This window comes from Bombina bombina, chromosome 4 (assembly GCF_027579735.1).
Source record: "Bombina bombina isolate aBomBom1 chromosome 4, aBomBom1.pri, whole genome shotgun sequence".
NCBI classification, from domain to species: domain Eukaryota; kingdom Metazoa; phylum Chordata; class Amphibia; order Anura; family Bombinatoridae; genus Bombina; species Bombina bombina.
Genome location: NC_069502.1, coordinates 1,137,592,782 through 1,137,736,960, shown reverse-complemented (window position 1 = coordinate 1,137,736,960; position 144,179 = coordinate 1,137,592,782). Strand labels below are relative to the sequence as shown.

Sequence of the window (144,179 nt, the reverse complement as noted above, 5' to 3'; positions counted from 1 at the left end):
TCTGTCCAAGGTCCAGTTTTTTCTACATATTTAGCTAACGACCTCCATACACACCTTTATCCCTTTTGCAGATTAAGCGCCTAATCTCCATAACTTTTTCACATCAATATTTAAACACCACATATTTTCAGAGAGATGGAAGTGGTGTTTATTGCTTCTGAAGATGCAATTTGCGTCATGCAAGTCACTGCTGAGTCTCTGAAAAGGTGTGGTGCTTGAATACAGGTGCACGGGCCTCACAGGATATGTACATATGCCGCAGAAAAACAGCGCTAACTTTTATTGGAAGGATTTTTGCTAATGAAAGTATATTGCAATAATGCTTCTATTTTACATTGATATTAAAAAAGAAAAGAGCTTGCCAAAAGTTTAAAACACATTTTTTAAATAACAAATTACTTTAAATACACATTATTGTATTTTACAATATAATACATATATATAACATATACACATGTACACTATACCCACAATCTCCCAGCTCCTATAGGTTTATTATTATTCATGTCCAAGTTTAATTTTTGTTTTGTAACAAAAGAGGTTGATTTTGGGTTCACACATGGAAATGATATTGCCATTCAATACAGTCTAAAGGTATTTTTTACATAACACCTTCCTTCAATGCAGGTGGTGATGCGGCTTTTAAACCAGTGCCACAGATTAATATAGTAAAACACCTCTTGGTGAGACTGCCTTCAAGCACAGCTTTCACCATTTATAAAGTTTCACAGTTAATCTCGATTCTTCTTTAAAATATTGTTAATATCATAATTTTTTTTATTGGGGGCCAGTGTTATTGCATTATCTTTTTATTATGCATTTGTTAATAAAGCAATTCTAGTGCATCACTATACAAATAAATCATAATAATAATAATATTACTATTGTATTAAATAATCCTTTAACATGTGCCAGTTCTGAATACAAATTCTCAAAACTTAAAGGCACATGAAACCCAAACATTTTCTTTCATGATTTAAATAGAGAATACAATTTTAAACATTTTTCTAATTTTCTTCTATTATCTAATTTGTTTCATTCTCTTGGTATCATTTGTTGAAGGAGCAGCAATGCACTACTGGTTTCTAACTGAACACATGGGTGAGTCAATAACAATCAGTATATATCTGCAGCCACCAATTAGCAGCTAGAACCTAGTTTATTTGCTGCTCCTGAGCTTACCTAGATTAACCTTTCCGCAAAGGATAACAAGAGAAGGAAGCAAATTAAATAATAGAAGTAAATTGGAAAGTTGTTTAAATTTGGATTCTCTATCTGAATCATGAAATACATTTTTTGGGATTCATGTCCCTTTAATGAAATTTTTTTTTTTTTTTTTAAATAACTTTATGTGTATCAAGGACAAAAGAACCACCGCATACTTGACAAATAACAAGGAAAATATAATAACATAAGACTTCGTTGGTTTCACAAAGTCCAACATAATAACAGAAATGGTTTACAGAAGAAAAAGTGGCACAATCACCAATTTGCCACGCATAGGCAAGGATTCAAATTGTACACACATTTTGTTTTTTGTTACAGTAAAGAAACAAAACAAGAATTACATATATAAAAACATATATATTTAACACTAACCTGGAGCGCCTCCAGCTCACCCCCCACAGACCACTGCATGGGAGAATGAAGAAGGGGGGGCAAAAGGATTAGAAATTGGAAGGGGGGCTTCACAGATTACAGTTGTGTCATAGGAATCTTGATAAACCTAAACTTCAGATGGACACCAATTACCTCTGGTTCTCATTCAGGATATATAGACTGTTTCTAAATGGCAGACTGACATTGTCTCTAACTCTAGGCAGTAAAAATAACAGATAGGCCTCCCATTTGTGAAGAAATCTTTTAATTCATTTTTCAGGATCCCCCTTTGTGTCTGCTTGCTCAATCGGCATCTGAGTATGTACCTTACTAAGTAATTGCTGGAAGGGAAGGGTTTTCTCGCTAGCCCACTCTGCTAGAATAATTAACCTAGCAAGCATGAGGACTGTAGTGATGAAAATGTCAAACTTGTATATTCTGTCTTTAGGTATCAGGAATATCACATGTTGTGCCGTGAGCATCACCTGTTGATTCGTCACCCTTGTCAACCAGTATGAGACTCTATGCCAGAATCTTTTCAACTTGGGACAATCCCATAGCAAATGAGTCCAGCCAGGAGATGGGTATCTACACTTGTTACAGATGTTCTCAGCCCCTGGAACCCATTTGGAGTGAAGGCTAGGAGTAATGTAGGATTGGTGGACAAATTTCATGAGTGTCCGTCTCCCTCAGATTTGCAGATATTGTACTAGTGTGTACTTTCATAAGACTGGCCTTGAGGAGGTCAGAATCTATCAATAGGTCTCTATGGTCCGACCATTTCATTAAAATCCCCTGCATTGTAGATTCCTCAGAATATCTCAGGAATAGATCATAGGTATAAGAGATCTTGTAATAACCTTGCTTAGCTAGATTACATAATTTATCAATGTTAGAGGGTTCACTAATTAGCAACTTGTCCGAAATCAACTTATATAGATAGTGTCTATATTGAAAATACGCAAACCTATGTGCATTGGGAAGGCCATACAAATTTTGCAATTCATGAAAGGATGTATTTTCTAAGGTTAATGGATTAAATTGCTGGTGGAGCCTAGTGATGCGCTGCCGATGCCATGCCGCGAACACCTCTGTCGTGTATCCGGGAAGGAAATGTAAGTTACCTTGAATCAGTAAATATTTACTAACTGAGTGTTGTATCCCCCACAGTTTACACGTCTTGGACCATGCCCTCAAGGGATTCCTGAATAGTATGTGAGCTTGGATAAACTGGGGAAGAGAGTTGAAAACAGCGTGGGGCAAAAACGCCAAGTTTATTGGCTTAATAACGCTAGCCTCTAATTAAGGGACGGTAAAATGTTAATTCCCCACAAGCCAGTCCAGCGTAATTTTAGATAGGGCAGCCCAATTGTACCACATGATATTTGGAAGGTGAAGCTCCCCCCTACCCCCCCTGATGGCATGAATAAGTAAGATTTTTTACCCTGCCACACAAAATGTCTGAGAGAAGCCTGGAGTGACTCAGCGTCTTAAAGAGTTAGAAGGAGGGGCAACATCTGCAGCGGATAAAGGAGATTAGGTAGGGTGACCATCTTAAAAAGCTGGACTCTACCTGGAAGGGAAAGGGGAAGCCCCGCCCAGCTTAAAAACAGTTGTTTAATATTTGAAATAATGGGCGTGAGATTAAGGTGGTACAGATTAGTTGGGTCAATATGTAAGTGGATCCCTAATTATTTAAAGAGGCCTCCCATAACCTTAAGACCTGATTCTAGCAGTATGGTGTTGTGTGAGTTTTGCAACCAGGTAACTTCGGACTTATCGATATTAATCCTGTAGCCCGAAAAGGAGTGACTGTAGTTATTGTGGGGGTCACCCACAAATAGTAACAAATCGTCCGCATACAATGACAGATGATATCTGTGCCCAAGGACGTCAAGGCCCTCGCACTGCTGCCTAATGTATGAGGCCAAAGGCTCTATAGCCAGGTCAAATAGCAAGGGGGAGAGGGGGCAACCTTGCCTGGTACCCCTCTGCAGTGTAAATGAGGGGGAAAGCCCTCCATTAACCAAAAGGGAGGCTGTGGGGGTAAGGTATAATTTCCGAAGGAAGTCAACGAAACTTCCAGTGATTCCAAATAGTTCTAATGAAGTGTGCAAGTGGTCCCACTCTATCCAGTCGAATACCTTTTCTGCGTCAAGCGCTAAAAGACATGCATCTTGTAACATTGAGGGGGCCTGCGAGCGGGCATTATACCAATATTGTGATGTGATTGCTAGCGTTTTCCTAATATTAACCATTGATGATCTACCCTTCACAAAGCCAGTTTGGTCCGTGTGGACAACAGAAGGCAAGAACCCCACCAATCATCAGCCAGAATCTTAGTTAGTAGCTTGTAATCCCCATTGAGTAGGGAGATTGGTCAGTACAACAATGTCGGGGTAGGGTCCCTATCCAGCTTAGGTATCAGACAGATGTTCGCCTCCGAGAAGCAACCATCCATCCGCTCTGTACCCTGTAGGTTTGCCGAATATAGGGAGGACAGAGTGGGGGCGAGTTCGTCACTTAAAAGTTTAAAATATTCGGAAGGTAGCCCATTCGGGCCTGGAGCTTTCCCCAATTTGCTATTCTGTATGGCTCTAATAACCTCCTGTGTGTTTATAGGGGCATTTAACAGTGATTTTTGCTTCTCAGAAATGGTAGGAAGTCGCACTGAGTCCCAGAACCACTGCTTTGCTTCTCTGTCAATCTTCTGACTAATGTATAGAGTTGTGTAATACTGCACAAATTCTGACATAATTTTTATTGTATTGGGCCGTGAAGGCTGTAATATGGCACCTCATCACCACCTTAGAGGCATGCCAGAACTCTATGTAGGTCATTGTCAGAGACATAATGTGACCAGGAGGATTTTAGATGTTGGCGGAAGTTTACATTGCTGTAGAGATAGGAGGGAAATCTCCATGACTTCTCGGGCGACCTCACAGGTGTGGGTCATAGCAATAGAGTGATCGGGGCATGGTCCAAGACTGTGATCTGTCCTATTCCAGTGGAGTGTACCTGAGGCGTTATAACAGGAGAAGTCAGGAAATAATCAATTTGTGACATAGTGTGGTGCATTTTGGATAAGCATGTACAATCCATCCCATCTGGGATCTGAGCTCTCCAGACATCTGTCAGGTTTAATGTCTCTTTAAAGGAGCTGATTAAGTTCACTTCTCTTTTATGTGTAGAGATGTGCTTTTGTGAGGAGTTCGCTACTGTAGGATCCCTGAACCTGTCCAGAGGAAGAGCCTGAGCTAAGTTGAAGTCCCCTCCCATAATTATCGGTGCTTTGTAGGCTGAAAGCTTTGCTAACAAGGTCAACCAAAAGCTGGAATTGGGCTCATTCGGGCCGTAAATGTTACAAAGAGTGTAAGTAAGCGTATTGGTATGTAAAAGGGCTATGATGTATCTGCCTCTCTGGTCTATCTCAATCTGTGAAAATGAAATAGAAAGGCCTTTCCCCGCCAAAATGGCCACCCCTCTCTTCCTACCTTCGGATGAGGAATAAAGGATCTGACCCACCCAACGTATCTTTAATTTCTCATGCTCTTCTGCCGTCAATTTGGTCTCTTGAAGCAGCACCAAGTCGGCATGTAAAGTGTATAAGTGTTATAGAATTATACTTCTCTTCGCAAGGGAAATGATACAACCTACATTCCAAGATATTATTTTAATAGGTAAGGCCATGAGGGGAACACAAAAGTGTTGTGCGGGGACGTACTATGTGGAGGTGTTTTGGACATGCTAAGAGTTTGTGTCCAATCATTTTCAGACTCAGGGTACATAATATGTGTTTAACCTCTAATGTGAGGGGAGACCCCCAGGACATATCAGATAAAGTAAAACTCACTGTGAGACACTGGTAAAGAGGAGGGTTGGTTATACCGCACAAAGGGATGGTCTGCAGAAGGTGAAGCCAGAGGCCCCAGAGGTTTCATTTGGTAATAGCTAGAAAACAAACAAAGGTCAATATAGTGCAAACAAGGAATTGATTTCCAAATGGAGAGACATTTGTGCAATGTTAAGAACATAAGACAAGAGGGAGACAAACTGCAGTCCCTTTGAAGACGTAGGGTAGATAGGGCAACCTATAGGCATGTAGAGGGCTAGAGGGAGAGGAAACCAATCAGTACGTGAGAGTGATATTCTAGGTGGGGGGCAATGGCCCTCCCCATAGGCCATGATGGGGTGGGATAACTGAACAGCGAGGGGCCATAAATTCCTAGCCACACCATTAGGGTGTGCTAAGTCAATATGTGTAATATCTCCAGAAAATGCTATAGGGCAGTTGGGAGACAGACTCTTAGGGGGACACAAGCTCCAGAGAGCTGAAGTCTCTAGTAAACAACCTGTGGGGAAACAGAGACAGGGCACAGTGAACCACTTTATGAACAGCCAGGAGGGAGAGATTCTGTTGAGGTAAAAGGGGATTATCCAGCTCAAACAGCTAGCGGGAGACACAGCTTCAAGTAGAACTATCAAGGAAGAGCGCAACAGACGACTCATATGTAACAAATGTATTGAGGTGACACTTAGGGAATTATACTGGTAGCCTTGGGGCAAAGAACCCTTTTCAATATGGTGCATTAGGTTGTGGGTTCAACCGCCTTGGTCGATAAGAAGGAGGAGTGTCAAGAACAGGAATACCGGAAAAAGAAAAACAGAATACATCTTGCAACAAAATATAGGCTAGAATTAGATATACAAACACCCAACAGTGAACACATCAGCCAACTATTGTCCTGTCTCCGTTGAGATGAAAGGTAGGCCAGCACCGCCGCAGGGGAGTGGAAAATCTTCGGACCAGAAGAGGTCTGCAGCTTGAGCTTGGCTGAATACAGGAGGGCGAACTGACCACCCTTTTCAGAGGGTGCAAAGTCCTTGCGTCGTCTTGTCACCTCTACAGAAAAGTCCTGGAAGAGCAAGAGGCAGTGGTCTTCGTATTTGATTTCTTTAGCAGCTTGATAGGCCCTCAAGATGGCCACCTTGTCTTGATAGAATAAACATTTAAAGATCATTTGGCAAGGCTTCTCTTTGGAGTTACCTAAGTGCCTATCTGGGCCAATGCGGTGTGCTCTTTAAATGTCGAGGGGCTGGTAATCTTGAGACATCCCAAGGAGTGAGGGGAGGGTAGAGGCTGCAAAGTCCAGCAGGTCTTTATCTTTGACAGTTTCTGGCACACCTATGATGCGTAGGTTATTTCGCCTCCTGCAATTTTCCAGGTCTTCTACCTTATCTTGAAGATACTGGTTTTGCTTTAATAAATTCTTTAGAGACACTTCAGATTCTTGTTGCCTATCCTCAACTCCAGAGATTCTCTGCTCTGCAGCTGTAAAACATCCGAACTTCACTGGTCAGCGTGTCCACCCCTGCTTGCAGATTATCCATTTTAAGCAGAAAGAAAGCTTTGAGTTCTTGCAATAAGGTATTGCGATCTCCCATGGAGGTCCCCTCACCCTCCTGCTGTGAACTATGTGTAAGGCTTTCTGCGGTCTGTTTCAGCCTCCTTTCCTGTGTGTCTTTGATCTGCAGCTCATGTTGTCAGTCCCAGACTGGGATAATGTGTGGAAATATTCATCAACTTTCATAGAATATAGTGCAAAGGGGCTGTATAGATATTATGCCCACAAGTCTAGTCTCCCAAAGAATGGCGCACAGGACACCCAACAAACTGGCTCCAGCGCAATCTTGAATTAGAATTGAGATGTATCTGATATAGGCAGGTGTGACGTCAAATCTAAGCCACAAGGTGGCGTGATTGATTTATTGGGATTGCAGGAAGTTATAGCAAGTGAGCAATCAGCCCGCGTGTACACTGCAAACTTCCACAAAAACAAAGCAGTGAAGAGAGTGTAAAAAATATTATATATATATTAAATCTGGTTTGATTTGTCAATATAGGCACTGATGCTTGTTCCCAAACAAAAAGTCCAGAAAGGCTACTATGCTGGTCTCAAAACTGGATAGCAAAACCAGCCACTGATGTATAATGTGTAATCTGAAGTGTTCTTTTGACCCCTTTGCTGAATTGATGTAAGGCAGAGCTCTGTGCTGTGTGTATAGTGAGCAACTCTGCAGAACCCTTAGGGCTTGTTTTTTTACTCACACTTAGGTTATGGTTGTCCCCCAGGCAGGTAGCAGGGGAAAAGTCCCACTTATGGTCAGGTGTCTTGTCCACCCTCTCTGTCGAGAGCCAGTGGCCCTGGAGTGATCCGGAGCAGCAATAAGTAGCTGCAATGCTTGTAGTTTTGGTGCGGCCGGTCTGTGGTGAGAGCTGGGGCACTAACCTTGACGAGGATCGCCGGAGCCGCTTCCAAAATGGTGCTTTTTTGCGCCTTTGCTATGTGCCTCCTGGGGGCTAGGACCGGGTGTCGGGTCCTGCGTGGCGGAGATTCAGTCAGTTGTAGCCGGAGGCACTAATAGCCCCAAGCCTGGCAAGAAGAGGAGTCACGGGGGAGGCAAAGCAGCAGCAAAAGTCTGTGTTTTTGTGCAGAAGTTGCGGAGCTCTGTGCCGCTGCTGCTTCCCAGATGCCCCCACCCCTTTAATGACACTTTTACATTGACATTTTTCTCTAATCTAATTCCAAAGCTAAAAGGACTTGATAAAACCCAGAAAAATAATTTTCAAATTATAAACAAGTACCCCAAAATTTTTCCAAACATAACAATGGTTTTATGCATGAGCAAAATGCACTGATATTAACCGCCGCCATATTGGATGACATTAGGGTGCCGATTTATCAATGTCTGGCGGACATTGCTGAATGCCGACAACATATGCTGTTGGAATTTAACATTGCACAAGCAGTTCTGGTGAACTGTTTGTGCAATGCCGCCCCCTGCAGATTTGCGGCCGCTAGAAGGTAGTGTCAATCAACCCGATCGTACACAATCGGGCAGATTGATGTCCGCAGCCTCAGAGGAGGCGTATGAGTTAAGGAGCAGTGGTCTTAAGATCGCTGCTTCTTAACTGCTGATTTTGGCGAGCCTGAAGGCTCACGCAGAAACAGATGTGTAGGGACCGTCTGACACTTCAGCCCCTAAGTAGCAAAAACATAAGCACATACGCAAACAGTTTAACGTTAAAATAGTAATAGGAAGCACATTTACACTAATAAATATTAGTTAAATCAATAGCTCATCATAAACACTTGCCCATTATACCACCAATGCCCTTAGTAAAATCCCTTAAAGAAGCATGCACACACATCTCTAAAGTTTTGGAGCAAAACATTACTTATTAGAATCTTTACATCACAGACCCTCCAACTTGTGATGTAAACTCTAAGTGGCCGATTTATAAAGGGCAGAATGGCCCTTAATGCACCTGTTTCGCGCAAGCCTTCAGATTTGCTCGAAACAGGAGTTAAGAAGCAGGGGTCTTAAGATTGCTGCTCCTTAACTAGTCTGCCGCCTCTGAGGCACGGACAGCAATCAACCTGATCGGAAACGATCGGGTTAATAGACACCCCCTGCTAGCGGCCCATTGGCCGTGAATCTGCAGGGGCGTCATTGCACAAGCAGTTCACCACCCCCTGCTAGCGGCCCATTGGCCGTGAATCTGCAGGGGCGTCATTGCACAAGCAGTTCACCATAACTGCTTGTGCAATGTTAAATGCCCTGCTCGAAACAGGAGTTAAGAAGCAGGGGTCTTAAGAACTGCTGCTCCTTAACTACTCCGCCGCCTCTGAGGCACGGACAGCAATCAACCTGATCGGAAACGATCGGGTTAATAGACACCCCCTCGGGTTAATAGATCGGGTTAATAGACACAGCCGTGAATCTGCAGGGGCGTCATTGCACAAGCAGTGCTACAGTGGATCATGTCCGTCCGACTGTTGGTAAATCGGCCCCTAAGTCCCAATGCTCAATAAAATTAGCATTAGTGCATTGAAAGTATAATGTTAACATTTTGATAACAATTGAAATGATCTTGATGGGGATATGAAGATATACAGTATATACTTGAGTTGCATTGTCAGCATAAATTGCCTTGCTACAGAACAGGAATTGCAAGACGTGTTTATTTAAAGCACCAGATGAAAGGCAACACCAGTTAAAGTTCATGCTGTAATCCTGAGCAATAATATTGTTTTCAAATGGGTATGACAAACTACCTGGGGTACCCACTGGCAAGACTTTTAGGACTCTTTATCATCATTAATCTATAAATAATACATTGTATTTTATTTTTTTTTTAAAGCAGGGATATCAGCTCAGGAGCGTGCACGTGTCTGGAGCACTATATGGCAGCAGTTTTACAAGAATGTTATCCACTTGCAAGAGCACTAGATGGCAGGACTATTTCCTGCAATATAGTGCTCCGGACACCGACCTAGCTATGAATTCAACAAAGAATACCATGGGATCTAGTCAAATTTGATAATAGGAGTAATTTGTAAACTTTTTTTTAAATTGTTTGCTCTTTCTGAATCACAAATTCATTTTTTTGGATTTCATATTTCTTTAAAGACACACACACACATTCATGAAAAAGAAGGCAGAAAAGAAAAAGAGAGCTACGTAGTTAAAAGCTAAATTAGTTGACCAAAAGGACACATTGAGGCATTAAATGTATATGTTTATACAGGCAGCCTATGACTCTGAGATAGCTGAATGGAAGAATTGCAGTCTTCAGTATGATACACATTTGCCTACATACTAACTCAAACATTTGTTACAATTCAATTAAATCAATTGTGTTTTTATACTTTTTACTCAGCGACCCATATTGTATATGATTAGTGGGGAGTATTTGTAAGACAGACCCTAAGTAAACAATGGTAGAACCAACTACTGGATAGGATTTCTGAAAATAGTACAATTTGACTGACTGACTAAAACTCTCCTTACATAGGATACTTGAAGCATGAACTCTACTTTAAAGGGAAAATATTGGCTGGAGAAACTGCCACATCCAATTAAGGAACAACATTTCAGAACTTGAAATACAAATGAAAAGTATGTAGAAAATCATATAAAAAATCTATAGAATCCATGAACAACCGATGACCACTCAACAGGTGTACCTATCATTAGTATGTGGCTTGAGATGATGCTTATTTTACAAGTATTGTGTCGGGGCAAATACATTTGGACTTTTAAAATATATTCTGTGGTGAGTGCAGCTTTAAATGTGAACTATTTTTTTTTTTGGCAGTAGCAAAGTTGCCATTATATTCAGGTACTACTGGATAAAAAAAATGAAACAGGCTACGAATATAGTGCTCATTACGATTATTGTTTAGGAAGGGTATCTTTAAAGAATCCACATAATAATCAAATTTTTCCTTAATCCATCTATAATCCTCACACATCTGCTTAAAGGGACATTAAACACTTTGAGATGGTAATATAAAATGAATATTTTATAAATAAAAAACCCCTCTGCAATATTCTTTAATTATTTATTTTGTTCCCTTTTCCTCTAATTCCATTCTGAAATTGTGAGCTTTTCAGTGCAGAACACTGTTATATTCCACACAGCCATTCGCTGCACACTCTAGTGACCTATTTATAACTGTCTCTAATTGGCCACAGCAGAGAAGGTAACCTAAGTTAAAACATGGCAGCTCCCATTGTTTTATAGACACTAAAACTTTGCACTAATTTTGTCAATATTTAAACAGCTCATGAAACTTTAAAAAAAAACAAAATGTATGCTTACCTGATAAAATTTCTTTCTTTCCGGATATATGGAGTCCACAACGTCATTCAATTACTAGTGGGAATATCACTCCTGGTCAGCAGGAGGAGGCAAAGAGCACCACAGCAAAGCTGTGAAGTGTCACAACCATACCCATAATCCCCAGTCATTCATCCGAAGGGAAATGGAAAAGAAATAACACAAAGGTGTATAGGTGCCTGAGGTTTAGTAATAAATAAAGGGTTTGGGTCGTGGACTCTCCATATCCGGAAAAAAACACATTTATCAGGTAAGCATAAATTTTGTTTTCTTTCCTAAGATATGGAGAATCCACAATGTCATTCAATTACTAGTGGGAACCAATACCCAAGCTAGAGGACACAGAATGAACAGGGAGGGAGAACAAGACAGGAGGATGTAAACAGAAGGCACCACCGCTTGAAGAATCTTTCTCCCAAAAGAGGCCTCAACCGAGGCAAAAGTATCAAATTTGGAAAATTTGGAAAAAGTAGGCAGAGAGGACCAAGTTGCAGCCTTGCAAATCTGTTCCACAGAAGCTTCATTTTTGAAAGCCCAAGAAGAGGAGACAGCCCTAGTGGAATGAGCTGTAATTCTCTCAGGAGGCTGCTGTCCAGCAGTCTCATAAGCAAAACAAATTATACTTCTCAACCAGAGGGAAAGAGAAGTAGCAGTAGCCTTTTGACCCTTATGCTTTCCTGAGAAACAAACAGGGCAGAAGACTGGAGAAAATCCTTAGTTGTCTGTAGGTAGAATTTTAGAACAGACGTTCTTTATGAGAAGAAGGATTAGGACAAAGAGAAAGAACAACTATTTCCTGACTAATATTTCTATCCAAAACCACTTTAGGAAGAAACCCCAATTTAGCACCAAGAACCGCCCTATCCGCATGAAAGATAAGGTAAGGCAAATCACACTGCTAAGCCGAGAGTTCTGATACTCTCCGAGCAGATGAGATAGCAATAAGAAACGAAACCTTCCAAGATAGCAACTTAATATCTAAGGAATGCATTGGCTAAACAGGAGCCTGCTGCAAAACTTTAAGAACAAGATTAAGGCTCCAAGGAGTAGCAACAGGTTTAAACACAGGCCTGATTCTGACCAGGGCCTGACAAAAAGATTGAGCATCTGGCACATCCGCCAGATGCTTGTGTAACAAAATAGATAATGCAGAAATCTGACCTTTCTTAGAACTGACTGACAACCCTTTCTCCAGACCTTCCTGGAGAAAAGACAAAATTCTAAGAATCCTGATCCTACTCCAAGAGTATCCCTTAGATTCACACCAATATAGGTACTTACGCCATACTTTATGGTACATTTTTCGAGTAACAGGCTTGCGAGCCTGGATCATGGTCTCAATGACCGACTTAGAAAATCCACGCTTAGACAGAACAAAGCGTTCAATCTCCAAGCAGTCAGCTTCAGAGAAACGAGATTTGGATGGAGGAATGGACCCTGAGTTAGAAGGTCCTTCCTCAGAGGCAACCTCCAAGGTGGTCGAGATGACATCTTCACTAGGTCTGCATACCAGATCCTGCGAGGCCATGCAGGAGCTATTAGAATTACCGATGCTCTCTCCGGTTTGATACAAGCAATAACTTGTGGAAGGAGTGCAAACGGAGAAAACAGGTATGCTGTCCATAGGAACCGCCATAGCATCTATCAGAGTGGCCTGAGGATCTCTTGACCTTGAACCATACCTTGGAAGCTTAGTGTTCTGCTGAGACGCCATCAGATCCAACTCCGGCACCCCCCATTTGAGTGTTAACCTGGAGAACACCTCCGGATGATGAGCCCACTCCCCGGGATGAAATCTCTGTCTGCTCAGGAAATCCGCTTTCCAGTTGTCCATTCCAGGAATGTGGATGGCAGATAGACAATAATTGTGAGCTTCCGCCCACTAAATAATCCATGCCACCTCCTTCATGGCTAAGGAACTCCGAGTTCCTCCCTGGTGGTTGATGTAAGTCACTGAGGTGATGTTGTCCGACTGAAAACTAATAATCCGGGCTAAGGACAATTGACGCCAAGCCATCAGAGCATTATAAATTGCTCTCATTTCCAAGATGTTTATGGGGAGATAAGACTCCTCCCGAGTCCATAGTCCCTGTGCCTTTAACGAGTCCCAGACTTCTCCCCAGTCTAGCAGGCTGGCGTCCATGGTCACAATCACCCAGGAAGATCTCCGGAAACATGTGCCCTGAAACAGATGGTCCTGAGAAAGCCACCACGGGAGAGAGTCTTTTGTCGACTAGTCTAGATCTATCCTCTGAGACAGATCTGAATGGTCTTCATTCCATTGTCTGAGCATGCATAATTGCAGAGTTCTCAAATAGAATCGAGCAAAGGGAAAGATGTCCATGGAAGCGAGCATCAGACCAATTACCTCCATACATTGAGCCACTGATGGCCGAACAGTAGACTGTAGAGAGAGGCAAGAGGAGAGAATTCTGGATTTTCTGATCTCCGTCAGAAAAAATTTCATAGATAGGGAATCTATTATGGTTCCTAAGAAAACCACCCTTGTAGCTGGAACAAGGGAACTATTTTCCAGATTCACTTTCCAACCGTGGGAACATAGTAAAGAGAACAAGATCTCTGTATGAGAGTTTTCTTGTTCAAAAGATGGCGCCTGAAACAATATGTCGTCCAGGTAGGGCGCCACTGCAATTCCCAGAGACCTGATCACTGCCAAGAGAGCCCCCAGAACCTTTGAGAAAATACTGGAAGCTGTGGCAAGGCCAAACGGAAGAGCCACAAACTGAAAGCGTTTGTCTAGAAAGGCGAATCTCAGGAATTTGTAATGATCCCTGTGAATGGGAGCATGAAGATACACGTCCTTCAGGTCTATGGTTGTCATGAACTGACCCTCTTGGACCAAAGGAAGAATGGAACAAATGGTTTCCATTTTGAAGGACGGTGCCCTGAAAAACTTGTTGAGGCACCTTAGGTCTAAAATGGGTAGAAAAGTTCCCTCTGTTTTTGGACATCACAAACAGATTTGAATAGAATCCTAGACCCTCTTCCCTTACTGGAACAATCACTCCCAGGGAGGAAAGGTCCTGAATGCAGTTCAAGAGTGGCTCTCTTTTTACCTGGTCTGCAGATAATCTTGACAGGTGGAATCTGCCCCTCTGAGGGAAAGTTTTGAATTTTGTAAGGATCTGGGACATCTCGTCTCCACATTTGACAAAACAGGTAAAGTATGCCCCCCACTTGATTCGATCCCGGACTGGGGGCTTACCCTTCATGCTGACTTTGACTCAGCTGAGGGTTTTTTTGATTGCTTCCCCTTATTCCAAGAATAATTGGGCTTCCAAGAAGACTTGGACTGCTCCTGCTTGGAAGAGGGAGAGGAAGACTTTTGAAGTTACAAAAGGAACAAAAATTACTTTGACGTCCTTTGAGTCTGTTCTTCTTGTCTTGACCAGGTCCGCACAAGGTCTTACCCTTGTAAGGAAGCACCAGAAGCTTGGACTTAGAGGTAACATAAGCTGACCAACTCTCAGTCTAATAACTTGCATGTTAGCATCAGAAGTAAAGGAATTTGCTAATTTGAGAGCCTTAATCCTATCTTGTATCTCCTCCAACAGAGTCTCTACTAAAATTGATTCAGACAAGGCGTCGCACCAATAAGATACGCACTTGCTACTGTGGCAATACAAACTCCAGGCTGCAATTGAAGACCTTGATGAACATACATCTTCTTCCAATAAGCTTCTAGCTTTTTGTCCATGGGATCCTTAAAGGAGCAGCTATCCTCTATAGGAATCGTAGTTCTCTTAGCCAGAGTAGAAATAGCCCCTTCTACTTTAGGCACTGTGCACCAAGAATCTTTAATGGAGTCAGCAACAGGAAACATCTTTTTAAATACGTGAGACTGGGAGAAAGGAATCCCTGGCTTCTCCCATTCCTGTGAAATAATCTCTGTCACATGGCCTGGGACAGGAAAAACTTCCACAGAGGAAGGAACATCATAGTATTTATTAAATTTACTAGACTTCTTAGGGTTGACAACGACAGAAGTATCAGACTCATCCAAAGTAGCCAATACCTCCTTTAACAGTACACCAAGGTGTTCAAGCTTAAATCTGAAGTTTACTTCTTCAGTATCAGATGAAGGAATTATACTGTCCGAATCTGAGATTTCACCCTCAGAGGCTACCGACGTATCCTCCTCATCAGACTTATGAGGGAGTGCAACCGGCGAAGCAGAAGGTGGAACAGCAACCTTACTATCTGAGTATCTAATTTTCCTCTTGCGTTTTCCCAGGAAAAACAGATAATGATGCAGATACCACAGAAAATACCTGTGCAGCAAAATCTGCAGGCAAATAAACTCCTCCGGGAGGCTAAGAGGAACTTCAGGGCACTGTATGTGATGCCATAGAGGCTTGGGAAATTTGAGGAGAAAGCTGTGGCATTGCCTAAACAGCATCCTCCTGAGAAACATTGGGCTCATCAGGCAACAAATATCTTTAAATTGAAGTGTTCTAGCTAAGCATGCAGCACAGAATTGCATAGGCAAAACAATTTGTGCCTCTAGGCATTACAAGCATTTGTCAAAAGATGTCCATAATACTAAGTAAAAAATTCCCCAAATTGTAATTTTTTTAAAATACACTGTCACTTTAAGAATTTTTAATACCACAGCCGCTTAATGTTATGCAAAAATTCTTTAAAATAATAAACAAATCAGGCCCCCTACACCTCAGACAGGCTGAGGTGTCTTATCCTAACACTTATACCCAATTTGGCTGCCAGAAGTCTCTAAAACGATTGTGTAGTAGATAGACACTGGAATTCAATTACACCGCTCTGCTCCGTGAATATCCGACAGCAGATAGAAGTCACATGACCGGCAGAGAGAGGAAACTACGCAGCAAGTAAAAGGTGCGCGTTTCCCTCTGCCTACAACACTGGAGCTAAATTTACACAAATGCGCAAGCAGTCTGTCAGTTGGCCTGTTCTAGCTAAGCCAGCAAAGAAAACCAACTGCCAAATTTTAAGTTTATACATAAATCCCTGTATAAAACATAAGCCCCACAGCCAATCAGATTGAGCTCGCATTCTATTGGCTGATCGTAACAGCCAATAGAATGCGAGCTCAATCTGATTGGCTGATCGGATCAGCCAATCGGATTGAACTTTAATCTGATTGGCTGATTCCATCAGCCAATCAGAATTTTCCTACCTTAATTCCGATTGGCTGATAGAATCCTATCAGCCAATCGGAATTCGAGGGACGCCATCTTGGATGACGTCCCTTAAAGGAACCTTCATTCTTCAGTTGGACGTCGGAAGAAGAAGATGGATCCGCGCTGGAGGTCTTCAAGATGGAGCCGTTCGTCATCGGATGAAGATAGAAGATGCCGCTTGGATCAAGATGGTTGCCGGTCCAGATATCCTCGTCTTCCCGGATAGGATGAAGACTTTGGAGCCTCTTCTGGACCTCTTCAGCTGCCGCTTGATAGAAGACTTCAGACGGATTATGGATCGCCAGCCCCCGCTTGGGCTTGGATGATGATTTCGGAGGCCTGGATCAAGACTTCGGAGGACGGATCAGTGAACCTGGCATGGTGAAGATAAGGTAGGAAGATCTTCAGGTGCTTAGTGTTAGGTTTATTTAAGGGGGTTTTGAGTTAGATTAGGGGTATGTGGGTGGTGGGTTGTAATGTTGGGGGGGGTATTGTATGTTTTTTTTTACAGGCAAAAGAGCTGAATTATTTGGGGCATGCCCTGCAAATGGCCCTTTTCAGGGCTGGTAAGGTAAAAGTGCTTTGAACTTTTTTAATTTAGAATAGGGTAGGGCATTTTTTTATTTTGGGGGTCTTTGTTATTTTATTAGGGGGCTTAGAGTAGGTGTAATTAGTTTAAAATTGTTGTAATATTTTTCTAATGTTTGTAAATATTTTTTTATTTTTTGTAACTTAGTTCTTTTTTATTTTTTGTACTTTAGTTAGTTTATTTAATTGTAGTTATTTGTAGGTATTGTATTTAATTTATTTAATGATAGTGTAGTGTTAGGTTTAATTGTAACTTAGGTTAGGATTTATTTTACAGGTAATTTTGTTATTATTTTAACTATTTTAGCTATTAAATAGTTCTTAACTATTTAATAGCTATTGTACCTGGTTAAAATAAATACAAAGTTGCCTGTAAAATAAATATTAATCCTAAAATAGCTACAATATAATTATAATTTATATTGTAGCTATATTAGGGTTTATTTTACAGGTAAGTATTTAGCTTTAAATAGGAATAATTTATTTAATAAGAGTTAATTTATTTAGTTAGATTTAAATTATATTTAACTTAGGGGGGTGTTAGTGTTAGGTTTAGACTTTAGGGGTTAATACATTTATTATAGTAGCGGCGAGCTCCGGTCGGCAGATTAGGGGTTAATAATTGAAGTTAGGTGTCAGCGATGTTAGGGAGGGCAGATTAGGGGTTAATACTATTTCTTATAAGGTTATTGAGGCGGGAGTGAGGCGGATTAGGGGTTAATAACTTTATTATAGTAGCGGTGAGATGCGGTCGGCAGATTAGGGGTTAATTATTGTAGGTAGCTGGCGGCGACGTTGTGGGGGGCAGATTAGGGGTTAATAAATATAATATAGGGGTCGGCGGTGTTAGGGGCAGCAGATTAGGGGTACATAGGGATAATGTAGGTGGCGGCGGTGTACGGAGCGGCAGATTAGGGGTTAATAATAAAATGCAGGGGTCAGCGATAGCAGCGGCGGCAGAATAGGGGTTAATAAGTGTAAGGTTAGGGGTGTTTAGACTCGGGGTACATGTTAGGGTGTTAGGTGCAGACATAGGAAGTGTTTCCCCATAGGAAACAATGGGGCTGCGTTAGGAGCTGAACACTGCTTTTTTGCAGGTGTTAGTTTTTTTTTCAGCTCAAACTGCCCCATTGTTTCCTGTGGGGGAATCGTGCACGAGCACGTTTTTAAAGCTGGCCGCGTCCGTAAGCACCGCTGGTATCGAGAGTTGCAGTTGCGGTAAATATGCTATACGCTCCTTTTTTGGAGCCTAACGCAGCCCTTCTGTGAACTCTAAATACCAGAGGTATTTAAAAGGTGCGGCCAGAAAAAAAGCATGGGTAGCTAACGCACCCCTTTGGCCGCAAAACTCTAAATCTAGCCGTTAGTGTTTAATGTCCCTTTAAATATGAGGTGCATAGCACTTGTTTTGTTCATAAAACTATATCCTACTTTTAAGAGATACATTTAATTCAAATATTCTGTTCTGTTTCCCAAGAGGTAGATGGTTTTTTTGTTTGTTATATTCAGTGTAAAATATCTTAAAACAGTTACTCCAGTAATAATATTTAGACCTATTGAGCTTTATGGGCTTACAGGATACATTCTTAAATGTAAAGGTATGAGATTTGTAAAATCATCATTACTAAAATTGCTTTAAAGGGACACTCAACCCAATTTTTTTCTTTTATGATTCAGATAGAGCATGACATTTTAAGAAACTTTCTAATTTACTCCTATTATCAAATGTTCTTCATTCTCTTGGTATTTTTATTTAAAATGCAAGAATGCAAGTTTAGATGCAGGCCCATTTTTGGTGAACAACCTGGGTTGTTCTTGCTGATTGGTGGATAAATTCATCCACCAATAAAAAAAGTGCTGTCCAGAGTCCTCAACTAATAAAAAAGCTTAGATGCCTTCTTTTTCAAATAAAGATAGCAAGAGAACGAAGAAAAATTGATAATAGAAGTAAATTAAAAAGTTGCATAAAATTGCATGCTCTATCTGAATCACAAAAGAAAAAAATTGGGTTCAGTGTCCCTTTAATATCTAGTAGTCATTTATTTTACAGATTCTGGACATAGCTGAGATATAATAATATTCAGTGCTTTCTTCCACCAAATTACTGGTTATGAAGTTTCATGACTGCAAAGAAGAAAATGAACACATTTGACAAGGGAAAGCAAAAATGTATCAGAGATAATTCTGATTATAGCTATGCAGTATTTAAAAATTGTGTGGCCAAAGTATTGTAGTGTACAATTTCATAATAGCACATGTTCACACTTCTGAAGTGAGCATTTTGTATGTGAAGAGTCCTTTACCATCTGCCATACTATTCACTGATTTCTGGTGTTCTCTCCTGTGTAACTCTCTTATGGTATGTGAATAGAGTCCCTATACATCTGTAAAACTATTCACTGCTGTCTGGTGTTTCTCCTCTCCTGTGTAACTCTCTTATGGTATGTGAATAGAGTCCCTGTACATCTGCTACACTATTCACTGATTTCTGGTGTTTCTCTCCCCCCCCCTGTGTAACTCTCTTATTGTATGTGAATAAAGTCCCTGAACATTTGCTATACAATTCACTGATTTCTGGTGTTGCTCCCACCCTGTGTAACTCATTTATGGTATGTGAATAGAGTCCCTATACATCTGCTACACTAGTCACTGATTTCTGGTGTTTCTCCCCCCCCCCCCCCCTGTGTAACTCTCTTATTGTATGTGAATAAAGTCCCTGTACATTTGCTATATTATTCACTGATTTCTGGTGTTGCTCCCACCCTGTGTAACTCATTTATGGTATGTGAATAGAGTCCCTATACATCTGCTACACTATTCACTGATTTCTGGTGTTTCTCCCCCCCCGTGTAACTCTCTTATTGTATGTGAATAAAGTCCCTGTATATTTGCTATACTAATCACTGATTTCTGGTGTTGCTCCCACCCTGTGTAACTCATTTATGGTATGTGAATAGAGTCCCTATACATCTGCTACACTATTAGCTGATTTCTGGTGTTTTTCCTCCCCTGTGTAACTCTCGTATGGTATGTGAATAGCGTCCCTGTACATCTGCTACACTATTCACTGATTTCTGGTGTTCTCTTTTCCTGTGTAACTCTCTTATGGTATGTGAATAAAGTCCCTGTATATTGTCAACACTATTCACTGATTTCTGGTGTTTCTCCCCCCCCCCCACTGTGTAACTCTCTTATGGTATGTAAATAGAGCCCATGTACATTTGCTAAACTATTCACTGAATTCTGGTGTTTCTCCCACCCTGTGTAACTCATTTATGGTATGTGAAGAGAGTACCTGTACATTTGTAACACTATTCACTGATTTCTGGTGTTTTTCCTCCCCTGTGTAACTCTCTTATGGTATGTGATTAGAGTCCCTATACATCTGCTACACTATTCACTAATTTCTGGTGTTTCTCTTCTCCTCTCCTGTGTAACTCTCTTAAGGTATGTGAATAGAGTCCCTATACATTTGCTATGCTATTCACTGATTTCTGGGTTTTTTTCCCCCTGTGTAACTCTCTTATGGTATGTGAATAGAGTCCCTGTACATCAATAAAACTATTCACTGATTTCTGGTGTTTGCCCCCCACTGTGTAACTCTCTTATGGTATGTGAATAGAGTCCCTGTACATTTGCTATACTATTCACTGATTTCTGGTGTTTCTCCCACCCTGTGTAACTAGTTTATGGTATGTGAATAGAATCCCTGTACATTTGTAACACTATTCACTGATTTCTGGTGTTTTTCCTCCCCTGTGTAACTCTCTTATGGTATGTGATTAGAGTCCCTATACATCTGCTACACTATTCACTGCTTTCTGGTGCTTTTCCTCCCCTATGTAACTCTCTTATGGCATGTGAATAGAGTCCCTATACACCTGCTATACTATTCACTGCTTTCTGGTGTTTCTCCTCCCATGTGTAACTCTCTTATGGTATGTGAATAGAGTCCCGTTACACCTGTAACACTATTCACTGCTTTCTGGTGTTTTTCCTCTCCTGTGTAACTCTCTCTTTTAATATGTATGTAAATTGAGCATAAGATTATAGGCTGTTAAAGTCCTGTATTTATTGTGATGTTATTTCCAGTGTCTTATTTCTAATGTCTTGTCAATTGCTATGTGATGTTCAATCCTTATCAATAATTGCTATTAGTCTTATATTTATAGCTGTCGTATGGCACAGCTTCAACCTCCTCCAAATTTTACTGTTTATTTTAACTTATCTCACCCTGACCTGAGTCAAACTTAGTGGGCCCAGCTGACTACCCTGCCCATATATTTAACACTAGCTTGGGTTGTGCATTGCACTTGGGGTGCATTTCCTGGGCAGTATGCAATTTCACAATAGAATACGTTCACATCTCTGAAGTGAACATTTTGTAAGTGAGGCAATTTTAAGCTAAGAATTATACAAGAATTGAACATAGGACAAGACACTAGGCAAATACTCTTGTAATAATGTGTTTTATGTATTTTACTGTTTCCCGTTTTGCAAAATGTTCCAAATCCTCGTGTTCCTTTTCACTACCTCTTGTCTATTCAACAAACTATATTTTTCATTTAGTCCTTTCATTTACTACTGGCATATTCTTAAAACTGTCTGCTTGTCTATGGTACAAACTTTCTAGGGGATAACCAGAAAATGGACCCAGAGGAATAAATTATATTGTGAAAAAATGCCTAAGAGGTAATAAATGGAATGCTCTACACCATATGCAGGTATCATTGGCAGAAGTAGTCAGGGAATGCCTTAATAATCAGAACTAAAGAATACTGAGAGGGTTTACAATCTTTATTCAACTGTACAAAAAAAATAAAAAATAAAGAGCTACAGTCTTCATACATATTTCAATGTAATTTGTCTCCAAATGTGAGCTTGCTTAAAGTAATTATTTAAATCATTAATAGTCATCTTCTTAGCACATGGAGGCTACATATAAATTTATAGCTATCATACACACAATAACATATTTCCACAAAGTCTCCAGTGCCACAGGGCAAGATATAAGTCAGGTTGAAGGGTCTGTTCTCTCCTTAACATGGCTCTTTTGAGTTGGACTAACCCAAATCACATATTTTTAGTTCCTGGGGCCAAAAAACAAACAAACTATGGCATACATTCTTAGTTCTGCTTTTTATCCCGGAGGTCACAAAAACTCAGCGCAGAGGGCCTCATGTGGCTCTTGGTCCACCAGTAGACTATCCCTGATCTAAATGTTATGAAAGATGTTATGAGTTCAGATAACATACTAAAAGAAGACCATTTTTAATATATACATTCAGAGGTTTACATTTACAGCTCACAGACTAAAATAGCTACAATATAATTATAATTTATATTGTAGCTATATTAGGGTTTATTTTACAGGTAAGTATTTAGCTTTAAATAGGAATAATTTATTTAATAAGAGTTAATTTATTTTGTTAGATTTAAATTATATTTAATTTAGGGGGGGGTGTTAGTGTTAGGTTTAGACTTAGCTTTAGGGGTTAATACATTTATTATAGTAGTGGCGAGCTCCGGTCGGAAGATTAGGGGTTAATAATTGAAGTTAGGTGTCGGCGATGTTAGGGAGGGCAGATTAGGGGTTAATACTATTTCTTATAGGGTTATTGAGGCGGGAGTGAGGCGGATTAGGGGTTAATAACTTTATTATAGTAGCGGTGAAATGCGGTCGGCAGATTAGGGGTTAATTATTGTAGGTAGCTGGCGGCGACGTTGTGGGGGGGCAGATTAGGGGTTAATAAATATAATATAGGGGTCGGCGGTGTACGGAGCGGCAGATTAGGGGTTAATAATAAAATGCAGGGGTCAGTGATAGCGGCGGCGGCAGAATAGGGGTTAATAAGTGTAAGGTTAGGGGTGTTTAGACTCGGGGTACTTGTTAGGGTGCAGACATAGGAAGTGTTTCCCCATAGGAAACAATGGGGCTACGTTAGGAGCTGAACGCTGCTATTTTGCAGGTGTTAGTTTTTTTTTCAGCTCAAACTGCCCCATTGTTTCCTATGGGGGAATTGTGCACGAGCACGTTTTTGAAGCTGGCCGCGTCCGTAAGCACCGCTGGTATCGAGAGTTGCAGTTGCGGTAAATATGCTATACGCTCCTTTTTTGGAGCCTAACGCAGCCCTTCTGTGAACGCTAAATACCAGCGGTATTTAAAAGGTGCGGCCAGAAAAAAGCACGCGTAGCTAACGCACCCCTTTGGACGCAAAACTCTAAATCTAATAGTATATGTTCACACTTCTGAAGTGAGCATTTTGTATGTGAAGAGTCCTTTACCATCTGCCATACTATTCACTGATTTCTGGTGTTCTCTCCTGTGTAATTCTCTTATGGTATGTGAATAGAGTCCCTATACATCTGTAAAACTATTCACTGCTGTCTGGTGTTTCTCCTTTCCTGTGTAACTCTCTTATGGTATGTGAATAGAGTCCCTGTACATCTGCTACACAATTCACTTATTTCTGGTGTTTCTCCCCCCCCCTGTGTAACTCTCTTATTGTATGTGAATAAAGTCCCTGTACATTTGCTATATTATTCACTGATTTCTGGTGTTGCTCCCACCCTGTGTAACTCATTTATGGTATGTGAATAGAGTCCCTATACATCTGCTACACTATTCACTGATTTCTGGTGTTTCTCTCCCCCCCCCTGTGTAACTCTCTTATTGTATGTGAATAAAGTCCCTGTACATTTGCTATACTATTCACTGATTTCTGGTGTTGCTCCCACCCTGTGTAACTCATTTATGGTATGTGAATAGAGTCCCTATACATCTGCTACACTATTCACTGATTTCTGGTGTTTCTCCCCCCCGTGTAACTCTCTTATTGTATGTGAATAAAGTCCCTGTATATTTGCTATACTATTCACTGATTTCTGGTGTTGCTCCCACCCTGTGTAACTCATTTATGGTATGTGAATAGAGTCCCTATACATCTGCTACACTATTCGCTGATTTCTGGTGTTTTTCCTCCCCTGTGTAACTCTTGTGTGGTATGTGAATAGCGTCCCTGTACATCTGCTACACTATTCACTGATTTCTGGTGTTTACTTTTCCTGTGTAACTCTCTTATGGTATGTGAATAAAGTTCCTGTATATTGTCAACACTATTCACTGATTTCTGGTGTTCCCCCCCCCCCCTGTGTAACTCTCTTATGGTATGTAAATAGAGCCCCTGTACATTTGCTAAACTATTCACTGAATTCTGGTGTTTCTCCCACCCTGTGTAACTCATTTATGGTATGTGAAGAGAGTACCTGTACATTTGTAACACTATTCACTGATTTCTGGTGTTTTTCCTCCCCTGTGTAACTCTCTTATGGTATGTGATTAGAGTCCCTATACATCTGCTACACTATTCACTAATTTCTGGTGTTTCTCTTCTCCTCTCCTGTGTAACTCTCTTAAGGTATGTGAATAGAGTCCCTATACATTTGCTATGCTATTCACTGATTTCTGGGTTTTTTTCCCCCTGTGTAACTCTCTTATGGTATGTGAATAGAGTCCCTGTACATCAATAAAACTATTCACTGATTTCTGGTGTTTGCCCCCCACTGTGTAACTCTCTAATGGTATGTGAATAGAGTCCCTGTACATTTGCTATACTATTCACTGATTTCTGGTGTTTCTCCCACCCTGTGTAACTAGTTTATGGTATGTGAATAGAATCCCTGTACATTTGTAACACTATTCACTGATTTCTGGTGTTTTTCCTCCCCTGTGTAACTCTCTTATGGTATGTGATTAGAGTCCCTGTACATCAATAAAACTATTCACTGATTTCTGGTGTCCCCCCCCCCCTGTGTAACTCTCTTATGGTATGTAAATAGAGCCCCTGTACATTTGCTAAACTATTCACTGAATTCTGGTGTTTCTCCCACCCTGTGTAACTCATTTATGGTATGTGAAGAGAGTACCTGTACATTTCTAACACTATTCACTGATTTCTGGTGTTTTTCCTCCCCTGTGTGTGGTATACCTTTAACTCTAACCCCTCCTATTTGGTCTCCACCCTATTTAAGGACTACCTGTAACACTCATTTACTGCCTGATTATTGAAGTCATAGCTACTCTGTTGTAGCTTTCCTTATTTCAGGTCTCCTATTGCTTGTATCCTGTGCAAAGTGGTTTACTATGTTTACTTTTGCTTCATCTTGAATCTCTTACGATCTTATCGTTACTTTGTCATTACCGAGTCTGGATCATTCAACGGCCGGATCTACTTTTTCACCGCTACCCGGAAGTAAGCCGCATTCACACACGCTGCCTGTCCCAGACACGGATCCTCCAATGCGGTAACAGAATAACCACGGTCCTCAAGGTGGTAACGTACACGAACAAAGCTAAAGCCTTTAAACATCATACCTGTTTGTTTTTTGTCACCATTCTGAATTATTGGGCATATCCTATTACCTGCAACAATCAATATAAACAAACATTGTGTGTCTGTGGAATGTTTGAACTTGTAAATATTTTAGGCTGTGTGTGATTGCGTGAAGTAAAAAGGATCAATTGTTTCTACCATTTCTGATTCTGAGCGTGTCAGTATTTCTTTATCATCTGTGGCCTCCGTTTACATATATATATATATCGAACATAAGATATATATTATATTAATAAATCCTTATGTTTATTAACACCTAAGTCAGTAGTTAATATATAAATTCATCATATATTAAATGTCTCATATTGTTTAATCAGGCTACATAGAAGTTGTTTTCTGATTACTACAAAAAAGAGCAACAAGCTCTAATTTTAGGGCTAACCTTTATAACAAATGTGCAAATGCTTGTTTACTGAAATACAAAGCTCAGAATACCACATAATAATCAGGCCCAAAACCGTATTTTGAAATAATTATCATTATGGATCCTAATGAAATAAAAAAGGAGTTTAATAATGTCTATCTTAAACTTGATTATTTAGCAAGAGCTGTGACTGAACTACAGACTGAAAATGCTGCACTTAAAACTATAGTTAAAGATTTTGTTACACAAAAGCCTCATGATCCACCTGAGCCTCATATTAATTATCCACAACCTTTTTCAGGGAAACGTTCTGAGTTCAGGGAATTTAAGAACGCCTGTAATTTATTATTTTCTCTTAGACCTAAGACTTATCATACTGAGCGGATTAAAGTATGTACCACAATATCTTTCCTACAAGGTGAACCCAGGACTTGGGCTAATAGGTTTTTTGAAAACAATAACCCTATCCTGGATTCATTACAAGATTTTTTTTCTGCTTTAACAAGTCTATATCAAGACTCAAATTCTCAAATAAATGCTGAAACGAGATTGAGGTCTTTAAAACAGGGTAAGAGAAATGTGGAAGATTATACCACTGAGTTTCAGATGTGGGCAGAGGACTCTCAGTGGAATGAAATCAGTTTGAAGAATCAATATCGTTTAGGTTTATCTGAAACACTCAAAGATGAACTTTCCCGTCTTGAGATCTCAGATACCCTTGAGGGTCTTATTAAATTAAGTACATCTTTAGATCGTCGTTTGAGAGAAAGGAGGGCAGAGAGGGCCTCTTATGATACCCCATCCAGAAAACCTTACTGTTACAGAAGCATTAGTTATTTTGTTGTGAAGAAACTTATTTCCCAGCAGCAATGCCTGAACCAGCCAAGCCAGCGCCTAAGAAGGGCTCCAAGAAAACTGTAACAAGTATCATTTCATAAAGGGTTAACTCTGTTCAGTTTTGAGAAAACTATTTTCTGAGGCAGGTTTCCTAGCATATTGTGTACTGTAATTAAGTTTGTGATAAGCATTCACTGCTAGGTGATAAGAAGGACTCAATTGTTTTCTTGTGTGTACTTGTTATCTGCGGTGGCCTGTCCAAGGGCTTTGTCTAAATGTGTGATGGGGGATTTTATGCTTCCCCCCCTGGGAGTGCCCTGTGTGCATGTAACCTAAATAAAAAGCAGGCTGGGCATCCCAGTCCTCAGTTCTTGGTTGTCTCTCAATCGCAGCGTTGACTCGTTTTTGTGGGCAGAAGGGTATCCTAGCTGTACTACAGCTAAGGGGGATTATTCTACATTTGCGAGACTCATATAGAATACTATGGAAAGCAGTTTCTCCCCTCTTCAGCAATAGGAATCCAGGCTACTAAGCGGTCCATCTCTCAGCGAGACTAAGGGTAACCGTAACACTTACCAAGTCACAACAAGTCATGACAGAGCTCATGGCAGTGCTACCCCTATGGAGATTGGTGTTCTTAGAGGACCTCTGCCACCAGAGGAAAAAATTAGAAGGAGGTTGGAAAATCTCTGTTTATACTGTGCTCAAAAAGAACATGTAGTATCTACTTGTCCTTTGTTGAAAAAACAAAAGAATGGTAAGACAATAACCAGTGACTTTATTTACAGCATAGCTAATGATACACATATGACTTTGTCCATTTCTTTACAGTGGGACCAGAAAAATATCCAAACCAAGGCATTAATTGATTCAGGAGCATCCGGAAATTACATTGATTCCACTTATGTAAATAAAAATCGTATACCTATTATTTGTAAACAAAATCCTGTGTCTATTAAGTTGATAGATGGTTCATTAATAGAACAAGGACCTATTACACATCATACTGTTCCCCTGCTTGTAACATCATTGCAGGGACATACTGAATATTTATCTTTTGATCTCATATCCATACATCAGCATACTCTCATCCTAGGCTATCCTTGGTTGAAGAAACACAACCCACACATAAATTGGGTTTCAAATAAGGTAACATTAGATTCTGCTTTTTGTTTAAACACTTGTTACCCACATCAAACCATAGCGTCACTTGATATTGGTTTACCCTCGTGTTATCAGGATTTGGCAGAAATATTTAATTTAAAAGAGGCAGAAAACCTTCCACCCCATAGGGAATTTGACTGTCCTATCGATATAATACCTGGTTCCAAAATCCCTCATGGTAAGATCTATCCTCTCTCTCAAGAGGAACTACAGTATATAAGAAATTACCTAGACGAAAATTTACGTAAGGGATTTATTTCACACTCCACATCCCCTGCAGCTGCAGGAATGTTTCTAGTAAGAAACAAGGATGGTACCATAAGACCTATTATTGATTATAGAGCATTAAATAACATCACAATAAAAAACAGATACCCTTTACCTTTAATACCTGAACTTTTGGAACGTCTAACTGGTGCAACTATTTACACCAAATTAGATTTAAAGGGAGCTTATAATTTGATTAGAATCAAAGAAGGTCACGAATGGAAAACGGCATTCAGGACCAGATATGGCCTTTTCCAATATAATGTAATGCCTTTCGGTCTGAGTAATGCTCCGGCAACTTTTCAGTTTTTTATAAATGAGATCTTTCGTGACCTGATAGACGTTTGTGTCATAATATACCTTGACGACATCTTAATTTATTCTAGAACACCACAAGAACATGAAAAACATGTACGCTGGGTATTAACTCGTTTAAAAGAACACAAACTATATGCTAAACTAGAAAAATGTTCCTTTCATGTCACAGAAATAAAATTCTTGGGTTATATCATTAGTCCCAACAAAATACAAATGGATCCGGAGAAGGTATCAGCAATTCTAAATTGGCCTACTCCTACTTCCACAAAATCTGTACAACGATTCATTGGTTTTGCGAATTTTTATAGGAAGTTTATAAAAAATTTCTCTTCTATCGTTAAACCATTAACAACACTTACTAGTGAAAAACAAAGATTTAAGTGGACAGAATCCGCTAATATTGCCTTTAATAAATTGAAAGAATATTTTACTACAGCACCCATTCTAGCTATGCCAGATTTTGATTTAGAATTTATCCTTGAAGTAGATGCATCCGACTCAGGTATCGGTGCAGTTTTATCACAACAAGATAAGAACAAGACTGAGATTCATCCTATTGCTTTCTATTCAAAAATGTTAACTAGCGCTGAGAAAAACTATAGCATAGGAGATAAAGAACTTCTAGCTATAAAACGTGCCCTAGATCACTGGAGACATTTATTAGAAGGTTCTAAATTACCTTTTAAGATTTATACCGACCATAAAAATCTTGAATTTCTAAAAACAAGTAAGACCTTGTCTGCAAGACAAGCAAGATGGTCTATATTCTTTGATCGTTTCAATTTTCTTTTAACCTACAGACCGGGACACTTGAATACCAAAGCCGATGCTCTCTCTAGACTACATAAACAAGACACTCATAATCAAATTAACCAAATCATTCCAAAAGAAAAAATTATAGGTTTACTAACACCTTTAGAAGAGGAGATATTAAAAGAATTAAAACATGACCCACCACATGGAATAGACTGTCAAAAAGATTCCAATACTGGTCTTTTTTATCATAATTCTAAACTATATATCCCCAAACAAATTAGATCTTCTATTCTCAAACAAACCCATGATGGGACACTAGCGGGTCATCCAGGTATTTCTAAAACTATAGACCTAACCAGGAGAAATTATTGGTGGCCACTCATGGATACCTATATTACAAATTATGTAAAACATTGTGATACCTGTGCCAGAAACAAGTTGGCTCACAAAAGACCATCAGGTCTTTTATCTCCTCTGCCTATTCCTGACAAACCCTGGAGTACCATATCAATGGACTTTATTGTCGAGTTACCTGAATCCCACCATTACAATACTATTTTAGTTGTCATTGACCATTTAACAAGACTGGCTCATTACATTCCCCTAAAAGGTCTCCCTACAGCTTTCACTACAGCTCACGTTTTCCTAGACAACATAGTTCGCTTACATGGACTGCCTAAAGTTATTATAACTGATCGTGGTACACAGTTTACCTCTAATTTTTGGAGATCCTTATGTAAGCTAATCAAGATTGATTCAAGATACTCAACCGCTTTTCACCCTCAGACAAATGGCCTTACAGAACGACTCAACCAAACCCTTGAACAATATCTTCGTTGTTATATATCTCATCTGCAGGATGACTGGTCATCTTATTTACCTTTGGCAGAATTCTGTTATAACAATACTACTTCTTCATCAACTAAACTATCCCCATTCTTCGTTACTTATGGATATCATCCTACTACCATTTCCTTATCCTCTCAACAAGTGAACTCTCCCTCAGCATTGGATTTCGCAAATACTCTACAAGAAAGACTTAACATCCTGAAAAAACATCTTTCGGAAGCTAAAGATTATCAAAAAAGGTTGTATGATACCCATCACACTGCTAGCCCGGCTTATCAGATTGGAGATTTAGTACTACTCTCGACAAAGAATCTCAAACTTTCAGTTCCTAGCAAAAAGTTAGCAAATCAATACTTGGGTCCTTTTAAGATTTCTAAAATAATCAACCTCAATGCTGTGAGATTAGAGCTTCCCCAGGATTTTAAGATTCACCCCTCTTTTCATGTCTCTTTGTTAAAGCCATATCTTCCTTCACCTCAGTCCCTCTCCTTGACTCGACCACCTCCAATACTCATTGATGATCGAGAGGAGTATGAAGTTGAAGCTGTGTTGGATTCTAGGATCCATAGGCGGAGGTTGGAGTACCTTGTGAAATGGAAAGGTTATGGTTCGGAGGATAACTCTTGGCAGCTTCATTCTGATCTTCGCACTCCCCGTCTTCTACGAAATTTTCATCGCCGCTATCCTGAGAAACCGAGTTTGGAAACCCCTGGGGTGCTTCCTTGAAGGGGGGGAGATGTGGTATACCTTTAACTCTAACCCCTCCTATTTGGTCTCCACCCTATTTAAGGACTACCTGTAACACTCATTTACTGCCTGATTATTGAAGTCATAGCTACTCTGTTGTAGCTTTCCTTATTTCAGGTCTCCTATTGCTTGTATCCTGTGCAAAGTGGTTTACTATGTTTACTTTTGCTTCATCTTGAATCTCTTACGATCTTATCGTTACTTTGTCATTACCGAGTCTGGATCATTCAACGGCCGGATCTACTTTTTCACCGCTACCCGGAAGTAAGCCGCATTCACACACGCTGCCTGTCCCAGACACGGATCCTCCAATGCGGTAACAGAATAACCACGGTCCTCAAGGTGGTAACGTACACGAACAAAGCTAAAGCCTTTAAACATCATACCTGTTTGTTTTTTGTCACCATTCTGAATTATTGGGCATATCCTATTACCTGCAACAATCAATATAAACAAACATTGTGTGTCTGTGGAATGTTTGAACTTGTAAATATTTTAGGCTGTGTGTGATTGCGTGAAGTAAAAAGGATCAATTGTTTCTACCATTTCTGATTCTGAGCGTGTCAGTATTTCTTTATCATCTGTGGCCTCCGTTTACATATATATATATATCGAACATAAGATATATATTATATTAATAAATCCTTATGTTTATTAACACCTAAGTCAGTAGTTAATATATAAATTCATCATATATTAAATGTCTCATATTGTTTAATCAGGCTACATAGAAGTTGTTTTCTGATTACTACAAAAAAGAGCAACAAGCTCTAATTTTAGGGCTAACCTTTATAACAAATGTGCAAATGCTTGTTTACTGAAATACAAAGCTCAGAATACCACACTGTGTAACTCTCTTATGGTATGTGATTAGAGTCCATATACATCTGCTACACTATTCACTAATTTCTGGTGTTTCTCTTCTCCTCTCCTGTGTAACTCTCTTAAGGTATGTGAATAGAGTCCCTATACATTTGCTATGCTATTCACTGATTTCTGGTCCCCCCCCCCTGTGTAACTCTCTTATGGTATGTGAATAGAGTCCCTGTACATCAATAAAACTATTCACTGATTTCTGGTGTTTGCCCCCCACTGTGTAACTCTCTTATGGTATGTGAATAGAGTCCCTATACATTTGCTATACTATTCACTGATTTCTGGTGTTTCTCCCACCCTGTGTAACTAGTTTATGGTATGTGAATAGAATCCCTGTACGTTTGTAACACTATTCACTGATTTCTGGTGTTTTTCCTCCCCTGTGTAACTCTCTTATGGTATGTGATTAGAGTCCCTATACATCTGCTACACTATTCACAAATTTCTGGTGCTTTTCCTCCCCTATGTAACTCTCTTATAGCATGTGAATAGAGTCCCTATACACCTGCTATACTATTCACTGCTTTCTGGTGTTTCTTCTCCCATGTGTAACTCTCTTATGGTATGTGAATAGAGTCCCGTTACACCTGTAACACTATTCACTGCTTTCTGGTGTTTTTCCTCTCCTGTGTAACTCTCTCTTTTAATATGTATGTAAATTGAGCATAAGATTATAGGCTGTTAAAGTCCTGTATTTATTGTGATGTTATTTCCAGTGTCTTATTTCTAATGTCTTGTCAATTGCTATGTGATGTTCAATCCTTATCAATAATTGCTATTAGTCTTATATTTATAGCTTTCGTATGGCACAGCTTCAACCTCCTCCAAATTTTACTGTTTATTTTAACTTATCTCACCCTGACCTGAGTCAAACTTAGTGGGCCCAGCTGACTACCCTGCCCATATATTTAACACTAGCTTGGGTTGTGCATTGCACTTGGGGTGCATTTCCTGGGCAGTATGCAATTTCACAATAGAATACGTTCACATCTCTGAAGTGAACATTTTGTAAGTGAGGCAATTTTAAGCTAAGAATTATACAAGAATTGAACATAGGACAAGACACTAGGCAAATACTCTTGTAATAATGTGTTTTATGTATTTTACTGTTTCCCGTTTTGCAAAATGTTCCAAATCCTCGTGTTCCTTTTCACTACCTCTTGTCTATTCAACAAACTATATTTTTCATTTAGTCCTTTCATTTACTACTGGCATATTCTTAAAACTGTCTGCTTGTCTATGGTACAAACTTTCTAGGGGATAACCAGAAAATGGACCCAGAGGAATAAATTATATTGTGAAAAAATGCCTAAGAGGTAATAAATGGAATGCTCTACACCATATGCAGGTATCATTGGCAGAAGTAGTCAGGGAATGCCTTAATAATCAGAACTAAAGAATACTGAGAGGGTTTACAATCTTTATTCAACTGTACAAAAAAAATAAAAAATAAAGAGCTACAGTCTTCATACATATTTCAATGTAATTTGTCTCCAAATGTGAGCTTGCTTAAAGTAATTATTTAAATCATTAATAGTCATCTTCTTAGCACATGGAGGCTACATATAAATTTATAGCTATCATACACATAATAACATATTTCCACAAAGTCTCCAGTGCCACAGGGCAAGATATAAGTCAGGTTGAAGGGTCTGTTCTCTCCTTAACATGGCTCTTTTGAGTTGGACTAACCCAAATCACATATTTTTAGTTCCTGGGGCCAAAAAACAAACAAACTATGGCATACATTCTTAGTTCTGCTTTTTATCCCGGAGGTCACAAAAACTCAGCGCAGAGGGCCTCATGTGGCTCTTGGTCCACCAGTAGACTATCCCTGATCTAAATGTTATGAAAGATGTTATGAGTTCAGATAACATACTAAAAGAAGACCATTTTTAATATATACATTCAGAGGTTTACATTTACAGCTCACAGACTAAAATAGCTACAATATAATTATAATTTATATTGTAGCTATAGTAGGGTTTATTTTACAGGTATTTAGCTTTAAATAGGAATAATTTATTTAATAAGAATTAATTTATTTAGTTAGATTTAAATTATATTTAACTTAGGGGGGTGTTAGTGTTAGGTTTAGACTTAGCTTTAGGGGTTAATACATTTATTATAGTAGTGGCGAGCTCCGGTCGGCAGATTAGGGGTTAATAATTGAAGTTAGGTGTCGGCGATGTTAGGGAGGGCAGATTAGTGGTTAATACTATTTCTTATAGGGTTATTGAGGCGGGAGTGAGGCGGATTAGGGGTTAATAACTTTATTATAGTAGCGGTGAAATGCGGTCGGCAGATTAGGGGTTAATTATTGTAGGTAGCTGGCGGCGACGTTGTGGGGGGGCAGATTAGGGGTTAATAAATATAATATAGGGCTCGGCGGTGTACGGAGCGGCAGATTAGGGGTTAATAAAATGCAGGGGTCAGCGATAGCGGCGGCAGAATAGGGGTTAATAAGTGTAAGGTTAGGGGTGTTTAGACTCTGGGTACATGTTAGGGTGTTAGGTGCAGACATAGGAAGTGTTTCCCCATAGGAAACAATGGGGCTGCGTTAGGAGCTGAACGCTGCTTTTTTGCAGGTGTTAGTTTTTTTTTCAGCTCAAACTGCCCCATTGTTTCCTATGGGGGAATCGTGCACGAGCACGTTTTTGAAGCTGGCCGCGTCCGTAAGCACCGCTGGTATCGAGAGTTGCAGTTGCGGTAAATATGCTATACGCTCCTTTTTTGGAGCCTAACGCAGCCCTTCTGTGAACTCTAAATACCAGCGGTATTTAAAAGGTGCGGCCAGAAAAAAGCACGCGTAGCTAACGCACCCCTTTGGCCGCAAAACTCTAAATCTAGCCGTTAGTGTTTAATGTCCCTTTAAATATGAGGTGCATAGCACTTGTTTTGTTCATACAACTATATCCTACTTTTAATTCAAATATTCTGTTCTGATTGCCCAAGAGGTAGATGTTTTTTTTGTTTGTTATATTCAGTGTAAAATATCTTAAAACAGTTACTCCAGTAATAATATTTAGACCTATTGAGCTTTATGGGCTTACAGGATACATTCTTAAATGTAAAGGTATGAGATTTGTAAAATCATCATTACTAAAATTGCTTTAAAGGGACACTCAACCCAATTTTTTTCTTTCATGATTCAGATAGAGCATGACATTTTACGAAACTTTCTAATTTACTCCTATTATCAAATTTTCTTCATTCTCTTGGTATTTTTATTTAAAATGCAAGAATGCAAGTTTAGATGCAGGCCCATTTTTGGTGAACAACCTGGGTTGTTCTTGCTGATTGGTGGATAAATTCATCCACCAATAAAAAAGTGCTGTCCAGAGTCCTCAACTTATAAAAAAGCTTAGATGCCTTCTTTTTCAAATAAAGATAGCAAGAGAACGAAGAAAAATTGATAATAGAAGTAAATTAAAAAGTTGCTTAAAATTCTGATTATAGCTGTGCAGTATTTAAAAATTGTATGGCCAAAGTATTGTAGTGTACAATTTCATAATAGCATATGTTCACACTTCTGAAGTGAGCATTTTGTATGTGAAGAGTCCTTTACCATCTGCCATACTATTCACTGATTTCTGGTGTTCTCTCCTGTGTAATTCTCTTATGGTATGTGAATAGAGTCCCTATACATCTGTAAAACTATTCACTGCTGTCTGGTGTTTCTCCTCTCCTGTGTAACTCTCTTATGGTATGTGAATAGAGTCCCTGTACATCTGCTACACTATTCACTTATTTCTGGTGTTTCTCTTCCCCCCCCCGTGTAATTCTCTTATTGTATGTGAATAAAGTCCCTGTACATTTGCTATATTATTCACTGATTTCTGGTGTTGCTCCCACCCTGTGTAACTCATTTATGGTATGTGAATAGAGTCCCTATACATCTGCTACACTATTCACTGATTTCTGGTGTTTCTCTCCCCCCCCCATGTGTAACTCTCTTATTGTATGCGAATAAAGTCCCTGAACATTTGCTATACTATTCACTGATTTCTGGTGTTGCTCCCACCCTGTGTAACTCATTTATGGTATGTGAATAGAGTCCCTATACATCTGCTACACTATTCACTGATTTCTGGTGTTTCTCCCCCCCCGTGTAACTCTCTTATTGTATGTGAATAAAGTCCCTGTATATTTGCTATACTATTCACTGATTTCTGGTGTTGCTCCCACCCTGTGTAACTCATTTATGGTATGTGAATAGAGTCCCTATACATCTGCTACACTATTCGCTGATTTCTGGTGTTTTTCCTCCCCTGTGTAACTCTCGTGTGGTATGTGAATAGCGTCCCTGTACATCTGCTACACTATTCACTGATTTCTGGTGTTCTCTTTTCCTGTGTAACTCTCTTATGGTATGTGAATAAAGTCCCTGTATATTGTCAACACTATTCACTGATTTCTGGTGTTTCTCCCCCCCCCCCCCCCTGTGTAACTCTCTTATGGTATGTAAATAGAGCCCCTGTACATTTGCTAAACTATTCACTGAATTCTGGTGTTTCTCCCACCCTGTGTAACTCATTTATGGTATGTGAAGAGAGTACCTGTACATTTCTAACACTATTCACTGATTTCTGGTGTTTTTCCTCCCCTGTGTAACTCTCTTATGGTATGTGATTAGAGTCCCTATACATCTGCTACACTATTCACAAATTTCTGGTGCTTTTCCTCCCCTATGTAACTCTCTTATGGCATGTGAATAGAGTCCCTATACACCTGCTATACTATTCACTGCTTTCTGGTGTTTCTCCTCCCATGTGTAACTCTCTTATGGTATGTGAATAGAGTCCCGTTACACCTGTAACACTATTCACTGCTTTCTGGTGTTTTTCCTCTCCTGTGTAACTCTCTCTTTTAATATGTATGTAAATTGAGCATAATATTATAGGCTGTTAAAGTCCTGTATTTATTGTGATGTTATTTCCAGTGTCTTATTTCTAATGTCTTGTCAATTGCTATGTGATGTTCAATCCTTATCAATAATTGCTATTAGTCTTATATTTATAGCTGTCGTATGGCACAGCTTCAACCTCTTCCAAATGTTACTGTTTATTTTAACTTATCTCACCCTGACCTGAGTCAAACTTACTGGGCCCAGCTGACTACCCTGCCTATATATTTAACACTAGCTTGGGTTGTGCATTGCACTTGGGGTGCATTTCCTGGGCAGTATGCAATTTCACAATAGAATACAGTCACACATCTCTGAAGTGAACATTTTGTAAGTGAGGCAATTTTAAGCTAAGAATTATACAAGAATTGAACATAGGACAAGACACTAGGCAAATACTCTTGTAATAATGTGTTTTATGTATTTTACTGTTTCCCGTTTTGCAAAATGTTCCAAATCCTCGTGTTCCTTTTCACTACCTCTTGTCTATTCAACAAACTATATTTTTCATTTAGTCCTTTCATTTACTACTGGCATATTCTTAAAACTGTCTGCTTGTCTATGGTACAAACTTTCTAGGGGATAACCAGAAAATGGACCCAGAGGAATAAATTATATTGTGAAAAAATGCCTAAGAGGTAATAAATGGAATGCTCTACACCATATGCAGGTATCATTGGCAGAAGTAGTCAGGGAATGCCTTAATAATCAGAACTAAAGAATACTGAGAGGGTTTACAATCTTTATTCAACTGTACAAAAAAAATAAAAAATAAAGAGCTACAGTCTTCATACATATTTCAATGTAATTTGTCTCCAAATGTGAGCTTGCTTAAAGTAATTATTTAAATCATTAATAGTCATCTTCTTAGCACATGGAGGCTACATATAAATTTATAGCTATCATACACACAATAACATATTTCCACAAAGTCTCCAGTGCCACAGGGCAAGATATAAGTCAGGTTGAAGGGTCTGTTCTCTCCTTAACATGGCTCTTTTGAGTTGGACTAACCCAAATCACATATTTTTAGTTCCTGGGGCCAAAAAACAAACAAACTTTGGCATACATTCTTAGTTCTGCTTTTTATCCCGGAAGTCACAAAAACTCAGCGCAGAGGGCCTCATGTGGCTCTTGGTCCACCAGTAGACTATCCCTGATCTAAATGTTATGAAAGATGTTATGAGTTCAGATAACATACTAAAAGAAGACCATTTTTAATATATACATTTAGAGGTTTACATTTATAGCTCACAGAGGAAATACATTTATTACTCTTGTCAAAAGACTTAAGAAAACATAATTTATGTAAGAACTTACCTGATAAATTAATTTCTTTCATATTAGAAAGAGTCCATGAGCTAGTGACGTATGGGATATAAATTCCTACCAGGAGGGGCAAAGTTTCCCAAACCTCAAAATGCCTATAAATACACCCCTCACCACACCCACAAATCAGTTTAACGAATAGCCAAGAAGTGGGGTGATAAGAAAAAAGTGCGAAAGCATAAAAAACAAGGAATTGGAATAATTGTGCTTTATACAAAAAAATCATAACCACCACAAAAAAGGGTGGGCCTCATGGACTCTTGCTAATATGAAAGAAATTAATTTATCAGGTTCTTACATAAATTATGTTTTCTTTCATGTAATTAGCAAGAGTTCATGAGCTAGTGACGTATGGGATAATGACTACCCAAGATGTGGATCTTCCACGCAAGAGTCACTAGAGAGGGAGGGATAAAATAAAGACAGCCAATTCCGCTGAAAAATAATCCACACCCAAAATAAAGTTTAAATCTTATAATGAAGAAAACTGAAATTATAAGCAGAAGAATCAAACTGAAACAGCTGCCTGAAGTATTTTTCTACCAAAAACTGCTTCAGAAGAAGAATACACATCAAAATGGTAGAATTTAGTAAAAGTATGCAAAGAAGACCAAGTTGCTGCTTTGCAAATCTGATCAATCGAAGCTTCATTCCTAAACGCCCAGGAAGTAGAAACTGACCTAGTAGAATGAGCTGTAATCCTTTGAGGCGGAGATTTACCCGACTCGACATAAGCATGATGAATTAAAGATTTCAACCAAGATGCCAAAGAAATGGCAGAGGCCTTCTGACCTTTCCTAGAACCGGAAAAGATAACAAATAGACTAGAAGTCTTTCGGAAATTCTTAGTAGCTTCAACATAATATTTCAAAGCTCTAACTACATCCAAAGAATGCAATGATCTCTCCTTAGAATTCTTAGGATTAGGACATAATGAAGAAACCACAATTTCTCTACTAATGTTGTTAGAATTCACAACCTTAGGTAAAAATTTAAAAGAAGTTCGCAACACCGCCTTATCCTGATGGAAAATCAGAAAAGGAGATTCACAAGAAAGAGCAGATAATTCAGAAACTCTTCTAGCAGAAGAGATGGCCAAAAAAAAACAAAAATTTCCAAGAAAGTAATTTAATGTCCAGTGAATGCATAGGTTCAAACGGAAGAGCTTGAAGAGCCCCCAGAACCAAATTCAAACTCCAAGGAGGAGAAATTGACTTAATAACAGGTTTTATACGAACCAAAGCTTGTACAAAACAATGAATATCAGGAAGAATAGCAATCCTTCTGTGAAAAAGAACAGAAAGAGCAGAGATTTGTCCTTTCAAGGAACTTGCAGACAAACCTTTATCCAAACCATCCTGAAGAAACTGAAAAATTCTCGGAATTCTAAAAGAATGCCAGGAAAAATGATGAGAAAGACACCAAGAAATGTAAGTCTTCCAGACTTGATAATAAATCTTCCTAGATACAGATCTACGAGCCTGTAACATAGTATTAATCACAGAGTCAGAGAAACCTCTTTGACTAAGAATCAAGCGTTCAATCTCCATACCTTTAAATTTAAGGATTTGAGATCCTGATGGTAAAAAAGGACCTTGTGACAGAAGGTCTGGTCTTAACGGAAGAGTCCACGGTTGGCAAGAAGCCATGCGGACAAGATCCGTATACCAAAACCTGTGAGACCATGCTGGAGCCACCAGCAGAAAAAACGAGCATTCCTTCAGAATCTTGGAGATTACTCTTGGAAGAAGAACTAGAGGCGGAAAGATATAGGCAGGATGATATGGGATATGAACAGCAGAGATTAGACAGGAGCTGGATTCCGCCGATACCAGTATTAGAGATACTTCTTTCATAGCCAGAGGACTGTGAGTCCCTCCTTGATGATTGATATATGCCACAGTTGTGACATTGTCTGTCTGAAAATTGCACGGAGTTCCAAAATATTGATTGGTAATCTCACCTCCTGAGATTTCTCAAACCCCTTGTGCTGTCAGAAACCCCCATACAGCTCCCCAACCTGTCAGACTTGCATCTGTTAAGATCACAGTCCAGGTTGGAAGAAAAAAAGAAGCCCCCTGAACTAAACGATGGTGGTCTGTACCACGTCAGAGGGTGTCGAACAATCAGTTTTAAAGATATTAAATGAGATATCTTTGTATAATCCCGGCACCACTGGTTCAGCATACAGAGCTGAAGAGGTCGCATGTGAAAATGAGCAAAGGGGAACACGTCCAATGCAGCAGTCATAAGAACCTAGAATTTCCATGCATAAGGCTACCGAAGGGAATGATTGAGACTGAAGGTTTCGATAAGCTGAAACCAATTTCAGACGTCTCCTGTCCAACAGAGACAGAGTCATGGACACTGAATCTATCCGGAAATCTAAAAAAGGTTACTCTTGTCTGAGGAATCAACAAACTTTTTGGTTAATTGATCCTCCAACCATGTTCTTGAAGAAACAACACTCATAAAAAGCTGGAAAGGATCTTTCCATTGAAAATGAGCAAAGGGAATTGAATCCAATGCTGTTAAAACATCTATGCATATATAGCAACTGAAGGAAATAATAGAGACTAAAGGTACCGACAGACGGAACCCAATACAAATTGTCCCTTGTCTGATAGAGACAAAGATAGTGACATAAACCATCTGGAAACCTAAAAAAAAAGGTGACCCTTGCGTGAGGAATCAAGAGCTTTTGAAAAAAGATCCTCTAACTATGTCCTGAAGAGCAAGTGAAACGTATGAGAATCCGCATCCTCAGGAAATAATCTGAATGAAAACAGAAAAATTAAGAATACGCATTTATTGTATCTAAAGAAAACAAATAATGCTATCAATGACCACAAAAAGGCAAAATAGTTTGAATAAAACTCCAAAACCCAGTTCCTAGAAAAGGAACTGGAAAAAAAACCCCAGAAGATTCCAGGTCTGAGCAGCGCTTGAACCCCATGGGTACCCAGCCATGTCTCAACAGTATCCAAAATATATAGGACAGAAACACACTGAAAGAAAGTGTTAGCCTTACTGGAATAAAATCAAAGAAATTTGGACAAAATAGAACCAAATAAATTTCAAAGAAGTCTTAACCTGCCCCTTACCAGCCAAGCTGGAATACGGCACGTGCATAGCAACATTAGGGAGCTAATTTCAAACCCCAATTAAAAACATGTTACTTGGGAAAGAACTCAGGATTCGTTCCTTAATAAGAACAACCAAACTAGTATAAGCTTAAGGTTTTAGTCTTAGAACTCAATCTTGAAGCCCATAGTAACAGTTAAGAATTGAATCCAATTATAATTGATTATCTTAGAACAAAAGAAATCTGGATTTTTTTTTTTTTTTTTTTTTTTTAAATCACAGAATTCTTCTAGCTAAAATAGCTAAAGACATAGATTAACCCTCATTTGCGAATATATTCAATAAAATGAAGACACAAATGAAATCATTAGCATGATAGTCCAGTTTAAAGGACCAGTCAAAACAGAGGACTTGCAAAATGCAAAACAACAAGACAAATGCAACGGCACCTAGTCTAGTAAATGTTGTCCCTTAACAATGCTAAAATAAATCATGATCTGATACTTGATCTTAAAGTAAACAGAAAAAAATGAAGCAATTGCAATATCACAGGACCTAGAAAAGTACCTGATACTAAATAATTTTCCAAAAATAAGATACAACTATATAAAGGAAAATAAATACTATTTTGCTATAAAAACAATAGCACAATTAGTAGGAGTAGAGATAGCTCCAATAAATTGGAGAACCCTCCAAATTGAATTTAACTGCTGACAAAGAATATAGTTTAAAAATAAAAGAAAATTCTCAGCCTATTCCATTCCCTAGTATGGGGAATTGGAAAGAAAACCTCTGAAATCACAGAAGAAATAAAAAGGCAGAAATAGTGTCAGCTAGTCTTAAAGAACTAGTTACCTTAATATCCAAAATAATCAACACCTCTTCAACAAAGAACAAATGTACTTTAATAATAAAAAAATTATATAAAAAAGTAGATTTGTTAGTGTCAATATCTGATGAAGAGAATTTCTGAAAGAGAAAAAAACATCATCAGAGAAGGACAAATCAGTATGTTGTTGGTCATTTGAAACTTCAATAATTAAAAAAGAAGTGAAAAAGACCTAAAAATCGTATTAGAAGGCACGAAGTCAGACATAGCCTTAATCAGAAAAAATATTTCTTATAAATCTTCTAAACATTTCTTGCACTTAAGAATGGAAATGTATAAAGCATAAATACTAATGGAATCTGCATGTAAAAGTATATCATAATAACTTATTACAAACCATAGCTAAAGATAAACATTTATAACATTTAAAATAAATGAACTTAGCTTTGGTAGAACTGAAACTCAGTTAAGCATTTTTCCAGAAGTGGCTTCTGACTCAGGGACAAACGGAGACATCTTGCAATATGTAATAGAAAAAACAACATATAAAACAAAATTGATCAAATTCCTTAAATGACAGTTTCAGGAATGGAAAAAAATGCCAGTGAACAAGCTTCTAGCAACCAGAAGCAATAAATAATGAGACTTAAATAATGTGGAGACAATAGAGACGCCCATATTTTTTAGCGCCAAAAAAGACGCCCACATTATTTGGCGCCTAAATGCTTTTGGCGCCAAAAATGACACCACATCCGGAACGCCGACACTTTTGGCGCAAAAAAACGTCAAAAAAATGACGCAACTTCCGGCGACACGTATGACGCCGGAAACAGAAAATTTTTGCGCCAAAAAAGTCCGCGCCAAGAATGACGCAATAAAATGAAGCATTTTCAGCCCCCGCGAGCCTAATAGCCCATAGGGAAAAAGTCAAATTTTAAGGTAAGAAAAAAATTGATTAATTCATATGCATTATCCCAAATATGAAACTGACTGTCTGAAATAAGGAATGTTGAACATCCTGAGTCAAGGCAAATAAATGTTTGAACACATATATTTAGAACTTTATATAAAAGTGCCCAACCATAGCTTAGAGTGTCACAGAAAATAAGACTTACTTACCCCAGGACACTCATCTACAAGTAGTAGAAAGCCAAACCAGTACTGAAACGAGAATCAGTAGAGGTAATGGTATATATAAGAGTATATCGTCGATCTGAAAAGGGAGGTAAGAGATGAATCTCTACGACCGATAACAGAGAACCTATGAAATAGACCCCGTAGAAGGAGATCATTGAATTCAAATAGGCAATACTCTCCTCACATCCCTCTGACATTCACTGCACGCTGAGAGGAAAACCGGGCTCCAACCTGCTGCGGAGCGCATATCAACGTAGAATCTAGCACAAACTTACTTCACCACCTCCATAGGAGGCAAAGTTTGTAAAACTGATTTGTGGGTGTGGTGAGGGGTGTATTTATAGGCATTTTGAGGTTTGGGAAACTTTGCCCCTCCTGGTAGGAATGTATATCCCATACGTCACTAGCTCATGGACTCTTGCTAATTACATGAAAGAAATTGGTAAACCACCTCAGAAACAAGTCTACTGACTAGCAGGACAAAAGAGCACAACTGAAACCCTCCAAGAATAAACCAGGGGAATGTTGGGGATCTGCATGTAGAGGGGTCTCATACTTCCAATTTTAATAGGATTCAACTCAAAATGTGAATTCACCAAAAATGTCTATATATGTGTAGTAAAATGGTTTTCGATGTAATTGACTGATTTGCCTTTGTATGTTAACTCTTAAATGTGTGCTTTTCTATTGAACATAAGGAATCAGGAGTGGATCTTGCAGGGTCTAGAATACTGACCCAGCAGCATTCTGCACAGTAATTGCAGTGTCAAATCAGTTTACTTATATATGTCCCAAATTGATAAGCTCAAAGGAGATCAGAATACTCAAGAAGCTTTTCAATGTGTATGTATATCTATATATATATATCTATATATATATATATATATATATATATATATATACATATGGACTGCAAAACAATGGCAATCTTGCTACCAAAATGACATTTATAACACCGTTAATATGTATGTAGATGTTGTGCTATGCAGTGCTAAATAGCTGGTATGCAAAAAAAATAAATATATATATTAAAAAAATGTAAACATCCTTTTAACAGAATTCAGGGAGTGACATTGGAGCACCAGCAATGCATTATAAGAGGGAGCACTTTTTTTCTTCTCTGCACACATTGACAATCTCTCCAAGCTAAAGCAGATCTATGGTAATCAAAGCAAATAGGTAGAAACAGAACTGAAGAAACCCTATACAGTGGTTTCCCAAGAACCTTCGTTATGTAGGTATGAAGCCTTAGACACCATTAAGGCTGAACTAGTTGGTTTCTTCTGCATCTTCTGGCAGTTTCTTTAAAATCCAGGACCTTAGCTTCTCAAGCTCTGGTTTGCAGAGTTCATGGTAGAGGTTTGGAAAGCTATGGAATGAAGATATCACACCATGAGTCTGTAGCATCTTGTTAGTTTCTTCACCCCATGAATGCAAGACTAACTCATCTGCACTTCCGTGACACTGAAATAATTCAGGCAGATTACTTTCTGTTTCAAGCTCCTATTGGGGAGAACAAAAAATAAATCAGAAACTAAATCTCCTTTGAATGTAATACATCTTTTTTTTTTTTTAAACAAACACAATGTACTTTTAATAAAAGCCGATATCAGAGGGGAGACATTTTTTAAGTAATATTTTAACTTAATATGAAAGGCACACCGTCTATACCAATGTATAAATTATTACAGTTGTAGATCTTCTGAACTGTATATGATGTGTTGTACTAGTTCAGTATAAATTAAATAGTGGGTTTCTTTAAAGCAATGGTAAAGTTACCTTAATCTCCAAATACAAGAAGAGACAGATGCGCCACATGGCCCAATAATGTTTGATCCAAAATCAACAGATGAATATATAAGGACTAGACTCACATTTGAGAGAGCACCTCAATCAGTGCTATAGAGGCAGACTGGGATCTATTACAGTCACCCAGCAGACCAAACTCCCGCAAAGATGTAGTATCTGTATTCAAAAAGATGAGAGACACAGGTGCCCACATTGCCTAGTACAGCAGGAACAGTGATGATATAGAACCAAATGGTAAGAGAGGTACTCACAATAGTTGTAGCATCTCCCTTGATGCTATAGGAGCAGGATGGGGTCAATTCAGTCATCAAGGGAGATTGAGGTGCTCTCTCAAATGTGAGTCTAGTCATTATATATTCATCTGTTGATTTTGGATCAAACAATATTGGGCCATGTGGCGCATCTGTCTCTTCTTGTATTTGTAGATTGCTGCGTTTGGATCCCGGCCTGGATCTCCACAGTTTGCTGCCTCATCCCTTTATCAAAGACTTTATCATAACATTATCTCTCATAGTGTATTACAATGGTAATGGATCTTTTTTGACAATTGTACTATCAATTTCACTATTCTCTGCAAGGGCAGATTTGTGATACCCCACATATATTATATCTTTGTTAGACCTATAATAATACTACTATTGCACAATTAGTACACTTATTATTTTTAATCTCAGCCCTTCTTTGGACTCTCTATATTATTAAATTAGGGCGCCCCCTCCCTTTTTGATTACCTTAATCTCGATGAAGTATATCAATAATGGTGTAAAATAAATATGTTTCATTCTTTTTTATATATTTGCGTATAACTCAAGTTATTACCTTCATAAAGGCAATTTCTAAACTTACGAAAATTCAACCAGTATTTTTTTTTTAATCTTTCGATAACATTTTTATTTCATCCAATCCAAATATCAGCCGTTAGGCGGCCGTCTCTCCACGTCATCTGCGTTATACATTTTTTCTTTGTATTGAAAACCGCGCACGCTCCCGTGTCATGTATGCGTCTTCAATACAGGTAGGAATCCCTCACTACGTCATCGGCTTCTTATTAACGATACGGACATGGAGCATGCGCAGTGGAAAGCTGCATTGGCAAGTAGCGCATGTGCATTTTATTCTGAATCGGGAAAGCGCTTTTGAGAGGCACAGAGAGCGGGTGGGACAGCTGAAGACGTCAGACAATGCAGAACACGGAAGTAGGGCTTGGGAGGAGTCGGCAGCCAATTGGTAGGGAATTTGAAATAAAAAATTTTTGAAAACTATAGCAGTAATCTAAAAAATAACTTAGCGACTATATTAAGGTAATATTGAGAAATGCTTGGTTGTCTTCAATACCGGATAACTTTACCTTCACTTTAAGCTTAAACAGACAATATACACCTGAGATTTTGAAATAATTTATTTTGCCCCCTTTTATGTAATTTAGCTCTAAAAATTGAGAACTTTTTAATTCTCAGAATTTAAAATGCACCCTGCTAAAGTCTCAAGGTTAACTATGTTACATATAATTGGTTTTAGCTGATGACGACTGCAAAACAGTGTACTTTATACTAACATTATGGTTGAGGCTAGCCTTTGTTTTCTGAAGACTAAAGCCCAGGTCGGCTCTTCGATATACAGAAAATTGTGGGTAGAGTTTTGCTATTGATAAACGATCACTAAAAAACTCTAAGCCATCTCCGTGGAGATGTTGCCTGTACAACGGCAAAGAGAATGACTGGGGTAGGCGGAGCCTAGGAGGGATCATGTGACCAGCTTTGCTGGGCTCTTTGCCATTTCCTGTTGGGGAAGAGAATATCCCACAAGTAAGGATGACGCCGTGGACCGGACACACCTATGTTGGAGAAACATAATTTATGCTTACCTGATAAATTTATTTCTCTTGTAGTGTAGTCAGTCCACGGGTCATCCATTACTTATGGGATTATATCTCTTCCCCAACAGGAAGTTGCAAGAGGATCACCCAAGCAGATCTGCTATATAGCTCCTCCCCTCACATGTCATATCCAGTTATTCGACCGAAACAAGACGAGAAAGGAGAAACCATAGGGTGCAGTGGTGACTGGAGTTAAATTAAAAAATTTTGAACTGCCTTAAAAGACAGGGCGGGCCTTGGACTGACTACACTACAAGAGAAATAAATTTATCAGGTAAGCATAAATTATGTTTTCTCTTGTTAAGTGTAGTCAGTCCACGGGTCATCCATTACTTATGGGATACTAATACCAAAGCTAAAGTACACGGATGAAGGGAGGGACAAGGCAGGAACTTTAAACGGAGGGAACTACTGCCTGAAGTACCTTTCTCCCAAAAATAGCCTCCGAAGAAGCAAAAGTGTCAAATTTGTAAAACTTTGAAAAAGTGTGAAGTGAAGACCAAGTCGCAGCCTTGCAAATCTGTTCAACAGAAGCCTCATTTTTAAAGGCCCAAGTAGAAGCCACAGCTCTAGTAGAATGAGCTGTAATTCTTTCAGGAGGCTGCTGTCCAGCAGTCTCATAGGCTAAACGTATTATGCTACGAAGCCAAAAAGAGAGAGAGGTGGCTGAAGCCTTTTGACCTCTCCTCTGTCCAGAGTAAACGACAAACAGGGAAGAAGTTTGACGAAAATCCTTAGTTGCCTGCAAATAGAACTTCAGGGCACGGACTACGTCCAGATTATGCAAAAGTCGTTCCTTCTTTGAAGAAGGGTTAGGACACAATGATGGAACAACAATCTCTTGATTGATATTCCTGTTAGAAACTACCTTAGGTAAGAACCCAGGTTTAGTACGCAGAACTACCTTGTCTGAATGAAAAATCAGATAAGGAGAATCATAATGTAAGGCAGATAACTCAGAGACTCTTCGAGCCGAGGAAATAGCCATCAAAAACAGAACTTTCCAAGATAACAGCTTAATATCAATGGAATGAAGGGGTTCAAATGGAACGCCTTGCAGGACATTAAGAACTAAGTTTAAGCTCCACGGTGGAGCAACAGTCTTAAACACAGGCTTAATCCTAGCCAAAGCCTGACAAAAAGCCTGAACGTCTGGAATTTCTGCCAGACGCTTGTGTAGAAGAATAGACAGAGCAGAAATCTGTCCTTTTAACGAACTAGCGGATAAGCCCTTTTCTAAACCCTCTTGTAGAAAAGACAATATCCTAGGAATCCTAACCTTACTCCATGAGTAACTCTTGGATTCGCACCAATACAAATATTTACGCCATATCTTATGGTAAATTCTTCTGGTAACAGGTTTCCTAGCCTGTATTAAGGTATCAATAACTGACTCCGAGAAGCCACGCTTTGATAGAATCAAGCGTTCAATCTCCATGCAGTCAGCCTCAGAGAAATTAGATTTGGATGGTTGAAAGGACCCTGAATTAGAAGGTCCTGCCTCAGAGGCAGAGACCATGGTGGACAGGACGACATGTCCACTAGGTCTGCATACCAGGTCCTGCGTGGCCACGCAGGCGCTATCAGAATCACTGATGCTCTCTCCTGTTTGATCTTGGCAATCAGTCGAGGCAGCAGCGGAGACGGTGGAAATACATAAGCCATCTGGAAAACCCAAGGGGCTGCTAGAGCATCTATCAGCGCCGCTCCCGGGTCCCTGGACCTGGATCCGTAATGAGGAAGCTTGGCGTTCTGGCGAGACGCCATGAGATCCAGATCTGGTTCGCCCCAACGATGAATCAGTTGAGCGAAGACCTCCGGATGAAGTTCCCACTCCCCCGGATGAAAAGTCTGGCGACTTAGAAAATCCGCCTCCCAGTTCTCCACGCCTGGGATGTAGATTGATGACAGGTGGCAAGAGTGAGACTCTGCCCAGCGAATTATCTTTGAGACTTCCAACATCGCTAGGGAACTCCTGGTTCCCCCTTGATGATTGATGTAAGCCACAGTCGTGATGTTGTCCGACTGAAATCTGATGAACCTCAGAGTTGCTAACTGAGGCCAAGCTAGAAGAGCATTGAATATCGCTCTTAACTCCAGAATATTTATTAGGAGGAGTTTCTCCTCCTGAGTCCATGATCCCTGAGCCTTCAGGGAATTCCAGACTGCGCCCCAACCTAGAAGGCTGGCGTCTGTTGTTACAATTGTCCAATCTGGCCTGCGGAAGGTCATCCCCTTGGACAGGTGGGGCAGAGAAAGCCACCATAGAAGAGAATCTCTGGTCTCTTGGTCCAGATTTAGTAGAGGGGACAAATCTGAATAATCCCCATTCCTCTGACTTAGCATGCACAATTGCAGCGGTCTAAGATGCAGTCGCTCAAATGGTACTATGTCCATTGCCGCTACCATTAAGCCGATTACTTCCATGCACTGAGCTACTGACGGGTGTGGAATGGAATGAAGGGTACGGCAAGCATTTAGAAGTTTTGATAACCTGGCCTCCGTCAGGTAAATTTTCATCTCTACAGAATCTATAAGAGTCCCTAGGAAGGGAACCCTTGTGAGTGGTAATAGAGAACTCTTTTCCACGTTCACCTTCCACCCATGCGATCTCAGAAATGCCAGAACTATCTCTGTATGAGACTTGGCAGTTTGAAAACTTGACGCTTGTATCAGGATGTCGTCTAGGTACAGAGCCACCGCTATGCCTCGCGGTCTTAGTACCGCCAGAAGTGAGCCCAGAACCTTTGTAAAGATTCTTGGAGCCGTAGCTAACCCGAAGGGAAGAGCTACAAACTGGTAATGCCTGTCTAGGAAGGCAAATCTTAGGTACCGATAATGATCCTTGTGAATCGGTATGTGAAGGTAGGCATCCTTTAAGTCCACAGTGGTCATGTACTGACCCTCTTGGATCATGGGTAGGATGGTTCGAATAGTTTCCATTTTGAATGATGGAACTCTTAGGAATTTGTTTAGGATCTTTAAGTCCAAATTGGTCTGAAGGTTCCCTCTTTCTTGGGAACCACAAACAGATTTGAATAGAATCCCTGCCCGTGTTCCGTTCGCGGAACCGGGTGGATTACCCCCATTAGTAAGAGGTCTTGTACACAGCATAGAAACGCCTCTTTCTTTATTTGGTTTGCTGATAACCTTGAAAGATGAAATCTCCCTTGTGGAGGAGAAGCTTTGAAATCCAGAAGATATCCCTGAGATATGCTCTCCAACGCCCAGGGATCCTGGACATCTCTTGCCCAAGCCTGGGCGAAGAGAGATAGTCTGCCCCCCACTAGATCCGTTTCCGGATAGGGGGCCCTCTCTTCATGCTGTCTTAGGGGCAGCAGCAGGTTTTCTGGCCTGCTTGCCCTTGTTCCAGGACTGGTTAGTTTTCCAGCACTGTCTAACGAGCAACAGCTCCTTCCTGTTTTGGAGCGGAGGAAGTTGATGCTGCTCCTGCCTTGAGGTTACGAAAGGCACGAAAATTAGACTGTTTGGCCTTTGATTTGGCCCTGTCCTGAGGTAGAGCATGGCCCTTACCTCCCGTAATGTCAGCGATAATTTCTTTCAAGCCGGGCCCGAATAAGGTCTGCCCTTTGAAAGGAATATTAAGCAATTTAGATTTAGAAGTCACGTCAGCTGACCAGGTACTTCTGTCATAACAGTAGCCATGTCTTGCAAAGTGATTTGTAAGTGCCTCCCTGATGTACTTGGCGCCTCAAAATCACGCACCTCCTGAGCGGGAGGCGAAGGTACTGACACGTGAGGAGAGTTAGTCGTCATAACTTCCCCCTCGTTGTCTGGTGATAATTTCTTTGCATGTAAAGACTGACTTTTATTCAAAGTTACATCAATGCATTTAGTACACAATTTTTTATGGGGCTCCACATTGGCCTTCATACATAGTGAACAAACAGATTCATCTGTGTCAGACATGTTTAAACAGACTAGCAATGAGACTAGCAAGCTTGGAAAATACTTTTCAAATAAATTTACAAGCAATATAAAAAACGCTACTGTGCCTTTAAGAAGCACAAAAAGCTGTCACAGTTGAAATAACAATGAACCAAATTAGTTATAGCAACCAAATTTTCACAGTAAATGTATTAAGTTAGCAAAGGATTGCACCCACCAGCAAATGGATGATTAACCCCTTAATACCCAAAAACGGATAACAATTTAATAATTAACGTTTTTATCACAGTCAAACACACTGTCACAGGTCTGCTGTGACTGATTACCTCCCTCAAAATGAATTTTGAAGACCCCTGAGCTCTCTAGAGACGTCCTGGATCATGGAGGATGAAGTAGGAAGATTGTGACAATTTTTACTGCTCAAAAAAGCGCTAAAATAGGCCCCTCCCACTCATATTACACAGTGGGGAAGCTCAGTTAACTGTTTCTATGCAGAAACAAAAGTTAGCCATGTGGTAAAAATCATGCCCCAATAAGTTTTATCACCAAGTACCTCACAAAAAACGATTAACATGCCAGTAAACGTTTTGAACATACATTTTAAAAGTTATGAAGTGTTATTAATAAGCCTGCTACCAGTCGCTTTTACTGCAGTTAAGGCTCACACATTACTTCAGTATTAACAGTATTTTCTGAGTCAAATTCCATTCCCTAGAAAAATACTTCAGTGTACACACACTCCTCAGCCTAATACCAGTCGCTACCACTGCATTTAAGGCTGTACTTACATTACATTGGTATCAGCAGTAATTTCTCAGTCAATTCCATTGCTTAGAAAAATAATTTACTGCACATACCTCGTTTGCAGGGGGGCCCTGCATGCTATTCCCCTCTTCTGAAGTTACCTCACTCCTCAGAATGTGCGAGAACAGCCAGTGGATCTTAGTTACGTCTGCTAAGATCATAGAAAACGCAGGCAGATTCTTCTTCTAATGCTGCCTGAGAACAAACAGCACACTCCGGTGCCATTTAAAATAACAAACTTTTGATTGAAGAAATAAACTAAGTTTAAAAACACCACAGCCCTCTCACAACAACCTATCTTTAGTTAGCTTGCAAGAGAATGACTGGATATGACATGTGAGGGGAGGAGCTATATAGCAGATCTGCTTGGGTGATCCTCTTGCAACTTCCTGTTGGGGAAGAGATATAATCCCATAAGTAATGGATGACCCGTGGACTGACTACACTTAACAAGAGAAATTGAGCTATATGTTTGTTCAACCATAATATACCTCTTTTACATTAAGTGCACTCAAACTTATTATATATCGCTTTTTAGAGAACAAATAGAGCTTTCTTTTGACATCAAATATTTAAATATGAACCATAATTGAATATGAATAAAATCTAAGCAAGGTTGAGAAAATGTGATGTTTTCCAAGCATGCATTCACATTTTTATTGTGAATATCATATTAAACACCCATCTTTGTGTTCAGCGATGCCCCATGAGTGCAATGATACCCCCCATGTACAGGTTTTATAGAGTTTCAAGAAGTTACAGGACCAAATATGGGTCCTGCACATTTACATGATTTGACAAATTGACTTTCTGGGCCTATGTCACTTTTGAGACAGTGTGGCAGCCTAACTGTAAACTGTACTTTGTAATGTATTTTTTGTGTGTTTTGTGACACAGTTAAAGGGACAGTCTACACCCTACAATAATGGGTACATACCTGACCAAACTCTTAAATCATGTCTGATATACTTGGTCTAATCTGTTGCTTAAAACGTTAAATTTTTTTGTTATTCAGCAATCTAAAATGTCTGCCAGGCTCTGCCCACTGCTTAGTATGATTTGTTTATCTTATTATTAGTCCAATTAGCATTGACTCATAAATAACTTTTCTAGCGCACACACAATATTTTGCGCATGCGCAATGTGGATACCATGAGTGTATCATCCAATTTATTCCCCTGTAATTTTAGTTAACATTATTGTTCTGTGTCCTCTGTGCGCTACACAATCTGCCCATTAGCTCTGTGCGCTACACAATCTGCCCATTTCCATTTCATGAACAATTTATTTACTGTACCAGGGTTATCAGTGGTCTGCAGATCCCTATCTTTTAGTTTACCTTTAGAAACACTTACCCAGCCATAGATGAAGAGAGGGATGGGTCGGCTTTAAGAGCACTTAGTGGGGGCCGCAATATATTTAGCTTTGTGTCTGTAATAGGGACTTTGAGCAGCTATTTATTAACCTCTCAGATGTGCTTCTTTTCCCTCCACTTACCTCCGTTACAGGCAAAAGGGGTAAGGGATGAGGTCCCGATTACGTGAAGGAGAGGCTGACTGTACATTTTAGCTGTCTGATCATTGTATGTGAGTGAATATAGTGTGTGATGTTAGAGTGTGTGGGTTATTCTGTGTATGTGACAGTGTGCATGTGACAGTGTGCATGTGGCAGTGTGCATGTGGCAGTGTGCATGGGACAGTGTGCATGTGGCAGTGTGCATGTGGCAGTGTGCATGGGGCAGTGTGCATGGGGCAGTGTGCATGGGACAGTGTGCATGGGACAGTGTGCATGGGACAGTGTGCATGGGACAGTGTGCATGGGACAGTGTGCATGGGACAGTGTGCATGGGACAGTGTGCATGGGACAGTGTGCATGGGACAGTGTGCATGGGACAGTGTGCATGGGACAGTGTGCATGGGACAGTGTGTACCATAAGCATTTTTTTTTGTGTGACTCATTGAACAAGATGCATAGACTGTCTTGTGATTACCTCTCTGTACGTCTTCAGAATTTCTCTTTTTAAAATAAATATATATATATTTAATTTTATCTAAAAATTTAATTTTAATTGTTAATGATATGGATATTCTGTGATTGACGTTTATTTTTTTGGGAAATAAACTCACTTTACTTTGTATACTCAGAGTTATCTCTTGCCCTCCTTGATGGGCTATTTTTTTTTTTTTAAAAGAGAGACTGCAAATTTTTAAAATTACATCAGAAAATGGGAAGCACAGAGATGAGAAGAGGTATTGGGGGCGGTGGGGAGCTGTGTGTGTGTAAATATATATATATGTGCGTGTGTGTCAGCATTTAATGTTTGTGATGACCTTGAGGAACAAAATAATATATATTTTTTTCAGAAAATCTAGAGATTGCACTATTATTTCCTCTCTGTATGTTTTCTGTGTATGTTTTTATTTTATCTTAAAATTAGATTTGATCAATTTATGAAATAATAATATGGATATTCTGTCTGACATTTACGTTTTCTGAGCTAAAAAAATCACTATAATCACTATACTAATAGTTGTCACTTACCTTCCTTGATAGGTTGTGACTTTTTTTTTTTGAGAGACCACAAATTTTTTAACTTACATCAGAAACACGCACCCTAGAGATTAAGAGAGGAATTGGGTGTGGAGGGAACTATAGCAACACTTAGGGCTTGATTTATCAAGCCATTCGCCCCATATGACTGCAGGTTCTCACAAGAGTGAGCCCACCCGAATTTGATAAATCGAGCCCTTAGTGAGGTTCTCTAGATATTTCACTTGGTCTTTATGATGAAGACTTTGAGCAGCTCCATGGAGCGTTGTCCTGGTTTTTGGTTGTGTGATACTGTGTGTGTGCTTGTGTAAATATATGTCTATGTGTGTTTACATTTGTATATATATATGTTTTTTTATATTTGTGTGTAAATATATGTTTTTTTATATTTGTGTGTAAATATATGTTTTTTTATATTTGTGTGTAAATATATGTTTATATATATATATATATATATATATATATATGTTCGTGTGTGTGCATTTTTGTGTGTGTGTTTTATGAATATCTGTTTGTGGTAATTTGTATGTTTATATAGGTGTCTCAATATATATGTTGTGTTTGAGTGTGTAAATATATGTATGTGTGTGTTTGTCAGCATCTAATGTTTCTCTTGAGCTTAAAGGGACACTGTACCCAAAAAAAAATTTCTTTCGTGATTCAGATAGAGCATGCAATTTTAAGCAACTTTCTAATTTACTCCTATTATCAATTTTTCTTCGTTCTCTTGATATCTTTATTTGAAAAAGACTGCATCTAAGCTTGTTTGTTGTTTCAGTACTCTGGACAGCACTTTTTCATTGGTGGATGAATTTATCCACCAATCAGCAAGAACAACCAAGGTTGTTCACCAAAAATGGGCTGGCATCTAAACTTACATTCATGCATTTAAAATAAAGATACCAAGAGAATAAATAAAATTTGATAATAGGAGTAAATTAGAAAGTTGCTTAAAATGTCATGCTCTATCTGAATCACAAAAGAAAAAATTTGGGTTCAATGTTCCTTTAAGCACTATAAGCATTTTGTTTTTTAGAATTATTTTCAGAACATGCAGAGAAAGTACTGTTATTACCTCTCTGTATCTTTAAAGGATATCTAATTTTTTATATAGTTTTTATTTTATTTAAAAGGATTTCATTATTTTTAGATTATAAATTAAATTAATTTTCTGTCTGATTAACTTATAGTTTTTGGGGGGCTATAATAAAATGTGACATTGTTTAGTCAGGGTTATCATTTACTATCATTCTTATTCTTTGAATTGCAATTTTAAAATTGTTAAACTTTTAGTTTTGAGGGGGGGGGGGGGGGGGTCGGTATAAGATCACCTAGTGAGGTCCTCTATATATTTCAATTGCTATCAGTGATTCAGCTCCATGCAGTGTTGTCCTGGATGGTGCAAACCCATCAATTTGTTAACACAATCATTATTTGGAGTATGTGCTGCTTTTTCTTCCACTTTAACTCCTTACCGAGTAAGCTATTGGGGGAGGGATTTTTAATTTTTTATTTATTTATTTTTTCTATTCCTATTTTTTCATATCAACCCCACTTGGAGTAATCTCAATTGGACACATTAGGACACCCAGCACACTGGATCACACGGAACCCACCTGGACTCTATAAGACTTTTTATTAGGGACATTTATTGTTTTAGACAATTTGCTAAATCTGGTCATTTTTCATTTTGAAGTTTTTATTATTCTATGTTCGTTTAACTACAAGTTGTGTTAATTAAAATAGGTATTACCTTTAAGGTTTCTTAGTTATTTCTTTATTTTAATTCTATCAGCGCTATATGTACTGAATTTTTATACACCTGTGGATATTATTTTATGCTATCCTTGTGTACTTTTTAAGTATATATTGTTAAACATTTTATATTGGATATTCTTAGTATTATTTACAAGAAGTTAACATTGAATTACACCGTCTGCCCTCTTTTAATCCTCTGGGGAGAGTTAGTCGGCATAACTTCCCCCTCGCTAGATTCCTCTGGTGATAAATTTTTTAAAGACATAATATGATCTTTTTTGCTTAGAGTGAAGTCAGTACAATCTGTACACATTCTAAGAGGGGGTTCCACTATGGCCTTTAAACATAATGAACAAGGAGTTTCCTCTATGTCAGACATGTTTATACAGACTAGCAATGAGACTAGCAAGCTTGGAAAACACTTTAATTCAAGTTAACAAGCAAATATAAAAAACAGTACTGTGCCTTTAAGAGAAACAAATTTAGTCAAAATTTGAAAAACAGTGAAAAAAGGCAGTTACACAAACAAAATGTTTACAGTGTATGTAATAGGCTAACAGAGCATTGCACCCACTTGCAAATGGATGATTAACCCCTTGGTTCAAAAAACGGATCAAAAAAACGACAGACGTTTTTTAACAGTCCCAGCAAAATGCCACAGCTTTACTGTGGCTCCTACCTTCCCCAATAAACGTTTTTAGGCTCTTTAGAGATGTCCTGTAGCATGCAGGGGACTCTTGAGGAAAACTGGATGTCTCAGTCTGTAATTATAACTGCGCAAAAAAGCGCTAAAATAGGCCCCTCCCACTCATATTACAGCAGTGGAAAGCCTCAGGAAACCGTTTCTAGGCAAAAATACAGCCAGCCATGTGGAAAAAAAATAGGCCCCAAGTTTTATCACCAAGCATATATAAAAAAAACGATTAAACATGCCAGCAAACGTTTTATATAGCATATCTATAAGGGTATTACCCCTGGGAATAAGCATGATACTAGTCGTTATTAAATCACTGTATTCAGGCTTAACTTACATTTATCAGGAATCAGCAGCATTTTCTAGCATTTCCAATCCTAGAAAAACATCATAACTGCACATACCTGATACCAGAATAAACTGCACGCCAATCTCCCCCTGAAGTTACCTCACTCCTCAGACATGTATGAGAACAGCAATGGATCTTAGTTGCAATCTGCTAAGATCATAGAAAACTCAGGCAAATTCTTCTATCTCTGCCTGAGAACAAATAGCACAACTCCGGTACTATTTAAAATAAACTTTTGATTGAAGTTAATAAACTAACTATTTTTCACCACTTTCCTCTTACTATCTCCATGTGCGTTGAGAGTTGCAAGAGAATGACTGGATATGGTAGTGAGGGGAGGAGCTATATAACAGCTTTGCTGTGGGTCCTCTTGCAACTTCCTGTTGGGAGTGAGAATATCCCATAAGTAATGGATGATCCGTGGACTGGATACACCTTACTAGAGAAATATAAGTTAGTAGAAGGTTATTCCATAGACATTTGTGAGATAGCATCTGTAGATGAAATATGTATCATAAAAATTACAATGTAAAGGTTATATATTTAAGTATACTATTACCTGATATACAGCTGATGATTTATTAAGAAAACTGGAGAGAGCAAATACCCCAGCTATCTCTTTGTGGTGCCTGTAAGCTAAATGCATTGCCATGGCTCCTCCCATTGAAAATCCTCCTAGAAAATTAGAAAATTATATATGTTTGCTTAGGTTATTTACAATACAGGTAGAAATGGAGTTGAGCAGTAGAATACCAGCAAGTACAAATTATTTTATCATTCAAAAACATGCTCAGTGAAAACAGGCTTATACAAAGATTTTCAAGATGTCATGAAAATAAATAATTTTTTTAGGACAGTGGTAGGGAATATGTCTCTCCCGAAGGCTTCTGTTGTGGCCTCCTGCCTCTTTTTTTGGGCAGAAAACAATTAGGATTTTCCTTTTGAGAAACGAAGGTCCATTCATTCAAATTACAAGACATCTGCCACTGTTTCCACTCTGCCTTACGCTTGTGTGAAATGCACAGTGGCCACATATTGTGGTCTTTGATTGATATTATTTTACTTTATTTTAGAGGAAAAATTCTGATGTTTCTCATCAGCTTTGTGTTGAAGCTTTTTTTTTTTAATTATTATTATTTAAACCAATTTGGTGTGCTTTTAAATACATTTTATATAATACAGCAAAATCTAATTTGAAACAGGAGATTTAAAAAAAAAAAAAAAAAAATTCTTGTTTCTCACTTATGTGTCTGTGTGCAAGTGTACTGGAAGCATAAATGTTTAAATGTCATTAGCACACGTCTCGCATTCTATATCATTGTCTACATTTTTATACAGAGTATTGCATAAGCAGGTTTAACTATTATACTCCTTGAAATCTCATTACTGCTTCTGAGAAAACTGAATCTATATTTTACACCCAGTTAGTCACAATCTGGCAAATATAGCCGTAATGACTCACAAGCAATCTTTTTCAATGCAATCACCTCCAGAGTAGAATATTAGGTAATGGTGCTTTCATGTGGTTAACACAAGAAAAGGGGAAAAAGAGTTGGTGCAAAAAGCTACCTCTTTGAATTTAATTTTCCATGGAAAAACCTGCAGTGTATCACTCAATAACATTACAGTCCCTAGGTAAAGACTATAGTAAATTCTTTTGAGACTGATTTCAGTGAATATTTATAGTTTGTGGCAAAATGTTATGATTCAAAACGATAGTATTTCAATGTCTAGGCTGACATGATGCATAAAACACATGCTTAAAAAGATTGTTTTCATTTTTCTCTAGTGCGTTCATTATGAATAATGTGTGTCTTCCCTGGCATTTCTTATATAAATGTAAAATAATGACCTACCATCTACGAGGGGTTGCCTTTCAGTATTTCGTAATGTCTTAAGAACAGTAAAGGTAATTTCCTGGCAGTGGCTACAGATTTTTTTTTTCTTTAAACGTTGATGACACAGTTATTGTGCTAGACTGTTCCTATGAGTTAATTCCAAATGGAAAAAATGTTTTAATATATCAAGCATGCTGTACATTCTTATGGATCTATTACACTATATAAAAGGGACTATGGCAAGATTTGTGGCAATGCCAAGTATTATATGTATCTACTCATTCAGAATTTGTCATAAAAGGATCCCCAGCAGCCTTGGTTTTGGGGAATACCCTCTAATGAGTAATAGTGACTAAAACTGTGGCTTAGTCATTTTTACTAACAATTGTGTTCAAGGTTGAATTTTATTAAAGGGACATACAATAATATTCCAAAATCAGCACAAGCTTTGGTCTAGATTCTGTTGAGGTGGTAAAGTTTGGAAACTGGTGGTAAAAATATTTATTTCCATTAAAGTCTATGGAAAATTGTTATGTTACCACCAGTTTCCAAACCTTACCTCCTGAATAGAAACTAGGCCTTAGTCTGAGTATATACACCGTGCACTTACCTCTCAATAATACAGTGGTATTCTTCCACAGCTTTTTTTTAATGCACATTAATAGAAAAATGCATTAAAGTAACACGATGCTGTAAAGCTACATAATATAGTATCACTTTTATTTTAAATCTGAACCGTTAGAAATTATTTAGATGTGGAACAATATTCCCCTAATTTTATGGGTCCCTGTCCATGTTGCCTCTAATTTGTGGAATATTAATATGCAAATCCACATGTAACCTCTGTGAGAAAAGGGAACCTAAATAAGCAAATAAAATTAGCAATTGATAGTGGAAGTAATATACACTAATTGTTTTGACAACAAGAACATTTTAAAGTTTTTTTCTAAATTGTTATGAAAATAATGTTGTTAATAAATCACAAGATGTAAAGGTTTTAATACAATGTAAGCAAACTTGACATGCACTGTTGTGCCGTGTACTCAAGCACAATTCCCCCTTACACAATAGATTTTAAGGGGCATATTTATTAGACGTTATGAAGCAGCGGGCTAAAGAACAGTTTGTGAATGAAAATGCCATTCATTTTGAAAGCTTGGTCACATGCAGCCTAGTGTATGCTCACAGTTTACCATCACTTTAACTACAATGTATCCAGTGTTCAATGCCCCTTTGTTCACAACACTATGATGTATTATATATCTTGTCATGTAACATTAATAATAAGGTTATCTGGAACAGACTTTCTCCACTAATGGGAAACCTAAATATGCTTGCTACAAATGCAATAAACATGATTATCTTACCCAAGAGTATTCGGCTTTTCTTAATTCCTATATTTACTTCTTCGTTGATTAAGCTTGACAAGATATGGCACATTGCATCAACAGACTCAAGGTGTTCAGGACTCTCAAATGATATTTTATGGCGGTCAAACCAAACATTGGACAGTGCTCCCCTCATTGGTGTGTACGGCCTAGTAAAAGATACACATGTGTCGTAAAAACTCAGTTATAGAGCAAACTTGAACACAGCCCAATAAAATGACAAATATAGAATGGTTTCATATCCCTGTTCAAGAAAGATGCATCTTTTGCAAGTTCAAACTTCCCTTATTTTTTTTTTTTCCCTCACTCACTTTGTCTCGTAAAGCCATACTTAAAAAAAATGGTCACTATAGCTACCGGGTAATCTCTGTTCTAATGCTGATCATGTGATCATAATATAAAAGGTAATGATGTAAGAAAAAAAAAAAAACGAAACAATAGAATTCTAATCTGAGCAACCTGTCATTTCAGTTAGTATCTGTCCTAGCATGCCGGAATGAAAATGTTTTCAATGTAATAATTGTATCACAGATTACACAGAGCTAACATATTGTATTGCTTTATCACACATAATAATAATGTTGAAAACATTTGTATCCATTCAAATATATTAATATTAAAGGGACAGTAAACACCTTGAAATTACAATATATTTCTGTTGTCTTGCTATAGAATAACAACAACCAAGTCTAAACATTTTTAAATCAAGTAAAGGGACATGAAACGCAGTCGGTATACAACAATGCTAGCCACAGTCATATTGTGAATATAAAGTCAATTGTTTATCTGTTAAAGCTAGCTATGGAAAGATATGTAGCAGGGTTCACTGTGAGAAGTCTGCAGGGGCTTTTCGATGTCTGAGATTTAAAGAAGCCACAATTTTCATTGCTAAATTATATGCAAAGGGACAAATGAAAATATATTGCAAAGTTGTTTTACTATACATAACTAAACCTTTCATATTAAAATCTCATGGTGTTTACTGTCCATTTAAAGGAACATAAAAGTTAAAAAAGAAAATGCGTTGTTATTGCACTAGTGGTTGCAAAGAGGGTTAAAACACATAGTTAAAGTCATCTCCTGAACAGCAACCCACTACTGGGAGCTAGTCGAACACATCTGGTGAGCCAATAACAAAACGTATATGTACAGCCACCACATATTTATAAATAATAAATAAAGCTGGACAGATAGCTCAGCATGCTAAGGCACTGTGGCCGAGCTCTGTAGCAGCCCAAGGGTTGCAGGTTCGATCCCCAGAGAGGTCCACTCAGCCTTTCATCCTATATTATCGATAAAATGAGCAGTGCGTTGAGACCCTTACGGGTGATTAGCCGCGCTTTACAAGTACCCAATACATACATAATATTTATAAAAGGGAGACTGACCATCTTCTATTGGTTAAAGCACCCAAGTTTAGGTGTATATATATATATATATATATATATATATATATATATACACACACATACACACACATACATACATACATATGGGTATTGTGCAATTTTTACATTAATACATGAGGTTTTCTGTTCCTTTACATTTAATGGATACAGCCTACCTTGCCACACTGAAAACAATAAATAACTTTGTGATAGGTTAAGTTATGTTAAATACAGTAAGCACGCTAAAGATGAACTAGAACACAGTTAAGTCTCTCTAGCAGATTTGCAGATGTACCTAATAAATCCTTTATATCCCTGCTGAGGCTGACCAAAAGGGGGATCAGAGAATAAGATTTTGTTTATAGATCTCTAGTGTGCACCAAGACAGGAATGACTCTATTAAGCATGCAAAGAAGAACTTAGTTTCAAGCTTACAGTTTCTATACAAAAGTCTTTAGTAAGCTGAATGCAAATGTGATATTTCTTCTTATGAAGATCTGGGAGTAATAATTCATGAATGGATTATAAAATGATAACCTTCCTTTTTAATGCACTGGCATTTTTAATAGGACTCCAAACACACCAAAAGGGACATTAGCAGGAATCGAACACATGCATAAAGAAAAAGTCTAAAAGGGATATTAAACATAAATGTCCATTCATGCTACTATACATATCAGCAGACACTGTGGTGTTTTACACAGGATCAAACTAATTTGCTGTGCCACACAACTGCACTATGAGATACAGAGAAAAAACATTCTTTAGATGGGCATCCACAGGAGTCTGAATGTGGCAATAATAGGGCTAAAAATAAAAATAATAATGTAGTGATATCAGAAATGGGTATCTTTAAAAAAAACACTAAAACAGTAAATGTAATAGTAAAACAAATTGATAGTGGCCTGGGATGTGTACCCACCCTGCTTTGAGAGTGTAGTCCACTTCTGGGTTTTGTATGTGTCTAGAGGAGGTTACAAATAGCTGCGACACCCTTGTGTGTTCTCAGAGAGTTTGCTTGAAAGCCAGCATGTGTGGCTGAAGGCTAGGACCCAAGTAATCATGAGATTGTGGAGTGGTTCCTGTGCTGATCCCCATCTGGCACACTAACATAACTTCCTGTAAGTGCTGGTGATGACCAGGGTTGTGAGTTTTGCATGCGGCTTGGGATGTGTACCCACTCTGGTTTAAGAGTGCAGCCCACTTCTGGGTTATTTGTATATATATATCTATATATCTTTCTGTCTATCATATATAAATATGAATGTCCCTTTAAGTTATAGTTCGAAACATATCTGTTGTCATTCTGCTCATGAGCTTACCTCTCTGCTTTTCAACAAAGGATATCAAGATAATGAATCAAAATAGATAATAGATGTAAATTGGAAAGTTGTTTAAAATTGCATGTTCAATCTTAATCATGAAAGAAAAAAAAATTGTGTTTCATGCTCCTTTAAGTAAGCATTGATAGTACAGTCCACAAGAATGAAAGCTCATGGGGGTTCTCAGTAATGTTTAATAACAAAGTGGTACTGAGAACTGCTGCCCTGAGCAAAGAAAGGTTAGTAAAAAAGTTAAATAATCCCTCAGCAGTGAACATTAGAACACATATAGTAAGGGTATTAAAAATATCTGGCATGTATGTACAATTAGTATAAACATCTATACTGCTCCTGTATTTAATTGTAATTTTATTGAAACATGAAAGTCAACATTTAACGGTTATGGCTCAGGTTGAGAATGCAATTGTAAAAGACAAACTTCTATTATCAAATATACTTTGTTCTATTGGTGTCCTTTGTTAAAAACGCATACCCAAGCAGGCTCAGGAACAGCCATTCACTAGTTGGAGCTAGCTGGTGGCTACACACATACGCCACTTGTCATTGGCTCACTGGGTGTGTTCAGCTAGATTCCAGTAGTACAACGCTGATTTAGAGCTGACTTTTGCAGGGGTTAAACAAATAAGGGTTGATTGCAACCTGAAACGTGTAAGCCAGTTCACACTACACCACCTCCATCTGTATATGCTGTACAGCTTTTTGGCTTTTTTAAATGGAAAAGGAATAAAGTTGTTTGTTTTTTTTTAAATCGATGGATCGCCTACCTCTTTTGTGAATTTCTTTGATTGCAATCCTTCACAGAAACTTTTCAAATTATTTATTTACATAAATCCTCCAAGGCTTTTGTCTCGTCATTGGCTTTCAGAAGTGTTAAGCTAAGTCCTGTTTTGCATTGCTGCTCTGGAGGGAAATCATAAACTGCTCTAGTGGATTAGATCATTATCTTTTTGCATTAGATTATTTTTAGAGACTAGAATATCCTGTCAGAAAGGTGATAGAAATAAATAAAAGGGAGTGGGAAAAAATGTATATGTAAATGAGATACACTCATTTATGGAATTATTATTGGGATGCTAAAAACATTTTACAGCACACCACGCTAGTGTAGTAGCAGACACCTTACCATCAGTGTGCAAGTATACAGGTTCCAATCTGCACTGGTTTTCATATGAAATATATAAGACTTATACATCCAGTAAATATAAAGAACTTGTGATACATCAATATCCTTTACTACTGACTCAAGGCTAACCCTACTACATATATTCCACTAATTGTCTTAAAACTTTATACTAACCTTATGACCTTGGCTAGTCTTGTTGTCTGCCGACTAAAGCCCAGTTTGGCTCATCCGAATAAGGCAAATGGTGGATGGAGTATGGCTATTATTAAACAACTGCAGTAAAAAGGATGCTAGTTTGCTTTAAAAACGTTAAGACTTGGCTGATAGGTTATTCAATAGCAACACAACAGGAAAGAAAGTATTTTAAACAGACACTAAAAACAAAACTAAACTTTCATGATTCAGATAGAGCACCCAACTTTAAACATCTTTCCAATTCCTTTTCATGATCTAAATGTGGCAATCTTTTTATATGCACACTTTCTGAGGCAGCAGATCCTACTGGGCATGTACAGTGCAGTGGGAGGAAAAATAGAACTAAATATAACATTTGTCAGAAAAGAGTCTATAACTCATTTAAAATTCAAACTAAATGTCTTTGCATTATCCTTTCATTATACTATTCTACTGTGTTTAGTGGTCCTTTAAGTACAAGTTGTTTACTCTCCCTTAAACTTCATGAAGAATGAATGAGAGAGAAAGAATCACCTCAACTTTGAATGAAGGAACATATGCATTGTCAGCACATACTATTTGTCCACAGGCCTTTATATCCTACTAGGCGATAAGCCTGCCCAGAGGGCAGTCTATGTAAAATTACTGAAAAAAATAAATGAAATTATCAAAAATAAATAAATAAAAATACCCCCCCCCCCCCCCAAATAAAAAAACCTTATCTAACAATAAACTACCAATAGCCTTTAAAAGGGCCTTTTGTAGGGCATTGCAATAAGTTAAACAGCTCTTTTACCTAAAAAAAATACAAAATACCCCCTAAAAGTAAACCCCCACACCCACACAGCCCCCCAAAATAAAAATACCTAAGTCTAGAAAACCTTAGCTACCTAAAGGGTGCATTTGTGCGGGCATTGTCCTTAAAAGAGCAATCAGCTATTTTGCTGCACATTAAAAAATAAAAGAATCCCTAATCTAAAAAAAAAAAAAAAAACACACCCAAAAAAAAAAAAATAACAACCCTATAGAAAGTCTAACCCCGAAATAGGTACTCACAGTTCCTGAAGTCCGGCGGTGAAGGTCTTCTTCAAGGCGGCGACATCTTCATTCAGCGCAGAGACATCTTTTATCTTCTTACGGAGGGAAGGGGGCGCGGAGGAGACCAGCGATCGCAGAGCAGGACCTGCGTAGAGGATCCTCTTTATGCGGTCGTCGCCGCATACTAAATATTGAGTGCAAGGTACCCCATTTAGGTACCTTGCATTCCTATTGGCTGTTCAAATCAGCCAATAAGATTTCAGTAGCTCTCATCCTATTGGCTGATTTTAAAATTTCAGCCAATAGGAATGCAAGGTACCCCAATATAAAGGGGTACCTTGCATTCAATCTTCAGTGAGCAGTGGCGACCGCATGAAGAGAAACCTCCACGTCATCCTGCTCCGCGATCACCGGTCCTCTGGTCTGCGCTGCTTTCACCCCAGATGAATATAGATGTCCCCGCGCTGGAAGAAGACCTTCACCGCCGGACTTCAGGAAGTGAGTACCAACGTACGCTATTTGTGCAACAGAATAAGGGAATTTTCTTTTGCGGTTTCGACTTATTCTGTTGTGCAAATAGCTTAAGTTTCTTGTAGCGCATGCTTATTTCAATAAGATGACAATGTTCCGAGCACAGGAGCGTGAAGATAGACTTTTATATGGGGCGCATGGTGAGGCTCTGATTGGCTAGAACAGATGCCATACCCAAAAGCAAAGACAAAAGCGCAAAAAAAGAGATTCAAGTGTAATTTCCAAACACCATGTAAAGCGCAATCATATTCTACTCACCAGAGTTAGTATAAAACAATGCCTTTATTGATACAATACACAATGTTAAAAAGTCAGCTTTAAGTCCATAAGCAGCACCCGGCACTAAAAGCAGTTGTCAGCTGGAAGGTCTCAATACACAGGATTTAGCCTGCAGCGGGTATTTCCGGATTGCCCGCCCTCAGCTGTTCCGCTTCCTTCTCAGGGGCTCTGGACTGGACTACGATACCCCAACGCGTTTCCCCCGGTGATCGCCGGGCTTTATCAAGGGGACGTGATGAACAAAGGTCTTTGCTTTTGGGTATACGCTTTGGATCCTGGATCCTACAAACTCTGGAGGAAGAGGAGTTTTAAACGAGCAGCAATAAAGAGAAAACAGAAATTATGTTTACCTGATAAATTACTTTCTCTTGTGGTGTATCCAGTCCACGGATTCATCCTTTACGTGTGGGATATTCTCCTTCCTAACAGGAAGTGGCAAAGAGAGCACACAGCAGAGCTGTCCATATAGCTCCCCCTCTAGCTCCACCCCCCAGTCATTCGACCGAAGGTTAAGAAGAAAAAGGAGAAGCCATAGGGTGCAGTGGTTACTGAAGTTTAAACAAAAAAATCTACCTGACTTAATAGCCAGGGCGGGCCGTGGACTGGATACACCACAAGAGAAAGTAATTTATCAGGTAAGCATAAATTCTGTTTTCTCTTGTAAGGTGTATTCAGTCCACAGATTCATCCTTTACTTGTGGGATACCAATACCAAAGCTTTAGGACACGGATGAAGGGAGGGAACAAGACAGGTACCTTAAACGGAAGGCACCACTGCTTGTAAAACCTTTCTCCCAAAAATAGCCTCCGAAGAAGCAAAAGTATCGAATTTGTAAAATTATGCAGCGAAGACCAAGTTGCTGCCTTACAAATCTGTTCAACAGAAGCCTCATTTTTAAAAGCCCATGTGGAAGCCACTGCTCTGGTAGAATGAGCAGTAATTGTTTCAGGAGGCTGCTGGCCAGCAGTCTTATAGGCCAGACGGATTATGCTTTTCAGCCAAAAGGAAAGAGAGGTAGCAGTCGCCTTCTGACCTTTCCTCTTACCAGAATAGATAACAAACAATGAAGCTGTTTGTCTGAAATCCTTAGTTGCTTGTAAATAGAACTTTAAAGCACGAACCACATCAAGATTGTGTAACAAACGTTCCTTCTTCGAAGAAGGATTAGGACACAGAGAAGGAACAACAATTTCCTGGTTAATATTCTTATTAGATACAACCTTAGGAAGAAAACCGTGTTTGGTACGCAAAACTACCTTATCTGCATGGAACACCAAGTAAGGTGAGTCACACTGTAAAGCAGATAACTCTGAAACTCTTCGAGCAGAAGAAATAGCTACCAAAAACAAAACTTTCCAAGATAAAAGCTTAATATCTATGGAATGTAAAGGTTCAAACGGAACCCCTTGCAGAACTGAAAGGACTAAATTGAGACTCCATGGCGGAGCCACAGGTCTATAAACAGGCTTGATTCTGACTTAAGCCTGAGTAAACGCTTGAACGTCCGGTACCTCCGCCAGACGTTTGTGTAAAAGAATAGACAAAGCAGATATCTGTCCCTTTAAGGAACTAGCTGACAATCCTTTCTCCAATCCATCTTGGAGAAAAGACAATATCCTGGGAATCCTAATCTTACTCCATGAGTAACCCTTGGATTCGCACCAACAAAGATATTTTCGCCAAATCTTATGGTAGATTTTCCTGGTGACAGGCTTTCTAGCCTGAATCAGGGTATCGATAACCGACAGAGAAACCACGCTTAGATAGAATTAGGCGTTCAATCTCCAAGCAGTCAGACGCAGAGAAATTAGATTTGGATGTTTGAAAGGACCTTGAAGTAGAAGGTCCTGCCTCATTGGCAGAGTCCATGGCGGAACGGATGACATGTCCACTAGGTCTGCATACCAGGTCCTGCGTTGCCACGCAGGCGCTATTAGAATCACCAACGCCCTCTCCTGCTTGATTCTGGCAACCAGACGAGGGAGGAGAGGAAACGGTGGAAACATAGGCCAGATGGAAGGACCAAGGCGCTGCTAGAGCATCTATCAACACCGCCTGAGGATCCCGGGACCTGGACCCATAAAGAGGAAGTTTGGCATTCTGACGGGACGCCATCAGATCCAATTCTGGAGTGTCCCATAGCTGAGTCAGCTGGGCAAATACCTCCGGGTGGAGTTCCCACCCCCCCGGATGAAAAGTCTGACGACTTAGAAAATCCGCCTCCCAGTTGTCTACTCCTGGGATGTGAATTGCTGAGAGGTGGCAAGAGTGATCCTCCGCCCACCTGATTATTTTGGTTACTTCCATCATTGCTAGGGGACTCCTTGTTCCCCCTTGATGGTTGATGTAAGCTACAGTCGTGATGTTGTCCGACTGAAATCTGATTAATTTGGCCGCAGCTAGCTGAGGCCATGCCTGAAGAGCGTTGAATATCGCCCTCAGTTCCAGAATGTTTATCGGGAGAAGAGCTTCTTCCCGAGACCATAAGCCCTGAGCTTTCAGGGAGTCCCAGACTGCACCCCAGCCCAACAGACTGGCGTCGGTCGTTACGATAATCCACTCTGGTCTGCGGAAACACATTCGCTGAGACAGGTGATCCTGAGACAACCACCAGAGAAGAGAATCTCTGGTCTCCTGGTCCAACTGTATTTGAGGAGTCAAATCTGCATAATCCCCATTCCACTGTTTGAGCATGAATAGTTGCAGTGGTCTGAGGTGTATCCGTGCAAAAGGGACTATGTCCATTGCCGCTACCATTAATCCAATTGTCTCCATGCACTGAGCTACAGACGGCTGAGGAATGGAATGAAGAACTCGGCAAGTAGTTAAGAGTTTTAACTTTCTGACCTGCGTCAGAAATATCTTCATTTCTACCGAGTCTATTAGGGTTCCAAGGAAAGGAACTCTTGTGAGGGGGGAGAGAGAACTCTTTTTGATGTTCACCTTCCACCCGTGAGACCTCAGAATGGCCAATACAATTTCCGTGTGAGACTTGGCTCTTTGGAAAGTCGACGCCTGAATTAAGATGTCGTCTAGGTAAGGCGCCACTGCTATGCCCCGCGGTCTTAGAACCGCCTGGAGGGACCCTAGCACCTTGGTGAAAATTCTGGGAGCAGTGGACAACCTGAAAGGAAGAGCCACAAACTGATAATGCTTGTCCAGAAAGGCGAACCTGAGAAACTGGTGATGATCTTTGTGGATAGGAATGTGCAGATATGCATCCTGTAGATCCACGGTAGTCATATATTGACCCTCCTGGATCATTGGTAAGATTGTCCGAATGGTCTCCATCTTGAATGACGGGACTCTGAGGAATTTGTTTAGAATTTTGAGATCCAGGATTGGTCTGAAAGTTCCTTCTTTTTTGGGAACCACAAACAGGTTTGAGTAAAAACCCAGCCCTTGTTCCACACTTGGAACTGGGTGGATCACTCCCATTGTATGTAGATCTTCTACACAGCGTAAGAACGCCTCTTTCTTTGTCTGGTCTGTAGACAAACGAGAAATGTGGAACCTTCCCCTTGGAGGGGAGTCCTTGAATTCTAGAAGATATCCCTGGGATACAATCTCTAAGGCCCAGGGATCGTGTACGTCTCTTGCCCAGGCCTGAGCGAAGAGAGAGAGTCTGCCCCCCACTAGATCCGGTCCCGGATCAGGGGCTACCCCTTCATGCTGTCTTGGAGGCAGCTGCAGGCTTCTTGTCCTGTTTACCCTTGTTCCAGCCCTGGTAAGGTTTCCAGGCTGCCTTGGGTTGTGAAGTGTTGCCCTCCTGAAATTTCAAAAGGAACGAAAATTATTTTGTTTGTTCTTTGTCTTAAAGGACTTATCCTGAGGGAGAGCATGGCCTTTTCCCCCAGTGATTTCTGAGATAATCTCTTTCAATTCAGGCCCGAAGAGGGTATTTCCTTTGAAAGGGATGTTCAGTAGTTTGGATTTTGACGACACATCGGCCGACCAGGACTTCAGCCATAGCGCCCTGCGCGCCAGAATGGCGAAACCTGAATTCTTTGCCGCTAACTTAGCTAGTTGGAAAGCGGCATCTGTTATAAAATAATTAAGAAGAAGCCTTAATTCTGTCTGTCCATAATGTCCTCATATGAGGTCTCCGTCTGGAGCGCATCTTCCAGCGCCTCGAACCAGAAAGCAGCTGCAGTAGTTACAGGAACAATGCACGCTATAGGTTGGAGAAGAAAACCTTGTTGAACAAAAAATTTCTTAAGTAAACACTCTAATTTCTTATCCATTGGGTCTTTAAAAGCACAACTGTCCTCAATCGGTATGGTTGTGCGTTTAGCAAGTGATGAAACAGCCCCCTCCACCTTAGGGACCGTCTGCCACGAGTCCCTTATGGTGTCAGATATGGGGAACATTTTCTTAAAAACAGGAGGGGGAACAAACGGAATCCCTGGTCTATCCCACTCCCTAGTTACTACATCCTTAATCCTCTTAGGGACCGGGAACACATCAGTGTAAACAGGTACTTTTCCATTTTACTTAATTTCTCTGGAACCACCAAAGGGTCGCAGTCATCCAGAGTATCTAGTACCTCCCTGAGCAATAAGCGGAGGTGTTCTAGTTTAAATTTAAATGCCAACGTATCTGAGTCTGTCTGAGGAGCAACCTTTCCCAAATCGGAAATTTCTCCCTCAGGCGGCACATCCCTCGCCCCCATTTCAGAGCGTTGTGAGTGTATATCGGATACGGCTACTAAAGCGTCAGAATGCTCAGAATCTGTTCTTAAAACAGAGCTATCACGCTTTGCAGGTAACACAGGCAGGTGCTAGAGGTGCTAGGCGTCGCTTGAGCGGGCGTAACTGGTTGTGACACTTGGGGAGAGGATAACGGGCTAACCTGATTAACTTCTGTCTGAGAATCATCTTGGGCCACATTTTTAAGTGCAACAATCTGTTCTTTAAAATGTATAGACATATCAGTACAAGCGGGACACATTCTGAGAGGGGGTTCCACCATGGCTTCTAAACACATTGAACAAGGATTTTCCTTAGTGTCAGTCATGTTTAACAGACTAGTAGTAAGACAAACAGGCTTAAAAAACACTTTAATCAAGTAAAAACACACTTTGCAAAAAAACGTTACTGTGCCTTTAAGAGATAAAAAAGGCACACAATTTTCCAAAACAGTGAAAAATGCAGCAAATTTTACGAAATTTTCACAGTATGTACCTAAAGCATTGGTAAGATTGCACAACTAGCAAGAAAAATGATTAACCCCTTAATGCCCAAACCGGATCAATAGCAAGCTAACAACCGGTTAAAACGACTTCAGCACCTTGCCACAGTTCTGCTGTGGCCCTACCTGCCCTTAGGAACCAGATTTGTGGGGAAAAAGCTTCTTATAGGCCCTCAAACTGCAGCAGGACCCTCCATGTGAAACAGCCTGAAGATCTAGTCAGTCTAACTGCGCATCTGAGGCGCGAAATTAGGCCCCTCCCACCTTACTCCGGTGTTGTGAGGCCTAAAGAAACACTCCTAAGTGTTATAATAATAGCCATGTGAGTAGCAACCCCTGAAAGAAACCCAAAGGAACCTCAAAGTGTCTCAAAAAACGATATTTACTAGAAAAAACCGTTTGCCATTAAAATAGTGTCAACCAGCCTAAATTAGCCCTGTTCTGTAAGCTTGTAATTCCATACTTAGTCTCTGAATAAAGCTTACCCTCCCCTCATGGGGATTTAATCAGTCCTTTTCTAGCATTATCACAGTCTTGTCTAGAAATAAATGACTGAACATACCTTATTTGCTTCCTTCTCCTGTTATCCTTTGCTGAAAGGTTTATTTAGGCAAGCTCAGGAGCAGCAGAGAACCTAGGTTCTAGCTGTTGATTGGTGGCTGCATATATAAATATCGATTGTTATTGGCTCACCCAGGTATTCAGTTAGAAACCAGTAGTGCGATGCTGCTCCTTTAACAAATGATACCAAGATAATGAAACAGATTAGATAATAGAAGTAAATTAGAAAGTTGTTTAAAAATGTATTCTCTATCTGAATCATGAAAGAAAAATTTGGGGTTTCATGTCCATTTAAGCTAAGACTTTGATCCTCGGCTTTTCAACATTATGGGGTCAGTTACCAAGATGTGATTTTGGTTAAATGGAGATATATATATATATTTAATAACATCATAATATAACACAAGAAAAAATATAAAAAAATACCCCCAAATATATATATATATATTTATATACACACACACACACATATAGTAACCCAATAAAAGCTTCCAAGGCTTTAAAAGGATCTAGCTGCACCAAGATAAAGGAACTGTAAAGTCAAAATTAAACTTTCTTATTCATATAGAGCATGTAGTTTTAAAGAACTTTCCAATTAACTTCTATCACCACTTTTGCTTAGTTTTCTTGGCATCCTTTGCACTACTCCCTTCAAAAAACAGCGCAAACTGGCTCTTACCAGAATAGAAAGAGGAATAGGAGGCACCAGTGCACAACTGAGCAAGAGGACAAATACATTATAGAGTCTAGTTTAAGAAACAGGCATACGAAGAGAGAAGCGCTCAACCAGGAACGAACAACAGCTCCACAGCTAGTTCTATTGCGATTTACCACCCGGAAGCAGCCTCTTTTAGACCAGAGTGCTTTAAACAGAGAAAAACTTTCCTGAAGTATATCAGTCTGATCCCACCAAGTAAGGTCAGTCCAGCCCCGAAATACCAGGCAATTCTCCTTTGAACAAGGAACATGACAACTCCAGACGATCGTTTCAGCCTCCTATGGGCCTCGTCAGTGAGGTGCAGCCACATTCCTCTAAGCACACTGGGCAAGGAGTCCATGTCTAGTTTCCCCCATTACCCATAGGGAGACTTCCCCAGGGTCATATTAATTTGTATACGAAGAGAGAAGCACTCAACCAGGAACGAACAACAGCTCATCAGCTAGTTCTATGGCGATTTACCACCCAGAAGCAGCCTCTTTACAGGTCCTTAACTGGCAGCTTCATTAAATAGTATCCGCAAAACACCAGTCTCAACGTCAACAGAGAAGAGGCAACTATGGGATGCTGGCCTTTTAAGCTAAGTTAAAAAGAAAAAACAGAATTTATGTTTACCTGATAAATTTCTTTCTCCAACGGTGTGTCCGGTCCACGGCGTCATCCTTACTTGTGGGATATTCTCTTCCCCAACAGGAAATGGCAAAGAGCCCAGCAAAGCTGGTCACATGATCCCTCCTAGGCTCCGCCTACCCCAGTCATTCGACCGACGTTAAGGAGGAATATTTGCATAGGAGAAACCATATGGTACCGTGGTGACTGTAGTTAAAGAAAATAAAATATCAGACCTGATTAAAAAAACCAGGGCGGGCCGTGGACCGGACACACCGTTGGAGAAAGAAATTTATCAGGTAAACATAAATTCTGTTTTCTCCAACATAGGTGTGTCCGGTCCACGGCGTCATCCTTACTTGTGGGAACCAATACCAAAGCTTTAGGACACGGATGAAGGGAGGGAGCAAATCAGGTCACCTAAATGGAAGGCACCACGGCTTGCAAAACCTTTCTCCCAAAAATAGCCTCAGAAGAAGCAAAAGTATCAAACTTGTAAAATTTGGTAAAAGTGTGCAGTGAAGACCAAGTCGCTGCCCTACATATCTGATCAACAGAAGCCTCGTTCTTGAAGGCCCATGTGGAAGCCACAGCCCTAGTGGAATGAGCTGTGATTCTTTCGGGAGGCTGCCGTCCGGCAGTCTCGTAAGCCAATCTGATGATGCTTTTAATCCAAAAAGAGAGAGAGGTAGAAGTTGCTTTTTGACCTCTCCTTTTACCTGAATAAACAACAAACAAGGAAGATGTTTGTCTAAAATCCTTTGTAGCATCTAAATAGAATTTTAGAGCGCGAACAACATCCAAATTGTGCAACAAACGTTCCTTCTTTGAAACTGGTTTTGGACACAGAGAAGGTACGATAATCTCCTGGTTAATGTTTTTGTTAGAAACAACTTTTGGAAGAAAACCAGGTTTAGTACGTAAAACCACCTTATCTGCATGGAACACCAGATAAGGAGGAGAACACTGCAGAGCAGATAATTCTGAGACTCTTCTAGCAGAAGAAATCGCAACTAAAAACAAAACTTTCCAAGATAATAACTTAATATCAACGGAATGTAAGGGTTCAAACGGAACCCCCTGAAGAACTGAAAGAACTAAATTGAGACTCCAAGGAGGAGTCAAAGGTTTGTAAACAGGCTTGATTCTAACCAGAGCCTGAACAAAGGCTTGAACATCTGGCACAGCTGCCAGCTTTTTGTGAAGTAATACCGACAAGGCAGAAATCTGTCCCTTCAGGGAACTTGCAGATAATCCTTTTTCCAATCCTTCTTGAAGGAAGGATAGAATCCTAGGAATCTTAACCTTGTCCCAAGGGAATCCTTTAGATTCACACCAACAGATATATTTTTTCCAAATCTTGTGGTAAATCTTTCTAGTCACAGGCTTTCTGGCCTGAACAAGAGTATCGATCACAGAATCTGAGAATCCTCGCTTCGATAAAATCAAGCGTTCAATCTCCAAGCAGTCAGCTGGAGTGAAACCAGATTCGGATGTTCGAACGGACCCTGAACAAGAAGGTCTCGTCTCAAAGGTAGCTTCCAAGGTGGAGCCGATGACATATTCACCAGATCTGCATACCAAGTCCTGCGTGGCCACGCAGGAGCTATCAAGATCACCGACGCCCTCTCCTGCTTGATCCTGGCTATCAGCCTGGGGATGAGAGGAAATGGCGGGAACACATAAGCTAGTTTGAAGGTCCAAGGTGCTACTAGTGCATCCACTAGAGCCGCCTTGGGGTCCCTGGATCTGGCCCCGTAGCAAGGAACTTTGAAGTTCTGACGAGAGGCCATCAGATCCATGTCTGGAATGCCCCACAGGTGAGTGACTTGGGCAAAGATTTCCGGATGGAGTTCCCACTCCCCCGGATGCAATGTCTGACGACTCAGAAAATCCGCTTCCCAATTTTCCACTCCTGGGATGTGGATAGCAGACAGGTGGCAGGAGTGAGACTCCGCCCAAAGAATAATTTTGGTTACTTCTTCCATCGCTAGGGAACTCCTTGTTCCCCCCTGATGGTTGATGTACGCAACAGTCGTCATGTTGTCTGATTGAAACCGTATGAACCTGGTCCTCGCAAGCTGGGGCCAGGCCTGGAGAGCATTGAATATCGCTCTCAGTTCCAGAATATTTATCGGTAGAAGAGATTCTTCCCGAGACCAAAGACCCTGAGCTTTCAGGGATCCCCAGACCGCGCCCCAGCCTATCAGACTGGCGTCGGTCGTGACAATGACCCACTCTGGTCTGTGGAACATCATCCCTTGAGACAGATTGTCCAGGGACAGCCACCAACGGAGTGAGTCTCTGGTCCTCTGATTTACTTGTATCTTCGGAGACAAGTCTGTATAGTCCCCATTCCACTGACTGAGCATGCACAGTTGTAATGGTCTTAGATGAATGCGTGCAAAAGGAACTATGTCCATCGCCGCCACCATCAACCCGATCACTTCCATGCACTGAGCTATGGAAGGAAGAGGAACGGAATGAAGTATCCGACAAGAGTCCAGAAGCTTTGTTTTTCTGGCCTCTGTTAGAAAGATCCTCATTTCTAAGGAGTCTATAATTGTTCCCAAGAAGGGAACCCTTGTTGACGGGGATAGAGAACTCTTTTCCACGTTCACTTTCCAGCCGTGAGATCTGAGAAAGGCCAGGACAATGTCCGTGTGAGCCTTTGCTTGAGGAAGGGACGACGCTTGAATCAGAATGTCGTCCAGGTAAGGTACTACTGCAATGCCCCTTGGTCTTAGCACCGCTAGAAGGGACCCTAGTACCTTTGTGAAAATCCTTGGAGCAGTGGCTAATCCGAAAGGAAGCGCCACGAACTGGTAATGTTTGTCCAGGAATGCAAACCTTAGGAACCGATGATGTTCCTTGTGGATAGGAATATGTAGATACGCATCCTTTAAATCCACCGTGGTCATGAATTGACCTTCCTGGATGGAAGGAAGGATAGTTCGAATGGTTTCCATCTTGAACGATGGGACCTTGAGAAATTTGTTTAAGATCTTGAGATCTAGGATTGGTCTGAACGTTCCCTCTTTTTTGGGAACTATGAACAGATTGGAGTAGAACCCCATCCCTTGTTCTCTTAATGGAACAGGATGAATCACTCCCATTTTTAACAGGTCTTCTACACAATGTAAGAACGCCTGTCTTTTTATGTGGTCTGAAGACAACTGCGACCTGTGGAACCTCCCCCTTGGGGGAAGTCCCTTGAATTCCAGAAGATAACCCTGGGAGACTATTTCTAGCGCCCAAGGATCCAGAACATCTCTTGCCCAAGCCTGAGCGAAGAGAGAGAGTCTGCCCCCCACCAGATCCGGTCCCGGATCGGGGGCCAATATTTCATGCTGTCTTGGTAGCAGTGGCAGGTTTCTTGGCCTGCTTTCCCTTGTTCCAGCCTTGCATTGGTCTCCAAGCTGGCTTGGCCTGAGCAGTATTACCCTCTTGCTTAGAGGACGTAGCACCTTGGGCTGGTCCGTTTTTACGAAAGGGACGAAAATTAGGTCTATTTTTTGCCTTGAAAGGCCGATCCTGAGGAAGGGCGTGGCCTTTACCCCCAGTGATATCAGAGATAATCTCTTTCAAGTCAGGACCAAACAACGTTTTCCCCTTGAAAGGAATGTTTAGTAGCTTGTTCTTGGAAGACGCATCAGCCGACCAAGATTTCAACCAAAGCGCTCTGCGCGCCACAATAGCAAACCCAGAGTTCTTAGCCGCTAACTTAGCCAATTGCAAAGAGGCGTCTAGAGTGAAAGAATTAGCCAATTTGAGAGCATTGATTCTGTCCATAATCTCCTCATAAGGAGGAGAGTCACTATCGAGCACCTTAAGCAGTTCATCAAACCAGAAATATGCGGCAGTAGTGACAGGGACAATGCATGAAATGGGTTGTAGAAGGTAACCCTGCTGAACAAACATCTTTTTAAGCAAACCTTCTAATTTTTTATCCATAGGATCTTTGAAAGCACAACTATCCTCTATGGGAATAGTGGTGCGTTTGTTTAAAGTAGAAACCGCTCCCTCGACCTTGGGGACTGACTGCCATAAGTCCTTTCTGGGGTCGACCATAGGAAACAATTTTTTAAATATGGGGGGAGGGACGAAAGGAATACCGGGCCTTTCCCATTCTTTATTAACAATGTCCGCCACCCGCTTGGGTATAGGAAAAGCTTCTGGGAGCCCCGGCACCTCTAGGAACTTGTCCATTTTACATAGTTTCTCTGGGATGACTAAATTTTCACAATCATCCAGAGTGGATAATACCTCCTTAAGCAAAATGCGGAGATGTTCCAATTTAAATTTAAATGTAATCACATCAGATTCAGCCTGCTGAGAAATGTTCCCTAAATCAGTAATTTCTCCCTCAGACAAAACCTCCCTGGCCCCCTCAGATTGGGTTAGGGGCCCTTCAGAGATATTAATATCAGCGTCGTCATGCTCTTCAGTAACTAAAACAGAGCAGCCACGCTTACGCTGACAAGGGTTCATTTTGGCTAAAATGTTTTTGACAGAATTATCCATTACAGCCGTTAATTGTTGCATAGTAAGGAGTATTGGCGCGCTAGATGTACTAGGGGCCTCCTGAGTGGGCAAGACTCGTGTAGACGAAGGAGGGAATGATGCAGTACCATGCTTACTCCCCTCACTTGAGGAATCATCTTGGGCATCATTGTCATTATCACATAAATCACATTTATTTAAATGAATAGGAATTCTGGCTTCCCCACATTCAGAACACAGTCTATCTGGTAGGTCAGACATGTTAAACAGGCATAAACTTGATCAGAAAGTACAAAAAACGTTTTAAAATAAAACCGTTACTGTCACTTTAAATTTTAAACTGAACACACTTTATTACTGCAATTGCGAAAAAACATGAAGGAATTGTTCAAAATTCACCAAATTTTCACCACAGCGTCTTAAAGCCTTGAAAATATTGCACACCAATTTTGGAAGCTTTAACCCTTAAAATAACGGAACCGGAGCCGTTTTAAGCTTTAAACCCCTTTACAGTCCCTGGTATCTGCTTTGCTGAGACCCAACCAAACCCAAAGGGGAATACGATACCAAATGACGCCTTCAGAAGTCTTTTATAAGTATCAGAGTTCCTCTCACATGCGACTGCATGCCATGCCTCTCAAAAACAAGTGCGCAACACCGGCGCGAAAATGAGACTCTGCCTATGCTTTGGGAAAGCCCCTAAAGAATAAGGTGTCTAAAACAGTGCCTGCCGATATTATTATATCAAAATACCCAGATAAAATGATTCCTCAAGGCTAAATATGTGTTAATAATCAATCGATTTAGCCCAGAAAAAGTCTACAGTTTAAATAAGCCCTTGTGAAGCCCTTATTTACAATCGTAATAAACATGGCTTACCGGATCCCATAGGGAAAATGACAGCTTCCAGCATTACATCGTCTTGTTAGAATGTGTCATACCTCAAGCAGCAAGGGACTGCAAACTGTTCCCCCAACTGAAGTTAATTGCTCTCAACAGTCCTGTGTGGAACAGCCATGGATTTTAGTTACGGTTGCTAAAATCATTTTCCTCATACAAACAGAATTCTTCATCTCTTTTCTGTTTCTGAGTAAATAGTACGTACCAGCACTATTTGAAAATAACAAACTCTTGATTGAATAATGAAAAACTACAGTTAAACACTAAAAAACTCTAAGCCATCTCCGTGGAGATGTTGCCTGTACAACGGCAAAGAGAATGACTGAGGTAGGCGGAGCCTAGGAGGGATCATGTGACCAGCTTTGCTGGGCTCTTTGCCATTTCCTGTTGGGGAAGAGAATATCCCACAAGTAAGGATGACGCCGTGGACCGGACACACCTATGTTGGAGAAAGCCATATCTCAGACTGGCCAATAAAAAGAAAAAAAATAAGATGGGCAAAAGAAAACAGGCACTGGACAGAGGAAGATTGGGGGGAAAAAAGTTAACAGAATAAAGTTTGAGGTGTCACAAAGAAGAACATCCGTGAGATGCAGACCAAATGAAAAAGATGCTGGAGGAGTGCTTGACACTATTTGTCAAGAATGGTGGAGGAAATGTCATTGTCTGGGGGTGCTTTGGTGTGGTAAAGTGGGGGATTTATACAGGGTAAAAGGGACCTTGAAGAAGGAAGACTATTGCTCCAATTTGCAACGCCATGCTATATCCTGTGGACGGTGCTTGAGTGGATCCAATTTCTTTCTACAACAGGACAATGACCCTAAGCACAGTTTCAAACTGTGCAAGAACTATTTAGGGAAGAAACAGTCAGCTGGTATTCTGTCTTTAACTGACTGGCCAGCACAGCCACCAGATCTCAACCCTATTGAGCTGTTTGTTCTGGGAGAAGCTTTACCATATAGTATAAAAGAGTGTCCAACAAGCCAAGCCAATCCAACTTGTGGGAGGTGCTTCAGGAAGCATGGGGTGAAATCTCTTTAGATTACCTCAACAAACTGACAACTAGAATGCCAAAGGTCTGCAAGGATGTATTTGCTGCACATGGAGGATTCTTTCACAAAAGCAAAGTTTGAATGACAAAATTATTATTTAACTTAAAAATCATTATTTCTAACCTTGTTAATGACTATATTTTATATTTAAACTTATTTCCTGTATGTTTTCATGGAAAATAAGGAAATGTCTAAGTGACCCCAACCTTTTGAGCGCCAGTGTATATGTTTAACATTGCTATAAACATTGAGGCAAATATAGCTGCCAAATATCTAAGGACATGTGTGCACTCCTGAGCTCACGTAGAATTACTCTTTAAAATAGGATACCAAGAGAACTAAGCAAAATTGATAATATAAGTAAATCGGAAAGTCGTTTAAAAAATCATGCTCTATCCAATCCATTTAACTTTAATTTTTGCTTTACTGTCCCTTTAAATGGTAGCCCACAGGTGGAAGTGAGGGGGGGGGGGCATGGGTGTCTTGGGAACTCTAAACCAGGGTGCAAGGGCATAATTTAAAGTTGCTAGTGGCTCCTTGACACCTGGGTTTGTCAAGCCCTGTTTTAAAGGTTTTAGTTGTTTTGCAGAAAGATTAGGACTTTTGAAGCTCAGAGATGACAGTTGGTGATATGTAAACATTTAAGCTAAACAGAAGTTAGATTTTAGCTGGTGTGATATCATGGATGTGCAATAGGAAACCTGACAAAATCACATTGCTTTTTTTTCTCTGACACTACACTAGTAAAAAGCTACTTTATGCATATGCAGGGGCTGAAAAATAATATCAAACTTAGAAGTCAGCAATACAATTTAAAGTCAAATACAACTGGAATTTCTTAAAGGGATAGTAAAGTCCAAATAAAACTTTCATGATTAAGATAGGGCATGTAATTTTAAACAACTTTCTATTCTTAGTTAAAAGCTAAACCTAGGTAGGCTCATATGCTAATTTCTAAGCCCTTGAAGGCCGCCTTTCATCTGAATGCATTTGACAGTTTTTCACAGCTAGAGGGAGTTAGTTCATGTTTCTCATATAAATAACATTGAGCTCACGTACGTGAAGTTATTTAAGAGTCAGCACTAATTGCCTGAAATGCAAGTCTGTCAAAAGATCTGAGATAAGGAGGAAGTTAGTAGAAGCTTAGATACAAGGCAATTACAGAGGTAAAAAGTACATTTCTACAACAGTGTTGGTTATACAAAACTGGGGGATGGTAAATAAAGGGATTGTCTTTCTTTTTAAACATTAACATTTTTGGTGTTTACTATCCCTTTGAACGCTAACAAATATTTTCGTAAAAATCTGAATGTTGAAAATTTGTATCTACGGTCTTTTTTTCATAATGTACAGTTCTTCTTTTATATGCCAAGTTCTGCAACCTCCACACAAAAGCAATGAGCTAATAAGTGCATTATCTAAGGCTTGCTTGTACAGTATAAGAAAAGATGAGGTCTGAGAAGTAGTTGATATACTGTAGGTCCAGTGACGAGGAAAATATATTACTTTATTAAAGAGATATATAAACCAAAATATTTAAATTACTCAAAAAGAACATGCAATTTTAAACAACCTTCTAATTTACTTCTAATATTAAAATATCTTTGTTCTTTTGGTATCCTTTGTTGAAAATCTTTCCTAGGTAGGCTCAGGAAAATGCACGTGTCTAAAGCACTATATGGTAGCAGGTATGCAAGAATGCTATTCAATTGCAAGAGCACTAGATAGCTGCACTATTTCCTGCCATGTAGTGTTGCACCTTCCTAGGTGTGTCTTCAATAATGGATATTATGGGAATGAAACAAATTTTATAGCAAATTTGAAGTAAATTGAAAACTTTTTAAAAATGGTACACTCTGTCTGAAAAACAAAATCAATTTTTGGGGTATCATATCCCTTTAACCTAGTTAGACTGTTTGACTGACCAGCTGTGCAGTAATTCCTTATCTTCAAGTTTCTATGTAAGGCTGTTAAATAAAAATGAGATAGCTCAACCAGATTAAAGTTGTTCTGCATTATATTTAATGTAACTGTAAACACTTTTGCTTTGTGCAGTTTGGGCTTAAAGGGACATGAAACCAGGGCCGGATTGGGAATAAAAAGCAGCCCTTTAAAAATCTGAAGACCAGCCCTAATTTTGTTTGCGTCTGTAGAATGCACACACCACATTTTCTTAAGGGAATTACTTATGTAAAGACAACTTTGCAATATACTTTCATTATTCATTTGGTCCACTTTTTAAAGTAATTTACCTCTGAAAATGGTTAATTTTTTAATTTTCAAAACTGGAAATACTGCAGACTTCTCAAGGCTAAACCTTCTACATATTTTTGCTATCCAGACCTTTACTTTTAACAACCATCCCTATTAGAGCCATATCCATCATCATCATCATCATCATCATCTACCAACAACATACCATGCTCATCAGCCAACTAATAAAATACTGTATGTTCCAGTTTTCCCTTGCATAATAAGTTTACTTTAGAGGAGTCCTCCGTGTACCTGTCTGTAATTTATATCTGTATAAATCTGTATGTCACTTACTGTCAACTGCATTATCCATGGTGTAAACACATAAATTATGTTTTTCTTTCATGTAATTGGTAAGAGTCCATGAGCTAGTGATGCATGGGATAGTAATACCCAAGATGTGGAACTCCACAGAAGAGTCACTAGAGAGGGAGGGATAAAAATATAAGTTTTTTCTCATAGTTGAAAAGAAAAAAACTTAATCATAAGCAGAGGAATCAAACTAAAACAGCTGCCTGAAGAACTTTTCTACCAAAAACTGCTTCAGAAGAAGCAAATACATAAAAACGGTAGAATTTAGTAAATGTATGCAGATGACCAAGTTGCTGCTTTGCAAATCTGATCAACTGAAGCTTCATTCTTAAAAGCCCACAAAGTGGAGACTGATCTAGTAGAATGAGCTGTTATTCTCTGAGGTGGGGCCTGACCCGACTCCAAAAAAGCCTGATGAATCAAAAGCTTTAACCAAGATGCCAAGGAAATGGCAGAAGCTTTCTGACCTTTCCTAGAACCAGAAAATACAACAAATAGACTAGAAGTCTTCCTGAAAACTTTAGTAGCTTCAATATAATATTTCAAAGCTCTTACAACATCCAAAGAATGTAATGATCTCTCCAAAGAATTCTTAGGATTAGGACAGAAAGAGGAAACAACAATTTCTCTATTAATGTTGTTAGAATTCACAACCTTAGGTAGAAATGAAGTCTGCAAAACTGCCTTATCCTGATGGAAAATCAGAAAAAGGAGATTCACAAGAAAGAGCAGATAATTCAGAAACTCGTCTAGCAGAAGAGATTGCCAAAAGGAACATCACTTTCCAAGAAAGTAATTTAATGTTCAAAGAATGTATAGGCTCAAAAGAAGGAACCTGTAAAGCCTTCAAAACCAAAATTAAGACTCCAAGGAGGAGAGATTGATTTAATGACAGGCTTGATACGGACCAAAGCCTGTACAAAACAGTGAATATCAGGAAGCTTAGCAATTTTTCTGTAAAATAAAAAAGAAAAAAGCAGAGATGTGTCCCTTTAAGGAACTTGCAGACAAACCTTTATCCAAACCATCCTGAAGAAACTGTAAAATTCTAGGAATTCTAAAAGAATGCCAGGAGAATTTATGAGAAGAACACCATGAAATATAAAAGTCTTCCAAACTTGATAATAAATCTTCCTAGAAACAGATTTACGAGTCTGTAACATAGTATGAATCACCGAGTCAGAGAAACCTCTATGACTAAGCACTAGGCGTTCAATTTCCATACCTTCAAATTTAATGATTTGAGATCCTGATAGAAAAAACGGACATTGAGACAGAAGGTGTGATCTGAAAGGAAGATATAAGCAGGTTGGTAACACCAAGAAACTGCTAACGCATCCACCGCCCCCGCATGAGGATCCCTGGACCTGGACAGGTACCTGGGAAGTTTCTTGTTTAGATGGGTACCAATCAGATCTATTTCGGGAAGACCCCACATCTGAACAATCTGAAAAAACACATCTGGATAGAGGGACCACTCCCCCGGATGTAAAGTCTGACGACTGAGATAATCCGCTTCCCAATTGTCTACACCTGAGATATGAACTACAGAAAATAGACAGCAGCTGGATTCCGCCCAAGCAAGTATCAGAGATACTTCTTTCATAGCTTGGGGACTGTGAGTCCAACCCTGATGATTGACATATGCTACAGTTGTGATATTGTCTGTCTGAAAACAAATGAACGGTTCTCTCTTCAACAGAGGCCAAACCTGAAGAGGCCTGAAAAACATAATTTATGTAAGAACTTACCTGATAAATTCATTTCTTTCATATTAGCAAGAGTCCATGAGCTAGTGACGTATGGGATATACATTCCTACCAGGAGGGGCAAAGTTTCCCAAACCTCAAAATGCCTATAAATACACCCCTCACCACACCCACAATTCAGTTTAACGAATAGCCAAGAAGTGGGGTGATAAGAAAGGAGCGAAAGCATCAAAAATAAGGAATTGGAATAATTGTGATTTATACAAAAAAATCATAACCACCACAAAAAGGGTGGGCCTCATGGACTCTTGCTAATATGAAAGAAATTAATTTATCAGGTAAGTTCTTACATAAATTATGTTTTCTTTCATGTAATTAGCAAGAGTCCATGAGCTAGTGACGTATGGGATAGCAGATACCCAAGATGTGGAACTTCCACGCAAGAGTCACTAGAGAGGGAGGGATAAAATAAAGACAGCCAATTCCGCTGAAAAAATAATCCACAACCCAAATCAAAAAGTTTTAATCCAAATAATGAAAAAAACTGAAATCATAAGCAGAAGAATCAAACTGAAACAGCTGCCTGAAGTACTTTTCTACCAAAAACTGCTTCAGAAGAAGAGAAAACATCAAAATGGTAGAATTTAGTAAAAGTATGCAAAGAAGACCAAGTTGCTGCTTTGCAAATCTGATCAACAGAAGCGTCATTCCTAAAAGCCCAGGAAGTAGAAACTGACCTAGTAGAATGAGCCGTAATCCTTTGAGGCGGGGACTTCCCCAACTCCACATAAGCATGATGAATCAAAGACTTTAACCAAGACGCAAAAGAAATGGCAGAAGCTTTCTGACCTCTCCTGGAACCAGAAAAGATAACAAATAGACTAGAAGTCTTTCTAAAATCTCTAGTAGCTTCAAAATAATATTTCAAAGCTCTTACTACATCCAAAGAATGTAAAGATCTCTCCTTTGAATTCTTAGGATTAGGGCACAATGAAGGGACAACAATTTCTCTACTAATGTTGTTAGAATTCACAACCTTAGGTAAAAATTGAAATGAAGTCCGCAACACCGCCTTATCCTGATGAAAAATCAGAAAAGGAGATTCACAAGAAAGAGCAGACAACTCAGAAACTCTTCTAGCAGAAGAGATGGCCAAAAGGAACAAAACTTTCCAAGAAAGTAATTTAATATCCAGAGAATGCATAGGTTCAAACGGAGGAGCCTGTAAAGCCCTCAGAACCAAATTAAGACTCCAAGGAGGAGAGATTGACTTAATGACTGGCTTGATACGAACCAAAGCCTGCACAAAACAATGAATATCAGGAAGATTAGCAATCTTTCTGTGAAAAAGAACAGAAAGAGCAGAGATTTGTCCTTTCAAAGAACTTGCAGATAAACCTTTATCCAAACCATCCTGAAGAAACTGTAAAATTCTAGGAATTCTAAAAGAATTTGTAGGAGAACTTATGAGAAGAACACCAAGAAATGTAAGTCTTCCAAACTCGACTATGACTAAGAATCAAGCGTTCAATTTCCATACCTTCAAATTTAATGATTTGAGATCCTGATGGAAAAATGGGCCTTGAGATAGAAGGTCTGGTCTTAACGGAAGTGTCCAAGGTTGGCAACTGGCCATCCGAATGAGATCCGCATACCAAAACCTGTGAGGCCATGCTGGAGCTACCAGCAGTACAAACGAACGTTCCATTAGAATTTTGGAAATCACTCTTGGAAGAAGAACTAGAGGCGGAAAGATATAGGCAGGATGATAATTCCAAGGAAGCGACAACGCGTCCACTGCTTCCGCCTGAGGATCCCTGGATCTGGACAGATACCTGGGAAGTTTCTTGTTGAGATGAGAGGCCATCAGATCTATTTCTGGAAATCCCCAGATTTGAACAATCTGAAGAAATACCTCTGGGTGAAGAGACCATTCGCCCGGATGTAACGTCTGGCGACTGAGATAATCCGCTTCCCAATTGTCTACACCTGGGATGTGAACCGCAGAAATTAGACAGGAGCTGGATTCCGCCCATACAAGTATCCAAGATACTTCTTTCATAGCTTGAGGACTGTGAGTCCCACCTTGATGATTGACATATGCCACGGTTGTGACATTGTCCGTCTGAAAACAAATAAACGACTCTCTCTTCAGAAGAGGCCAGAATTGAAGAGCTCTGAAAATCGCACGGAGTTCCAAAATATTGATTGGTAATCTCGCATCCTGAGATTCCCAAACCCCCTGCACTGTCAGAGATCCCCATACAGCTCCCCAACCTAAAAGACTTGCATCTGTTGAGATCACAGTCCAGGTTGGGCGAACAAAAGAGACCCCTTGAATTAAACGATGCTGATCCAACCACCAAGTCAGAGAAGACCGAACATTGGGATTTAAGGATATTATTTGTGATATCCTTGTATAATCCCTGCACCACTGGTTCAGCAAAAAGCTACCGAAGGGAATGATTGAGACTGAAGGGTTCGACAAGCTGAAACCAACTTCAGATGTCTCTTTTCTGTTAGCGACAAAGTCATGGACACTGAATCTATTTGAAAGCCCAAAAAGGTTACCTTTGTATGAGGAATCAAAGAACTCTTTGGTAAATTGATCCTCCAACCATGTTCTTGAAGAAACAACACAAGTTGATTTGTATGAGATTCTGCAGAATGTAAAGACTGAGCAAGTACCAAGATATCGTCCAAATAAGGAAATACCGCAATACCCTGTTCTCTTATTACAGAGAGAAGGGCACCGAGAACCTTTGAAAAGATCCTTGGAGCTGTTGCTAGGCCAAACGGAAGGGCAACAAACTGGTAATGCTTGTCTAGAAAAGAGAATCTCAGAAACTGATAGTGATCTGGATGAATTGGAATATGAAGATATGCATCCTGTAAATCTATTGTGGACATATAATGCCCTTGCTGAACAAAAGGCAGAATAGTCCTTATAGTCACCAGTTTGAATGTTGGTATTCTTACATAACGATTCAATATTTTTAGATCCAGAACTGGTCTGAAGGAATTCTCCTTCTTTGGTACAATGAATAGATTTGAGTAAAACCCCAGACTCCGTTCCAGAACTGGAACTGGTACAATTACCCCAGCCAACTCTAGATCTGAGCCTTCACTGGGTTTACTGTAATGGGAGAGAAAAAAAAATCTTCTCACAGGAGGTCTTATCTTGAAACCTATTCTGTATCCTTGAGAAACAATGTTCTGAATCCAAAGACTGTGAATCGAATTGATCCAAATATCTTTGAAAAATCGTAACCTGCCCCCTACCAGCTGTGCTGGAATGAGGGCCGCACCTTCATGTGGATTTAGGAGCTGGTTTTGACTTTCTGAAAGGCTTGGATTTATTCCAGACTGGAGGTTTCCAAACGGAAACCGTTCCTTTAGGGGAACGGTCATGCTTCTGTTCTTTATTCTGACGAAAGGAACGAAAACGATTAGCCCTGTATTTACCTTTAGATTTTTTGTCCTGAGGCAAAAAGGTTCCTTTCCCCCCAGTAACAGTTGAAATAATAGAATCCAACTGTGAACCAAATAATTTATTACCTTGGAAAGAAAGAGAAAGCAAAGTTGACTTAGAGGTCATATCTGCATTCCAAGATTTAAGCCATAAAGCTCTTCTAGCTAACATAGCTAAAGACATATACCTGACATCAATTCTAATGATATAAAAAATGGCATCACAAATAAAGTTATTAGAATGTTGAAGAAGTTTAACAATGCTATAAGCATTATGGTCTGACACTTGTTGCGCTAAAGCCTCCAACCAGAAAGTTGAAGCTGCAGCAACATCAGCCAAAGAAATAGCAGGTCTAAGAAGATTACCTGAACATAAATAAGCTCTCCTTAGAAAGGATTCAAGTTTCCTGTCTAAAGGATCCTTAAAAGAAGTACTATCCGCCGTAGGAATAGTAGTACGTTTAGCAAGAGTAGAAATAGCCCCATCAACTTTAGGAATTTTATCCCAAAATTCTAATCTATCAGATGGCACGGGGTACAATTTCCTAACCCTTTGAGAAGGAGTAAATTAAGTACCCAGACTATTCCATTCCCTAGAAATTACTTCTGAAATAGCATCAGGAACTGGAAAAACTTCAGGAATAACTACATGAGGTTTGAAAACCGAATTTAAACGCTTAGTAGATTTAGTATCAAGAGGACTAGACTCCTCCATATCTAATGCAATTAACACTTCTTTAAGTAAAGAACAAATAAACTCCATCTTAAATAAATATGAAGATTTATCAGTGTCAATGTCTGAGGCAGAATCTTCTGAGCCAGATAGATCCTCATCAGAAACAGATAAGTCAGAATAATGATGGTCACTTAAAAATTCATCTGAAATATGAGAAGTTTTAAAAGACCTTTTACGCTTACTGGAAGGAGGAATAACAGACAGAGCCTTCCTAATAGATTTAGAAACAAATTATTTTACATTAACAGGGACATCCTGAACATTAGATGTTGAAGGAACAACAACAGGTAATGGATTATTACTAATGGAAATACAATCTGCATTAGAAAGTTTATCATGACAGTTATCACAAACAACAAAAGAAAACACAATTGGATGCGCCAATAATATTAATACAAATTAATGGGATATACTGATATGTAATATATCCTCCACACACACGGCAAAATGTGTGCCGATGTGAACTCACTGGTAAAAAGATATCAATTGCTGATATCTTACTAGTACAAACACCGTGACATATAAATGTGAAACAGGTGGTCAAAGTGTATAAATGAATATACGTGTGCAAACTAATAATGTATCTAACAAAGGTGTAACATATAATGCAATAGTCCACTTATCAAATCCTGTGGGGAGATGTTGCTGGTATTGGTGATGCCTCCTCTGCAGAAACGATTATAATGTAAATCATCAGTGGCAAGCTGCTTCTTCTGGACATAGTTGGAATACACTCCTGTAGTATCAAAAATATAAAAGAAAAGAAGGCGCCACAATAGTGCAGGGTCAAACGTGTCAAATGTATCCCCACTTCAAAGTCCCGTACTTACAGGATATAAAGCACTCCAAATAGTGCTATAGAGACATTCTGGACTCTTAGCAGTCGCCCAGCTAACTGTGTCGAATGGTACTGCACGGCACTTGTCACCCACAGCGTGTATCCAGATCTCAGTGTCAGGTCTTGGTAACCTTATTGCTGTTGGTAGATATAGTAGATAGAATAACCGTGCTCACGTATGAGACACTTTTCATCTATAAGTCAATCTTAACACTGCCAACTCAGATAGCAATGTAAGAAATATACCAAAGTATAAAAAGTCCTGTGGTAAGCCAAAGTATAAAATATACAGACTTTATTTAAAATACAAGGCACGACGTTTCACGGTACCAGACAGTTTTATCAAGTGTATTTTTCCATTTAAAAACAGAATTTATGCTTACCTGATAAATTACTTTCTCCAACGGTGTGTCCGGTCCACGGCGTCATCCTTACTTGTGGGAATATCTCTTCCCCAACAGGAAATGGCAAAGAGTCCCAGCAAAGCTGGCCATATAGTCCCTCCTAGGCTCCGCCCACCCCAGTCATTCGACCGACGGACAGGAGGAAAAATATAGGAGAAACCATATGGTACCGTGGTGACTGTAGTTAGAGAAAATAATTCATCAGACCTGATTAAAAAACCAGGGCGGGCCGTGGACCGGACACACCGTTGGAGAAAGTAATTTATCAGGTAAGCATAAATTCTGTTTTCTCCAACATTGGTGTGTCCGGTCCACGGCGTCATCCTTACTTGTGGGAACCAATACCAAAGCTTTAGGACACTGATGAAGGGAGGGAGCAAATCAGGTTACCTAAACGGAAGGCAACACGGCTTGCAAAACCTTTCTCCCAAAAATAGCCTCCGAAGAAGCAAAAGTATCAAATTTGTAAAATTTGGCAAAAGTGTGCAGTGAAGACCAAGTCGCTGCCTTACATATCTGATCAACAGAAGCCTCGTTCTTGAAGGCCCATGTGGAAGTCACAGCCCTAGTGGAGTGAGCTGTGATTCTTTCAGGAGGCTGCCGTCCGGCAGTCTCGTAAGCCAATCGGATGATGCTTTTAAGCCAAAAGGAAAGAGAGGTAGAAGTCGCTTTTTAACCTCTCCTTTTACCAGAATAGACGACAAACAGCGAAGATGTTTGTCTGAAATCTTATGTAGCTTCTAAATAGAATTTTAGAGCACGGACTACATCCAAATTGTGTAACAAACGTTCCTTCTTTGAAACTGGATTCGGACACAAAGAAGGTACAACTATCTCCTGGTTAATATTTTTGTTAGAAACAACCTTTGGAAGGAAACCAGGCTTAGTACGCAAAACCACCTTATCTGCATGGAACACCAGATAGGGCGGAAAACACTGCAGAGCAGATAACTCTGAAACTCTTCTAGCAGAAGAAATAGCAACCAAAAACAAAACTTTCCAAGATAACAACTTAATATCTATGGAATGTAAAGGTTCAAACGGAACCCCTTGAAGAACTGAAAGAACTAGATTTAAACTCCAGGGAGGAGTCAAAGGTCTGTAAACAGGCTTGATCCTAACCAGAGCCTGAACAAATGCTTGAACATCTGGCATAGCTGCCAGTCGTTTGTGTAGTAAGACAGATAAAGCAGAAATCTGTCCCTTTAGAGAACTCGCAGATAATCCTTTATCCAAACCTTCTTGCAGAAAGGAAAGAATCTTAGGAATTTTTACCTTATTCCAAGGGAATCCCTTGGATTCACACCAGCAGATATATCTTTTCCATATTTTATGGTAAATCTTTCTAGTTACCGGTTTTCTGGCCTGAACCAGAGTATCAATCACCGAATCTGAAAACCCTCGCTTTGATAGAATCAAGCGTTCAATCTCCAAGCCGTCAGCTGGAGGGAGACCAGATTTGGATGTTCGAATGGACCCTGAACAAGAAGGTCCTGTCTCAAAGGTAGCTTCCATGGTGGAACCGATGACATATTCACCAGGTCTGCATACCAAGTCCTGCGTGGCCACGCAGGAGCTATCAAGATCACCGAGACCCTCTCCTGTTTGATCCTGGCTACCAGCCTGGGAATGAGAGGAAACGGTGGGAACACATAAGCTAGGTTGAAGGTCCAAGGCACTACTAGTGCATCCACTAGAGTCGCCTTGGGATCCCTGGATCTGGACCCGTAGCAAGGAACCTTGAAGTTCTGACGAGACGCCATCAGATCCATGTCTGGAATGCCCCATAATTGAGTCAACTGGGCAAAAATCTACGGGTGGAGTTCCCACTCCCCCGGATGGAATGTCTGACGACTCAGATAATCCGCTTCCCAGTTTTCCACACCTGGGATGTGGATCGCAGATAGATGGCAGGAGTGATTCTCCGCCCATTGTATTATTTTGGTTACTTCTTTCATCGCCAGGGAACTCCTTGTTCCCCCCTGATGATTGATATACGCAACAGTCGTCATGTTGTCTGATTGGAATCTTATGAATCTGGCCTTTGCAAGCTGAGGCCAAGCCCTGAGAGCATTGAATATCGCTCTTAGTTCCAGAATGTTTATCGGGAGAAGAGACTCTTCCCGAGACCATAGTCCCTGAGCTTTCAGGGATTCCCAGACCGCACCCCAGCCCACTAGACTGGCGTCGGTCGTGACAATGACCCACTCTGGTCTGCGGAAGCTCATTCCCTGGGATATTTTAACACCACATACTCTTAACCATCTCCGTGGAGATGTTGCCTGTGCAACGGCAAAGAGAATGACTGGGGTGGGCGGAGCCTAGGAGGGACTATATGGCCAGCTTTGCTGGGACTCTTTGCCATTTCCTGTTGGGGAAGAGATATTCCCACAAGTAAGGATGACGCCGTGGACCGGACACACCAATGTTGGAGAAAACCACAGCTTTTTAACATGTTAAGTTGGCGTCTTAGGATTCGCACTGCGCATGCGTTACCATCGCACTAGTGATTGGTTGTTTGATCCGCTCGCGTGTACTTCGAGCAAATTGGGGGTGTGTCTACCAACCTTTTCTATTGGTTCTAACTATACCGGTATTCTGGTTGGTCACACCCTTGGCCAGCACAAAATGCTATTTGACAAGAGAGAAGGTGTTGGCTATGAGTCATAATCTCATTCAATACGACTCTATATCGTTAATAATTACAATATTTGTAGCAATTATGTATACAGCTTTTGGAAAAGCTATATATAAAATAAACTCTATGAAATAAGCGTGTGTTCAATATCGTTACTGATATCAGTGTTATTCGAATTGAAACAATAGTGTGATGATGACCTGCTTGCCCGGCGATATCCCTTACAATCTATTTTGCCGACAAGTAGCACAAAATCGTACTGAAATCTCATAATCCAATGTAGTGTAAAATGACATACCGACATTGCAGATATATAAATTCTAATAATCCCCAACATAATACAAAATACAAGCTTCCTCATTACGGTCCCATAGGACTCTACAAAAGAATAATGTATATTATGATAGGATAATATTACAAGAGACCTGGTGCCCAATCTAGTATCAATAGTGTCGACTATACACAATAGATTTAAAGGGTATATAACTCTAGGTGGGATCTATATATTGCTGCAGGAGTGACATTATTGATATAAAAAAAAAATGATTTGTAAATTAATAGAACAAATGTAAAATATAAATATAACGTCTTCTTAATGGACCTACAGAACATATCTGCATAACAATATTTGCTGAGGGGGCCTATCCCATGTGTTAAACTTAGTAATTATTAAATTATAAAATATAAATGAATTATAAATAGTAAGTTTAACACATGGGATAGGCCCCCTCAGCAAATATTGTTATGCAGATATGTTCTCTAGGTCCATTAAGAAGACGTTATATTTATATTTTACATTTGTTCTATTAATTTACAAATATTTTTTTTTTTATATCAATGTCACTCCTGCAGCAATATATAGATCCCACCTAGAGTTATATACCCTTTAAATCTATTGTGTATAGTCGACACTATTGATACTAGATTGGGCACCAGGTCTCTTGTAATATTATCCTATCATAATATACATTATTATTTTGTAGAGTCCTATGGGACCGTAATGAGGAAGCTTGTATTTTGTATTATGTTGGGGATTATTAGAATTTATATATCTGCAATGTCGGTATGTCATTTTACACTACATTGGATTATGAGATTTCAGTACGATTTTGTGCTACTTGTCGGCAAAATAGACAGGCAAGCAGGTCATCATCACACTATTGTTTCGAATTCGAATAACACTGATATCAGTAACGATATTGAACACACGCTTATTTCATAGCGTTTATTTTATATATAGCTTTTCCAAAAGCTGTATACATAATTGCTACAAATATTGTAATTATTAACGATATAGTCGTATTGAATGAGATTATGACTCATAGCCAACACCTTCTCTCTTGTCAAATAGCATTTTGTGCTGGCCAAGGGTGTGACCAACCAGAATACCGGTATAGTTAGAACCAATAGAAAAGGTTGGTAGACACACCCCCAATTTGCTCGAAGTACAAGCGAGCGGATCAAACAACCAATCACTAGTGCGATGGTAACGCTTGCGCAGTGCGAATCCTAAGACGCCAACTTAACATGTTAAAAAGCCGTGGTTTTTAAATGGAAAAATACACTTGATAAAACGGTCTGGTACCGTGAAACGTCGTGCCTTGTATTTTAAATAAAGTCTGTATATTTTATACTTTGGCTTACCACGGGACTTTTTATACTTTGCTATATTTCTTACATTGCTATCTGAGTTGGCAGTGTTAAGATTGACTTATAGATGAAAAGTGTCTCATACGTGAGCACGGTTATTCTATCTACTATATCTACCAACAGCAATAAGGTTACCAAGACCTGACACTGAGATCTGGATACACGCTGTGGGTGACAAGTGCCGTGCAGTACCATTCGACACAGTTAGCTGTGCGACTGCTAAGAGTCCAGAATGTCTCTATAGCACTATTTGGAGTGCTTTATATCCTGTAAGTACGGGACTTTGAAGTGGGGATACATTTGACACGTTTGACCCTGCACTAATGTGGCGCCTTCTTTTCTTTTATATTTATCACAAACAACAGCTGGAGGAACAGTAACCAAAAGTTTACAACAGATGCACTTAACTTTGGTAGAACCAGCCTCAGGCAGCGTCTTTCCAGAAGTAGATTCTGATCCAGGGTCATGTTGAGACATCTTGCAATATGTAATAGAAAAAACAACATATAAAGCAAAATTATCAAATTCCTTAAATGACAGTTTCAGGAATGGGAAAAAATGCCAAATGAACAAGCCTCTAGCAACCAGAAGCAATGAAAAAATGAGACTGAAATAATGTGAAAAAAAGGTGGAGACAAGAATGACGCCCACATTTTTTTGGCGCCAAGAATGACGCCCACATTATTGGCGCCAAGTATAACGCCACATCCTGTGACGCCGAAAAAAACGACGCCCACAATTTTGACGCAAAAAATGTCTGAACGTCAAATATGACCCAACCATACGCAAACTTCCGGCGTCAATTAGGGCGTCGGAAATGACAAAATTTTTGCGCCAAAAAAGTCAGCGCCAAGAATGACGCAATAAATTGAAGCATTTTCAGCCCCCGCGAGCCTAACAGCCCACAGGGAAAAAAAGTCAATTGAAAAAATTCTTTAAGGTAAGAAAAAAATATTTCATATGCATTATCCCAAATAATGAAACTGACTGTCTGAAATAAGGAATACTGATTATCCTGAATCATGGCAAATATAAGTTTAAACACATATATTTAGAACTTTACATATAAAGTGCCCAACCATAGCTTAGAGTGTCATAAAAAAACATAATTTATGCTTACCTGATAAATTTATTTCTCTTGTAGTGTATCCAGTCCACGGATCATCCATTACTTGTGGGATATTCTCCTTCCCAACAGGAAGTTGCAAGAGGATCACCCACAGCAGAGCTGCTATATAGCTCCTCCCCTCACTGCCATATCCAGTCATTCGACCGAAACAAGCCGAGAAAGTAGAAACCATAGGGTGCAGTGGTGACTGAAGTTTAATTAAAATTTAGACCTGCCTTAAAAGGCCAGGGCGGGCCGTGGACTGGATACACTACAAGAGAAATAAATTTATCAGGTAAGCATAAATTATGTTTTCTCTTGTTAAGTGTATCCAGTCCACGGATCATACATTACTTGTGGGATACCAATACCAAAGCTAAAGTACACGGATGATGGGAGGGACAAGGCAGGAACTTAAACGGAAGGAACCACTGCCTGTAGAACCTTTCTCCCAAAAACAGCCTCCGAAGAAGCAAAAGTATCAAATTTGTAAAATTTTGAAAAGGTACGAAGCGAAGACCAAGTCGCAGCCTTGCAAATCTGTTCAACAGAAGCCTCATTTTTAAAGGCCCAGGTGGAAGTCACAGCTCTAGTAGAATGAGCTGTAATCCTTTCAGGGGGCTGCTGTCCAGCAGTCTCATAGGCTAAACGGATTATACTCCGAAGCCAAAAAGAAAGAGAGGTTGCCGAGGCCTTTTAACCTCTCCTCTGTCCAGAGTAAACAACAAACAGGTTAGATGTTTGACGAAAATCTTTAGTAGCCTGTAAGTAAAACTTCAAGGCACGGACTACGTCTAGATTATGCAAAAGACGTTCCTTCTTTGAAGAAGGATTAGGACATAATGGTGGAACAACAATCTCCTGATTGATATTCTTGTTAGAAACCACCTTAGGTAAAAACCCAGGTTTTGTACGCAGGACTACCTTATCTGAATGGAAGATCAGATAAGGAGAATCACAATGTAAGGCAGATAACTCAGAGACTCTTCGAGCCGAGGAAATAGCCATCAGAAAAAGAACTTTCCATGATAGAAGTTTGATATCCTTTGTCCAAACCCTCTTGGAGGAAGGACAATATCCTAGGAATCCTAACCCTACTCCATGAGTAATTCTTGGATTCACACCAATGAAGATATTTACGCCAAATCTTGTGGTAAATTTTCCTGGTGATAGGCTTTCGTGCCTGTATTAAGGTATCAATTACCGACTCGGAGAAGCCACGCTTTGATAGGATCAAGCATTCAATCTCCAAGCAGTCAGTCTCAGAGAAAGTAGATTCGGATGATTGAAAGGACCTTCTATTAGAAGGTCTTGTCTCAGAGGCAGAGTCCATGGTGGAAAGGATGACATGTCCACTAGGTCTGCACACCAGGTCCTGCGTGGCCACGCAGGCGCTATCAATATCACAGATGCTCTCTCCTGTTTGATTTTGGCAATCAGACGAGGGAGCAGAGGAAACGGTGGAAACACATAAGCCAGGTTGAAGAACCAAGGCGCTGCTAGAGCATCTATCAGTGGCGCTTCTGGGTCCCTGGACCTGGATCCGTAACAAGGAAGCTTGGCGTTCTGGCGAAACGCCATGAGATCCAGTTCTGGTTTGCCCCAACGGAGAACCAATTGAGCAAACACCTCCGGATGGAGTTCCCACTCCTCTGGATGAAAAGTCTGACGACTTAGAAAATCCGCCTCCCAGTTCTCTACCACTGGGATATGGATCGCTGACAGGTGGCAAGAGAGAGTCTCTGCCCAGCGAATTATCTTGGAGACTTCTGACATCGCTAGGGAACTCCTGGTTTCCCCTTGATGGTTGATGTAAGCCACAGTCGTGATGTTGTCCGACTGAAATCTGATGAACCTCAGTGTTGCTAACTGAGGCCAAGCTAGAAGAGCATTGAATATTGCTCTTAACTCCAGAATATTTATTGGGAGGAGTTTCTCCCCCTGAGTCCATGAACCCTGAGCCTTCAGGGAGTTCCAGACTGCACCCCAACCTAGAAGGCTGGCATCTGTTGTTACAATGGTCCAATCTGGTCTGCGAAAGGTCATACCTTTGGACAGATGGACCCGAGATAACCACCAGAGAAGAGAATCTCTGGTTTCCTGATCCAGATTTAGTAGAGGGGACAAATCTGTGTAATCCCCATTCCACTGACTGAGCATGCATAATTGCAGCGGTCTGAGATGCAGGCGCGCAAATGGCACTATGTCCATTGCCGCTACCATTAAGCCGATTACTTCCATGCACTGAGCCACCGTGGGGCGCGGAATGGAGTGAAGAACACGGCAAGCATTTAGAAGTTTTGATAACCTGGACTCCGTCAGGTAAATTTTCATTTTTATAGAATCTATTAGAGTCCCTAGGAAGGAAACCCTTGTGAGAGGAGATAGAGAACTCTTTTCTTCGTTCACTTTCCACCCATGCAACCTCAGAAATGCCAGAACTATCTCTGTATGAGACTTGGCAATTTGAAAGCTTGACACCTGTATCAGGATGTCGTCTAGGTAAGGAGCCACCGCTATGCCTCGCGGTCTTAGAACCGCCAGAAGTGAGCCCAGAACCTTTGTAAAAATCCTTGGGGCTGTAGCCAACCCGAATGGAAGAGCTACAAACTGGTAATGCCTGTCTAGAAAGGCAAACCTCAGGAGCCGATGAGGATTCTTGTGAATCAGAATGTGAAGGTAGGCATCCTTTAAGTCCACTGTGGTCATGTACTGACCCTCTTGGATCATGGGTAAAATGGTTCGAATAGTTTCCATCTTGAATGACGGAACTCTGAGGAATTTGTTTAGGATCTTTAGATCCAAAATTGGTCTGAAGGTTCCCTCTTTTTTGGGAACCACAAACAGATTTGAATAAAACCCCTGTCCTTGTTCCGTCCGCGGAACTGGATGGATCACTCCCATTACAAGGAGGTCTTGCACGCAGCTTAGGAATGCCTCTTTCTTTATCTGGTTTGCAGATAATCTTGAAAGGTGAAATCTCCCTTGTGGAGGAGAAGCTTTGAAGTCCAGAAGATATCCCTGAGATATGATCTCCAACGCCCAGGGATCCTGAACATCTCTTGCCCACGCCTGGACGAAGAGAGAGAGTCTGCCCCCTACAGATCCATTGTCGGATAGGGGGCCGCTCCTTCATGCTGTCTTGGAGGCAGTAGCAGGCTTTCTGGCCTGCTTGCCCTTGTTCCAGGACTGGTTAGGTTTCCAGGCCTGCTTGGAATGAGCAAAAGTTCCCTCTTGTTTTGAAGCAGAGGGAGTTGATGCTGCACCTGCCTTGAAATTTCGAAAGGCATGAAAATTAGACTGTTTGGCCCTTGATTTGGCCCTGTCCTGAGGAAGGGTATGACCCTTACCTCCAGTAATGTCAGCAATAATTTCTTTCAAACCGGGCCCGAATAAGGTCTGCCCCTTGAAAGGAATGTTGAGTAATTTAGACTTTGAAGTCACATCAGCTGACCAGGATTTAAGCCATATCGCCCTACGCGCCTGGATGGCGAATCCGGAATTCTTAGCCGTTAGTTTATTCAAATGAACAATGGCATCAGAAACAAATGAGTTAGCTAGCTTAAGTGTTCTAAGCTTGTCAATTTCAGTCAATGGAGCTGTATGGATGGCCTCTTCCAGGGCCTCAAACCAGAACGCCGCCACAGCAGTGACCAGCGCAATGCATGCAAGGGGCTGTAAAATAAAACCTTGTTGAATAAACATTTTCTTAAGGTAACCCTCTAATTTTTTATCCATTGGATCTGAAAAAGCACAACTGTCCTCAACCGGGATAGTGGTACGCTTTGCTAAAGTAGAAACTGCTCCCTCCACTTTAGGGACTGTCTGCCATAAGTCCCGTGTAGTGGCATCTATGGGAAACATTTTTCTAAATATAGGAGGAGGGGAAAAGGGCACACCAGGTCTATCCCACTCCTTACTAATAATTTCTGTAAGCCTTTTAGGTATTGGAAAAACATCAGTACTCACCGGTACTGCATAGTATTTATCCAGTCTACACAATTTCTCTGGCACTGCAATTGTGTCACAGTCATTCAGAGCAGCTAATACCTCCCCAAGCAATATACGGAGGTTCTCAAGCTTAAATTTAAAATTAGAAATCTCTGAATCAGGTCTCCCCGATTCAGAGACGTCACCCACAGACTGAAGCTCTCCGTCCTCAGGTTCTGCATATCGTGACGCAGTATCAGACATGGCTCTTACAGCATCTACGCGCTCTGTATCTCGTCTAACCCCAGAGCTATCGCGCTTGCCTCTCAAATCAGGCAATCTGGCTAATACCTGTGACAGGGTATTATTCATGATTGCAGCCATGTCCTGCAAAGTAATCGCTATGGGCGTCCCTGATGTACTTGGCTCCATATTAGCGTGCGTCCCTTGAGCGGGAGGCGAAGGGTCCGACACACGGGGAGAGTTAGTCGGCATAACTTCCCCCTCGACAGACCCCTCTGGTGACATTTCTTTTATAGATAAAGACTGATCTCTACTGTTTAAGGTGAAATCAATACATTTAGTACACATTCTCCTATGGGGCTCCACCATGGCTTTTAAACATCATGAACAAGTAGTTTCCTCTGTGTCAGACATGTTTGTACAGACTAGCAATGAGACTAGCAATGAGACTAGCAAGCTTGGAAAACACTTTAAACCAAGTTAACAAGCAATATAAAAAAATGTTACTGTGCCTTTAAGAGAAACAAATTTTGACAAAATTTGAAATAACAGTGAAAATGTTTTACAGTGTATGTAACAAGTTAGAGCATTGCACCCACTTGCAAATGGATGATTAACCCCTTAATACCAAAAACGGAATAATAAATGACAAAAACGTTTTTAAACACAGTCACAACAACTGCCACAGGTCTACTGTGGTTGTTACCCTCCTCAAACACGACTTTTGAAGCCTTTTGAGCCCTTCAGAGAAGTCCTGTATCATGCAGAAGGAAGCTGAGTGTCTCTGTCTGTAATTTCAGCTGCGCAGAAAAGCGCTAAAATAGGCCCCTCCCACTCATATTACAACAGTGGAAAGCCTCAGGAAACTGTTTCTAGGCAAAAATCAAGCCAGCCATGTGGAGAAAAACTAGGCCCCAATAAGTTTTGTCACCAAACATATATAAAAACGATTAACATGCCAGCAAACCTTTTATATTACACTTTTATAAGAGTATGTATCTCTGTTAATAAGCCTGATACCAGTCACTATTAAATCACTGCATTTAGGCTCAACTTACATTAATCCGGTATCAGCAGCATCTTTCTAGCAAATTCCATCCCTAGAAATATGTTAACTGCACATACCTTATTGCAGGAAAGCCTGCACGCCATTCCCCCTCTGAAGTTACCTCACTCCTCAGAATATGTGAGAACAGCAATGGATCTTAGTTACTTCTGCTAAGATCATAGAAATCACAGGCAGATTCTTCTTCTAATGCTGCCTGTGAGAAAACAGTACACTCCGGTACCATTTAAATTTAAATTTGATTGAAGTTAAAAAACTAACTATAATACACCACTTTCCTCTTACTACGTCCATCTTTGTTGAGAGTTGCAAGAGAATGACTGGGTATGGCAGTGAGGGGAGGAGCTATATAGCAGCTCTGCTGTGGGTGATCCTCTTGCAACTTCCTGTTGGGAAGGAGAATATCCCACAAGTAATGGATGATCCGTGGACTGGATACACTTAACAAGAGAAATAAGACTTACTTACCCTAAGACACTCATCTACATATAGTAGACAGCCAAACCAGTACTGAAACGAGAATCAGTAGAGGTAATGGTATTTAAGAGTATATTGTCGATCTGAAAAGGGAGGTAAGAGATGAATCTCTACGACCGATAACAGAGAACCTATGAAATAGATCCCGTAGAAGAAGACCATTGAATTCAAATAGGCAGTACTCTCTTCACATCCCTCTGACATTCACTGCACTCTGAGAGGAAAACCAGGCTCCAGCCTGCTGCGAAGCGCATATCAACGTAGAATCTATCACAAACTTACTTCACCACCTCCATGGGAGGCAAAGTTTGTAAAACTGAATTGTGGTTGTGGTGAGGGGTGTATTTATAGGCATTTTGAGGTTTGGGAAACTTTGCCCCTCCTGGTAGGAATGTATATCCCATACGTCACTAGCTCATGGACTCTTGCTAATTACCTTTGTCTGAGGAATCAAGGAACATTTTGGTAAATTGATACTCCAACCATGTCTTTGAACAAACAACACTAGTTGATTCGTGTGAGATTCTGCAGAATGTAAAGACTAAGCTAGTACCAAGATATCGTCCAAATAAGGAAACACAGCAATACCCCGTTCTCTGATAACAGAGAGTAGGGCACTGAGAACCTTTGAAAAGATTCTTGGTGCTGTCGCCAGACCAAATGGAAGAGCAACAAATTGGAAATGCTTGTCTAGAAAAGAGAATCTCAGAAACTGAAAATTGTCTGGATGAATCGGAATATGAAGATATGCATTTTGTAAGTCTATCGTGGACATATAATGACCTTGCTGAACAAAAGGCAGAATAGTCCTTATAGTCACCATTTTGAAAGTTGGCACTCTTACAAAACGATTAAAAATTTTCAGATCCAGAACTAGCCTGAATGAATTTTCTTTCTTTGGGACAATGAATAGATTTTAATAAAACCCCAGACCCTGTTCCTGAAACGGAACTGGTATGATTACCCCTGAAAACTCCAGGTCTGAAACACATTTCAGAAAAGCCTGAGCCTTTACTAGATTTGCTGGGATGCGTGAGAGAAAAAAATCTTCTCACAGGACGTCGTATTCTGAATCCTATTCGGTACCCTTGAGAGACAATACTCTGAATCCATTGATTTTGGACAGAATCTGCCCAAATATTTTGGAAGAATCTTAATCTACCCCCCACCAGCTGAGCTGGAATGAGGGCTACACCTTCATGCAGACTTGGGGGCTGACTTTGGTTTCTTAAACGGCTTGGATTTATTCCAACTTGAAGAAGGTTTCCAATTGGAACCAGATTCTTTGGGGGAAGGATTGGGTTTCTGTTCCTTATTTTGCCGAAAGGAACGAAAACGGTTAGAAGCTTGAGATTTACCCTTAGGTCTTTTATCCTGAGGAAAAAAAACTCCCTTTCCCCCAGTGACAGTTGAAATAGTTGAATCCAACTGAGAACCAAATAAATTTTTACCTTGGAAAGAAAGATAGTAATCTAGACTTAGATGTTGTATCAGCATTCCAAGATTTAAGCCACAAAGCTCTTCTAGCTAAAATAGCTAAAGACATAGATTTAACATTAATTTTGATGATATCAAAAATGGCATCTCAGATAAAATGATTAGCATGTTGAAGCAAGCGCACAATGCTAGCCAAATCAGGATCTGTTTCCTGTTGTGCTAAACTTTCCAACCAAAAAGTTGATGCAGCTGCAACATCAGCCAAAGAAATGGCAGGCCTGAGAAGATAGCCAGAATACAAATAAGCTTTCCTTAGATAAGATTCAAGTTTCCTATCTAAAGGGTCCTTAAAGGAAGTACTATCTTCCATAGGAATAGTAGTACGTTTGGCAAAAGTAGAAATAGCCCCATCAACTCTGGGGATCTTTTCCCAAAACTCCAAACAAAGTGCTGGCAAAGGATACAATTTTTTAAACCTTGAAGAAGGGATAAAATAAGTATCAGGCCTATTCTATTCCTTAGAAATCATATCAGAAATAGCATCAGGAATTGGAAAAACCTCTGGAGTAACCACAGGAGGTTTATAAACATAGTTTAAACTTTTACTAGTTTTAGTATCAAGATGACTAGTTTCCTCAGTATCCAATGTAATCAACACCTCTTTTAACAAGGAACGTATATACTCCATTTTAAATAAATAAGTAGATTTGCCAGTGTCAATATCTGAGGTAGGATATTCTGAATCAGATAGATCCTCATCAGAGGAGGATAATTCAGTATGTTGTTGGTCATTTGAAATTTCATCAACTTTAGAGAAGTTTTAAAAGACCTTTTACGTTTATTAGAAGGCGGGATAGCAGACAGAGCCTTCTGAATCGCATCAGCAACAAAATCTTTTATATTCACAGGAATATCATGTACATTAGATGTTGAAGGAACAACAAGTATTGTACTATTACTGATGGATACATTCTCTGCATGTAAAAGCTTATCATGATAACTATTACATACCACAACAGGAGATATAATCTCCACAAATTTACAACAGATACACAGCTTTGGTAGAACGGTTATCAGGCAGAAGGGTTCCAACAGTGATTTCTGAGACAGGATCAAATTGAGACATCTTGAAAATGTAAGAGAAAAAAAACACATATAAAGCAAAATTATCAATTTCCTTATATGGCAGTTTCAGGAACGGGAAAAAACTAAATTTATGCTTACCTGATAAATGTATTTCTCTTGTGGTGTATCCAGTCCACGGGTTCATCCATTACTTGTGGGATATTCTCCTTCCCAACAGGAAGCTGCAAGAGGACACCCACAGCAGAGCTGTCTATATAACTGCCACCCCCAGTCATTCGACCGAAGACAAGCAAGAAAAAAAGGAGAAACTATAGGGTGCAGTGGTGACTGTAGTTTAAAAATAATAAAAAAAAACACTTGCCTTAAAATGACAGGACGGGCCGTGGACTGGATACACCACAAGAGAAATAAATTTATCAGGTAAGCATAAATTTTGTTTTCTCTTGTAAAGGTGTATCCAGTCCACGGGTTCATCCATTACTTGTGGGATACCAATACCAAAGCTTTAGGACACGGATGAAGGGAGGGACAAGGCAGGAACTTAAACGGAAGGCACCACTGCCTGTAAGACCTTTCTCCCAAAAATAGCCGCCGAAGAAGCAAAAGTATCAAATTTATAGAATTTAGAAAAGGTATGAAGCGAAGACCAAGTCGCCACCTTACAAATCTGTTCAATAGAGGCCTCATGTTTAAAAGCCCATGTGGAAGCTACTGCTCTAGTAGAATGAGCTGTAATTATTTCAGGAGGCTGCTGGCCAGCAGTCTCATAAGCTAAGCGTATTATACTTCTTAGCCAAAAAGAAAGAGAAGTTGCCGAAGCCTTTTGGCCTCTCCTCTGTCCAGAGTAGACAACAAACAAAGCAGATGTGTGACGAAAATCCTTCGTAGCTTGTAAATAAAACTTTAAAGCATGAACCACATCAAGATTGTGTAATAGACGTTCCTTCTTTGAAGAAGGATTAGGACATAGTGAAGGAACAACAATCTCCTGATTGATATTCTTATTAGATACCACCTTAGGAAGAAACCCAGGTTTGGTAAGTAACACTACCTTATCTGCATGGAAAATCAGATAAGGGGAATCACATTGTAAAGCAGATAACTCCGAAACTCTTCGAGCCGAGGAGATAGCTACTAAAAACAGAACTTTCCAAGATAAAAGCTTAATATCTATGGAATGCAAAGGTTCAAACGGAACCCCTTGAAGAACTTTAAGAACTAAATTTAAACTCCATGGCGGAGCAACAGGTTTAAACACAGGCTTGATTCTAACTAAAGCCTGACAAAACGCCTGAACGTCCGGAACCTCAGCCAGACGTTTGTGCAAAAGAATAGACAGAGCAGAAATCTGTCCCTTTAAGGAACTAGCTAACAAACCCCAATCCTTCTTGGAGAAAAGATAATATCCTAGGAATCCTGACCTTACTCCATGAGTAACCCTTGGATTCACACCAATGAAGACATTTACACCATATCTTATGATAGATTTTCCTGGTGACAGGCTTTCGAGCCTGAATTAAGGTATCAATGACCGATTCTGAAAAAACACGCTTTGATAGAATCAAGCGTTTAATCTTCAAGCAGTCAGACGTAGAGAAATTAGATTTGGATGTTTGAAGGGACCTTGAAGTAGAAGGTCCTGTCTTAGCGGCAGAGTCCATGGTGGAAAGGATGACATGTCCACCAGATCTGCATACCAAGTCCTGCGTGGCCACGCAGGGGCTATCAAGATCACCGAAGCTCTCTCCTGCTTGATCTTGGCAATCAGATGAGGGAGCAGAGGAAACAGTAGAAACACATAAGCCAGGTTGAAGGACCAGGGCGCTGCTAGAGCATCTATCAGCGCTGCCTTGGGAACCCTGGACCTGGACCCGTAACAAGGAAGCTTGGCGTTCTGACGAGACGCCATGAGATCCAGTTCTGGTTTGCCCCAAAGTTGGATCAACTGGGCAAATACCTCCGGATGGAGCTCCCACTCCCCCTGATGAAAAGTCTGCCGACTTAGAAAATCCACCTCCCAGTTCTCTACTCCTGGGATATGGATAGCTGAGAGATGGCAAGAGTGAACCTCTGCTCATAGAATTATCTTTGAAACCTCCAACATTGCCAGGGGGCTCCTTGTTCCCCCCTGATGGTTGATATAGGCTACAGTCGTGATGTTGTCCGACTGAAATCTGATTAACCTGACCGCAGCTAGCTGAGGCCAAGCCTGAAGAGCATTGAATATCGCTCTTAGTTCCAGAATGTTTATCGGAAGGAGGGCCTCCTCCTGAGTCCACAAACACTGCACCCCAGCCCAGAAGGCTGGCATCTGTCGTTACTATAGTCCATTCTGGCCTGCGGAAACTCATTCCCTTGGACAGATGGACCCGAGATAGCCACCAGAGAAGAGAATCCCTGGTCTCTTGATCCAGATTTAGTAGAGGGGACAAATCTGTGTAATCCCCATTCCACTGATTGAGCATGCAAAGTTGCAGTGGTCTGAGATGTAGGCGGGAAAACGGAACAATGTCCATTGCCGCTACCATTAATCCGATTACCTCCATACACTGAGCCACTGACGGACGAGAAATGCAATAAAGAGCATGGCAGGAAGTTAGAAGTTTTGACAACCTGACCTCTGTCAGATAAATCTTCATTTCTACTGAATCTATCAGAGTTCCTAGGAAGGAAACTCTTGTGAGAGGTGAGAGAGAACTCTTTCCTTCGTTCACCTTCCACCCGTGAGACCTTAGGAATGCCAGAACAATATCCGTATGGGACCTGACGATTTGAAAAGTTGACGGCTGTATCAGGATGTCGTCTAGGTAAGGGGCTACTGCTATACCCCGCGGTCTTAGAACCGCCAGAAGGGACCCTAGAACCTTCGTAAAGATTCTTGGTGCCGTGGCTAACCCAAAGGGAAGAGCCACAAACTGGTAATGCCTGTCTAGGAAGGCGAACCTGAGAAACTGATGATGATCCCTGTGTATCGGAATATGTAGATAAGCATCCTTTAAATCCATGGTAGTCATATATTGACCCTCCCGGATCATAGATAGGATGGTTCGAATAGTCTCCATCTTGAAGGATGGGACCCTGAGAAATTTGTTTAGGATCTTGAGATCCAAGATTGGTCTGAAAGTTCCCTCTTTCTTGGGAACTATAAACAGATTTGAATAGAAGCCCTGCCCCTGTTCCTCCTTTGGAACTGGGTGGATCACTCCCATAACTAGTAGGTCTTGAACGCAATGTAAGAATGCCTCTCTCTTTATCTGGTTTGCAGATAATTGTGAGAGATGAAATCTCCCCTTTGGAGATGAAGCTTTGAAATCCAGAAGATATCCCTGGGAAACAATCTCCAGAGCCCAGGGATCCTGGACGTCTCTTGCCCAAGCCTGGGTGAAGAGAGAAAGTCTGCCCCCCACTAGATCCGGTCCCGGATCGGGGGCTACTCCTTCATGCTGTCTTAGAGGCAGCAGCAAGCTTTTTGGCCTGTTTCCTCTTGTTCCAAGCCTGGTTAGGTCTCCAGACTAGCTTGGACTGGGCAAAATTTCCCTCTTGTTTTGTAGAAGAGGAAGATGAAGCTGCGCCACTCTTGAAGTTTTGAAAGGAACGAAAATTAGTCTGTTTGGTCCTTAATTTGTTGGACCTATCCTGGGGAAGGGCGTGGCCTTTTCCTCCAGTAATATCAGAAATGATCTCCTTCAGTCCAGGCCCAAATAGGGTCTGCCTTTTGAAGGGGATATTGAGAAGTTTAGACTTTGAAGTGACATCAGCTGACCAGGATTTAAGCCATAGCGCCCTACGTGCCTGCATGGCAAAACCTGAATTTTTAGCCGTTAACTTGGTTAAATGAAAAACGGCGTCAGAAATAACTTAAGAGCTTTAAGCCTGTCAAGGATATCATCCAACGGGGTCTCTACCAGTAAAGCCTCCTCCAGAGACTCGAACCAGAAAGCCGCTGCAGCAGTGACTGGGGCAATGCATGCAAGAGGCTGGACAATAAAACCTTGTTGTATAAAGATTTTCTTAAGGAAACCCTCTAATTTCTTATCCATAGGATCTAGGAAAGCACAACTGTCCTCGACAGGAATAGTTGTACGCTTAGCTAGGGTAGAGACTGCTCCCTCCACCTTAGGGACCGTCTGCCACAAGTCCCGTGTAGCGGCATCTATAGGAAAAATTTTCTTAAAAGCAGGAGGGGGAGAGAACGGCACACCTGGTCTATCCCATTCCTTAGTAATAATTTCTGAAAACCTCTTAGGGATTGGAAAAACATCAGTGTAAACAGGCACTGCAAAGTATTTGTCCATTTTACACAATTTCTCTGGGACTACAATGGTGTCACAGTCATCCAGAGTCGCTAAAACCTCCCTGAATCAGAGAAGTCCCCCACAGATAGACTTCTGCACATTGTGAGGGTATATCAGACATAGCTACTAAAGCGTCAGAGAGCTCTGCATTTGTTCTAGCCCCAGAGCTGTCTCGCTTTCCTTGTAACCCTGGCAGTTTGGACAATACCTCAGTGAGGGTATGATTCATAACTGCCGCCATATCTTGTAAAGTAAACGCATTGGACGCGCTAGATGTACTTGGCGTCCCTTGAGCGGGAGTTATAGGTTCTGACATGTGGGGAGAGCTAGATGGCATAACCTCCTTTTTGTCAGTCTCAGAAACCTCAGTTGATAAATCTTTAAAAGCCATAATATGGTCTTTATAACTTATAGAAAGGTCAGTGCATTTGGTGCACATTCTAAGAGGGGGTTCCACAATGGCTTCTAAACATAATGAACAAGGAGTTTCCTCTATGTCAGACATGTTTAACAGACTAGTAATGAGACCAGCAAGCTTGGAAAACACTTTAATAAATGTGAAAAAAGAAATAATAAAAAAACGGTACTGTGCCTTTAAGAGAAAAAAACTACCACATAAACTGCAAACCAGTAAAAAAAAAAGTAGCAAACTCTACGAAATTTTTACAGTGTGTATAAGGGACTAAAGCAGCATTGCACCCACTTGCAAATGGATGATTAACCCCTCTGGCCCAAAAACGAATTAGAAAAACTTAAAACCTGTTAACAAACAGTCAAACACACTGCCACAGCCCTGCTGTGGCTCCTACCTGCCCTTAAAAACTATTTTTGCAGGAACAAAACCCTCTATAGAGGTCCTAAAAGCCAGAGGACTCCTTCGGGGAAGCTGGATGTCTCAGACTGAAAACGAAAATAGGCCCCTCCCACCATGCACTCAAAGTCACTGAAAAAAGAGCTCCTAGGAGTAATCTAACAAGCCATGTGGAAATTAGGCCCCAAATAAAGATTTATCACCCTCAGAGAAAAAAACGTTTTTATTTATAAATCATGCAAACTTTTTCACCCTAAGTAATATAGGTTTTAACATGAATATTATCCCTTTTTGCAAGCATGATCCCAGTTTTTGTTAAATCACTGTATCAGGCTTACCTTAAATATACCAGGTACTGTCAGCATTTTCTAGACCTTATCATCTCTCTAGAAAAAAAAATATACTGAACATACCTCAAAGCAGGCAATCTGCAGACCGTCCCCCCAACTGAAGTTTTCTTTCCATACTCTTCAGTTATGTGTGAGAACAGCAATGGACCTTAGTTACAAACCGCTAAGATCATCAAACCACCAGGCAGAAGTCTTCTTCCAATTTCTGCCTGAGAGTAAAAACAGTACAACGCCGGTACCGTTTAAAAATAACAAACTTTTGATTGAAGGTAAAAACTACACTAAGTCACCACATCTCTCTTGATACTTCCTTTCTTGTCGAGAGCTGCAAGAGAATGACTGGGGGTGGCAGTTAGGGGAGGAGCTATATAGACAGCTCTGCTGTGGATGTCCTCTTGCAGCTTCCTGTTGGGAAGGAAAATATCTCACAAGTAATGGATGAACCCGTGGACTGGATACACCTTTACAAGAGAAAAGCAAACAGCATAGCCCTCTGACATAGAAAAAGGCAAGAGGCACATAGGAATGGGGTTTTAAATAATGAATATTATTTGGTGCCAAGTATGACGTACAATGCAAAATGACATTTTTTTGGTGCTAACAACATCTGCGTCATTGCAGACCCAACCTTGTGTAAAGGAATCGGCGTCAACTAAGACGCAGGAGATGACGAACTTGTGTCACCGGACGTACCTTCGCGCCAAAAACATTCTCGCAACAAGAATGATGCAATAAACATCAGCATTTTTGCGCCTCACAAGCCTAATTTTGCACGAGAAAATTTAATGAAAAAAGCATTCAATTTGAAAAAAAGACTAAACCCCATATAAGAAAAATATTTTCCTAAATATGTTTTCCCAAATATGAAACTGACAGTCTGCAAAAGGAAATATACATAAACCTGACTCATGGCAAATATAAGTACAATACATATATTTAGAACTTTATATTAATACATAAAGTGCCAAACCATAGCTGAGAGTGTCTTAAGTAATAAAAACATACTTACCAAAAGACACCCATCCACATATAGCAGATAGCCAAACCAGTACTAAAACAGTTATCAGTAGAGGTAATGGAATATGAGAGTATATTGTCGATCTGAAAAGGGAGGTAGGAGATGAATCGATAACGATAACAGAGAACCTATGAATTAGAGGAAAAACATTGCATTCAATAGGTGATATTCCCTTCACATCCCTCTGACATTCACTGTACTCTGAGAGGAATCGGGCTTCAAAATGCTGAGAAGCGCATATCAATGTAGAAATCTTAGCACAAACTTACTTCACCACCTCCATAGAAGGCAAAGTTTGTAAAACTGAATTGTGGGTGTGGTGAGGGGTGTATTTATAGGCATTTTGAGGTTTGGGAAACTTTGCCCCTCCTGGTAGGAATGTATATCCCATACACCACTAGCTCATGGACTCTTGCCAATTACATGAAAGATATATATATATATATATATACACACACACACACACACATCTTTTCTACCCTATGGAAGTCGTATCACCTCTTACATAAGAATACAGTTTCTGCCCAAAACAGGTGTTTTAAAAAAACAATAAAAAAATAAAAATATGGTTTGAGACGATTACTTTTACTTAAAAATCAAACACATTGCACGTAGCCCACCCCACCACCATCTCAACAGAGGGAAGCAAGCGTGGTTAAAATCTTGGGCAGTGGTAACTTTTAAATGGAATATTTTAGAAGACATTATGTCACTTCAACATACATTTTAGCAAAATGTTATATGCACTCAAGCGTTCACCTTTGCTGCCATCAAGCACGTACCTTTTTGTAACCTGCCATGCTAGCTCCTCTCTAGTGCTTGTGGCTGTCTGGTGTGGCCAGATGCTCCCTATGTACCGGCCGACATGGCCTACAGCTCAGCTCCCTCCTTGTAGCGTGTAACTGTGTGTGCTCACGTGATGTCCCCGCCCATATTGCCTCCCCACAGTGCTATTGGCGAATGCATATTGGAGCGGAGCGGCCGCATCTTGTGCCAGCTGAGCTGCTTGAGCCTATGTCTATATTTGTGCTCAAAAAGCAACCGGCCACTCCGCTCCGTCACCTGCTCACACTAACTGAAACTTTGCAGTTGCTGACGGCCGCCCACTGGGAATTTTCCCGGTATCCAGGCGGTCCAATCTGGCCCTGCATGAAACCCAAATTTTTTCTTACATGATTCAGATAGAGAATACAATTTTAAACAACCAGTTTACTTCTATTATCTAATTTGCTTCATTCTTTATATATCCTTTGTTGAAGAAATAGCAATGCACATGGGTGAGCCAATCACACAAAGGTATCTATGTGCAGCCACCAATCAGCAGCTACTGAGCCTATTTAGATCTGCTTTTCAACAAAGGATATCAAGAAGATGAAACAAATTAGATAAAACTAAAGTTGAAAGTTGTTTAAAATGGCATGCCCTTTCTAAATCACAAAAGACTAAATTTGGGTTTCATGTCCCTTTAATATGTTGTTATGGGTTATATTATATGCTATACATTAAACAGACTTTTCTTACAAATCAGATTAGTTTGCGGTCATCAAAATTAGAATGCAATGCTTACAGTATCAGCCAGAAATAAAACTAATTAGATAAAAAATATGAATTCAAAATAGTCATTTTCACTATTCTGTATTTTATGTTTCTGTTAAGTGACAACATAGATAAATATCCCTAAATCCTGGTGTTTTTACAAAGGTGAATCAAGGGCTAAGTATAAACATAAAGTTGTAGCGGCATTTATGAAATAATGACTAGCATAATTATTCTCCATCCATTTAATTAAAAATGTAAAACTGCAAAGTAAAGTCATCTTTCAAAAGTGCAAGAACTGCTGAAAAAACAGGATATGATGTGTGTGGGGAAACTCTGAGAACCCAAACCCCCCACCACCCCACACCACCACTACAACTAAAAGATATTTCAATGCAAAAAGTCCAAAAACGGCTTCAGCAAAACTCCAGGAATGGATGAGAAATGAAAGGGTTAAACAAAAATAATGTATTCCAAAATAAATAAAATATCTGACCAGAGAAAATGTCATTTCTCAAACACTATTAAGTGCCACCCAGTGGCTTTAAATATATCAGGATTGAGTTCTGGGCCTTTGAGAGGTAAACTAAAGCTAAGAAACACTATACTGTATTTTTTATAGTGAGCTTGGCCATTTATCTCTCTCTTGCTGGTAACAGTGACTAGGAATCTGGCATAGAATCAATATGCAAGTTACTGGCAGGTTTTGGCTTCAAATTCACACTTTTATGGCCCTTTGACTTTTACCAGTTATAAAAGTCAGAGGGGAAGCCCATGGCTACCGTCCCAATCCTAAATAAGCCTGAAACGAGCCTGGCTGAGGACAGATGCAATTTCATAAGAGTAAAGTACACGCTATTATATCAGCAGCTACTCATTTCAGAATCAAAAAGGCCAATATATTGTGTTTCTTATCATTTATAGGAATGCACAAATGAAATAATCTGATCCAAGCATGAACTTAATGCAGTCTGGACAAAGATGACAAATCTGCTTAAGGAGACAAAACAGAGCAATAATAAAATGCTCTAATGAATATTTTATTATTGCAGAAAAGCTTGCGCCTGTGTTTAATTCAGCAAAGCATTGCATTTGAAATGACCTAATGCAGTAGAGCATTTTATTACTGTGCTATTATGTATCAATACGCAAAGAAAGTTACCAAGCACGTGTAATAAAAAGGACTTCAAATATTTTATCTGCAAATTGTAAGAGAAATATTCATTAAAAAGTTCTTAGGGTTCTTTTTTCAGTATTCCTCTGGATCTTTTGTTTCTTAAAGGGACATGAAAACCAAAAAAATATTATTTCATGATTTAGGTAGAACATACAATTTGCTTCATTTAAATGGTATCATTTGTTGAAAGAGCAGCAATGCACTACTGGTTTCTCACATGGGTGAGCCACTGACAATCGCTAAATATATGCAGCCACCAATCAGCAGCTAGAACCTTATTTCTTTGCTGCTCGTGAACTTACCTAGATGAACCTTTCAGCAAAGGATAACAAAATAAGGAAGCAAATGAAATAATAGAAGTAAATTTGAAAGTTGTTCAAAATTGTATTCTCTATCTGAATCATAAATGTCTAATTATGACTTTACTGTCCCTTTAAGCTCAAAGCTACCAAAATGCAAATGCTCAAATACTTTTACTAATGCCAAAGTAGTCAAACTGTGTCCACCACAGATACTGAGTATTTTATTAAATGTTAATACATAAGAAGTTCTTAAAGTAAATCCTAATCATATTATTTATCATAGGTCATAAAATAAATACAAATGATGTTACCTAGTAATACATAACATAAAAATAAATGAATAAAAACCTTACCGTGCTGGGGCAGTTGGAAAGATGACTTTAACATGTTTAAAAGCTAGATCCTGTTTTAATATCTCTTTAATCCATGATTTAATCCCTTGTCCTGAGTCACCTAAACAAAACAATAAAAATACATAAATGAAAGCTCATAATTGAAAGAAAAAAAAAAAGGTTTACAATAAATTATTTGCTAATAGAAAAGTTAAAACACCAGGAAACAACTAAATGCTGTATATGAAGAGGTAAGGGGACATTGCAGTCAAAATTAAAGGGACACTCAAGTCAAAAATAAACTTTCATGAATCAGAGAGAGCAGCGATTTCAAACAACTTTCCAATTAACTTCCATTAACAAATGTGCAGTATTTTTCTATATACAGTCGTATGCAAAAGTTTAGGCACCCCTGACAATTTCCATGATTTTCATTTATATAATATATATATATATTATATATTATATAATAATTGGGTGTTTGGATCAGCAATTTCATTTTGATCTATCAAATAACTGAAGGACACAGTAATATTCCAGTAGTGAAATGAGGTTTATTGGATAACAGAAAATGTGCAATATGCATCAAAATGAAAATAAGACAGGTGCATACATTTGGGCACCCTTGTCATTTTGTTGATTTGAATACCTGTAACTACCTAGCAATGATGAATTGGAGCACACAATTAGTTTGGTGAGCCCATTAAGCCTTGAACTTCATAGACCGGTGCATCCAATCAGGAGAACAAGGTATATCAGGTGGCCAATTGCAAGTTGTTGTTTTCTTGGACTCTCCTTTGAAGTGTGGCAACATGGGGGCCTCAAAACAACTCTCAAATGACCTGAAAACAAAGATTGTTCAACATTATGGTTTAGGGGAAGGCTACAAAAAGCTATCACAGAGATTTAAGCTGTCAGTGTCCACTGTGAGGAACATAGTGAGGAAATGGAATACCACAGGCGCAGTTCTTGTTAAGGCCAGAAGTGGCAGGATGGCAAAGGATGGTGAGAACGGTCAAAAACAGCCAACAGACCACCTCCAAAGACCTACAACATCATCTTGCTGCAGATGGCGTCACCGTGCATTGTTCAACAATTTAGTGTACTTTGTACAAGGAGAAGCTGTATGGGAGAGTGATGCGGAGGAAGCCTATTCTGCACACACACCACAGACAGAGTCGATTGAGGTATGCAAATGCACATTTGGACAAGCCAGCTTCATTTTGGAAGAAGGTGCTGTGGACTGATGAAACAAAGATTAAGTTATTTGATCATAACAAGCGGCGTTATGCATGGTGGCAAAAGAACACAGCGTTCCAAGACAAACACTTGCTACCCACAGTAAAATTTGGGGGATGTTCCATGATGTTGTGGGGCTGTGTGGCCAGTGCCGGTACTGGGAATCTTGTTAAAGTTTAGGGTTGCATGGATTCCACTCAATATCAGCAGATACTTGAGAATAACGTTGAGGAATCAGTCACAAAGTTGAAGTTACGCCGGGGCTGGATATTTCAACAAGACAACAACCCAAAACACTGCTCAAAATCTACTCTGGCATTTATGCAGAGGAACAAGTACAATGTTCTGGAATGGCCATCCCAGTCCCCAGACCTGAATATCATTGAAAATCTGTGGGGTGATTTGAAGCGGGCTGTCCGTGCTCGGCAACCATCAAACCTAACTGAACTGGGAGATATTTTTGCAAGGAGGAATAGTTCAAAATACCTTCATCCAGAATCCAGACACTCATTACAGGCTACAGGAAGCATCTAGATGATATCCCAAAACTGATGTAGGAGCATACGATTCCAAAGATCTTCACGCCTAAACTTCTAAGCAGCTTATATAAGCTGAAATGCTTGTCACACCTCTGTGTCACATGTTCTACATCGGGTTTCAAAATATCATTTGGATTACAAACCACTTTCTAATTTACTACTATTATCACATTTCCTTTGTTCTCTTTGTATCTTTTGTTGAAAAGCAGGGATGTAAGCTCAGGAGCATGCACATGTCTGGAGCACTACATGGCAGCAGTTTTGCAAGAATTCTATACATTAGCAAGAGCACTAGATGGCAGCACTATTTCCTGCCATGTAGAGACGTATCTCTTCAACAAAGAATACCATGGGAATGAAGCAGAAGTAAATTGGAAACTTTTCCTAAAACTGTACGCTCTGTCTGAATCACAAAATACATTCGGCTAGATTACGAGTCTTGCGTTATGAGGAAAAAAGCAGCGTTAAGCCTCAAAACGCTGCTTTTTTACTACCGCTGGTATTACGAGTCTTGCAAATTTAGGGGCACCGCACACTTTTTTGGCCTTAACGCAAATCAACTTACGCAAACTGCATATAGTCTTTTTTCTATGGGACTTCCATAGCGCCGGTATTACGAGCTTGTCCTGGGAGGCCAAAAAGTGAGCGGTACAGCCGCTCCCGCAAGATTCGTACCGCATTTTAAAGTCAGTAGTTATGAGTTTTACACTACAACGCTGTAGCATAAAACTCATAACTAAAGTGCTAAAAAGTACACTAACACCCATAAACTACCTATTAACCCCTAAACCGAGGTCCTCCCAATTCGCAAACATTAGTTAAATATTATTAACCCCTAATCTGCTGTCCCTAACATCGCCGCCCCCTACCTACATTTATTAACCCCTAATCTGCCGCCCCCAACGTCGCTACCACTATATTACATTTATTAACCCCTAAATCTAAGTCTAACCCTAACACCCCCTAACTTAAATATAATTAAAATAAATCTAAATAAAACATACTATCATTACCTAAATTATTCCTATTTAAAACTAAATACTTACCTATAAAATAAACCCTAAGATAGCTACAATATAACTAATAGTTACATTGTATCTATATCAGGGTTTTTATTTTTATTTTACAGGCAAGTTTGTATTTATTTCAACTAGGTAGAATAGTTACTAAATAGTGATTAACTATTTAATAACTACCTAGCTAAAATAAATACAAATTTACCTGTAAAATAAAACCTAACCTAAGTTACACTAACACCTAACCTAACACTACAATTAAATAAATTCCCTAGATTAAATACAATTAACTAAATTCAAAACAATTAGCTAAATTACAAAAAAAAACACGAAATTACAGAAAATAAAAAACAAATTACAAGATCTTTAAACTAAATTACACCTAATCTAATAGCCCTATCAAGATAAAAAAAGCCCGGCCAAAATAATAAAAAAAAAACCTAGCCTAAACTAAACTACCAATAGCCCTGAAAAGGGCCTTTTGCGGGGCATTGCCCCAAAGAAATCATCTCTTTTACCTGTAAAAAAAATACAAACAACCCCCCAACAGTAAAACCCACCACCCACACAACCAACCCCCCAAATAAAACCCTAACTAAAAAAAAATACGCTCCCCATTGCCCTGAAAAGGGCATTTGGATGGTCATTGCCCTTAAAAGGGCATTTAGCTCTATTGCGGCCCAAAGCCCTAACCTAAAAATAAAACTCACCCAATACACATTTAAAACAATCCTAACACTAACCCCCGAAGATCCACTTACCGGGAGAAGTCTTCATCCAAGCGCAAGATGTCCTCAATGAAGCCGGCAGAAGTGGTCCTCCAGACGGACAGAAGTCTTCACACAGACGGTATCTTCTATCTTCATCCTTCCAACGCGGAGCGGCTCCATCTTCAAGACATCCGGCGTGGAGCATCCTCTTCCAACGACGACTACCCGACGAATGAAGGTACCTTTAAGTGACGTCATCCAAGATGTTGTGCCTTAGATTCTGATTTGCTGATAGAATTCAGCCAATCGGAATTAAGGTTGAAAAAATCCAATTGGCTGATGCACTACTCGATAAAGCTACGGCGAAACGTGTCTAGTGAGGCACTACCAAGGGTCGGAGGTATTTATCACAGTACAAGGTACTTCAAATAAGAAATTAATCCAGGTCTGTACATTTTACTTAAAGTTTTTAAATAAAAGCTATGTTTTACTTCATATGAACTGGATGTGAGACTTAATTTCTATGAAGATATTGCAACAGCAAATATGCTGACAGTTGATACAAAGTGCTGAAAATCTGCATCATTTATGATATATCACACTCTGGGGGTTAATAAGTGTAGGTAGGTTGCGGCGACATTGGGGGCGGGAGATTAGGGGTTAATAAATATAATGTAGGTGTCAGCGATGTTGGGGCAGCAGATTAGGGCTTAATAAATTTAATGTAGGTGGCGGCGATGTCGGGGCGGCAGATTAGGGGTTAATAAGTATAATGTAGGTGTTGGCGATGTTAGGGGCAGCAGATTAGGGGTTAATAAGTGTAAAATTAGGGGTGTTTAGACTCGGGGTTCATGTTAGGGTGTTAGGTGTAAACATAAATTTAATTTCCCCATAAGAATCAATGGGGCTGCGTGACGGAGCTTTACGCTGATTTTTGGCAGGTGTTAGACTTTTTCTCAGACGGCTCTCCCCATTGATGTCTATGGGGAAATCGTGCACAAGCACATACAACCAGCTTACCGCTGAATTAAGCAGTGCTGGTATTGGAGTGCGGTATGGAGCACAATTTTGCTCTACACTCACTTCTTGCCTTTCAACGCCGGGTTTGTAAAAACCTGTAATACCAGCGCTGTAGGTAAGTGAGCGGTGACAATAACGTGCAAGTTAGTACCACACCCCTCATAACGCAAAACTCGTAATCTGGCCGATTTTTAGGTTTCATATCTCTATAAGTAAAGCACCTTTGTCACGCAGTTTGTTTATTTTAACAACCTTTCCTGTAACTGAAGTGTGTGTATTCACTGTTTCATAAGGGTTGGAGAGCTTCCTGCAGGATACTGACCCCTAACAGCAAGATCCTACACATATTAATCACTTGCTAAGTGTAGAAGATCATTTAGAACTGTTCCTAATTCTCATTTTCAGGGGTGTAGGCTTTTAAAATATTTATTTTGCATGCAGATACTTTGTTGTGTAGTGGTTAGTTGCTGAAATATAAAAATGTAATTGAATACAACTAACTGCATTCACGTTATAATGGTCTCAAAAAATACTATAGCATTACAAGACTTAGGCAGTGGTGTACAACTAATGGCCCTAACATGGCTTCAACTGCAACTTCAATTCTTTCCCCACAAACAGAAAGAATGTCTCCTTTACTCAATTTTACCCTCCAAAAATACAAGGACTCCCTCTTCTCTCCACATCCCTGTCAAAATAAACTCTCCCTCCTGGTATAAAAGATTAAAACACATTTTAAGGTGAATAAAACATAGGTGAAAAGTATTGTGAGGTGCTCAGAGATGATATTTGTTGTTGGCTGCCTGTCACTGGTCAAAGAGACTGGACAGAGCATGCCTCTCCTACTTGGACATCCTAAGTCAGAGGACTGTACAGGTAGCCCTCAGTTTACGCCGGGGTTAGGTTCCAGAAGGAATGGTTGTAAATCGAAACTGTTGTAAATTGAAACCCAGTTTATAATGTAAGTCAATGGGAAGTGAGGGAGTTAGATTCCAGGCCCCTCCCAACATTGTCATAAGTAACACCTAATACATTATTTTTAAAGCTTTAAAATTAAGACTTCAGATGCTAAACATCATTATAAACCTAATTCAATAATCACACAACAGACTGTATCATCAAACTAAGTGTAATGAACAAAAACATTTTTTTACTTGCATTTTTCTGCAAACAGTTCTCTGCATTGTTAGAATGTTAGATAATATTGGGTCTGTACCTATTCTTTGCATTTCAATCTGCAGTGATTAATAGGCAGTTAGGCACCCTCACCTCAAGCAGCTGGACAGGAAGATAATAGGGAAGTGGCTGCTAGATCTTGTTGCTCGATAGGTCTGGTCTGTTCTGTGTACACAGATTAATTTAAGTCTGCTAAATTGCATAACTTTGCTGCAACACGGACAGCTCCACCTACTGGCTATTTTAATTAATGCACTGCTTTTCAATGCTTTTCAATAGCAGTCACATGACTGAAAAAAAAATTATTATTCTGAAACGGAGCAAATTGAACCAGCGTAAACCGAGGGCCACCTGTATAATGAAAGAAGGCGCTCCAATGGTGCAGAAATAAGCTCAAAATCCCCCTCCACTGAATGTTACTCACAGAGGTAGCGCACTATATTACAGTGCAAGTCAGGCAGGGTGGATAAATCAGAGCCCACCAACTGTCTCACTCCGGATAACAGGTCCAACACCCTGTGTGTGCTGTATATAAAAAGAGACAGGGGAGACAATTCAGAAACTCTCCTAGCTGAAGAGATAGCCAAAAGAAACAACACTTTCCAAGAAAGTAGTTTAATATCCAAAGAATACATAGGCTCAAAAGGAGTAGCCTGCAAAGTCTTTAAAACCAAACTAAGGCCTAGATTTGGAGTTCGGCGGTAAAAGGGCTGTTAACGCTCCGCGGGCTTTTTTCTGGCCGCACCATAAAATTAACTCTGGTATCGAGAGTTCAAACAAATGCTGCGTTAGGCTCCAAAAAAGGAGCGTAGAGCATTTTTACCGCAAAAGCAACTCTCGATACCAGAGTTGCTTACGGACGCGGCCGGCCTCAAAAACGTGCTCGTGCACGATTCTCCCATAGGAAACAATGGGGCTGTTTGAGCTGAAAAAAAACCTAACACCTGCAAAAAAGCAGCGTTCAGCTCCTAACGCAGCCCCATTGTTTCCTATGGGGAAACACTTCCTACGTCTGCACCTAACACTCTAACATGTACCCCGAGTCTAAACACCCCTAACCTTACACTTATTAACCCCTAATCTGCCGCCCCCGCTATCGCTGACCCCTGCATATTTTTTTAAACCCCTAATCTGCCGCTCCGTAAACCGCCGCCACCTACGTTATCCCTATGTACCCCTAATCTGCTACCCCTAACACCGCCGACCCCTATATTATATTTATTAACCCCTAACCTGCCCCCCACAACGTCGCCGACACCTGCCTACACTTATTAACCCCTAATCTGCCGAGCGGACCTGAGCGCTACTATAATAAAGTTATTAACCCCTAATCCGCCTCACTAACCCTATCATAAATAGTATTAACCCCTAATCTGCCCTCCCTAACATCGCCGACACCTAACTTCAATTATTAACACCTAATCTTCCGATCGGAGCTCACCGCTATTCTAATAAATGGATTAACCCCTAAAGCTAAGTCTAACCCTAACACTAACACCCCCCTAAGTTAAATATAATATTTATCTAACGAAATAAATTAACTCTTATTAAATAACTTATTTCTATTTAAAGCTAAATACTTACCTGTAAAATAAACCCTAATATAGCTACAATATAAATTATAATTATATTATAGCTATTTTAGGATTAATATTTATTTTACAGGCAACTTTGTAATTATTTTAACCAGGTACAATAGCTATTAAATAGTTAAGAACTATTTAATAGTTACCTAGTTAAAATAATAACAAATTTACCTGTAAAATAAATCCTAACCTAAGTTATAATTAAACCTAACACTACCCTATCAATAAAATAATTAAATAAACTACCTACAATTAACCTAACACTACACTATCAATAAATTAATTAAACACAATTCCTACAAACAAATACAATTAAATAAACTAGCTAAAGTACAAAAAATAAAAAAGAACTAAGTTACAGAAAATAAAAAAATATTTACAAACATAAGAAAAATATTACAACAATTTTAAACTAATTACACCTACTCTAAGCCCCCTAATAAAATAACAAAGCCCCCCAAAATAAAAAATTCCCTACCCTATTCTAAATTAAAAATGTTACAAGCTCTTTTACCTTACCAGCCCTGAACAGGGCCCTTTGCGGGGCATGCCCCAAGAAGTTCAGCTCTTTTGCCTGTAAAAAAAAACATACAATACCCCCCCCCCCAACATTACAACCCACCACCCACATACCCCTAATCTAACCCAAACCCCCCTTAAATAAACCTAACACTAAGCCCCTGAAGATCTTCCTACCTTGTCTTCACCATACCAGGTTCACCGATCCGTCCTGGCTCCAACATCTTCATCCAACCCAAGCGGGGGTTGGCGATCCATAATCCGGTCCAGAAGAGGCTCCAAAGTCTTCCTCCTATCCGGCAAGAAGAGGACATCCGGACCGGCAAACATCTTCTCCAAGCGGCATCTTCGATCTTCTTCCATCCGGAGCGAAGCGGCAGGATCCTGAAGACATCCAGCGCGGAACATCCATCCGGACCGACGACTGAACGACGAATGACTGTTCCTTTAAGGGACGTCATCCAAGATGGCGTCCCTCGAATTCCGATTGGCTGATAGGATTCTATCAGCCAATCGGAATTAAGGTAGGAATTTTCTGATTGGCTGATGGAATCAGCCAATCAGAATCAAGTTCAATCCGATTGGCTGATCCAATCAGCCAATCAGATTGAGCTCGCATTCTATTGGCTGTTCCGATCAGCCAATAGAATGCGAGCTCAATCTGATTGGCTGATTGGATCGGCCAATCGGATTGAACTAGATTCTGATTGGCTGATTCCATCAGCCAATCAGAAAATTCCTACCTTAATTCCGATTGGCTGATAGAATCCTATCAGCCAATCGGAATTCGAGGGACGCCATCTTGGATGACGTCCCTTAAAGGAACAGTCATTCGTCGTTCAGTCGTCGGTCCAGATGGATGTTCCGCGCTGGATGTCTTCAGGATCCTGCCGCTTCGCTCCGGATGGAAGAAGATCGAAGATGCCGCTTGGAGAAGATGTTTGCCGGTCCGGATGTCCTCTTCTTGCCGGATAGGAGGAAGACTTTGGAGCCTCTTCTGGACCGGATTATGGATCGCCAACCCCCGCTTGGGTTGGATGAAGATGTTGGAGCCAGGACGGATCGGTGAACCTGGTATGGTGAAGACAAGGTAGGAAGATCTTCAGGGGCTTAGTGTTAGGTTTATTTAAGGGGGGTTTGGGTTAGATTAGGGGTATGTGGGTGGTGGGTTGTAATGTTGGGGGGGGGTATTGTATGTTTTTTTTTACAGGCAAAAGAGCTGAACTTCTTGGGGCATGCCCCGCAAAGGGCCCTGTTCAGGGCTGGTAAGGTAAAAGAGCTTGTAACTTTTTTAATTTAGAATAGGGTAGGGAATTTTTTATTTTGGGGGGCTTTGTTATTTTATTAGGGGGCTTAGAGTAGGTGTAATTAGTTTAAAATTGTTGTAATATTTTTCTTATGTTTGTAAATATTTTTTTATTTTCTGTAACTTAGTTCTTTTTTATTTTTTGTACTTTAGCTAGTTTATTTAATTGTATTTATTTTGTAGGAATTGTGTTTAATTAATTTATTGATAGTGTAGTGTTAGGTTAATTGTAGGTAATTGTAGGTAGTTTATTTAATTATTTTATTGATAGGGTAGTGTTAGGTTTAATTATAACTTAGGTTAGGATTTATTTTACAGGTAAATTTGTTATTATTTTAACTAGGTAACTATTAAATAGTTCTTAACTATTTAATAGCTATTGTACCTGGTTAAAATAATTACAAAGTTGCCTGTAAAATAAATATTAATCCTAAAATAGCTATAATATAATTATAATTTATATTGTAGCTATATTAGGGTTTATTTTACAGGTAAGTATTTAGCTTTAAATAGGAATAAGTTATTTAATAAGAGTTAATTTATTTCGTTAGATAAATATTATATTTAACTTAGGGGGGTGTTAGTGTTAGGGTTAGACTTAGCTTTAGGGGTTAATACATTTATTAGAATAGCGGTGAGCTCCGGTCGGCAGATTAGGGGTTAATAATTGAAGTTAGGTGTCGGCGATGTTAGGGAGGGCAGATTAGGGGTTAATACTATTTATGATAGGGTTAGTGAGGCGGATTAGGGATTAATACATTTATTATAGTAGCGCTCAGGTCCGCTCGGCAGATTAGGGGTTAATAAGTGTAGGCAGGTGTCGGCGACGTTGAGGGGGGCAGATTAGGGGTTAATAAATATAATATAGGGGTCGGCGATGTTAGGGGCAGCAGATTAGGGGTACATAGGGATAACGTAGGTGGCGGCGATTTGCGGTCGGAAGATTAGGGGTTAATTATTTTAAGTAGCTGGCGGCGACGTTGTGGGGGGCAAGTTAGGGGTTAATAAATGTAATACAGGGGTCGGCGGGGTTAGGGGCAGCAGATTAGGGGTACATAAATATAACGTAGGTGGCGGTCGGCAGATTAGGGGTTAAAAATTTTAATCGAGTGGCGGCGGTGTGGGGGGACCTCGGTTTAGGGGTACATAGGTAGTTTATGGGTGTTAGTGTACTTTAGGGTACAGTAGTTAAGAGCTTTATGAACCGGCGTTAGCCAGAAAGCTCTTAACTCCTGCTATTTTCAGGCGGCTGGAATCTTGTCGTTAGAGCTCTAACGCTCACTTCGGAAACGACTCTAAATACCGGCGTTAGAAAGATCACATTGAAAAGATAGGCTACGCAAATGGCGTAGGGGGATCTGCGGTATGGAAAAGTCGCGGCTGAAAAGTGAGCGTTAGACCCTTTAATCACTGACTCCAAATACCAGCGGGCGGCCAAAACCAGCGTTAGGAGCCTCTAACGCTGGTTTTGACGGCTACCGCCGAACTCCAAATCTAGGCCTATGACTCCAAGGAGGAGATATTGAATGAATAACAGGCTTGATACGAACCAAAGCCTGAACAAAACAGTAAATATCCGGAAGCTAAGCAATCTTTCTATGAAATAAAACAGAAAGAGCAGAGATTTGTCCCTTCAAAGTACTTGCAGACAAACCTTTATCCAAACCATCCTGAAGAAACTGTAAAATTCTAGGAATTCTAAAAGAATGCCAGGAGAATTTATGAGAACACCATGAAATATAGCATATCAATTGTGATATCCGAGTATAATCCCTGCACCATTGATTCAGCATACAAAGCTGTAGAATTCTCATGTGAAAACGAGCAAAGGGGATAGAGTCCGATGCTGCAGTCATGAGACCTAAAAATTCCATGTTCTGTCTAAAAGAACGAACATGATTAGAAGCTTTAGATTTACCCTTAGATCTTTAATCCTGAGGCAAAAAAACTAAATTTATGCTTACCTGATAAATTTATTTCTCTTGTGGTGTATCCAGTCCACAGGTTCATCCATTACTTGTGGGATATTCTCCATCCCAACAGGAAGCTGCAAGAGGACACCCACAGCAGAGCTGTCTATATAGCTCCTCCCCTAACTGCCACCCCCAGTCATTCGACCGAAGACAAGCAAGAAAAAGGAAAAACTATAGGGTGCAGTGATGACTGTAGTTTAAAAATAAAAAACACCTGCCTTAAAGTGACAGGGCGTGCCGTGGACTGGATACACCACAAGAGAAAGAAATTTATCAGGTAAGCATAAATTTTGTTTTCTCTTGTAAGGTGTATCCAGTCCACGGATCATCCATTACTTGTGGGATACCAATACCAAAGCTTTAGGACACGGATGAAGGGAGGGACAAGGCAGGCACTTAAACGGAAGGCACCACTGCCTGCAAGACCTTTCTCCCAAAAATAGCCTCCGAGGAAGCAAAATTATCAAATTTGTAGAATTTAGAAAAAGTATGAAGCGAAGACCAAGTCGCCGCCTTACAAATCTGTTCAACAGAGGCCTCATGTTTAAAAGCCCATGTGGAAGCTACCACTCTAGTAGAATGAGCTGTAATTCTTTCAGGAGGCTGCTGGCCAGCAGTCTCATAAGCTAAACGGATTATGCTTCTCAGCCAAAAAGAAAGAGAAGTTGCTGAAGCCTTTTGGCCTCTCCTCTTTCCAGAGTAGACGACAAACAATGCAGATGTTTGACGAAGATCCTTAGTAGCTTGCAAATAAAACTTTAAAGCACGAACCACGTCAAGATTATGTAACAGACGTTCCTTCTTTGAAGAAGGATTAGGACACAGTGACGGAACAACAATTTCCTGATTGATATTCCTATTAGATACTACCTTAGGAAGAAACCCAGGTTTGGTACACAAAACTACCTTATCTGCATGGAAGATCAGATAAGGGGAATCACACTGCAAGGCAGATAACTCTGAAACTCTTCGAGCCTAAGAGATAGCTACTAAAAACAGAACTTTCCAAGATAAAAGCTTGATATCTATGGAATGCAAGGGTTCAAACGGAACCCCTTGAAGAACTTTAAGAACTAAATTTAAACTCCATGGTGGCCTGATTCTAACCAAAGCCTGACAAAACGCCTGAACGTCTGGAACATCAGCCAGGCGCTTGTGCAAAAGAATAGACAGAGCAGAAATCTGTCCCTTTAAGGAACTAGCCGATAATCCCTTTTCCAATCCTTCTTGGAGAAAAGATAGTATCCTACGAATCCTGACCTTACTCCATGAGTAACCCTTGGATTCACACCAATGAAGACATTTACACCATATCTTATGATAGATTTTCCTGGTGACAGGCTTTCGAGCCTGAATCAAGGTATCAATGACCGACTCGGAGAAACCACGTTTTGATAAAATCAAGCATTCAATCTCCAAGCAGTCAGACGCAGAGAAATTAGATTTGGATGTTTGAATGGACCTTGGAGTAGAAGGTCCTCCCTCAGCGGCAGAGTCCATGGTGGAGTGGATGACATGTCCACCAGATCCGCATACCAAGTCCTGCGTGGCCACGCAGGCGCTATCAAAATCACCGAAGCTCTCTCCTGCTTGATCTTGGCAATCAGACGAGGGAGGAGAGGAAACGGTGGAAACACATAAGCCAGGTTGAAGGACCAGGGCACTGCTAGAGCATCTATCAGCGCTGCCTGGGGATCCCTTGACCTGGACCCGTAACAAGGAAGCTTGGCGTTCTGATGAGACGCCATCAGATCCAGTTCTGGTTTGCCCCAAAGTTGAATCAGCTGGGCAAATACCTCCGGATGGAGCTCCCACTCCCCCGGATGAAAAGTCTGCCAACTTAGAAAATCCGCCTCCCAGTTCTCTACTCCTGGGATATGGATAGCTGAGAGATGGCAAGAGTGAACCTCTGCCCATAGAATTATCTTGGAAACCTCCATCATTGCCAGGGGACTCCTTGTTCCCCCCTGATGGTTGATATAGGCTACAGTCGTGATATTGTCCGACTGAAATCTGATGAACATGGCCGCAGCTAGTTGAGGCCAAGCCTGAAGAGTATTGAATATTGCTCTTAGTTCCAGAATGTTTATCGGAAGGAGGGCTTCCTCCTGAGTCCACGAACCCTGAGCCTTCAGGGAGTTCCAGACTGCGCCCCAGCCCAGAAGGCTGGCAACTGTCGTCACTATAGTCCACTCTGTCCTGCGGAAACTGATTCCACTGGACAGATGGACCCGAGATAGCCACCAGAGAAGAGAATCCCTGGTCTCTTGATCCAGATTTAACAGAGGAGACAAATCTGTGCAGTCCCCATTCCACTGGTTGAGCATGCAAAGTTGCAGTGGTCTGAGATGTAGGCGGGCAAACGGAACTATGCCCATTGCGGCTACCATTAGGCCGATTACTTTCATACACTGAGCCACTGACGGCCGAGAAGTGGAATGAAGAGCACGGCAAGAAGTTATAAGTTTTGATATCCTGACTTCTGTCAGAAAAAAAATATTTTCTACTGAATCTATCAGAGTTCTTAGGAAGGAAACTCTTGTGAGAGGAGAGAGAGAACTCTTTTCTATGTTCACTTTCCACCCGTTAGACCCCAGAAAGGCCAGAACAATGTCCGTATGGGATTTGGCGATTTGAAAAGTCGACGCCTGAATCAGAATGTCGTCTAGGTAAGGGGCTACCGATATGCCCCGTGGCCTTAGAGCTGCCAGAAGGGACCCTAGAACCTTCGTAAAGATTCTTGGTGCCGTGGCTAACCCGAAGGGAAGAGCCACAAACTGGTAATGCCTGTCTAGGAAGGCAAACCTGAGGAACTGATGATGATCTCTGTGAATCGGAATGTGGAGATAAGCATCCTTTAAGTCCACGGTAGTCATATATTGACCCTCCTGGATCATAGGGAGGATGATTCGGATTGTCTCCATGTTGAAGGATGGGACCCTGAGAAATATGTTTAGGATCTTGAGATCCAAGATAGGTCTGAAAGTTCCCTCTTTTTTGGGAACTATAAACAGGTTTGAATAAAAACCCAGCCCCTGTTCCTCTCTTGGAACTGGGTGGATCACTCCCATAACCAGTAGGTCTTGAACGCAACGTAAGAATGCCTCTCTTTTTATCTGGTTTACAGATAGTTGTGAGAGATGAAATGTCCCCTTTGGAGATGAACCTTTGAATTCCAGAAGATATCCCTGGGAAACAATATCTAGCGCCCAGGGATCCTGGACGTCTCTTGCCCAAGCCTGGACGAAGAGAGAAAGTCTGCCCCCTACTAGATCCGGTCCCGGATCGGGGGCTACTCCTTCATGCTGTCTTAGAGGCAGCCGCAGGTTTCTTGGCCTGCTTCCCCTTATTCCAAGCCTGGTTAGGTCTCCAGACTGGTTTGGACTGGGCGAAATTTCCCTCTTGTTTTGCATTAGAGGAAACTGAGGCTGCGCCACTCTTGAAGCTTCGAAAGGAACGAAAATTATTCTGTTTGGTCCTCTTATTGGACCTATCCTGAGGAAGGGCGTGACCTTTTCCTCCAGTAATATCAGAAATGATCTCCTTCAGACCGGGCCCGAATAGGGTCTGTCCCTTGAAGGGGATGTTAAGAAGCTTAGACTTTGAAGTAACGTCTGCTGACCAGGACTTAAGCCATAGCGCCCTACGCGCCAAAATGGCAAAACCTAAGCCGTTAGTTTGGTTAACTGAAAAACGGCGTCAGAAATAAAGGAATTAGCTAACTTAAGAGCTTTAATCCTGTCTAGAATCTCGTCTAGCGGAGTCTCCACCTGCAAAGCCTCCTCAAGAGACTCGAACCAAAAAGCCGCTGCAGCAGTAAATGGGGCTATGCATGCAAGAGGCTGGAGAATAAAACTGTGATGAATAAAAAATTTCTTAAGGAGACCCTCCAATTTTTTATCCATAGGATCTAGGAAAGCACAACTGTCCTCGACGGGGATAGTTGTACGCTTAGCTAGGGTAGAGACTGCTCCCTCCCCCTTAGGGACCGTCTGCCACGAGTCCCGTACGGCGGCATCTATGGGAAACATCTTTTTGAAAGCAGGAGGGGGAGAGAACGACACACCTGGTCTATCCCATTCCTTAGTAATAATTTCCGAAAACCTCTTAGGGACTGGAAAAACATCAGTGTAAACAGGCACTGCAAAGTATTTGTCCATTTTACACAATTTCTCTGGAACCACAATGGGGTCACAATCATCCAGAGTCACTAAAACCTCCCTAAGCAATAAGCGGAGGTGTTCAAGCTTAAATTTAAACGCTGTCATTTCAGAATCAGACTGAAGCAACGCCTTCCCTGAGTCTGAAATGTCACCCACAGATAGAAGCTCACCTGCCTCGGCTTCTGAGTATTGTGAGGGTATACCGGACACAGGCATTAAAGCGTCAGAAAGCTCTGTATTAGTTCTAGCCCCAGAGCTGTCTCGCTTTCCTTGTAACCCTGGCAGTTTGGAAAATACCTCTGTGAGGGTAGCATTCATAACTGCCGCCATGTCCTGTAAGGTAAAATAATTAGACGTGCTAGATGTACTTAGCGTCACTTGAGTGGGAGTTATAGGTTCTGACACATGGTGAGAGCTAGATGGCATAATCTCCCTTTTTTCAGTCAGAGAATCCCCTGGAGATAAATCTTTAAGCGCCATAATATGGTCTTTATAGTTTATAGAAATTTCAGTACATTTGGTACACATTCTAAGAGGGGGTTCCACAATGGCTTCTAAACATATTGAACAAGGAGTTTCCTCTATGTCAGACATGTTTAACAGACTAGTAATGAGACAAGCAAGCTTGGAAAACACTTTAATAAAGGTGAAACAGCAATTAAACAAAAACGTTAATGTGCCTTTAAGAGAAAAAAACTAACACTTAAACTGCAAAACAGTGTAAAAATATAGTAAAGTCTTTGAAATGTTTACAGTGTGTGTAAGGGTATCTCTTGATACTTCCTATCTTGTCGAGAGCTGCAAGAGAATGACTGGGGGTGGCAGTTAGGGGAGGAGCTATATAGACAGCTCTGCTGTGGATGTCCTCTTGCAGCTTCCTGTTGGGAAGGAGAATATCCCACAAGTAATGGATGAACCCGTGGACTGGATACACCTTACAAGAGAAAAACCCGTCCCTCCAGTGATAGTTGAAATAATTGAATCCAACTGAGAACCAAATAAATTGTTACCTTGCAAAGAAAGAGATCATAATCTAGACCTAGATACCATGTCAGCATTCCAAGATTTGAGCCATAAAACTCTTCTAGCTAACATAGCTAAACAATATAGAAGTGGGTGTGGGCCAGCGCCAACTAATCCCCTATGAGCCTGGGGGTGGTGGTACCTAGTTACCCACCTGGAAAAGAGACTAAAAAGATTGGTGTCCCCCAGGCGCCTAACAAAGAAGGCAAAGGGTGTAATGGGTAGCTATAGATGATCAGGACAGGGAAATCACTTGACACTCAGTCGTGTGCTAGACAATATTGAAGTGACAATTTTAATACAATACAATGGGTAAAACAAATATCATGGATCCATGAAGTAACTTACAGGAAATAAAATAATAAATACAATATGGTAAAACCAATATAGAAAAATTACAATCTGGACAATAAGAAAAAATAGAATCAATAGTGGTCGACGTGATGTTAACAGTACTATTTACTGTAGGCTATTGGGTAAAATCGGTTAAAAAATATATATATATGGTACAAATTGTGTTGTTAGTACAATTTGAGATAGTTGCGCAAGAATGTTCATCAGAAAAGTGGACTAATGTGCATGGAGAGTTCCAATTTGCAATGATGATCCGTGAAACTGTGTATCCTCCTTAAAAATGATAGCTGGGTTGATAATCCTTTTGGAAAACAAAAAAAGTGACGGAAGCAATAGTGGGTAGGTGGAGATAATGGTGGGTCCGTGGAAAAAATATATAGTAAAAAATAAAATCCGGTGTGGTGTAGTGGATAAAAAATCACACAAATAGGGTAGCAGAAAAAACTTGGTTTCAAAAACTTAGATTAAAAAACTTAGATTAAAAATGTGTCCCAAAAGTTCAAACCAAATACAAAAAAAATGTGAAATTTTTTTTGAAAAAATAGTGTGTCCCAAAAGTTCAAAAATATAGTGAGCAGTTTGTATCTGTGTAACAACAAAAAGGTGTTAACAGGTGTAGTTCCTAGATGTACTACTAGTGAAGAGCTTCTAGCAATTCCAAGTGAGTAATATACCGATGTTAACCTAGAAGAAATAAAGCAACATAGAGCAATACCGTTTTCACAATAAAAGCAATAATGAAAATAGGCTTACCAATCAGTCAACGTGTTTCGGCCAGTAACAGGCCTTTATCAAGACTGATTGTGATGTGGGATTGGCAGCCTTATAAAGCCCTAAGACCGGAAGTGGTTCTTTACTCCATTTCCGGTTTTCGTTAACTTAAAAGTTTTAAATTTCCTAAAAACACAACCAGAAATCTATCTCCTACTGATAAGTTCCAAATAGAACGAAACAGGCTGTCTAGGAGTGATTTCTGATTTGCTGCTAAAATCCTGTTGAAAGGATAGTACATCAGTATTTTAGAAGCAAAAAAACTGAGAATTTACATATCTAATTTGCATACCTTACCCAGAATTCTCTTGTGCATTGGTAACATTGTATATGAGTTATTTCTGGGGGAAAGCGAGCGGGGATTCTTGCCTAGGTGTGCTAATTTCCTATGCAAATATTTACATTGATTTATATATATATATATATATATATATATATATACACACACACATATACAGGTGGCCCTCGTTTTACAACGGTTCAATTTACACCGTTTCAGAATAACAACCTTTTTTTCCAGTCATGTGAGTGCTATTGAAAAGAATTGAGAAGCAGTGCATTTATTAAAATAGCCAGTAGGTGGAGCTGTCCGCTTGTGTTGCAGCAAAGCCAAGCAAGCTGAAATTAATCAGTTTAACCAGACCTGAGCTATCGAGCAGATTTCAAAGGAACAAGATCTTCCTGTCTATAAATCAGTCCAGATTGGAATGCATAGAAAGAACTGTTTGCAGAAAAATGCAAGTGAAGTCTGTGTTGTGTGATTATTTTATTAGGTTTATAATGCTGTTTAGCATTTCAAATCTTCATTTCAAAGCTTTAAAAATAATGTATTAGGTGTTACTTATGACAATTTTGAGAGGGGCCTGGAACCTATCTCCCTCACTTCCCATTGACTTACATTATAAACTCGGTTTCAATTTACAACGGTTTCGATTTCAATTTACATGTTCTATGGTGATTTACCACCTGGGTGTAACTTCTTTTAGCCCAGTAATGCTCTTCACAGAGAAGAACTTTATCAGTCTGATGATCCCGCCTATATTTTTTTTTACTCACTGCTTATAGACGCTCTTTTCATCTTGGTCTAAACCTTTAAATGTGTGTGTTTGCCAAAAGCTGTACTCATAAATTCAAATTACATCAAGAACGCTTTAGATTAAGTGAACACTGTGTTCAAATATTTCTTTAGTTCAAAGCAGAAACACATTACTACAGAAAACAACCATGATAATGTAGTATTTTTCCTCTTTAAAACATCATGAAACATGGCTCTTTTATTGTACAGCCTATTCTGTAATATGAGAATGTTTCCTTCAGAGACTAAACAAAAATACCAAAGATGAGTGCTATATAAAATTATTTAGTACAAAATTATTTTTCGCTTAATTTAAATTATACACAAAGTATCTGTCCTTTAAGGATACATGTCCTTAAATTTAGGAACAGTGCTGCCATATTATAGACTGTATTGTAATACAGATTTAAAGTCCAAAAAGACTAAGTGTGTAATAAAAATAGTAAATTGTTGTTGCAAATTATTTAAAATAGGCTGTACAAGAAAATTTCCATTCTTTACAGCTGAGACAGGACAAAATGTATGCATGCTCAGAAAGTATCCTGGCATGACTAATTCTAAATGAATTATGGGACAGAAACTGACAAACTACAACAGATGCAATATAATGCCCAGATCAAAATGCTTCATGGGCAATAAAAGTATGAATTGTGAAGTTAAAAAGACCTGAGTGTTGACCATTGGCAAATGACTCACAAACAGTTCTTCATAATTTCAAGTAAATGATCTCATGCATATTAGTGGCGCCTTCCTCGTTAACATAAAAATTACACTACATTTTACTTGTCGTCTGTTCAAAGTCAGAATTATTTTTTTTTAGTATCACATTAATCTAAAGTATGCCCGTGTACCAATTCTGTGTTAGGGGTTATGTAAACTTTGTAGTGGCAAAGAAACCAGGAGTTGAAAATGTTGTCAAGTTAAAGTGGCAAGAGATGTTCTATAACAACTTTGTTTTTTGGAAAGTTTATATGGGCATCACGATAAAGCCAAAAAATAAGCAGAATTTTTAGGGCATATTGACAGATCATAGGTATCCGTCACTGTCAGCTAGCAGAGAACCCATATCCCTTTAAGTTTTTTTTTTTTTTTTGGGGGGGGGGGTTAAAGCAAAAAGAAGCAGAGAAAATAAATGACAATAGTATAAAAGGAAAGTTTTATCTAGTGAAGGTTTCCCATAGATAAGGATTACTATAATATGTATAATGGGACCAATATGTCCATTCAAATGGTGAGATTAAAATATGCATTATATGTAATAACCATTTTTAAATGGACAATGTACTGTAATTGTTTTTTCCTTTAATGTGTTTTGAATGACTTGTTATACCAGCTAAAGAATTTAAAATGTATGTTTAAAATTTATGTTATTTTAGGTTTATTTTTTATATCAAATAGAAGTTTTGAACCCACAACCCAATGAAATGGGCTGAGCTTGTAGGGAAAGCAGACTTCATTATATAAGCTGTCTAATTGTTTACGCAAAGTCATCCTCATCTTATTTCTTAAGGGTTAAATGGGAGCATGATTTCATCTAAACTTTGTGTAGTTTTTCTATAACTAGTACTTAAGTTACTGCAGTTTTCAGTATTGCTGAGGATACAACAGGCAAACAGCTATTTCACATGATAAAATAAAGGGAAAGGAGCTATTTGTAAACGAATTAAAGAGACATTAAACCAGGGCTCGACAAAAACTGGCTCCTAGAATTTTATTCCTGGCTCCTATTTTTGGGTTATTCTCCATACATCAATATATATATACCACTGTCTGGCTCCTAAATATTCTTACTGGCTCATAAATTTTTAACAGATTTGTCGCGACTGCATTAAACACTAAATACTTTTTATAAGCATACTTTTAAAGTTATTTCCCACCTTCCTCTAGTCATGGGTGACACCATATTGAAATATGGGTTTCAAAGCATCCCAGTGCTCACGCTTGCACATGTGCAACAACTCTTAACCCAAGAGCCACAATGGCGGCAACCATATTTAGAAGGAGGTGCATGAAGTGTTCAGTATCCCTTTAATACACTACAGCAGGTAAAATAAGACCATTGGGAACAAATTACAAAGGAGAAAAAACAAATTACAGTACACTATCCCTTTAAATGCAGTTGAGCAGAAATAGGATCAGTAAGACAGGTAAGCTGGTAATATGATGAGAAGACGTTACAACCTAGGTAACAACTGCAAATGATTCAAGCTTAGATTCTGTGGTTGTTTGTGACTTATAATGAGGAGTAGATGATAGTGGGGAGTAGAGAAGATACTTTGTTATATTTGGTTTTACATAAAAATGTGACATCCACTGTTACATCAAACACAAACAAAAACACAACATGGCTGCAGCTACTTTTAGTAGATACTCTCTGGGGCTTTGTGATAAAAAAAATATACACCATTCTTAGCTCTAACACAACAATGTAATTTTAGAATATAAAATGTAAAGAGTATTCATATTGGAAATTGCAAAGGCAAAGAACCAACTATTCATAAGTAGAAACTAGTAATTATATATATTGAACATAACAAATATATATTTTTAGACAAAGGGTGGTTTTGTATACTAGACTGTCCCTTATATTCATTAAAACATAATTTAGTGTCCTCACCTGTCATCGTGCCTTCCCCCCTGTTAAATCTCTTATATTACAGAATAGAATATAATCATTTTAATGGTTAAAGTTTTAGTGAACAAATTACATGCCCTTAGAGTATTTAAAAGGATAGTAAACACCAAAATTTTTATTTTTTTAAAAAGATAGATAATCCCTTTATTTACCATTCCCCAGTTTTGCATAACCAACACTGTTATAGAAATGTACTTTTTACCTCTGCAATTACCTTTGTATCTAAGCATTTGCCGACTGCCTCCTTATCTCAGAACTTTTGACAGACTTGCATTTCAGGCAATAAGTGCCAACTCTTAAATAACTTCACGTGCATGAGCAGAATGTTATCTTATGATTAACGACACTGCAGTACTGTGTGTTTATATGAAATACATGCACTGATGGCCTCTTGCGGTGAAAAACTGTCAAATGCATTCAGATAAGAGGCAACCTTCAAGGGCTTAGAATTTACCATATAAGCCTACCTAGGTTTAACTTTCAACTAAGAATAACAGGAGAACAAAGCAAATTTGAGGATAAAAATATATTAGAAAATTGTTTAAAATGACATGCCCTATCGGAATCATAAAAGTTTAATTTGGACTTTACTATCCCTTTAATTCTTTCACAAGCAACTCTAGGGTTGCTGTGTGTTTACCCGCACACACACAAAGAGGTTAAACACATAGTTAATATACAGCTCTGGAGCCACAGAGAACTGCTGGTACCAAGCAGAAACTGCCGCTGACCCAATCAGTGGTGATCATCGCATAACCCAGCTGCACAACTGCCACTGCTTATTGGATCAGCATCAATTTCCGCTCTGAACCAGCAGGGGTTGTCCATATATAGTTGCAGCATCCATGGTGTTAAAACTACACGCTCTAACAAATTAGATCATGTATTTTTTCTTCTAATAGAATGGCTCTTTAAAAGGGCCCTTATAGTCAATAAATTACACTCTCTAATCCGTTAGAGCATGTCATTTTATGATTAACGACACTGCAGTAATGTGTGCTTAAGCCCTACAAAGGGGTTAAACACAAAAGTAGATGTGCCGCTCGAGGGGAACTTGCAGCTGATCCAATCAGCAGCGCTAGTGACGCGACTCTGCTGTGGTGCACTGCTGGTCCCGAGGGGAACTTCTACTGTGTGTTTAACCCTATTGCATGGGTTAAACACACAGTACTGTAGGGTTAATGGTCTTAAAATGACATGCTCTTTTGGATTACAGCATATAATGTCTCTGACTATAATGGCCCTTTAAGCAAACAATACCCATTTAATGCATTTTTAGTTGAGAACACCTTATTTGTATAATATTTGCATTCCACCAGTTTTATATAAACAAATTTCGATTTCCCAAAAATAGACACTAATTACACAGTTTAGGCTATTTCTAATTATTGCAATTCTCTTCAAGGTAAAGTATAAACTAAACATGTAATGCTGCATCATGTCAAATGCTCACATTTAAATTAGTTTGGAATGTTTTTACTCTGAAAATAAAGTACTGAAAATAAGTGTCCCTCTTTTTGGAATAAATCAAGACTATAGTTTACAGTATAAATAAAAAATGTACTTGGCTTACTCATAGGGCAAAGGTTAAAATTAGGGTTTCAGAGAGAGTTTTTCCCAACGTGTGTGTATTTCATCAGTATGTTTTGTTTTTTTGCATTTAAAATTATTATTGTCTCCTTTATGATTTTAGATTTCTAGAGATGTTTATTCTATAACATACTTCAGAACTTCCTTATACACTCATACTTCCTTTTTTTGACTGAAGCACGAAAGCTGTTCAACCTAAAACCCCATCTTAGCCATAGATATCACTGCCCACCAGAATACAATTTTGAAAAAACAAATCAGTCTGACAGCATTAAATAAATAAAAATGACTGTGTGCTCTTCATTTCCCTTTAAGGGACTTGGGTAGCCGCAACCCAGTACTGTAACTTCTTCAGTTTGTCTGCGGTCACTCAGACAACATAAAAATACCCACATATCAAGGAGTGTATTAATATTCACAATGTACGGTTATTCAGTTTATTTAAAATGTGATGTTACTTTATTAACAGCTTTTTAATAGTATATTACACAACCAACCAAGTCTTATGTTTTAAGGAGTCAAAGTGGTGTTTAAAAATAAGTGCACCCAGTTTTGACTTTGAAAAAATTACGTGGAGCATAAGAAAGCACCTGATCCGTGCAGGAAGATCACAGACGCCGTATGCTTTCCTGCTGGAGCCACCACACACCGGGACAGAGCACTGGGCGCCGCCATGACAAGTGCTGGTAAAAGCCAAAACCGCCTTACAGCGCATGCGCATTTGGAACGTAAACGATTTACTCTGAAATGTGATTGGCTATACCGTATGACTGACTTGGTGCTAGGTACTAGGAAGTGTTAAGTTATCAATGTGCTAATAACATGCTACTACTGCCTGAAATAGTAATAAAAAAAACACAAACCCAGACTGAAGATTTCAGCAACGTAACTATTCAAACTCACCCCAAAAAATCCCTGTTATATTGTGTATCCAATTACAAGGTCAAATAGAATGAGCAGCTATTCTGATAGATTGGAAATGGTTTGAAAATGTCTAAACATTGTTTTTCATTCCAATTTAAACATTGAAATGAGGGCACAATTTTAATATCGCTGATTTTCTATTCACACTTATAACTGTTTTTTTTTTGTTTGTTTTTAAATATTGCAACAATGTATTTATATTTGGTTTAAGAAATTTAAGTATGGAAAAATACATTTGCACCAATAAAATTGCAATATGCACAAAAATAAAGTATATTTTTTGTACCAGAATTATTTTAGTTTTTCCTTTATACAACTTTATTTTTTTAATCTGGTCAAGATGGTTTTTGAGGAATATTTGAATGCAGCCTAAAAGTTTTTTTTTTTCTCTTTTATGTATGTATGTATTTAGACATTTAGTTTATGTGTTCTTTAGTGGAAAAATAGATTTTCAAATTGAACATGGAGCAGGTTTATTGTAAATATACCATGCTTGAACTGCACATAAAACACATCAACGTTTTATTACCCAGGTGCAGACTGTTCGGAAAATAAAATGAAGATCACAGAATAAATGACTATTCACTGTGGTTTGAGTAACAATAAATGCAAAGTATATAAAAAAAAAACCACAAGCTTTCAATATAAAGAAGATAGGCCATTCATTTTCATTAAAAATGTTTTTTTTTTTTTTTTTTTTAAATGCACTTAGAATTTCAGGGTAACCTTTAAAGTTCTAGAGAATTTGATGTTGAAAAATAGTAGTGCATAAATCTTTTTATAAAAAAAACTGATGCATAGGTTATACTTTTAATGACTAACTAAAGGGGGAGTATAATTGTATAATTGCAAGCTTTTAGGGCACTGCAGTCCCTGTGTCTGGCAGTCTAATTTACAAATCAAGCTCAGTTATTTATAAATGTAGTATACAGGGTGAGATATGCATGTACAAAAACAGTATGCAAGATATGAGCTTTTATTATGTTGCAGTTATATGGTCAAAACCTAAAAACATAACAAAGTAATAAACAAAAGGCAGAATGATGTTGTAACTTATGTGTGAATATGTTGCCTGTCTCTTCTTAGTAGCGAGTATTATACAAGTCCTGAGCAGAAATACGTAGTTCTGAAATACAGCATACAAAAACTATAATAGCTTTGCTTTGTCCTTATGAAATACATAAGTACATACATAAAGCCATGAGTCTGGTACCATCCTGAGTTGATGGAGTCAAATAAATTCATGAATTTATATTCCCATTTTATTTTTCACTTGTGATATGTGGTTTCACTCCAATACCTTAAAACTTGAAGAAGCATTTTTATTCAATTTTAATATTTTTAAATGTATATTTTACAAAAAATAGTAATATATATATATATATATATATATATATATATATATATATATATATTAGAGCTGCAACAACTAATCGAAAATAATTGATTATGAAAATAGTAGTCAACGAATCTCATAAGCGATTAATCGATTAGTTGGTTTGCAATTAGTTGGTCTGTGCACAACACCAGCTGCTTCACTCCAATGAACTCCTGCATATGGTATTGTGTTTTATGGTTATGTCCTTAGCCTAAAGGACGTCTACAGAGGTCTACTTTTCACTTTTTCAGGACAGTATACGTTTACAACTACCCCTGGCTTATGTGCAACCCAGATATAATAGTCATCATTTGGATTGTTTATATTAAATCTGGTGATTTGGACCTATGCTTTTCATGATATAGTGCCAAGCTTATTGTTTACACCTTGCCCCTAGATTGATGGGAGTTATTTAAATTGATGTGCACTATTATCTGTTTGCACAATTATTAGCGTATTGCTTGCTATTGCTGATATGTACTGTATAAATAAATGTGTAAGGCTTTGTCCTGTTATTGATATACAGTCCTTAGCGCTTTTGATTTTGTATTTTATTGTTTTTTTTTTATATTTTTAATAAATTGTGATATGTACCAGATTCCACCTTTGTAAGTCTATATTCGTTATTTTTAGAGCGGACTAGATATTTCCCAGAACCTTATAGCTGGTTATTTACCATTGCATATAGATATTCAAGATATTTTTATGTTAGAATGAAGTCAAGGGTTACTTTATTGAGAGGCCCCTTGCCAAGGTAGAAAACACTTAGCATTGGTGAAGAGCTAACAAAGATAAATATCCCACTTTGGTGAAATTTGCAAAACCCTACTTATACACCTCAACAGCCTTTTCTCTGCTGCAGGAAATATAGCTGCAAACAGAGAACCAGCCTTAGCCAGAAGCATGTGGACATGTTGAGATTTTTGCATTTCAATGCAAAGTTTCTGAAAGAGTGAATAACAGAATGTTATTAACAGTGATAGTCTCTTTCTAGTTCTACCTCTTTTCAAACAGTTTGTGGGTTTGTTATGTTTAATTATAAAACTGTGCTCTGCTGCTTAAAAATTGAAGAAACAGTTGTGTTAATGTAAAGTTTTAGTCTGAAGTTTATATTTGTAACACTCATTATGTGGATTTTATTTAAAACATAGAAAACTATTATTGATTCTCTTTTTATCCGATTAGTCGATTAATCGAAAAAATAATCGGCCGATTAATCGATTATGAAAATAATCGTTAGTTGCAGCCCTTATATATATATATATATATATATATATATATATATATATATATTTTCTTATATGTAAAGAACATTGGAATTTAAAGTATTCAAAACTACCTTTGGGCTTTGCGCACACTGAATTTTTTTTACTCCTGTCGAGTTTTGTGAGTGTGCACTAAACCGGACAGAAGTTATATTAAGGTGCATGATGTATATAGTTCATGTAAAATATTCAAGGAATATTATTATTATTATTATTATAAAATATACATAAAGGGATGGGAAAAGTAAAAATTAAACTTGCATGATTCAGATAGAGCTTGCCATTTTAAGACACTTTAAAATTCAATTCTATTTTCAAATGTGCTTCGTTCTCTTAGTATCCCTTGTTAAAAAATGAATACGCACATATCATACACTAGTGGGAGCTGCTGCTAATTGGTGCCTGCACACATTTGTCTCTTGTGATTGGAAATAGATCTTTTCAGCTTCCTGTCAGTAGTGCAATGCTGTCCCTTCAGCAATGGATAACAAGAGAATGAAGACACTTTGATAATAGAATTAAATTGGAAAGTTGTTTAAAATTGTATGTTCTATCTGAATCACAAAATACATTTTTGGGGTTTACTATCCTTTTAAATATTGATTTATTATTTTTAAGAACCTCTAATAATTATTTATTTTTATTAATAATATTGTTGAACATTTTATATAAATAAATACATTATTCACCCTAATTTAACTCCTGTAGGGTTTAGTGGTGGTACACAACTTTTGATGAGGAGTAGGAAACAGTCCTGGATTAGTTACTCCTATTTACTGCTGGGTAGTGAAATGTTCTCTTTTGTTAGCATCAGAGGACAGGTACTTTCATCTTTTGTTTTTTTCTTTTTGTGTGCAGGGAATGCCATTTATATGGAGTGTGAGTGGCATGGTTAGCCTGAGAATATTCTCTTTAGTTGGCTATCCTTATTGTAAGTCTCTGGTAATGTCTGTAATTGTGGATTTTATGTGACAAGAAGAAGTAACTCGTGGAAAACTTTGCTTCTGGGTATTTTAATGACTCTCTGAACTTGGATTTCTATGACTCTTGGGTGGTATTTTTGGTTCCAAAATGCATTTTTTTATTGATCTGATTTATGAATCTCTGCCAGATTTGTCTGAGAAGATATGACTATCATATCACTTGGCTGTAAATGTTGAAGTGTTTGTATTTAGGACGGAATCTCATATTATACTTGAAATAAAAGAACACTCAAAATAAGGCAATGGAATATTAACAAGGAGTTGAGGCACATACGGCTAGATTTGGAGTTTTGTCGGTAACGACCCGAAAAACTAACGCCGGCTTTTTCCTGGCCGCACCATAAAAATAACTCTGGTATTGAGAGTCCACAGAATGGCTGCGTTAGGCTCCAAAAAAGGAGCGTACAGCATTTTTAACGCAGCTTCAACTCTCGATACCAGAGTTGCTTACGGACGCGGCCAGCCTCAAAAACGTGCTCATGCACGATTCCCCCATAGGAAACAACGGAGCTGTTTGAGCTGAAAAAAACCCAAACACCTGCAAAAAAGCCGCGTTCAGCTCCTAACGCAGCCCCATTGTTTGCTATGGGGAAACCCTTCCTACGTCTGCACCTAACACACTAACATGTACCCCGAGTCTAAACACCCCTAGCCTTACACTTATTAACCCCTAATCTGCTGCCCCCGCTATCGCTGACCCCTGCATATTATTATTAACCCCTAATCTGCCGCTCCGTAAACCGCCGCTACTTACATTATCCCTATGTACCCCTAATCTGCAGCCCTAACATCGCCGACCCCTATATTATATTTATTAACCCCTAATCTGCCCCCCACAACGTCGCCTCCACCTGCCTACACTTATTAACCCCTAATCTGCCGAGCGGACCTGAGCGCTACTATAATAAAGTTATTAACCCCTAATCCGCCTCACTAACCCTATAATAAATAGTATTAACCTCTAATCTGCCCTCCCTAACATCGCCGACACCTAACTTCAATTATTAACCCCTAATCTGCCGACCGGAGCTCACCGCTATTCTAATAAATGTATTAACCCCTAAAGCTAAGTCTAACCCTAACACTAACACCCCCCTAAATTAAATATAATTTTAATCTAACGAAATTAATTAACTCTTATTAAATAAATTATTCCTATTTAAAGCTAAATACTTACCTGTAAAATAAATCCTAATATAGCTACAATATAAATTATAATTATATTATAGCTATTTTAGGATTAATATTTATTTTACAGGTAACTTTGTATTTATTTTAACCAGGTACAATAACTATTAAATAGTTAAGAACTATTTAATAGCTAAAATAGTTAAAATAATTACAAATTTACCTGTAAAAGAAATCCTAACCTAAGTTACAATTAAACCTAACACTATACTATAAATAAATAAATTAAATAAACTACCTACAATTACCTACAATTAACCTAACACTACACTATCAATAAATTAATTAAATACAATTCCTACAAATAAATACAATTAAATAAACTTGCTAAAGTACAAAAAAATAAAAAAGAACTAAGTTACAAAAAATAAAAAAATATTTACAAACATAAGAAAAATATTACAACAATTTTAAACTAATTACACCTACTCTAAGCCCCCTAATAAAATAACAAAGCCCCCCAAAATAAAAAAATGCCCTACCCTATTCTAAATAACTAAAGTTCAAAGCTCTTTTACCTTACCAGCCCTGAACACGGCCCTTTGCGGGGCATGCCCCAAAGAATTCAGCTCTTTTGCCTGTAAAAAAAAAAATACAATACCCCCCCCCCCCAACATTACAACCCACCACCCACATACCCCTAATCTAACCCAAACCCCCCTTAAATAAACCTATCACTAAGCCCCTGAAGATCTTCCTACCTTGTCTTCACCTCACCGGGTTCACCGATCAGTCCAGAAGAGCTCCTCCGATGTCCTGATCCAAGCCCAAGCGGGGGGCTGAAGAGATCCATGATCCGGCTAAAGTCTTCATCCAAGCGGAAGCTGAAGAGGTCCATGATCCGGATGAAGTCTTCATCCAAGCGGGAGCTGAAGAGGTCCATGATCCGGATGAATTCTTCTATCAATGGCATCTTCAATCTTCTTTCTTCCGGATCCATCTTGCAGACCTCCGACGCAGAACATCCTGCTGGAGCGGTGAGCTCCGGTCGGCAGATTAGGGGTTAATAATTGAAGTTAGGTGTCGGCGATGTTAGGGAGGGCAGATTAGGGGTAAATACTATTTATTATAGGGTTAGTGAGGCGGATTAGGGGTTAATAACTTTATTATAGTAGCGCTCAGGTCCGGTCGGCAGATTAGGGGTTAATAAGTGTAGGCAGGTGGAGGTGACGTTGAGGGGGGCAGATTAGGGGTTAATAAATATAATATAGGAGTCGGCGGTGTTAGGGGCAGCAGATTAGGGGTACATAAGGATAACGTAGGTGGCGGCGCTTTGCGGTCGGCAGATTAGGGGTTAATAAGTGTAGGTAGGTGGAGGCGACGTTGTGGGGGGCAGGTTAGGGGTTAATAAATATAATACAGGGGTCGGCGGTGTTAGGGGCAGCAGATTAGGGGTACATAAGTATAACGTAGGTGGCGGTCGGCAGATTAGGGGTTAAAAAAATGTAATCGAGTGGCGGCGATGTGGGGGGACCTCGGTTTAGGGGTACATAGGTAGTTTATGGGTGTTAGTGTACTTTAGAGCACAGTAGTTAAGAGCTTTATAAACCGGCGTTCGCCCAGAGAGCTCTTAACTACTGACTTTTTTCCTGCGGCTGGAGTTTTGTCGTTAGATGTCTAACGCTCACTTCAGAAACGACTCTAAATACCGGAGTTAGAAAGATCCCATTGAAAAGATAGGATACGCAATTGACGTAAGGGGATCTGCGGTATGGAAAAGTCGCGGATGAAAAGTGAGCGTTAGACCCTATTTTGAGTGACTCCAAATACCGGCGGTAGCCTAAAACCAGCGTTAGGAGCCTCTAACGCTGGTTTTCACGGCTAACGCCAAACTCCAAATCTAGGTCATAGTGTTATATATGAGATAGCCGCTAATGGAGGAAATTTCCATTTGTGAAGCTACAATACAAAGCAAGCTTATAATTAATTTACAGTCCAAATTACTCGGTACTCACAATTCAGTGATCCTCTCCCCTGGTTCCATGATAGGAGGAGACCAGGACCTGCTATCATTCACTCCGTACTGGAAATACCCAGAATCTCCACAACTTTGATGTTGTCCCATCTATGAGATATCTTTAGATCGACTGAAAAAATGAAACCAATTTGCTTAACAGTTGTAAAACCTCCAGTGGTTCTAAAACTTCTCACACTGCCTCTCCGTGAACACGTTTAAATATAAGCCACACCCCCTCAATCAGTGTCCTGTAGAGGATAAAAATATAAACTTCATTCACAAAAGTTAAAAATCATCATGTAATCCGACACATTTCATTCCAGAGACTTTAGTCATAGATGGGATAGAAGCTATCATATTTAAGAAATAATAGGCAGTCTGTGGGATTGTGATAAAGTAATGTATTGTTGGTGTTTGTAAAGGGACAGTAAACACTTTGTAATTACAAGACATTTCTGTTGTCTTACTGTAGAATAACAAATCAGCCCAGTCTAAAGATATTTTAAAACAAAATGAACATCTTGTTTGCTGCAATTGTTTTTCATTATCCAAACTTCATCCACCATCTGTCTTATTTGAAAGAGCCTATCTGGGCTTGAGTCTGCAGACAACAAGGCTAGAGACAGTCATAGTTAGTATAAAGTGCATTGTTTTGTAGTAGATATCTGTTAATTCCAATTAGGGTCTCAAACTCTCGAACTGACTCTCTAGTGGCTCCCTTGTTAGTCTGAGCATTATGTTTTTACTTTGTGCACTATTCTTAACACTTACTATTCTTGTGATTGGAAGTGACCTTGGTCACTTTCCTGGCACCAAGCCTAAATGGGAGGTGTTAAAAGGTCACCTCAGACTGCCATTCACTGCTTGTTTATTCAAATAGAGACTAAAGCATTCTTGTTCCTGCCCTATTTCCCTGATCTTGACCCTGGCAAAGATTCCGGATTATGCAACCTCTCTGACCCTTTTACTAAGATCTGCTACCTGAGAATTGATTCAGTGGTTTATGAACTTTGGAAATGTATCCTGACCTCTGCACCTGCTTTATCCTTCTGGTGTGAGGCTTCGTTTTGGACTGCTATTCTGCACTGGCTGATACCTGCTACCCATTTTCTGCATTGAGGAACAGACAGAAAATCAGGTAATCCTCATTACCTTATATAAGGAAATAGATGCAGAAGGGTTAGCTTTGAGTCAGCAGGGTACATTTACAGATCTGAGACTTACACATTTAAGAGCTAAATTACATGAAAAGGGGGTAAAATGAATAAAACAAATTTATTTTACTTTTTCTAGAGTGATCAGATTCAATGGGAC

General features: G+C 39.6%; 1 protein-coding gene across 1 annotated transcript; it reads right to left on the bottom strand.

Moving 5' to 3' along the window:
• Positions 1-43,286: 43,286 nt before the first annotated feature.
• Positions 43,287-135,857, bottom strand: LYPLAL1 (lysophospholipase like 1). Its single transcript, XM_053712507.1, has 5 exons — positions 135,761-135,857; positions 112,497-112,596; positions 59,866-60,035; positions 57,220-57,335; positions 43,287-44,414 (listed from the first exon to the last, which is right to left on the bottom strand). Exons 1-5 carry the CDS (start codon positions 135,843-135,845, stop codon positions 44,181-44,183), a joined length of 705 nt encoding a protein of 234 aa, XP_053568482.1. The 5' UTR covers positions 135,846-135,857; the 3' UTR covers positions 43,287-44,180.
• Positions 135,858-144,179: the final 8,322 nt, after the last annotated feature.

Bases quoted from the DNA above. Each gene is read 5' to 3' on its own strand.
- LYPLAL1 (XM_053712507.1), bottom strand. From the start codon at position 135,845: ATGGCGGCGCCCAGTGCTCTGTCCCGGTGTGTGGTGGCTCCAGCAGGA. The intron at 57,336-59,865 runs GTAAGATAATCA...CTAATTTTCTAG, and splicing joins GAAAAGCCGAATACTCTTGG to GAGGATTTTCAATGGGAGGA. The intron at 44,415-57,219 runs GTAATAGTATAC...TCTCCCCAATAG, and splicing joins AATCATCAGCTGTATATCAG to GAGCTTGAAACAGAAAGTAA.